The sequence below is a fragment of the Mobula birostris genome, chromosome 8 (assembly GCF_030028105.1).
Source record: "Mobula birostris isolate sMobBir1 chromosome 8, sMobBir1.hap1, whole genome shotgun sequence".
NCBI classification, from domain to species: domain Eukaryota; kingdom Metazoa; phylum Chordata; class Chondrichthyes; order Myliobatiformes; family Myliobatidae; genus Mobula; species Mobula birostris.
In genome coordinates, this window is record NC_092377.1 from 139,812,129 (window position 1) to 139,924,929 (window position 112,801).

At 44.1% G+C, this 112,801-nt stretch overlaps 2 protein-coding genes and 1 long non-coding RNA gene across 4 annotated transcripts; 1 reads left to right on the forward strand and 2 right to left on the reverse strand.

Annotated features, from left to right (window-relative positions):
- Positions 1-32,479: 32,479 nt before the first annotated feature.
- LOC140201784 (serine protease HTRA1-like) lies at positions 32,480-74,791 on the forward strand. Of its 2 annotated transcripts, none has more exons than XM_072266471.1 (9): positions 32,480-33,148; positions 48,049-48,148; positions 50,677-50,881; positions 52,690-52,884; positions 59,817-59,849; positions 69,334-69,448; positions 70,096-70,153; positions 71,656-71,751; positions 74,004-74,791. In XM_072266471.1, the coding sequence occupies exons 1-9, from the start codon at positions 32,740-32,742 to the stop codon at positions 74,167-74,169; spliced, it is 1,377 nt and encodes a 458-aa protein (XP_072122572.1). In that variant the 5' UTR covers positions 32,480-32,739; the 3' UTR covers positions 74,170-74,791. The 2 variants fall into 2 exon arrangements, with proteins under 2 accessions (XP_072122572.1, XP_072122573.1); XM_072266472.1 differs by having other exon boundaries at positions 32,482-33,136.
- On the reverse strand, positions 42,473-59,132 carry LOC140201785 (uncharacterized). Its single transcript, XR_011886959.1, has 3 exons — positions 58,982-59,132; positions 58,101-58,292; positions 42,473-42,714 (listed from the first exon to the last, which is right to left on the reverse strand). It is a non-coding gene; the product is annotated as an uncharacterized lncRNA (long non-coding RNA).
- A 5,140-nt stretch (positions 74,792-79,931) lies between the features above and the next one.
- Positions 79,932-88,975, reverse strand: tm2d2 (TM2 domain containing 2). Its single transcript, XM_072266473.1, has 4 exons — positions 88,635-88,975; positions 84,912-84,999; positions 83,557-83,672; positions 79,932-80,774 (listed from the first exon to the last, which is right to left on the reverse strand). The coding sequence occupies exons 1-4, from the start codon at positions 88,862-88,864 to the stop codon at positions 80,561-80,563; spliced, it is 648 nt and encodes a 215-aa protein (XP_072122574.1). The 5' UTR covers positions 88,865-88,975; the 3' UTR covers positions 79,932-80,560.
- Between the last annotated feature and the right edge of the window lie 23,826 nt (positions 88,976-112,801).

Genomic DNA, 112,801 nt, shown 5'->3' on the forward strand with positions numbered 1-112,801 from the left:
AGGACTCGATGGACTAAATGCCACGGTCACTAAGACATGGTGGACCCATTGGCTGAAATTTTTCATTATTCACTGAACATTATGATACCAGAAGGCTGGAAAGCAGCCAAAGTGACTCCCTGGATCAAAAAAAAGGAAAAGATAAAATGCAGAACTCGGAGGTGCAAAGGCTCTTGGGCATCCTCATGTAGGATTCCTTAAAGGGACACTTGCAGGTCAGTGTAAATGCACAACTAGTATTCATTTTGTGAATCAGAGTCAGAATCACCGGCATGGGTCGTGAAATTTGTTAACTTAGCAGCAACAATTCAATGCAGTACATAATCTAGAAGAAAAATAATAATAATAAATAAGTAAATCAATTATAGTATACATATATTGAATAGATTTAAAAATTGTGCAAAAAAACAAAAATTATATATATTAAAAAAGTGAGGTAGTGTCCAAGGGTTCAATGTCCATTCAGGAATCGGATGGCAGAGGGGAAGAAGCTGTTCCTGAATCACTGAGTGTGTGCCTTCAGGCTTCTGTATCCCCTACCTGATGGTAACGGTGAGAAAAGGACATGCCCTGGGTGCTGGAAGTCCTTATTAATGGACACTGCCTTTCTGAGACACTGCTCCTTGAAGATGTCCTGTGTACTTTGTAGGCTAGTACCCAAGATAGAGCCGAATAAATTTACAACCCTCTGCAGCTTCTTTCGGTTCTGGGCAGTAGTCCCTCCCACCCCCCCCCCCCATACCAGACAGTGATGCAGCCTGTCAGAATGCTCTCCATGGTACATCTATAGAAGTTTTTCAGTGTATTTGTTGACATACCAAATCTCTTTAAACTCCTAATGAAATATAGTCACTGTCTTGCCTTCTTTATAATTGCATCAATATGTTGGGACCAGGTCAGGTCCTCAGGGATCTTGACACCCAGGAACTTGAAACTGCTCACTCTCTCCACTTCTAGTTGGAGGACTAGAATATAAAAGTAAGGATGTAACTCTGAGACTTTATAAAGCATTGATCACGTTTTGAGTATCTTGAGCAGTTTTGGGACTCACATCTAAGAAAGGATGTGCTGACGTTGGAGAGAGTCCAAGGGAGATTTACGAGAATGTTCCCAGGAATGAAAGGTTAATGGGTAGTATGAGCAGCGCAGTATGGATGGCTCTGGAGATTAAACAATGGGGGGAGGGAATGATCTCATTGAAAACTACTGAATAGATAACAATTAAGGAGTTTAAGAGATCAGAGGGAGAGACATTTAAGGGCAGAATTTGAAAAGTCCAAGTTTACACACATAAAAGTTGCTGGTGAATGCAGCAGGCCAGGCAGCATCTCTAGGAAGCAGTACAGTCAACGTTTCGGGCCGAGACCCTTCGGCAGTACCTCTTCCTAGAGATGCTGCCTGGCCTGCTGCGTTCACCAGCAACTTTGATGTGTGTTGCTTGAAATTCCAGCATCTTCAGATTTCCTCGTGTTTGCGTTTTTAAACTCCAAGCTTAGATAGCTTAATTCACAGCTACCAGATGTAATGATGAAAATTTGGGATGTGGAATTATTGTTGGTGCCCAGGTGAAGCAGAAGTTTGTGTTGGTGTTGTCAACTTAAAGAAGGTCTAGTCTAATAACAACAGTGAAAAGTTAAAGAGAAAGTTTCTGCTGGAATATCTCAATAGGTACTGTTGAATGACATCAACCTGAATCCTCAACACAAGAGATTCTGCAGATGCCAGAAATCCGGAGCAAAGCACACAAAATGCTGGAGGAATTGAGCAGGTCAGGCAGCATCTATGGTAGGGACATTTCAGACTGAGGCCCTTCATGAGGACTGGAAAGAAAGGGGGCAGAAACTAGAATGGCATCTATAAATTTGCTGCACAACTATTGTTGGCGGGATTTCAGATGGTGATGAGAAGGCGTACAGGAGCAAGATGGATCAGCTGGTTGAGTGCTGTTGCAGCAGCAACCTGGCACTCAACATCAGTAAGACCAAAGAACTGGCTGTGGACTTCAGAAAGAGTGAGATGAGGAAGCACACACCAGTCCACATCGAGAGATCAGAAGTTGAAAGCTGAGTGATTTCAAGTTCCTGGCTGTCAATGTCACTGAGGATCTATCCTGGCCCCAACATATCAATGCGGTTACAAAGAACGCACGACAGTGACTATATTTCATTAGGAGTTTGATATGTCACCAAAGACCCTTGCAAATTTTGACAGAAGTACTGCGGAGAGCATTCTAACTGGCTGCATCACGGGGTGTGACCACTGCACAAGATTGAAATAAGCTGCAGAAAGTTGTAAACTCAGTCAGATAGCCTCCTCAGCTTCCAGGGGTGATGCTACAGAAAGGCAGCATCCATCATTAAGGACCCCCATCACCCAGGACATGCCCTCTTCTCATTGCTACCATCAGGGAGGAGATACAGGAGCCTGAAGGCACACACTCAGCGATTCAGTAGTGGCTTCTTTCCCTCCGCCATCAGGTTTCAGAATGGACATTGAGCCATGAACATTACCTCATTATATTTTTCTCTTTTTGCACAGCTTATACGGTATATACAGTATTTCTATTCTTACTGTAATTTACAGTTTTTATTATTATGTATTGCAATGTACTGCTGCCGCAAAACCACAAATTTCACGACATATGCCGGTGATATTAAACCTGATTCAAGAGAAGGGGTAAGGGAGGAGTTAGAATGCGGTATAGAAAGAGAGAAGGGAGTAATTAGCAGAAGTTAGAGAACCTGATGTTCATGGCATCAGATTGGAGTCATCTCTTCTCCTCACCTGCCCATCACTTTCTCTTGGTGTCCTTCCTCCTTCCCTTTCTCCCAAGGTCTACTCTCCTCTCCTATCAGATTCCTTCTTTTTCAGCTCTTTACCTTTTCCACCCAGCTTTTCACTTCATTCCCCCCTCTCTCACAACCTCACCTACCCCCTCACGTGGTCTCACCTACATCAAAGTCGTGTAGCGGTTACTGTGATGCTATCACAGCTCAGGGCGTTGGAACTCAGAGTTCAATTCCGGTGTCCTCTATAAGGAGTTTAATACATCCTTCCCATGAGTGTGTGGGTTTCCTCCAGGTGCTCTGGTTTCCTCCAAAAGTCCAAAGACATACCAGTTAGTAAGTTAATTGGACATTGTAACTATCTTGTGAATAGGCTAGGGTTAAATTGGTTAGTTGCTGGACAGTGTGGCATTTTGGGCCAGAAAGGCCTCTTCTGTCTCATTAAATAAATAAATTTGATAGACAGATAAATAGATAAAACTGCATAACAAGTTATACTTCTTTACCTCCCACCCCCCCCCCCCCCCCAGCTCTTTATTCCGGCTTCTGCTCTTTCCTTTCTTATCCTGATGAAGGGTCTCAGCCTGAAACACTGACTGTTTATTCCCCTCCATAGACGCTGCCTGACCTGCTGAGTTCCTCCAATATTTTGTGTGTGTTAACCTGAATCAATGAAACTGTTTCTCTCTCCGTGCTCCACTGTACATCATAAGGTTATCACCACTCCAGAATGCTTCTGCTTTCACTAATAACTTTGTTCACAACTGTCTCAAAATGAATAAAATAAAACCCCATTCAACCTCCATTAAAATTTTATTCACTTATGCTGTTAGGATAATTGGTGACTGCAAATTACCCAAGTGTAGGTGGATGGTAGAAGTTCATAGGCAGGTGGGAGAGAATGGGTTACAGAGAAAAACAGGGGAATGGGATTAATGGGATTGTTCAGCAGACCTGCATAGACTCAACAGGCTGAACAGCCTTCTTCTCTGAGAACGAATCAGTCTAGTATATTGTCCTCTTCTCCCAAAAGGAGTCATTTACCTCCTGAGTCCGATCATTTTGTTTAGAACTCATTATGTTAGTGGCATAGAGTCACACAGCACAGAAGCAGGCCCTTCAGCCCATCTTGTCCATGCCACCCAAGATGTCAATCCAAGCTAGTCCTGTTCACCTGCATTTAACCTATATATATTTAAACCTTTCCTATCCATGTACAGTACCATCCCTGCTGTCTTTTAAATGTTGTTATTGTGCCTACCTCAACCCCTTCCTCTGGCAAATCATTCCATACACTCACCACCCTCTTTGCAAAAAAAAAAGCTGCTCCTCTGGCCCCCATCAAGCTTTCCCCTTTTCACCTTAAACCTTTTCCCTCTGGTTCTTGATACCCCACCCCTGGGGAAAAGGTCAATGCAGAAATAAGTGAGGAAGAGTGACGGATGGGATTACTCTGAGTGCTACAATTGACTCAATGGGCTGATCGGCCTCCTCAACCATAAGGCCAGAACAGTGCCTGCTGGTTGGCACTCAAAAGGCCCAAAACTGGGCACCATCCACTGCACAGGCCAGTGACCCAATGCATACCATATTCCCAAATAGTCTGGGCCACAGGCTGCCTGGGAGAGAGGACAATATCCTTCTCATTTTCCTTACAGTTTGAGAAAAAACAAATGAGGTAAGGATACAGAGAAACACTTTTCCAGGGTATGCGATGCTTGTGTGATATGGGCCTAATTAGTTATGTCTTTGAGCTGTGGTAATGATTACTTACTAAATAGATTCTACCATCACAAATAACTCTGGAATTTCCTCCCTGCACTTCATTTAGATTTTCTTACAGAATGTAAATAATTACTCCTACTGCCTATAGTCACCGGAAGCTAATATTACTGGAAGCAAATAATAATCTTACTTAGCACATCGCTATCTACTGTCCTCACTAAATGAGAACACTTAAGGGGTTTGCTCTTTGGGTCTGCCTTGCTATTTGCAATTCTGTCTTGGAAGCTTGCCAGTATTTTTCCCGCTGAAATTAATTGGTCTGTAGACCTTCCCGTGGTATCAGTGAGGCTCTTTGAGCCCGACAGTACCAGATGTTGCCAGATTCCTCCCTCATACAAGCTTAACTTGTGGTTTCCCATTAGAGCTCCACTGGGATAGGGTAACCGCGGATCAGCAGGGAATACTGTGACTGCCACTTTCTGGATATGGAGCAGACGGTGTTCAAAGTCAGGTCCACTCTGAGGGGCTATTTCTATACTATAAGAGTAAGGTGATCTGGAATCACACCCAAGCAATGCAAACGGACAACATGCCATGGAAATTGCAGCCATTCTTCACCATGTGAGAAATGCAGGGAACAGCAACAGCCACAATCCGTGGCCGTTTTCAAATTCTCTAAAGCTTTTTATTCCATCATTTGAGAGGAACTGTGGACCTTCCTTCCTCAAATTCCAGAGATTTGTTTGGATCTTAGGTCATACTCCACTAGCCATGATCTTAACGAATGGGTCTCTCAGCAGATCCAGTCCAGAATGAGGGTGTCGAATGAGTGTGCTGTTGAACAGTGGGGGCAGGTTAGGAGAGAACCTGTGGATGTTGTGTGTAAAGTTCCATTCTCTTCTATACTTGGGTGAACAAGTCAACGGTGGCTTGGAGCTTGGCCTCTAGGCAAGCATCTCAGCAGCTGAGGTCTGTGTGCTCTTGGTTCTGGAGTGCATTCACTGTCGTTGGATCATTTCCCAATAGTTCTAGAAACATAAAAAACTTACAGCACAGTTCAGGCCCTTTGGCCCACAATGTTGCACCAAACATGTACTTACTTTAGAAATTATCTAGGGTTACTCATAGCCTTCTATTTTTCTACGCTCCATGTACCTATCCAGGAATTCTTAAAAGACCCTATTGTATCCGCCTCCACCACCATTGCCAGCAGCCTATTCCACACAATCACCACTCTCTGCAAAAAAAAATTATCCCTGACATCCCCTTTGTACCTACTTCCAAGCACCTTAAAACGGTGCCCTCTCATGTTAGCCATTTCAGCCCTGGGAAAAAGCCTCTGACTATCCACACAATCAATGCTTCTCGTCATCTTATACACCTCTATCAGGTTACCTCTCATCTTGCGTTGCCCCAAGGAGAAAAGACCAAGTTCACTCAACCATAGATTGACCCCAGTCCTGCGGGTTATTTGTTTAAATAATGTGAGATGCCCATCTACGCTAGTCCCATTTGCCTGAATTTGGACCATATGGGACTAGCTTAGACCAGCGTCTTGGTCAGCATGAACTGGTTGGGCTGAAGGGTCTGCTTCTGTCTCCATGACTCCCTGAGAGGTGCCACATTGTGGAGAAAAAGACTAAAAGTGATGGAACAATGGCACAGTCTCATTCAATACCAGTCTTCTCAGACATTAGCTATGTCGAAAGACCTATTGTTTGCACAATGTCACGAAGCATATAAGATCCAAATGAAAAACTCAAGAGATTCTGCAGATGTTGGAAATCCAGAGTAATACATACAAGATACTGGAGGAATTCAGCAGGTCAGACTTACCTATGGAAAGGGATAAACAGTCAACATTTCAAGTCAAGAGTCTTCAGCATTTTGAACATGTTACTCAAGATTCAATTGAATCCCTGTTGGCACTTGAATTTGAGGAAGGTCCATAGTTGCTCCCAACTGATGGAATCCAAAGCACCAGAGAATTTGAAAAAGGCCACAGATTGTGGTTGCTGCTGTTCCCTGCATTTCTCACACGGTGAAGAACATCTCCACAGAGCAGAGAAATGAATCCATGTTGTGGCAGAGGCAGTTTTGACTGTGCAATTCCCTCCTTGTGACGGGCAGCTGGAAGACCCTCTGAGATGTTTGCCCTTGTCTCCTTTCTTGACAATCACATCATGGTTACAGTGTTTTTGAGATCCCAGGTATATCCTTAACAAGTCCACTAAGAATGAAGCTATCCACTGCCAAGTTTAAAACTGCAGCAGGATTGCCATCTGTTCCAAAGGTTAGGTTGCTTTTGTAAGGACATTTTCCACCTCTGGTCAGAGCAAGGATTGAGGAATTTTCCCTGGAGAAGAATGAATACTGATGAGATGGTTGAAGACCCTGAGCAAGTGAGAAGGACAACAAGAGTGTTGCTATGTCAGTCTCCCCAGTTAGAATTACTGTGATAGTTCACTTCAATACCAAAACTGGACCTGGTGCATGTAACCCTCTCACTGGGCTCCTAGGCAAACTTGACTCGATAGCTAATTCTGTTGACAGTCACAGAACTCAGCAGTGAGAAGGGCATCTTTCAAAAACAATAAATGTCTAGGGTGGCCTTGTGTAGCTGGATCCTAGACTTCCTGTCAGATTGCCAGCAAGTGTTAAGAGCGGGCTCCTTCACCTCTGCCCCTCTGACCCTCAATACAGATGCCCCTCAGGGTTGTGTCCTAAGACCTTTACTCTCTGTATACCCATGACTGTGTTGCCACTCACAGCTCCAATCTGCTAATTAAATTTGCTGACGACACTACACTGTTTGGCCTAATCTCAAATAATAATGAGGCAGCCTACAGAGAAGAAGTCATCATCCTAACACAGTGGTGTCAAGAAAACAACCTCTCCCTCAATGTTGCAAAAACAAACGAGCTGGTTGTGGATTACAGGAGGAATAGAGACAGGTTAACCCCTATTTACATCAATGGATCAGGGGTTGAGAAGGTGAACAGCTTTAAGTTCCTTGGCATCCACATCGCCAAGGATCTCATGTGGTCTGTACACATCAGCTGTGTGGTGAAAAAGGCACAACAGCATCTCTTTCACCTCAGACGGTTGAAGAAATTTGGTATTGGCCCCTAGATCCTAAGAACTTTCTACAGGCGCACAACTGAGAGCATCCTGACTGGCTGCATCACTGCCTGGTATGGGAACTGTAATTCCCTCAATCACAGGACTCTGCAGAGAGTGGTGCGGACAGCCCAGCACATCTGCAGATGTGAACTTCCCGCTATTCAGGACATTTACAAAGACAGGTGTGTGAAAAGGGCCCAAGGGATCATTGGGGACCCAAGTCACCCCAACCACAAACTGCTCCAGCTGCTACCATCCAGGAAATGGTACCACAGCATAAAAGCCAGGACCGACAGGACATCTTCTTCCACCAGGCCATCAGACTGATTAATTCATGCTGATACAACTGTATTTCTATGTTATATTGTTGTACTTTCTATTTATTATAAATCACTATAAATTGCACATTGCACATTTAGACTGAGACGTAACATAAGGATTTTAACTCCTCATGTATATGAAGGATGTAAGTAATAAAATCAATTCAATTCAATTTGATTCGATATGATTTGGGGTTCAACCAAAATAGGAACATTCTGATATTCCGATTAAAGGAACCTTGATTTGAGCGAATGCTGAGCAAGTACTGCCATACACAATTATGGGTCGGCAAGAAATAACAGATGGTACCACGCATAAAACTATTAAAGAAGTATATTTACTAATTTCAACTTTATCAAACATTTAATAAGAGAAATAAAAGAGAAAAAAAAGGCCCATTACAGTAAATCCAGTCTAAATGTGCACATAATGTTGTAGCCCATACTGTAGTCATCTTTAGCTCACGCGCTGGGCCCACAGTCAGAGTAAAAGCACCCGCCACATTCCGAACTTCCCTTAAAGTCCACCTCGAATGAACTGGCTCTCTCTTGGGAGTATTGCCCTTCCTCCTTGGAGCCATTCATCTGCACAAAGCACTTTGTGTAACAGGGACTCCCCTTCCAAAGGCATTCCGAAGCATCTTTCCTATTGTCCTGCTTTGCAGCTCTTGCCAAAAGACCCCGAACTGGACTACTATCCGTCACCAAACTCTCTCCGCCCCACTCTCTCTAGAACTTTCTTTTGATCCCACCATCTTGATTGGCTGACACAACATACCCAAGTTGAACAGCATGGCACCTTACTTTTGGCCGAAACCAAAACAGTCTACCAGCAGGAAACACATAAAATGCTAGAGGAACTCAGCAGGCTAGGCAGCATCTATGGAAAAGAGTGTACAGTCAATGTTTTCTGCTGAGACCCTTCGTCAAGACCCTTTTCCACAGGTGCTTACTCTTTTTCATATGCTGAATTCCTCCAGAATTTTGTGTGTGTTGCTTAGATTTCTAGCATCTACAAATTTTCTCTTGTTTGCGATTGGACTACCAGCTTTTGCAAAAAGACTTCTAAATTGAAATACCTACAGCATAGCAGTAGAAATCTTAACCAGGGCATCATATGTGTGCGAGGGAAAAGATGGCATGTACTGATTCCTCAAGCAGAAGTCACCCCTTTTATTTCACAGAAAACCTACCAAGGTACCAAAACTTTTGCTTCCACTGCAAGGTACCAGCAAATATTTGGGTCACCCAGGAATGAACTGCGGCCATTGGGCCACCCAGAGTTCATACTGACTAGCTACAATCTGCAACGCAATTGGTTATGCACTTTTTTTTAAACCTGTAGTTGGATGGGGTCAAGGGAGATCATATCAACAACAGAGTTATGGTTGTGGAGGTCTTTGAGATTTTCCTTCCAGTAGACAATGAGCTGCCTCAACGTCCTAGATAAATCCACCCCCTGTTCCTGGTTCCCAGTGGGTTAGGCCCTTGGATGATCTTGACAGTCCTGAAGAACCCAAATATATCATAGTTGTTGGCAAGTTGTTGTCACTCCTGCCCTCTCTCCACCAAGCAGCTCACTTTACACCACAGGATCTCCACTGGACGTATCCCTCTTCCCTTGGGGATTGGTGGAGCTTCCATCCTAGATAATTAGGTCCTGGATCTCCAGGTCAGTCTCATGAACTTGTACTTGTTCTTTGTGGTAGAATAGCCTCCACAGGTATCAGTTATGGTGGGACGCCCGGGGCAGCCCATACACTATGGACATCTGCTGGAGTCAACACAATGTTTTTGAGCTGCTGTCTGAGAAGAGCTGTTTCTGAGTGGTTCTTGAGACTCTGGCACTTGAGATTTCTGAGTTGTAATATTTATTTTGATGCTGATGTTCTGGGGCCAGGTTGCTATAGGTAATACAGAAGATTAAGTGATTTTCGGTTTAACAAACACAAGACCACAATACATAGGAGCAGAATTAGGCCATTCGGCCCATTGAGTTTGTTCCACCAGTCCACCATGGCTGATTTATTATCCCTTTCAATCCCATTCTCCAGGCTTCGTCCTGTAACCTTTGACACCCTTACTAATCAAGGACCTATCAACCTTGTTTTAAATATATCTAACAACTTGTCCACCATGGACATCTTTACTTTACTTTATTGTCGCCAAACAGTTGGTACTAGAGCGTACAATCATCACAGTGATATTTGATCCTGTGCTTCTCATTCCCTGGAGTACAAATCGATAGTAAATATTAAAAATTTAAATTATAAATCATAAATAGAAAATAGAAAAGGGAAAGTAAGATAGTGCAAAAAAACGAGAGGCAAGTCCAGATATTTGGAGGGTACGGCCCAGATCCGGATCAGGATCCGTTCAGCAGTCTTATCACAGTTGGAAAGAAGCTGTTCCCAAATCTGGCCGTACGAGTCTTCAAGCTCCTGAGCCTTCTCCCGGAGGGAAAAGGACGAAAAGTGTGTTGGCTGGGTGGGTTGTGTCCTTGATTATCCTGGTAGCACTGCTCTGACAGCGTGCGGTGTAAAGTGAGTCCAAGGACGGAAGATTGGTTTGTGTGATGTGCTGCGCTGTGTTCATGATCTTCTGCAGCTTCTTCCGGTCTCGGACAGGGCAACTTCCACACCAGGTTGTGATGCATCCGAGAAGAATGCTTTCTACGGTGCATCTATAAGAATTAGTGAGGGTTTTAGGGGATAGGCCAAATTTCTTTAGCTTCCTCAGGAAGTAAAGGTGCTGGTGGCAGTGAACTCTGCTTGGTTGGACCAAGTCAGGTCATTTGTGATATTGACCCCAAGGAACTTAAAGCTTTTGACCTGTTCCACTTGCACACCACTGACATAAATGGGGTCGTGCGGCCCACTACTCCTTCTGAAGTCAACAACCAATTCCTTCGTCTTGCTGACGTTGAGGGATAGGTTATTGTCTTCGCACCATGCCATCAGGTTCTTAATTTCCTCTCTGTACTCAAACTCATCATTACCTGAGATTCAGCCTACAATTGTTGTGTCATCAGCAAACTTATATATTGAGTTCGATGGAAACTTGGCTACACAATTATGGGTGTACAGTGAGTACAGCAGGGGGCTGAGTACACAGCCTTGTGGGGCACCAGTGCTCAGAGTGATTGTAGAGGAGAGCTTGTTCCCTATTTTTACAGCCTAGGTCCTGTCTGTGAGGAAGTTGAAGATCCAGCTGCAGATCTGAGTGCTAAGGCCCAGGTTCCGGAGCTTAGGAATCAGTTTATTTGGAATGATGGTATTAAAGGCAGAGCTGTAGTCAATGAAAAGGAGCCTTACATATGCATCTTTATTCTCCAGGTGTTCTAAGGCGGAATGTAGGGCCAGAGAGATGGCATCTGCCGTTGACCTGCTGCTCCGGTAGGCGAATTGTAAAGTGTCGAGGTTGACCAGTAGGCTGTGGTTGACCTGTGCCATAACTAATTGCTCGAAGCACTTCATAGCAATTGATGTCAGAGCCACAGGTCAATAGTTATTCAGGCTTGCCACCTTGCTCTTCTTCAGCACCGGGATTATCGTTGCCTTCTTAAAACACGAGGGGATCTTAGACTGAAGCAAGGAGCAGTTGAAGATGTCAGCAAACACTCCAGCTAGCTTGCTTGCACAGGCCCGGAGAACCCGTCCCGGGACGCCATCTGGGCCCGTCGCCTTCCTTGGATTTATCTTCAGGAAGGCCCTTCTAACGTCCTCCTCGGTGACGATGAATCTCAATGCCACCAGGTCCGGTTCATCCGGAGGGAGCGGGACGCTCCTCTTCTGTTCAAATCTTGTGTAGAATACGTTAAGTTCGTCAGGAAGAGAAGCGCCACAGTTATTGATATTCCCAGCCTTTTCTTTGCGCCCAGTGATCTCATTTAGACCCTGCCATAGTCTACCGGCATCTGTGGCAATGAATTCCACAGATTCACCAACCTTTGGCTGAAGAAACTCCTCCTCATCTCTGTTCTAAAGGGCATCCTTATATTCTGCGGCTGTACCCTCTGGTCCTAGACTCCCCCACTATAGGAAACATCCTCTCCATGTCCACTCTGTCTAGGCTTTTCAATATTGGATAGGCTTCAATGAGGTCTTCTCACTCCCCATTATTCTAAACTCCAGTGAGTACAGCAAATGCTTCTCATAAGTTAACCCTTTAATTCCCAGAACCATTCTTGTGACCCTCCTCTAGATGCTCTCCAATGCCAGCCCATCCATTCTTAGGCAAGGGTCCCAAAACTGCTCAGAATTCTCCAAGTGCAGTCTACCCAATGCCTCCTAAAGCACCTGCATTGCATCTTTGCTTTTAAATGGGTGATCCTGATACACTTGCAGTTTCTTGTTTGATAATGATTTAATGCAACAGGTGCCAGTGCCTATGCCTTTAACATTATCGCAAGATCAGACTCCAAGAATTACATAACATCTCCTTCCAGCTCCCCAAAACTTGCAAAACAATTGTGTGTATAAATCAGTAATTATTAAACCAACAAACAAAATCTTTGTAGTCAATCAACAAATGGTTGCACTGAGTGATAAAGAACACTGTGTGGTAAATGCTGACACAGCAAATGATGCATACTGTTTTTGTGCTAAGTTAAGGTTGCTTAAGGTTATCATAAATGGGAGAAGTCCCACAACCTGTAAAATGCTCTCAATAATGTGCAGCTCCAATAGCCTCTGGCAATTACTTCCAGCTCCAAGCCTTCATGTGTGGCTTAGCTATTAAGCCCAACAGAACCATTTATTCTGACAGGAGAAAGGGCTAAGGCAGGTTACTAGTGCCTTAATACCAGTCACTTTGAGCAGATAGGACTCATCAGCTCTGGTTGGGAGTTCATTTAGGAGAAGGAAAACTCTGATCTTGCACCTTCACTGCTTTGCGGCTACACCCGCTCATGGGGAAGGCTTCAGCAGTAAACCCCAAGGAAAAATCTGGTGCTGGAGTCCCTAACGCAGTCCTACATAGAGCCCAATAGTAACTACTGCAAAGTCACTGGTGCTAAACTGTATCGATTTCTGACATTTCTTTAGAGAGGGAGAACTTGCTGCATGGGCAACAGCTTTCTTTCCATATTGTATTGCCCTGGTTTGCATACTGACTTGCATGACACATAGGCAGGTGGGACGCAACATCTATGGTGAAGCCCGACCAATGGAGGGTGAAGTTAATGATGGCTTGAAATGAGTGAATGATATGTTGCCCTGACTCATTGACCCAGTGCAGTTAAGGAGTTTTGCTTTGTGCTAAGTGAATGGTTCTTTGCAGTGAGTAAACAATGCTTTTTTAGCAAACATGTAAAGTATTGCAGTGTAAGTGATGTTTTGCAGGGACCAGTTGATGCTTTGCAGTGAGCGTGTAATGTTTTAGAGTGATTGAGTGATGATCTATTAGTGGTGAATGATGATTTTTTTAGTGATGAGTGATCATCTGTTAGTGGTGAATGATGATTTGGTAGTTTTGAGTGATGGTTTGTTAGTGATGAATGATGATTTGTTAGTGGTGAGTGATGATCTATTAGTGGTGAATGCTGAACTGGTAGTTTGTTAGTGATGAGTGATATTTTGGTAAGTGAGTGCTATTTTCGAAAGAATTCCTGATGCTTTCAGGTCATTGAATGATGCCCTGTAGTGAGTGAGTGACCCATTGGAAGTAGGAGTGATGTTTGTTATGGGAGAATGAGACTTAGTGGAAAGTGAAATATGCATTGGTAAGAATGAATTAAATTTTGAAAGGTGAGGATTCTTTGCAGTTAGTACACTATGTTTCATATTGTTTGAATGATGTAGTTTGGGCATGGCTACCATAGAGTATTGCATTTCACTTAGTTTTATAGATAAGTAATGTTAAACTGCAGTAATAAATGAGTATCAGACTGCCAGGTAGTTGTGTAATGAGCCACAATTGATTAATTCAGTGAGACAGAAGGCTGTTACCTAAGAATATATAACTGAGGCCTGAACAAAATGTGTGTTGTGTTTGGTGCTCATTTAAATCAGACTTCTTAAAGTTTAGCTCCAAGGAAGTGCAGATTTTAGTAAGCAAGAAAGTGCTATGGTGACAGAATTAGATAAAATGATTTTTTAAAATTAAATAATATAAAAGTGGCGTGAAGAATGTGGGAGTTGATGGAAATTACTGTAACCCTTGGTGACCACGTCCACAGGAAGTGATTGCAGCTTGAGCCTGAGCTTGGGTTAGTGAAGAGGAGAGGTACCTGGATACTTGAATGTATGATTTGGCCACACTGTACTGTGGACTGATCGTTCATTAAGCTGTGACTGAAGGAAGCAGGTATGAGGATCCAGAATTGGTGTCGAATCACCCTCAGCTCCACTGTGCAAAGTGACCACAGCACTGTGGTGCAGTGCAGCCATTTAGGTTGAGAAATGGACAGGAACGCAGTGTGGTCATTCAAAGAATGCAGTTCTCCACAGTCAAGGTCATGAGTGCTCAAGGCTGCCCACCTGGAGCCAGGGTTCAGAACCACAAAGACACTATGGCTAAAACAGCACCCTAACACCTCTACTTCCTCAGGAGGCTAAGGAAATTTGGCACATTCCTGTGGGCTGTCAGCAATTTTTACACATACACCATAGAATGCATCCTTTCGGGATTCATGATGGCTCTTCATTGCGTCTGCTCTGCCCAAGACCAGAAGGAGTTGCAGAGGGTTGTGGACAGAGCTCAGCTTCCCCTCCAAGAACTCTGTCCACATTTCCCGCTGCTTTGGGAAAGCAGCCAAGATAATCAACAATCCCACCCACCCCGGACATTCTCTCTTCTCCCCGCTTCCTTCAGGCAGAAGGTATAAAAGCTGAAGAACACACACTGGTATCAGGTTCACGGACAGATTCTATCACACTGTTATAAGATTCTTGAATGGACCTTGAGTCTTCAAAGATGAACTCTAAACTTCATAATCTACCTGATCATGGACGCTGCATCTTACTGTCTACCTGTAATGCACTTTCTTTGTAACTGTGGTTCTATATTCTGCATTTTGTTATTGATTTTTCTTTTCTATTACCTAGAAACAGCTTTATTTCTATCTTTATTATCTCTTTTTTCTCCTTTTCAGGGTTCTATTGAAGACCCTGACCTGCAGTTACACGTTGACTTTGGTTCTTTGTGGAAATGGGACCTTTTCTCAGGGCTTCACATCCGGCCACTTTTCGACATGCCAAGGATGCAGCCTGGAAGACTAGCGAGCCTTCAGGGTGCCAGATTTTCGTGACTTTGGAGGCGGGCGGATTTGAGGTCGGTGCCACCACCTGATGTGTCGTGGGAGTACATGGAAGATCGAAAACAGCCACCTGGCTGCTGGCTGTGTGTCCAGGGACCCAAGTTCTTTGGGCAGAGAGCTCAGAAAAAGTGACACAACAGAATTCAAACACCATAAATCAGCAAGTTGTTTTTGTTATATCTCCCCTCTCGCTGTGAAACAGAGACACCTCTTTTTCCCTTATTAGGGAGAGAGAGAGAGAGAGAGCCTGTGTTATGTCGAATTACCGGGTGAACGGGTAGTCTTTGGGGTACTGTAAGTCTGTGTCTTTACTGATGCTTTTCTGCATGTTGAGTGCTTGGTGGAGGGTACTGATGCTTTTATGCTGGTGGGGGAGGGGGGGGTTGTTGCTTTGCTGCTGTCTATGTGTGGGGGGGCTGGGGGATTGCTTTGGGGTTCTAACATTTAACTGTCATTCATTCTTTGGGGCACTCCTCTGTTTTCATGGATGTTTGTAAAGAAAAAGAATCTCAGGATGTACATTGTATAAGTTTCTCTGACATTAAATGTACCTATTGAAACCTATTGAAATGATCTGTCTGGATGGCATAAAAATGAAGTTTATCACTGTATCTCGATTCCTGTGAAAATAATAAACCAATTACCAATTATCAGAATATTTTCAGAGAGTTAAGGAGGAACGGGGTAGGAAGGGAAAGATCCACCCAGGAACCAACGACATGGAGAGGATGAAGAAGGACGTTCAGCTGAGGAATATGAGCAGCTGGGGTCCAAATTAAAAAAGCAAAATCACAAAGGCAATTACCACCTGAGCCCACTGTAAGTCGGCATGGGGTCAATAAGATCCAAAAGTTGGGTGAGTGGCTCAAAGACTGGTGTGTGAGAAACAGGTTTCAATTCATAGGTCGCTGGTATCGGTGATGGGGAAAGGCCGTGATGATCACTGGGGCAGGCTTTGTTTAAATCATGCTGGGACCCACATCGCAATGAATGAAATAACTTGGGCTACAGGTAAGGCTTTAAACTAATTACCTGGTTAGGCAATGGTGGTGTAGGTTCTGACGAGGCCAAATTTAGGAGGTTAAAGAGAAAGGACAAAGTGATGGTGCAGGGGAGCGAAATGGGTAATGGTGGGCAGTTTGTCAGGGAGGGAAAGAGCTTATGAACAATGATTATATCTCCAGTCAGTTAGAGCAGAGAAAAATAGTGCAAGGGCAAAACTGAAGGCTCTTTACATGAACGTGGGCAACATTAGAAGCAAGACTGGTGAATTATTGTAGAGATATAATTGTAAGGTGAACAAGGTTGGGGTTTTTAAATTCCTCGCGTAAGGTTGAGAATTAAATATTTTAGAAGACAGAACTAAAAAAAAGAGTAACCTACTCAAAATGTTGGAGGAACTTATCAAGTCAGGCAGCACCTATAAAATAACAGTCCCGATGACGGGTCTTGGTTCGAAATGTCGACTGTTTATTCATTTCCATGGATGCTGCCTGACCTGCTGAGTTCCTCCAACATTTAGTGTGTTACTCTGGATTTCCAGCATCTGCAGAATCTCTTGTGTTACTGACAAAAAGAGATGGGGCTGTCGGGATTTTAAAAAAAACAACTGGAATAAGGGCAGAAGAGAGAAGGATTCCTAACTCGGGAGATCAAGCAGTTCAAGAGAGCAAGGGGAAGGCTACCTGTATATATACAACGTCCTAGAACAATGGGGGTAATGTTGGGCATAGTGTAAAATTAAAGGTACATGTAACAAGGGTGGACGGCCTTAATGTACAGATGGACTCAGAAAACAAAATGCACAGGCATGGAAGGATGTGGATGAATTCACAAAGAGTTTTGTAGATCAGCATGTTCAGGAATTTGGGAATTCCTATTAGGAATTTCCAATCTGGGAAGGAGCTACTTTGGATCTATATAATTAGGATGTATCTGATCATTAAGTGAGCTTTTGTGATCAATCTATGATAATATGATACAACTTTATTTAACTTACTTACTTACGGCCCATTATACCATTGGAGTTTAGGGCAGCAATTAGGTCCTCTATCTCTGGTGGTGTTCAGGGCTTTCCTCAGCATGTCAGTAACTTCCTCATGGTTTTCACTACTGTCAGTCATGCAAGTCCCATGTGAAGAACCGGAAAGACTGTCACAATCAGATGTAGAAAGTGGCCAATGGTGGCAAGGCATCCACACCAGACTTCCAGGCAAGTGGTCCCAGGTTCGAACCCTGCTGGCTCCTTGTGCACTTTCCATCCCTGCTGAGTTGAGTGTTGAGCTAGCAACTCAACCTCATAAAAAAAACAGACAAATAGTGAAGAAATGGCAAAGTTGCTGCCCTGATGCACCAAATGGCACAGAGAGGAACAACAACTGCAGATGTGGAAGGATTCTGCATCGGTGCCTCGGTAATAATTTTGTTTTGCCAGTCAGGGTGGTTAGCCCTGAGCTGAACCCCGTCTGGTAGACCACTCTCAGTCTGGCCTCTACACTTTGGCTTGTTTGGCGTGGGTGACCCAACCAAGAGCAGAAGCATAAAGCCCTGACTCCAGCCAGCACAGATTTCTGGATCGTTGAGGCGTGTAAGCCTCCAAACCACAACATCCTGGGAGGAATTTTATTTAAAGATTTAAAATAACCAAGTTAAATCTGAAGTAAGGGCCTTAAATCTGAATAAAACAGGGTATATTACTTGGGTTGGCCATAGCAGTTTGGGAAACTATATTGAAAGGAATATATCTTTAAGCCAGCCAAGGACTAACTTTTAAAGAAAAACTACAAAGATTGCGAGCAACATATTTCCCCCTAGGAGCAAGAAGAAGAAAACAGGAAAAGTGGTTTGGCCACAGATATCAAAGAAAAAGTTGTATATCACTGCCAAGAGAAGTCCTGTATGCCTGGGGAACAGGAAAAGAATTCAGAAGTTCGAGCCGTGGGGTTGATAATGAAGAGAAAAGTGGAAAACAGACATGGAAACAGATTGTGAGAACTTCTGTGGATATGTTAAAGAGACTAGAGCTGCAGAAGTAAAAGTTGATGCTTTATTGTACTGGAGAATAAGGCCATGGCACAGAAATAATTGAGTGTGCACTGCATTACAGACAGTGTGCAATGCCCAACAATGAGTGTGCAAAGCCTAGCAGTGTGTGACATCCTGCCATGAGCGTGCAACAGCCCACAACAACTGTGCCAAGCACAACTGCGAGTGTGCAAAGCCCTGCAGCAAGTGTGCAATGCCCAGCCGTGAGTGAGCGACCATCCTACCGTGAGTGTGTGACACCCACAGCCAAGTGTACAATGTGCAACATTGAGTGTGTGACACCCAGCAGTGAGTGTGAGGTGCCCCATAGTGAGTAAGGATTATGTGTTAACCAGAGTGAGTGTGCAACATCCCATGGTGCATGCACAACACCTCACAGTGAGTGTGTGGCACTCAGTAGAGAGTGTGCGATGCACAGTAATGTGAGTGCAATGCCACTCTGTGAACGTGCAAAGCCCTATCGAGTGTGCAGCGACACACTGGTGAGTGTGCAACATCTCAAAGAGGGTATGTGAAGCTCAAAGTGAGTGTGTGAAAACCCAGCAGTGAGAGTGCCACATTCAACACTAAATGTCCACACCTAACGGTCAGTGAGAATCTCACAGTGGCTTTATGGGACCTTCAGTGAAACCCACTGTGAGTGTGCAAGGCCCAGCAATGTGTATGATGTGCCAAAGTGCAATTGTAGAACACTTACAATTAGTGTGCAACCCCCTCAGTGCGTGTGCAATGCCCCATTGTAAGTGTGCACCCGCTGTGAGTGTATAGCTCTGTGGTTCGTCTTCTTTTAATAACAACCGTTCAAAAAATTTTGTTTTCCTCTTCATAATTCATTGTCACAGTACCCAGAAAATTAGTTTCTGACTATCGACACTTGAATCTTATGAGTAGTAAGGACAGTTTATATTACACAGGCCATGGCTTCTGTAGTGGTAGTGTGCAGTGATATCACTAACCACGGCCTGTACTCACTACTGCGACAGAGAACATTCCATCTGTGGCACCCTTACACCACAGGCCCATAAGCCATGGCCTGTGTTCACTACAGTGACAGAACAGCCGATCTGTGGCACCCTTACACCACAGGCCCATAAGCCATGGCCTGTGTTCACTACAGTGACAGAACAGCCGATCTGTGGCACCCTTACACCACAGGCCCATAAGCCATGGCCTGTGTTCACTACAGTGACAGAACAGCCGATCTGTGGCACCCTTACACCACAGGCCCATAAGCCATGGCCTGTGTTCACTACAGTGACAGAACAGCCGATCTGTGGCACCCTTACACCACAGGCCCATAAGCCATGGCCTGTGTTCACTACAGTGACAGAACAGCCGATCTGTGGCACCCTTACACCACAGGCCCATAAGCCATGGCCTGTGTTCACTACAGTGACAGAACAGCCGATCTGTGGCACCCTTACACCACAGGCCCATAAGCCATGGCCTGTGTTCACTACAGTGACAGAACAGCCGATCTGTGGCACCCTTACACCACAGGCCCATAAACCATGGCCTGTGTTCACTACAGTGACAGAACAGCCGATCTGTGGCACCCTTACACCACAGGCCCATAAGCCATGGCCTGTGTTCACTACAGTGACAGAACAGCCGATCTGTGGCACCCTTACACCACAGGCCCATAAACCATGGCCTGTGTTCACTACAGTGACAGAACAGCCGATCTGTGGCACCCTTACACCACAGGCCCATAAACCATGGCCTGTGTTCACTACAGTGACAGAACAGCCGATCTGTGGCACCCTTACACCACAGGCCCATAAACCATGGCCTGTGTTCACTACAGTGACAGAACAGCCGATCTGTGGCACCCTTACACCACAGGCCCATAAACCATGGCCTGTGTTCACTACAGTGACAGAACAGCCGATCTGTGGCACCCTTACACCACAGGCCCATAAACCATGGCCTGTGTTCACTACAGTGACAGAACAGCCGATCTGTGGCACCCTTACACCACAGGCCCATAAACCATGGCCTGTGTTCACTACAGTGACAGAACAGCCGATCTGTGGCACCCTTACACCACAGGCCCATAAACCATGGCCTGTGTTCACTACAGTGACAGAACAGCCGATCTGTGGCACCCTTACACCACAGGCCCATAAACCACCACCTGTACTCGCTATAGTGACAGCGAACGGTCAGGTGATGGTCATGGAGTCATATAGCACGGAGAAAGGCCTTTCAGCCAGCTGGTTCATGCCCACCAAGATGTTCAATCTGGTTCGACTTGCCTGTGTTTTGCCCACAAGCTTCTAAACCTTTCTTATCTAAGCATCTGTCCAACTATTTTTTTTAAAATATTGTTATTGTACCTGCTTCATCGACTTCCTCTCTGTGTAAAATAGCTGCTCCCCAAGTTCCTATTAAATCTCTCCCCTCACTTTAAATCTATACCCTCTTGTTCTTCATTCCCCAACCCTGTGAAAAAGAATGAATATATTCACCCTATCTATGTCTCTCATGAACTTATCCTCCGCAATAAGATCACTTCCCTGTCACCTACACTCCAAAGGAAAAAGCCCTAGACCTTATATCACACACTATGGATAACGTGTCTCTCACAGCTGGGCTGCTAAGGTGACTGGGCAAGATCAGCTCCGTTTCCTGGCCCTTCCAGTAAACTGCTCCCAGTGCTACTGGGCTGAAGAGCGTTTCAACAGTGTTTGTGTGAGAACAGTTCTGGAACTGTAAAACACATAAGTCACGTCTTTCTGAAGCACTGCTGCTCAGTGGCAGAGCTCAGTTATCTTCGGTGATTGGCACTGAATTAAAGCTGCAGTCTGATGGACGAAAAGTTTCAACTGAGGCGCCTGTGCATTTTTACAACAGTTTAACCTTGGATGCAACCTGATGTGCTACTGCAAACTGCTAGATCATGGTAATGCCTGCTCCTTTGATTCTCCGTCGAAGACCCCATGACACTGATGAAGGGTCTTAGCCCAAAACGACAACCAGGCCTGATGAAGAGTCTCGGGTTGAAACATCAACTGTTTATTGATTTCCATAGAGGCTCCCTGAACTGTTGGGTTCCTCCAGCATTTTATGTGAGTTGGTCCTCATGACACCACAGTGTAGGAGAGCAAGAAACCCAGGCCAATATTTATCCCTTAAACTGTTATTGGGGCAGGTTCGCTGCTGTGTAACATTGACGAACCATGCTTGCTTACCATGAGATTCACCACCTCCAACGGGATCCCACCACTAAGCACATCTTTCCCTCCCCCCCTCTCTCTGCATTCCGCAGGGATCGCTCCCTAAGCAACTCCCTTGTCCATTCGTCCCTCCCATCCCTCCCCACTGATCTCCCTCCTGGCACTTATCCGTGTAAGCGGAACAAGTGCTACACATGCCCTTACACTTCCTCCCTTACCACCATTCAGGGCCCCAAACAGTCCTTCCAGGTGAGGCAACACTTCACCTGTGAGTCGACTGGGGTGATATACTGCGTCCGGTGCTCCCAATGTGGCCTTTTATATATTGGCGAGACCCGACGCAGACTGGGAGACCGCTTTGCTGAACACCTACGCTCTGTCCGCCAGAGAAAGCAGGATCTCCCAGTGGCCACACATTTTAATTCCACATCCCATTCCCATTCTGACATGCCTATCCACGGCCTCCTCTACTGTAAAGATGAAGCCACACTCAGGTTGGAGGAACAACACCTTATATACCGTCTGGGTAGCCTCCAACCTGATGGCATGAACATTGACTTCTCTAACTTCCGCTAAGGCCCCACCTCCCTCTCGTACCCCATCTGTTACTTATTTTATGCACACATTCTTTCTCTCACTCTCCTTTTTCTCCCTCTGTCCCTCTGAATGTACCTCTTGCCCATCCTCTGGGTCCCCGCCCCCACCCCCTTGTCTTTCTTCCCGGACCTCCTGTCCCATGATCCTCTCGTATCCCCTTTTGCCAATCACCTGTCCAGCTCTTGGCTCCATCCCTCCCCCTCCTGTCTTCTCCTATCATTTTAGATCTCCCCCTCCCCCTCCAACTTTCAAATCCCTTACTCACTCTTCCTTCAGTTAGTCCTGACGAAGGATCTCGGCCTGAAACGTCGACTGTACCTCTTCCTACAGATACTGCCTGGCCTGCTGCGTTCACCAGCAACTTTGATGTGTGTTGTTCACCAGTATGTTGCCTGGATTGGAGGAGTTTAGCTATGAGGAGAGATTGAGTGGGCTGAGTTTAGAAAAAAAACTGATGAAAGTATACAATTGGAGTAGATAGTCAAACTTGTTTTCCCATGTTAGGGACATCAAAAACAAAAGGGCAAAAGGGTAAATGGAAGGTGATGTAAAGGGGATCTAATTTGTTGCACAGAGAGTGGTTGATATCTAGAATGCATTGCCAGAGGATGTGGTGGAATCACATTAAACAAGAGGCATTTGGGCAGGCACTTAAGCAAGGCTTAGAAGGACACGATTTTAACACAGGTAAGAAGGATTAGTGTAAATTGGCTAAAAGATTAGCTTGGATGCAATGGGCTGAAGAGCCTTTTTCTGTGCTGCTGACTCTAACAAGGCCATAGACCATAAGACATAGGAGCAGAATTAGGCCATTCAGCCCATCGAGTCTGCTCTGCCATTCCATCATGGCTGATCCCAGATCCCATTCACCCCCATACACCTGTCTTCTCACCAACCAGGAAACTATCAACTTCTGCTTTGAATACGCCCACGGGCTTGCCCTCCACCGCAGTCTGCGGCAGAGCATTCCACAAATTTACTACTCTCTGGCTAAAAACATTCTTCCTTACTTCTGTTCTAAAAGGTCACCCCTCTGTTTTGAGGTTCTGGATACCTGTGCCATAGTAAACTTCCTCTCCACATCCGCCTTATCTAGTCCTTCCAACATTCAATGAGATCCCCATGCATTCTTCTAAATTCTAGTGAGTACAGGCCACTTCTGAAAAATATTCCAAATGTATTCTACTGGTTACAAATGCTCTGGCAGGCCCTGAGTTTGTGGAAGGAACAGTAATGGTACTGCGGTTAAGTTTGTGGCTGAGTAATGCAGAGGTCCCAACGAAGAACCCAGGGGCCTGAGCTCAAGTCCCACGCAGCAGCTGTGGAAATTAAATTCAGTTAATAATCTGCAATTTTAAAAAGCAGCTGGTCTCGATACTGACAGTTCCACAGCTACTGAATTGCCTTGAGATCCCATCTGGTTCACTGATGTCCGTCAGGAGGCGAAACCTACCGTCCTTACGCGTACCGGTTTAACATCGGTCCCACCAATGCAGCTGTATCTTAAATGGGCCAGAAAAAAAGCACCCAGTTCAGGGTAGTTAGAGACGGGCAAACTTCCCAGCAAAGCTTATATCCTGAAAAATAAATAAAAAATACACTCAGTGGCCACTTTGTTAGGAATCACCTGTACCTAATAAAGTGGCCACTGAGTGCTTGTTTGAGGTCTTCTGCTGCTGTAGCCCACAAACTTCAATGTTTGACGTCCTGTGTGCTCAGAGACGCTCCCCTGCACGCCACTGTCGTAAAATGTCACTATTTGGGTTACTGTTGCCTTCCTGTCCGCTTGAACCAGTCTGGCCGTTCTCCTCTGATCTCTCTCATGAACAAGACGTTTTCACCAACAGAACCGCCGCTCGCTGGATGGTTTTGTTTTCGCACCTTTCTCTGCAAACTGTAGAAACTGTTGTGTGTGAAAATCCCAGGAGATCAGAAGTTTCTGTGATACTCAAACCACCCCATCTAGCACCAACATGGTCAAAGTCACTTAGATCAGATTCCTTGACCATTCTGATGTTTGATCTGAACAAACTGAACCTCTTGACCATGTCTGCATGCTTTTATGCATTGAGTTGCTGCCACATGATTGGCTGATTAAATATTTGCATTAACAAGCAGGTGTACAGATGTGCCTAGTAGAGAGGTCACTCAGGGTAGCATCTCTCTTTTTATTTCACTAAACAATTGCAGCAGCATTAGATAGGTTACAATTTTTATTTTAAGCCTTTAGAATATTCTATTGCAGTTTGCAACCAATGTTACTTTTGATGTGCATTTCCTATCATTTGGAGGCCCAAGACCACCACAAACCACTAAACAGCAAGATCCCACATATAACTAATGTGTATATGGCCAAATATTTCGGTTTTCTTCACTAGAATTGCTTAAGAATGTGGGATGCCCCTACTTTATAATGATGTTGTGAGCCTCAGATTTTACTGAAATGCTGGCCTTGTCTTAGAGGAGGCAGGATTTAGACCATTAGAACCAGACAGGTGCACAGAGGAGTTCGCTCTGGCCCAGAATTTGCATTTAGAATAATGATGTGATATTATCCTTTGACATTATTACTTGGAAAAAGTGACAGGAATTTGTAGAGTCTTCATACACGCGATTAATCTCAAGAATTCAGAGTATGCCAGCAGTGAGACCCTGGCCTTATACAGAGAGTGCTGGTACAGCCAGCACACACCAAGTCAAATTCTTTAATCACAGACTTCTTTTCCATCTTATTCTCATAATGGAAGTACAGTGAGTTAGGTCCCAAACACAGCACCCGAACTTCTGCCATGGGAGTCTACAACCTGACAACATGAACATTGGGGCGTGAGAGACTGCAGATGCTGGAAATATGGACAACACACACAAAAGGCAGGAGGAACTAGATGGGTCAGACAACATCTGTGGAGGAAAATGAACAACAGTACCCAGGAAGATGAGCCAGTCCTGATGAAATGTCTTGGCCTGAAATATCAGCTGTTCATTTTCTTCCACCGCTGCTGCCTGACCTGCTGAGTTCCTGTAGTATTTTATGTGTGTTGACATGAACATTGAATTAAGAAGGCAAGACAGCGGCTATATTTCATTAGGAGTCTGAAGAGATTTGGCATGTCAACAAATATACTCAAAAACTTCTATAGATGTACCGTGGACAGTATTCTGACAGGCTGTGTCACTGTCTGGTATGGGGGGTGGGGGGGGGGGGAGGCTACTGCCCAGGACCGAAAGAAGCTGCAGAGGGCTGTAAATTTAGTCGGCTCCATCTTGGGTACTTGCGTACAAAGTACGCAGGACATCTTCATGGAGCGGTGTCTCAGAAAGGCAGCGTCCATTATTAAGGATGTCCAGCACCCAGAACATGCCCTTTTCTCATTGTTACCATCAGGTAGGAGGTACAGAAGCCTGAAGGCACACACTCAGCGATTCAGGAATAGCTTCTTCCCCTCTGTCATCCGATTCCTAAATGGACATTGAACCCATGAACACTACCTCACTTTTTTAATATATATTATTTATGATTTTTGCATGATTTTAAAACTATTCAATATACATATACTGTATTTATTTATTATTATTATTTTATTTTGTTCTTTTTCTTCTATATTATGTATTGCATTGAACTGCTGCTGCTAAGTTAACAAATTTCACATCACATGTCGGTGATAATAAACCTGATTCTGAGTCTGAATTCTCCAATTTCACATAACCATCTCCCCCTCTGTCCCTCCTCTCTCCTCCTGATCTACCCTGGTCCTCCTACTCACACCATAAACACGTCATCAACCTGTTTCCTTTCCCTCCTCCATTCTCTCCGTCACTCACACTGGGTCCCCTCCCCCCCAAAAAGTTTCCCCTCTGCCCACTCCACCTCCCCCATTTGATTCCTTTCCCATCGTTACGACACGCACCCAACCGTGCCAGCTTCTGCGGTTGCGACGCTCAAACTCTCTGGAGGGGGGATAGCTGGGTGGCCCCTTTAAGGATTCAGGACCATCCTGCTGATTGGCAGCTACATTTTTAAGGAGCACCTGAATGGGGGTTCAGTGCTCAATCGTCAACTCTACTTGGATTGTCATCTAGCGTCTAGTTTAGTACTCTGTTCTCATTCCAGTCTCAGTTGCTCCAGCATTTGGTCCAACAATCCTCACCGAGGTCTCTCGTTACATCATCAGATACTACCATCCGCAACCCTTTCGTTGCCTCCACATGCCACCTCCCATCGTTCCCTCCCACACCTGACCCCATCTGCCAATCACTCCCTCCTCACCTGGATCCACCTATCGCTTTTCAGCTCTGGCTCCACCCCTCCCCACTCATTGGCTATCTCCCCTCTGCTCTGTCCAGATGAAGGGTCTCGATCCAAAATGTCGTCTGTCCATCTCTAATCACAGCTGCTGCTTGGTCTGCTGAATTCCTCCAGCAGCTCATCTTCTGACTCGCAGTGAATTAGTTCACACTGTGTTTTTAACATCTTACCATGACATCATTACTGATGAACCACCTCTGTGGTCCTCACAGTTGATTTAATGTCTGTGGAGTGATGAAATAGCAGCTGAACTTCGGTTTAGTGGAAATTATTTTCAGGTTTATGATTTTTCATTTTTTGGCTTAATCCAATGTCTGTGATTCAATCCCTAGTTTGTTCTCTATGGAATGAAAAAAATACCGTACATGAATTTAGGCCCCTCAAACTTCTCTGTCATTCATCAAGATCATGGCTGATCTTCAACCTTAGCTCCATTTTCCTGCACCGTCCCTATATCCTTTGATTTTTCCCATTCAGATCTGTCCACCTCTGTTGTGAATTAATTCAGTGATTGAGTCCCCAGAGCCCACCGGAATAGAGATTTTTACAATTCATCAGCCTTCGGTGAAGCAATTCTGTTCAAGTCCTGAACGGTCCTTGCATTTACTGTGAATGCCCAGAAGAAAACGAACCTCAGGATTGTATATGATGACATATATGTACTTTGAAATTTGAACTTTATTAACTCCTCAACCATGGGAATGTTGAGCCACTCAGCCACTACTGGGCCCTGTTAGAACTTGGCAAGTTTCAAAGTGCTGACACTCATTCTTCTTAACACAGACCAGCCTACTTGATACCCCCTGGTATTGAGACCCACCCCAAGGAAGCAGGTTAATTTGTAACTATTCCCCCAAAATCCAGTCTACTGACCACTCTCGACAGGATTTGCCCCTACCTTATCCATGTCCAAGGGATCATCCACATGAGGACCAGTTAAGGCCAGTGCCAGAGACAAAACAGTAGTCCCAAGGGTACCCACGGAATCTACTAAATAGTCCTCCAAATGTCCGATTTAGGAAAAGCAACAAGGCCTCCTCGTTTTGACCTGTAGGAGTTAGCAATAAAGGGCTTGTGTTACACAAAGCAGATGCGAGGGCTGGGATTTTATTCCCTGGAATGTAGAAGATTGAAGGGTGACCACGTAGTCGGTTATAACATCATGAGGGGCATAGAAAGGGTGGAAGCACATTGCCTTTTTCTCTGGGAAGGGCTGCAAGAAACAAGAGGGCACACGATTAAGATCAGAGGCAAGAGATTGAAAAGGGGCAGCTTCTTCACACAAAAGGTGGTGCATATTTGCAGTGAGCTGGTGCAAAAAGGAGGGCACATCGGCAAAAGTTAAGAGCCATCTACAGAAGCGTCCCTACATGGATAGGGGAGGTTTAAAGAGCTCTGAGCCAAATGCAGGCCATTGGGACAAGCTCACTGGGCAACAGAGTAGGCATGAATGAGTTGGGCTCAGGACCTGTATCCATGTGGTACGACTCGATGACTCTAGTCCTTGCAGACCACTGACATCTATCCTACATTAATAATCCTGTTTATTCTCTTAACACTCCCATGACTTGTACCAGATTCTAACCCTGCCCTGTACGCTAGGGTTAGCCAAGCCAACAGTGTCCAAAATGATAGGAAAAGACAGGAGGGGGAGGGATCAAGCCAAGAGCTGGGAATTTGATTGGCAAAAGGGATACAAGGCTGGAGAAGGGGGAGGATCATGGGACGGAAGGCCTCGGGAGAAAGAAGTGGGAGGGGAGCACCAGAGGAAGATGGAGAACAGGCAAGGAGTTATTGTGAGAGGGAAAGAGAGAAATTTTTTAAATAAATAAATAAATAAATAGGGATGGGGTAAAAAGGGGAGGAGGGGCATTAACGGAATTGATTTCTCTAACTTCCTTTAATACTCCTCTCTTTTTAATTAATTTTTTAATTTAATTAATAATTAAATTAATTTTCTCTCTTTCCCAAGAACTTCTCCCTAGTAATGGCAATTTCACACACTTCTGCCCCCTGACACACTCAAACTTCCAGCATGCTGCTAGTGTCTTCCACAGTGAAGGTTCATGTGAATACTTATTCAGTTCACCTGCCATTCCCTTGTCCCCCATTACTACCTCTCCAGCATCATTTTCCAGCAGTCCGATATCTACTCTTGACTCTCCTTTATCCTTTCTGTATCTGAAGAAACTTTTACTATCCTTTTCAAAACTTATTGGCTAGCTTACCTTCATATTCCATCTTTTTCTTCTTTATGACTATTTAGCTGCCTTCAGTCCTCTAACCTCCCACTAATTTTTGCTCTATTATATGCCCTCTCTTTGGCTTTTATGTTGGTTTTGACTTCCTTTATCAGCCATGGTTGCACATCCTGCCTTTAAAATATTTCTTCCCCATTGTCAAGTCAAGTCAAGTCACTTTTTATTGTCATTTTGACCATAACTGCTGTACAGTACACAGTAAAAACAAGACAACATTTTTCAGGACCATGCTGCTACGTGAAACAATACAAAAACTACACTGAACTACGTAAAACAACACAAAACTACACTAGACTACAGACCTACCCAGGACTGCATAAAGTGCACAAAACAGTGCAGGCATTACAATAAATAATAAACAAGACAATAGGCACAATAGAGGGCAGTAGGTTGGTGTCAGTCCAGGCTCTGGGTATTGAGGAGTCTGATGGTTTGGGGGAAGAAACTGTTATGTAGTCTGGTCGTGAGAGCCCGAATGCTTCGGTGTCTTTTGCCAGATGGCAGGAGGGAGAAGAGTTTGTATGAGGGGTGCGTGGGGTCCTTCGTAATGCTGTTTGCTTTGTGGATGCAGCGTGTGGTGTAAATGTCTGTAATAGCGGGAAGAGAGACCCCGATGATCTTCTCAGCTGACCTCACTATCCGCTGCAGGGTCTTGCGATCTGAGATGGTGCAATTTCTGAACCAGGCAGTGATGCAGCTGCTCAGGATGCTCTCAATACAACCTCTGTAGAACGTGGTGAGGATGGGGGGTGGGAGATGGACTTTTCTCAGCCTTCGCAGAAAGTAGAGACGCTGCTGGGCTTTCTTTGCTATGGAGCTGGTGTTGAGGGACCAGGTGAGATTCTCCACCAGGTGAATACCAAGAAATTTGGTGCTCTTAACAATCTCTATGGAGGAGTCGTCAATGTTCAGTGGAGGGTGGTCGTTCCGTGTCCTCCTGAAGTCAACAACCATCTCTTTTGTTCACATTCAGAGACAGGTTGTTGGTTCTGCACCAGTCCGTTAGCCGCTGCACCTTCTGTCTGTATGCTGATTCATCGTTCTTGCTGATGAGACCCACCACGGTCGTGTCATCGGCGAACTTGATGATGTGGTTCGAGCTGTGTGTTGCAGCACAGTCGTGGGTCAGCAGAGTGAACAGCAGTGGACTGAGCACACAGCCCTGGGGGGCCCCCGTGCTCAGTGTGATGGTGTTGGAGATGCTGCTCCCGATCCGGACTAACTGAGGTCTCCCAGTCAGGAAGTCTAGGATCCAGTTGCAGAGGGTGGTGTTCAGGCCCAGTAGGCTGAGCTTTCCAATCAGTTTCTGAGGAATGATTGTGTTGAATGCTGAACTGAAGTCTATGAACAGCATTCGAATGTACATGTCTTTTTTGTCCAGGTGGGTGAGGGCCAGGTGGAGGATGGTGGTGATGGCGTCGTCTGATGAACGGTTGGGATGGTACGCGAACAGCAGGGGTCCAGTGAGGGGGGCAGCAGGGTCTTGATGTGCCTCATGACGAGCCTCTTGAAACACTTCATGATGGTGGATGTGAGTGCAACGGGACAGTAGTCGTTGAGGCAGAACACTGAAGACTTCTTCAGCATGGGGACGATGATGGTGGCCTTGAAGCACGTAGGAACGATGGTGCTGCTCAGGGAGATGTTGATGTTAGTGAGAATCTCTGCTAGCTGGTCTGCACATCCCCTAAGCACTCTGCCAGGAATATTGTCTGGTCCAGCAGCCTTCCGTGGGTTGACCCTGCACAGGGTTCTCCTCACATCGGCCACGGTAAGACACAGCACCTGGTCATTTGGAGCAGGGGTGGTCTTCCTCGCCGCCATGTCATATATTCTGCGCCTTCTGAATTGCTCCCAGAAATTCCAGCCATTGCTGCTCTGTTGTCATCCCTGCCAGTGTTCTTTTCCAATCAATCTTGGCCAGCTCCTCTCTCATGCCTCTGTAATTCTCTTTACTCAACTATACTACTGATATAGCTGACCTCATCTTCTCCTTCTTGAATTGCAGGGTGAATTCTATCACATGATTACTTTCCTCCTATGGGTTCCCTTACCTTAAGGTCCCTAATCAATTCCGGCTCATTGCACAACACCTAATCCAGAATAGCTGATCCCCTAGCGGGCTCAACCACGAGCTGCTCTAAAAAGCCATCTTGTAGGCATTCTGGAAATTCTCCCTCTTGGGATCCAGCACATGGATCCTTGTAGCATGTATTTTCTATCTTGGATTGTAATTTATGGGCCACATCTTTCCTGCTGTTTGGGGTCTGTATATAACTCCAATTTACAAGGTCTTTTTACCCTTGCAGTTACTTGGTTCTACCCACAACGACTCAACACCTTCAGGCCCGATGTCACCTCTTTCTAATGATGTGATTTCATTTTTTACCAACAGAGCAAAGCCACCCCTCTGCTTACCAACCATATGCCAATCCTAATGACATTTACCAGTCATAGATGCCAGTCTGCAACTGTGCTGTAAGTAGCTGTGCCATACTGCGTATACTGCGCGCATTCATACATAACACCTTTAGCCCTGTACAGTATTCACCTTTTTCGAGTTTGTCCGCCTTTTACATTGCAACTCTTACTGTTAACTGCCATCTTGCCCTATCATCAGCCTCTCCTTGCTAGCAGTCTCACTACACACTTCTGCTTGTAAACCAACTACCTCATTCCCTGCGCTATCACTCCGGTTCCCATCCCCTCGCCAAGTTAGTTTCAACCCTCTAGAACAACTCTAGCAAATCTGCCCGCGAGGACATTGGTCCCCCTCGGGTTCGGGTGTAGCCCCATCCCTTTTATACAGGTCGTACCTCCTCCAGAAGAGATCGCAATGATCCATAAATCTGAACCTCCGCCCCCTGTATCAGTTCCTCACGCATCCATTTGCAAAATCATCCCATTCGTACCCTCACAGACGCATGGCACGGCCAGCAATCATGAGATTACTGCCCTTGAGGGCTTGTTTTTCAGCTTTCTAAAATATATTTTCAGGATCTCTTCACCTTTTCTACCAATGCCATTGGTCCCAAGATGTACCAAGACATCTGGCTGCTCAATCTCTGCCCTTGAGAATGCTGTGGACCAGATCCCAGCCTGGCACCTGGGAAGCAACATACTATCCGGGCGTCTCTATCGCGCCCATTGAACCTCGCCTCGTTTCCTCTTTCTTTAGAGCCTCCTATCACCACTGCAGTCCTCACCACCTCTTCTGAGCCGCAGCACTCGACACAATGCCAGAGACCCGGTCAATGCGGCTCCCCCCTCGTAGGTCGTCCCCGCCAACAGTATCGGAATTGAGGGGGACAGCCACGGGGATGCTCTGCAGTGGCTGCCCATTTCCTGTCCTTCTTCTGACAGTCACCCAGTCACCTGCCTCCTGCAACCTATCGGTGACTACCTCCCTGTAGCTCCAATCTATCAAAGGGGTCACAGGGAGAACGTGCCGGGGGTTAGGATTGAACCCGGGTGTCTGGCTCTGTGAGGTGGCGAGACCACCAACTTGGAATGTTCTTCACAAGTTCGGGACCGGGTGCAGCCACTGTCGTCGCACTGATGGAAGTGGACGGAACTGTCAAATGTGAGGGGCCGAATAGCCTACCCCTGTTTCTCGAATAAATGGTGCATTGGGATTTCTGCAGTTCGCGTCTGCCCTTTGCACAAGTGTGACGGAGACATTCCCTTAAGAGCATTAGGCAGGCCAACTAATCTTCGCATCGACTCACGATTATTCTTCATCGGCCGAGCCTATGCGGACGGCCGGATAACCTTTTCAAGGGTTAAACTAATCTCCAAAGTTCACTTGACGCAGAGATCCAATAGCTGGGACGCAGAGGATTTTTGGCACGGAGTTCATTGGCTCTGGTGCATTCCCGCAGCTTACAAACTGCAGCGGAGCGCCAGGGGCTGGGAGTGGGGAGCAGGAGCCAGCCACACAGTGTTGACGCATTTTGGAAAGCGGAGAGGGGGCAGTGCGTTAACGCATTCCGCAAAACAGGCAGGGGCTGTGAGTTAACGCATTGGTGAAGGTTGCACACCGCGCAAGGGCACCCGAGGTCTGCGGCATTCGCCACCCTCTCTCTCGCACACCGGCTCCCAGCTACCACCGCCGGACGATCGCGGCTCGGGCCGAGAAAATGCTGCGCGCCGGAATCCTGCTGTGCCTGTGCTGCCTGACGGCGGTGAGTGGCAAGCCGTGCCCGGACGTGTGCCAGCTGTCCCGGTGCTCAGCGATGCCGGTGAACTGCACCCAGGGCCGGGTGAAGGACTCGTGCGGCTGCTGCTGGGTGTGCGCGGCGGCCGAGGGCGAGAGCTGCGGCGGGCGGCACGGGGTGTGCGCCGAGGGCTTCCAGTGCGTGTTCGCCGGTGCCAAGCGCAAGAAGGGCATCTGCGCCTGCAGGCAGGAGGAGCCGGTGTGCGGCAGTGACGGGCGCACTTACCGCAACATCTGCAGCCTGAAGGCGGCCAGTCGCGGGCAGCAGGCGTCCAACGCGCTGCCGGTCATCCTCATCCAGAAGGGAGCGTGCGATGCAGGTACGGAGAGAGGTGAGGGTCCCAGAGCCCGCGGGTGGGTCAACATGAGGCGTGGTGCCAGTCCTGCGGAGGGTAGAGAGGAATTAATCGGAGGGTTGAATGGGAAGTTGTGTGTGGGTGGTTGAGTACAGAGGAGGCGCTATACCTAGGAAGGGTAGAGAACGTTGGTTGGGCTGGTGGAAGGGAGTTGGTATGGAGGTGAATGCCAAGTCTGGAAAGGGTAGAGAATGGGTTAGTGTGTAAGGTGTGCCAAGCCTGGGGTGAGTAGAGAGGGTTAGTTGGAGTGGGGTTTTGAGTATGTAGATTGGTATGGAGGGGTTGCCAGGCCTGGGAAAGGAGGGTACTGACAAGCCAAGGGTTGGAGCCAGGCATGGGGTAATGGGCACATCGTGCTGATAGCAGCACTATAGCGTGAGCACTCTGCCTGATCAGCGGGCTTCCGAAGACTATCCTATGTCCCACATTGCCTCTTCCCCAGGTCCAAGTTGTTTCTGCCAGCACTTTTTCCAACACCTCCCTAGCCTTTTGCTGCCTATTACCCTTTCCACTCCTTGAGGCTGACAGTGGGCTGATCTTGCAAGTTACAAAGTGCTGGAGAAACTCAGCAGTTCAGGCAGAGTCTAAGGAGAAGAATAAACCTGTAGAATTTCTTGTGTTTTTGAAAGTTACAAGTCTCTTTCTTACTAATATTTCGTGGTGCATGCTTGCCATTCTTCCAATGCTGACCGGTGTATCCTTCAAGCATCAGAATCTGTTATTTGTGGCTTCTTTCAACCCCAGAAGGAATAAGTTGGTGAAAAAGTTCAGGAAACAAAACTCTTCATTTTTTATTTTCATCAGAGGCAAAAAAAAACGTTTGAAATCAATAGTTCCAAAATCACTTTGAGGAAATGAATTTTCTTGCATTGTGAAATGTTAAGAGGCTGCCAGGTCAGTTAACTGCTGTATTCTTGTGGAAAATGATGGGCAGATGCACTCCAGGGTTGGATGGACACGTTGAGATGGAATGGTAGCAGCTAGCAGGCAGATTCCAAATATCCAGCAAAGACAAACAGATTCATATTGAGCTGACTAAGCATTGGCTTCACATGAACATAAACTTACACCCCCTCTCTGCTCATGGAACAAGAACCAAATTCAACAGATTTGCTGTTCTAAATTGGCAATGTCAGTGGGTCTTGGAATGGGTATCAGGAGGGACACATTTAAAGATTATACAATGGATTCTGGCTAATTGGGACACATTGGGACCAGTACATTTTGGCCCAATTAAGTGGCTGCCCCAGTGAGCTGAAGTTTCATTGAAATAGTTAAAATGGTATAAAAAGACAATAATTTAACTGAATAATAAATTATGTATTTAAATGAAATGCAGAACAAATTAGAACACTACCAATGCTGCTACAGTATATAAACCTGTGTATTAGTTCCTAATTGTTATCTACTGAGGAACTCATCCGATGTATACTGACATGGTCTTTTGATTGACTGTAAATGAGCAAAATCAGTGCAGACACCTAGTGCAGATAATGGACTGCCTTCATACAATTCTTTTGATGATTACATCCTCCAAATCTTCATTATCATTGTAACATTCAAAATGATTGTCGATGCCTTCAAATTCCTTGTAGTCCTAACTTGCTGAAGTAGTAAAATCATTTTATTTACATTCCCGGCTGTTTCTGACATCTCCAAGCCTGAATGCTTGAAACTGCAGTGAGCAAAACAGTACTAAATTGCCTTACTGCTTACTTCTCGCCAAATGTCAGTGACAAAAAATCTGTGCTATTTGAACACAAACACACGCAACTAATGCTAGTTAGAAAATGTCCTGCAGCAGTCCCCTATCCCAATTAATCAGCATAGTGTCCCAAATAAACAAAGGGAATCCCAACTATTTTCTTGATTTGATTTTGTTTATAAAAAGACATGGCCTAAATAAGTGACTGTCCCAATTAACCAATAGCCCAATTAACTGGTATCCATTATATTAATAAATGAAAGTTATCCTCTCCTGTTATGTCATCGTAAGCAGCCAAGTCAACAAAAGCCAACATATCTGCTTTGTTTAAGAATCTGGTGTGGCTGGCAGTGAGCAGACTCAAATTGATTACTCAGCCCACAGAGTTCCAATCTGCTGTCTATAACGATTTTATTGCCTCTGTGGAAGGAGTTGCCAAATGCACAGCCGATGGTTAATATCTGTCCGACCTCAGTAGTAGTGCCAGTTGCATTAAACAAGCTAATCATGGTCAGCTGTCCAACGTTAACTCCCTGCCTGTAATGCAGCAATCTTTCAGTCTGTGTGCCTGAGTGGGAATTACTTCAAGAGCAGTTTCTGCTTTAAATCCCATTCTACAGATTGCAGCATGTGATCCAGGTTTGTGCAGCACCAGTAGGTATGCTGAAGGGTCACCGATGCAGGAGTAAGACACCTATCCGGCTGACATAGAAGAACCCAAAGTGCAATCCTGAAGATGCAAGTACTTCCATCTGTTCTGGAGAATATTAATCCCTCATCCAGCATTTGGGTGGGAAGATTGAGGAGGCCAACAATGCAGTACTGAGGAGCAGAGGATTCTTGGTATATCAGTCCAAAGAACCTTTAGGAAGGCAGTTAATAAGATGGGACTTTTCTGAGAATTTTCACTTCATTGTGGTGGAGAAACTTCTGAGTTCCTGAGATCCCGAGGGTGATGCCGTCTGGAGTTTAGCCATTTGGTGCTTAGCTCCTGGTAGGGTTGCCCATGGCGGTAAGGTCCAGACAAAGACCGATCCATCCAAAAGCCCAGTGGTGGAGCTGACAGAAAATAATGACACATCACAATGGCATTGAAGGCAGTCATATTTTGTATTCAGTGCCACCGGGCCCTGACCCTAATCTGTCAAGGAACGTATGGTGGCTGCCAGTACATCAACACCCCCCCTCCATGTTAAACAAAGCCTTGCCCCTCCTGACATCTTGGAGACAATCCCATAGGAGAACATTATACTCAACTCAAGTGATCGTACTACTACTGAGGTGGCATGTGGTAACTTGCCTCCAATAACTGGGAGGTACAGTAGAAGAGCAGGGAGGTTACAGTTCAGCACTGCAAGACATGGAAGTACTGTGTACATTTCTGGTAGCACACTAAAAAAGGATTCAATTACCCTAGAGAGGATGCAGAGGAGAATCACAAGCATGTTGCCTGGGAAGGATTGTCTCACTTATGGGAAGAGTTTAGATAGACTGAGTTTTTTTCCTTGGAGCAGAGGAGGTATATAGCATCAATGTGCATACAGGCTAGACAGTAGAAAACATCTATTTTATTCCAAAATTCATTCGTTATGTGTCATGCTGCATGACGTGGGTGGTCATGGTCTTTCCACAACCTTGAGTGTTCCTGGCAAATTTTTCTACATTGCCTTCTCCTGGGCAGCATCTTTACAAGACGGGTGACCCCAGCCATTATCAATACTCTTCGGAGATTGTCTGCCTGGCGTCAGTGGTCGCAAAACCAGGACTTGTGATGTGCACCAGCTGCTCATGTGACCATCCACCACTTGTGTCCATGGCTTCACATGACCCTGATTGGGGAACTAAGCAGGTGCTACATCTAGCCCAATGGTGACCTGCAGGCTAGCAGAGAGAAGGAGCACCTTACACCTCCTTTGTTTGAGACACACTGTATCTCCTCCCCGCCACCCATTCCACTGTAGAGGTGTCAAAAACTACATAAGTAAGTTTAGGTTCTGGATTAGGAGGTATAGAGAGAATATGATGAAGAATCCTTTCCACCCTGTGGATAATTGGTGGTAGAAATGCACTGCCTGAGGGGAAGGTGGAAACAGAAACTATTCCAACATTTAAATAGCATCTTGACGAGTGATTGAATCACTGGAGGTTAGAAGGTATGGACTAAGTGTTATTAATGTGATTACACTGCACAACAAAAGATTTTGCTCCTCTTGTTCACTTTTGAATTTTGGGCTGCTGATCGTGAAAATCACTATGAATTTTCCCTATCATGCACCATTTTTTGAAATTGTCTATATTTGTTATTTCAAGTCATAATTTGTCAATTAAAATGTTACCCACAAAGTAAGCTGAAAAGTTTTCTTTCTTGTCCATGCTGCATGGCAGGACAAGTTTTAGAACAACAGGACATGGAGTGTAGAGGAGGCAGATGAAGATGCCATGATGCTCGAGCCAGGAATGCAACAAGACACTGATACTGATACAGATTTTGCACCCTTTATGTTGAATCATCCTCTTGAGATAACTCAGTCTGCTTTAAGTGACCTGGTCAGAGGCTTGGGTTCGTCGAAGGCAAAAGCAGAATTACTGGATTCAAGACCGCAAAGTTGAAATCTGCTGTCACCAGGCACAAATATTTCCATGAAGGATTTCGATATTGGAATGGGCTAAAGGGCTTGATCTTGTACGGCAAGTTTTTGAGACCAGAGTACACATGTGTGCAGACCATGGGGAGTGGCAGGTCTTTTTGGGAAAGTGACAAATCCTGGAATTTGTAATTGCCCAGCACAAAGGCGGTTAATCCCCAGCTAGAGGTTTGTGTCCTGGAGACACCATCATGGGATGGATGTATGCGTGTTCTGTTCATCACAGAAGCTATTTCATTCCAGGTGAAAGGGATCAGGGGGTAGTGAATCTCACCCAGGGGCACTGAACCTTCAATTCCTAACCAAGGCTTGGTCACTAAGTCTATTCAATATAGAAGTTAATGGATTCCTTCAGCATTGAGGGAATTGAAGGGGTTAGTGCAGGAATGTGGTGCTGAGCTGAAAGATCCACAGTGATTTGCTTGAAAGGTAGAGCAGGTGTGAAGGCTGAGTGGCCTCCTCTTGGCTCTACCTGTGTTCTTAGGATGCTGATTCCAGAAAGCCGGGGACGTTTTCCATGAAGCGGGGGAGATCTGGAGGAAGCTTGGTGGAATTTAGACAATGCAAGTTAACAATTGGAGGGAGAGAAACAGCCAGAGGTTAGGGCATGGAAGTATGGGGACAACAGCTCGCACTGGGAAAACCTGAACTGTAGCTGATCCTCCGGCTTCATTTAGTGCCCTCTGTGGGGCTTTGAGTGGGTACTTGGAGTGAAAGCTGTAGGGTCGAGGGAGAAAAGGCAGGGCGTTGGGACTGATCAATGCCACAGGCCTCTATATTGCACCAACTACAGATGCAATGATTATATTGTTGCTTCTTCTGGACCCCTCCTGGACTACAAGCCTAACTACAACCAAACTCCATAGTAATTCTCATCACTAACATCAGGGAGGAGGTACAGGAGTCTGAAGACCCATACTCAATGTTTTACGAACATGTTCTTCCCCTCTGTCATCAGATTTCTGATCTGTCCATGAACACTACCGCACTATTCCTGTTTCGCACTATTTAATTTTTAATATAAATTACAGTAATTTTTTGTTTTGCTCTGTATTGCTACCACAAAACAACAAATCTCATGGCGTATGTCAGTGATGATAAACCCAATTCTGCCTCTTGTGACATCTCAAGTTTGTGGAAGACCATAAGACTTAGAGCAGAATTAGGCCATTCAGCCCATTGAGTCTGCTGCGCCATTCCATCATGGCAGATCCCGGATCCCACTCAACCCCATACACCTGCCTTCTTGCCATATCCTTTGATTCCTTGACCAATCAGGAAACTATCAACCGCTTTAAATATATTCACGTACTTTGCCTCCATTGCAGTCTGTGGCAGAGCATTCCACGGATTCACTACTCTCCATATAAAAAAAAATTTCTCCATCCCTCTGTTCTGAAAGGTCACCCCTCAATTTTGCCCTCTAGTTTTGGAGAACCCCACCAGAGGAAACATCCTCTCCACATCCACCTTATCTATCCCTTTCAACATTCAATAGGTTTCAATGAGATCTCCATGCATTCCTCTAAATTCCAGTGAGTACAGGCCCAAAGCTGCCAAACGCTCCTTTTATGTTAATCCTTTCATTCCCGAAATCACCCTCGGGAACCTCCTCTGGACTCTCTCCAATGGCAAACATCCTTTCTGAGATAAGGGGCCCAAAAGTGTTGACAATACTCCAATTGCGGCCTGACTAGTATCTTATAAAGCCTCAGCATTATTTTCTTGCTTTTATATTCTATTCCCTTTGAAATAAATGCCAACATTGCATTTGCCTGCTTTACCACAGACTCAACCTGGAAATTAACCTTCTGGGAGTCTTGCATGGTGCAAGCATTTCTGATCATTGCGATTGGTCAACAGTCTGCGTGCTGCCTAGGACTTCTAGGCACTCTACCCGCTTGTCTGAGGAAGGACACTTGTTCACGTGACTGGACCGTGTGTCCTTTGGAGCATGTGGTTCCCTGATGATGCTAGGGATCACTTTCCAACAGCTGAGGGATCACCACTGCAAATGGCCGGCTTTGGCTTCCCGCCGTCTGTCAAAAATGGGAACTGTGCAACAGGGAATCCCCCCCGCCTCTTCATAGAAAGAGATCTTGGTAGCTAAATCCCAGTGTTAAGTCGCAGGGATGTCATTCTCACAATGCTGCTGGGAGCAAGCCATATTGTACTGGCTCTTAGCTGGCGAGGCTTGGAATTGCTGTGATATTATCAGCAGCTGCATGACGTCACTTCTATTCAGTGTAGGAGACCTTGCAGTTTCAGCAGGAAGTAGAGTGGCCTTGTAAAAATAGCCTTGCCATGTCCTTGAAACTCCAAGCAGTGAGGAAGTTTGCAGAAGTAGCTGGGACCTGTCTTTCATAGATGCATTAATACTTCCGAACTTCTTACAGGCCTTGACAGGCTTGTTACAAAACAGATGATTCCCCTCACTGAGGAGTCTAGGACCAGGGAAACAGCTGGAAAATAAGGGCTAGCTCTTTAGGAAATAAGTGAAGAGATCTCTTTACCCAGGTGGTGCTGAATCTCAGATTCTCTACTGCGTAGAATACAAAGGGTCAGTCTCTGTTCGTTCCGAACCTTGATTCTGGGAATTCAAAGGATATGAAGGTCATACCTCAATAACGGAAGATCAGCTGTGATCCCAATGAATGGTGGAGCTGACATGAAAAACCACAGGCTCTTTTTCTCTTTATCTCTCATGTTCCCGTGAACTCCACTCATCAGCTGCCGTCAGTGTTGACATTGTTCCAGGGAGGCAGGGAGCAGTCTTGTAGGACAAGAAATCTGTCTTGCAGCAGCAGTACATTGCAGGACTTAAACATCAAGTTACTAAAATAAATAGATAAATAGATAGATAGAGTAATGACAAATAATGAGGTAGTGTTCGCTGACCATTCAGAAATGTGATGGTGGAGGGGAAGAAGCTCGTCCCAGGATGTTGAGTACAGGTCTTCAGGCTCCTGTACCTCCTCCCTGAGAAGATGGCATGGTCCGGATGGTGAGGGTCCTTACTGATGGATGCCACTGCCTTCTTGAAGATGCTCGTGGTAGTGGAGAGAGTTGTGCCTTTGATGGAGCTGGCTGAGCTAAACATCCTCTGTAGCCCCTTGCAATCCTATTAGAGTGCTTTCCACCGTACATCCCTAGAAATATGTCACCTTGACGCAATCACAAAGAAGGCATGCCAACGTAAGTTTTTCTTTTTTTGCCCTTGTTTGAAAACGGGACAGAGGATGGGCCCCCCTTGGGCTGTTTTACTTTTCGGACACAACTTCTTCCTCGATGTATGAACTTGTCTCGAGGAAGCCAGTGATGTGCATCCTTGTGTGTCTTCTGACTCCTTCCCCTCTGCAAGATTTACGCCGCTTGCTGATTGCTGTGGGATTTCAGATGGCCGGAGAGAGAAAGGCGGGCAGAACGCAGATTTAACATCTTCCGAAAAAGATTTAAAGTTTTTGTCTTATTCATCTGGGAGCAAGCAAATTCGCCAGCACTGAGAGCAGCGAAGTATTTTAAGTATGCAAGCCACCTGCCTCTGCAGGCCGTGGAATTCCTGTCAGTTTTTTTTTAAACGTGTCGCACCAGACAGCCAGCCATTCTTGTCTGCCGTGTGGTGTCAGGATCGGTCTCCTTTCGGATTAACCGGGTCACGATACGAACGTTCCTGACTCGACCCTTTTTTTTTTACGAGGCCAAGTGGCTAGCTCGACGCTCAACCCGGCACGGATGGAAAGCGTGCTCGGGGGGTGGCCTGACTTGGATTTGAACTCGGGAGCCTTCGCTCCGGAGTCCGACCCCGATGCCATTGCGCCACCAACTGTCAGTTGTTCAACAGCTACTTCTATGGCTGTTCTCATTTTGGACAGTGAGAAAAGCAACCATTGCAAGGCAGAGATGATGTGGGTACTCTGCTTCTATGTAATCTATTGGTTTATTATTAACGCGTGTGCTGAGATATAGTGAAAAGCTATTGTTTGTTTGTCATCCACACAGATCATGCCATACATAACCACATCATTTGTTCATTATGTGCCGTATAGTTATGATGTGGGCGATCACGGTCTTTTCATGACCATGATCGTTCTTGGCAATTTTTTTCTACAGAAATGGTTTGCCATTGCCTTCTTCTGGGCAGTGTCTTTACAAGATGGGTGACCCCAGCCATTAGCAATACTCTGCAGAGATCATCTGCCTGGCATCAGAGGTGTTGCAAAACCAGGACTTGTGATATGCATCAGCTGCTCATACGACCATCCACCACCTGCCCCCCTGGCTTCAGTAACCCTGATCAGGGGGCTATGCATGTGCTACACCTTGCCAAAGGGTGACTTGCAGGTTAGCAGAGGGGAGGAGTGCCTTACACCTCCTTTTGCTGAGGCGTATCTCCACCTCACCATCTTGTAACCACATCAAGGTAGCAAAAGGAAAACGGTTCACGGATCTGGGCTCAATTCCCGTTGCTATCTGTACATCCTCTGCGTAGGTTTCCTCTGAGCGCTCTGGTTTCCTCCCACATTCCAAAGGACAGCTCATTAGGGTCTGTAAATTGTGGGCATGCTATGTTGGTGCAGGAAGCATTGGAACACTTGTGGGCTGCCTCCAGCAGAGTGTGTGAGTCATTGGCACTAAAGACGCATTTCAATGTATGTTTTGATGTTCAAAGTTCAAAGTAAATTTATTATCAAAGTACATAAATGTCACCATATACGGCCCTGAGATTCATATCCTTGCAGACATACAAATAAATCTATAATAGAATAATAATGATAACAGAATCAATGAAAGACCAACTTAGGTGTTCAACACGTCTACAAAAGACAACAATTTGTGCAAATGCAAAAAGAAAGAGATAATAATAATAAATAAATAAGCAATAAATATTGAGAACGTAAGGTGATGTTTCAATGTACATGTGACAAATGAAGATAATGTCTCTAATCTCAGAATGCAATACATGGTGTTACAGTTACAGTGGGCATCGACAATGCAAAGGGCCACAGTGAGGTAGGTTGGGAGATAAGGAGTTCATCATTTGGTGTATAAGAGGTCCATTGATAACAGTGGGATGGTAGCTGTCCTTGGCCCTGGTATTCCATTCCCTTTGGCTTTTGTGTCTTCTGCCCAAAGGGGAGGAGAAGAGAGAGTGACAAGAATGGGAAGAGTCCTTGATTACGTTTGATGCATCCCTGTGGCAACAGGAATTGTAGACAGAGTCAAGTTAGGGGAGGTGGTTATTGGTTGGTGTTGCACATAAAGGAAGCCATTTGGCCCATCCGACCTACGTCAGTTTTCAGAACAATCCCATTCACCAGTTGTTTTTTTTTCTGCTGGAGCCTGGTCTCTGTATTCTCATTAACCCACCTGAGATTCTACCACACAATAGGGGCAGTTTACAGCTGCCAATTAAGCTACTGACTCGCAGAGCTTACTGGAGCACATGGAGGAAGCCTTGTATGTAGATCCTGCCAAAACCTTCCTGTCTGAGGCTGAATGGAATATTATTCTTGGATGGAGCTTGGAATGCCAAGATTTTGCTGTTTAGCTGAAGTTTTTATTAATGAGACCTCTGATTAAATGTACTGAAACAGTAATATCTGGGTTATTTTCATTCTCAGTTGTCACTCCATTAACACGTTTAAAGGTTTAAGAATTATTTCTTCCCGTGTTTGAAAACACAGCCACAAATACCTTAATAGCAGCTGCAAGAAGCAAGTCCGGGCAGTTCATTATATTGAGGCCAGGGTCTTACAATGACACACTAAAAGGCTGTTTGACTCATTGTGTACACGTCAGTGCCTTTCAGTAGTTGTTTCACCTCCCAGCAGAACCAGGATGTGGGAGGATTTGGGAACTGCTATGTGGATCCCTGGAGGAGCATGTAAACGCCGCAGGGTAGAGCACCTGAGGTCAGATTTGACCTTGCTGCACAGGGAGCTGTGAGGCAGCTAAGCCATCCACTGTGCCTCCCTAATCTTCCCGTACAATTACTTTACCCTGCTGTCCATTGATCCAAGCTCCTGTTATGAAGCCTGAACAGCCTCGTCTGACTTGGGGCAGGACACACCCTGAGATCTTTTTTTAAATTGGAGACACAATATGGTAACCAGCCCCTCTGGCCCCTCCAACCCAACAGGCCCACACGACCCAACTTATACCCACATGACCGATTTACCGACTAACACGTACATCTTTGGAATGTGGGAGGAAACTGGAGAAGGCGTGGTCACAGGCAGAACTTACAAGTTCCTACAGACAGCAGCAGAGCTGAACCTGGGTCACTGGTGCTGTCTCAGTTAGACTGCGGTGGAAGTGACCAACCGGGTAACTGCAGATGCATAGAGGAGCCCAGGAATGAAAGTACAGATCTGAGACTTGGATTGGTTCAGGTCCACACCTGATGCACAGTTCTGATCTTGGTTCATGATTCCCTTCAGCACCTCGGTCTGTGAACCAGCATCAGTTCTTCCTTGATTCATCAGTAAGGAAAGCATGAGATCCCAGTGATTACAGCAAGGCATGTTCTCTTATCGACCCTCCCCGGTCATCTCTGGGCTACTCCCAGTGCTATGGGCTATTCAGAACAGGAATAGAATGATAACACGGATGACTGTGTGCCTGAGCAATTGGTGCGGGGGGCAGGGTTTCAGCTTTTTTGGATAATTGGAACCTCCTCTGGGGCAGTGGTGACCAGTGCAAATGGGACTGGTTGCACTGTAAATGGCGGGGAACCAATGTCATGGCCAGGACATTCACTAATACTACTTGGAGGGGGGGTTAAACAGTGATCAAAACTCCTTAGTTTTAAGATGGTTATAGATAAGGATAAGTATGGAGATTACAAGAGAATATTACATTGGAGCAGGGCAAATTATGCGAGTATTAGACAGGGACTAAGCAGAGTTATTGGGAACAACTGCTTTTGGGCAAGTTCAGATCTGACATGTGGGAAGTATTTAAAGATCAACTGCTCAGAGTACAGGATAGGTATGGTCTAAAGGAAAAGGATGGCAAGGTAAGGGAACCTTGGATGTTGGGAGAGATGATAAACTTAATCAAGAAGAAAAAGGAAACATCTGTAAAGTACAGGATGCTAAAAACCAAATGGAGCCCCTGAGAATTATAAATAAGCCAGAAAATAACTCAAGAATGGAATTAAGAAAGCCAGGAGGAGTCAGAAAAGTCCTGGGCAAATACGATTAAAGAGAATCCCAAGACATTCTGTACATAGATCATGAGCAAGAGCATAACTAGGGAGAGGGCAGGTCTACTCAAAGATAAAAGAGCTCCTAAATGAGTACTTTGCATCAGCATTTACCAAAGAGAAAGACATGGATGGCAGGGAGATCAGTGTGGAGCATTCTAAATTGCAAGAACATTTTGAAATAAAAAAAGGAGGTAGTGCTGGGTCTTTTAAAGAATATTAAGGTGGACATTGCACATGGATGTTGCAGGACACCAGGTTATTGAGTGAAGCAAGAGATAAGGTTGCTGGGGCCTTGACCAATGTCTTCATGTCCTCTCCAGCCAGGGTTGAGGCCCTGGAGGGCTAATGTTGTTTCATTATTTAAGAAGGGAAACAGGAATAATTTTTGGAATCCATAGACCAGTGAGCCTTGGCTTGGTGCTAGGGAAGTCACTAGAAAGGTTGTTTAGGATTAGAATTTATAAACAATTGGAAAACCATGGCCTAATTAGGAATGACCGTCTTGTTTTTATGTAGGGCAAATCATGTTTTACTAACTTGATTGAATCTTTCCAGAATGTGATAATGGCAGAGCTGTGGATGTTGTAAACATGGACTTTAATAATGCATTTGAAAAAGTCCCTCATGAGACAACCATCCAGAAGATTAGGATCCATGGTGAATTTTGGCCGTGTAATTTCCAAATTAGCTTGCTTTTATATGACAAGGGGTAGTGGTCACTAGGGCTTATTGTGGATGCAGGTTTGCGATCAGTGATGCTCTGTAGAGATCTGTACTTGGACCTCTGCTGTTTGTGATATATGTAAATGACCTAGATGAAAACATAGGTGGGAAGGCTAGTAAGTTTGTAGGTGATATAAAGATTGGTGGTGCTGTGGATGGTGTAGAGGACTAGCAATGGGAAGGCCATAATAGGTGAAACACTTCTGCCACTGTAGACACCGTCTGGTCCTTGGTAAGAAAAGCCTGAGCATATCTGGTGTAGTGTTCCGTGATGACTGAAACACAGAACAGTTGCAGATACAGTCAGAAAAATGGCAGTTGGCATTCAACCGGAACAAATAAGAAGTGCTGGAATTTTGGAAGTTACATGTAAAGAGACAATACACTGTTGGTTTCAGCACCCTTCACAGTATTGCTGTTCAGAGGAATCTTGGAGTTGAAGTCCATAGTTTCCTGAGGACTACATAGTTTGATAAAGTGGTAAAGAAGTCATATGGCATACTTGCCTTTATTTGTCAAGGAATTGAGCTCAAGAGTCAGGAAGTTTGTAGCAATCTTATACAACTCTAGTTAGGCTGTATCTGGAGTATTGTGCTCTGTTCTAGTCACCCTATTATAGCATGTGAAAGCTTTGGAGAAGTTGCTGGAAAGGTTTACCAGGATGCTGCCTGGTTTAGAGAGCATGTGCTAACATGGAGAAAGTTGACAAACTTAGCAACACACACAAAATGCTGGAGGAACTCAGCAGGCCAGGTAGCATCTATGGAACAGAGTACAGTCGACGTTTCAGGCCGAGACCCTGTTATGGGACTGGAGAAAAAAGGCTGAGGTGTACATTTAAAAGAAAGGGGAGGGGAGAGAGAAACACCAGATGATAGGTGAAACCTGAAGGGAGGAGGGATGAAGTAAAGAGCTGAGAAGTTGATTGGTGAAAGAGACACAAGGTCATGGAAGAAAGGGAAGGGGGAGGAACACCAGAGGGAGGCGATGGTCCCTCTGAGAGGAGAGGAGAGGAGAGGAAAAAGGGGATGGGGAATGGTGAACTTTGTTTTCTCTGGAGTGGTGGAGGCTGAGGGGAGATCTGATGGAGATTTATAAGATTATGAGAGGGAGAGATAGAGTAGACAGTCAGTATCTTTCTCCCATGGCGAAATGTCAAATTCCAGAGGGCCTCTATTTAAATGATAGGGGTAAGGATGTGCAGTCAAGTGTTTTTATCTACTGAGTAGTGGGTGGTTGGAATATGCTGGCTGGGGTGGTGGTAGAGGCAGATACAACAAGGTGTCCAAGAGTCTCTTTGATATGGAATGGAAGGATAAGGTCATTGTGTAGGCAGAAGGGATTAGTCTAGTTAGATGTTTAATTACTAACTTAATTAGTTCAGCACACCACTGTGGGCCGAAGGGCCTGTTCCTGTTCTCTCCTGTTCAGTATTCTGTATTTTCCATTTCTAGAAAACTGTCAGATCTTAATATGCCTGACAAGCTTCAGTGGGTTAACATTAATGATTTTCTGGAAATTCTACAATTCATGTTGTTTTCTGCTTTATTTCCATTTCTCCATGAGCCTTCTGTTTTTTTTTTGCTTTGCGGCAACAATGGTTCTCTGTTCCTGGGCTATTCTGTAGCCTCTTTGATCTTGGTTCTTACTGAAATAGTGCAAGGAATGTTGCAAGTTCTTTCCCTGTGTCTTGGATTCTTGGTGCCTCTCTATAAGAACTCTTGAGCTGATCCGACATAGGTTCCTGGTCCACATTCCTGCCTGATCACATAACCCTTGACATCTCTTGCAATCAAATCACAAGTCTACATCAGCCTTGAATACATCCAATATTCAATAATTACTTTCTTCACAGCTCTCTCAATCAAAGAACCACAAACCACCTTGGCCCTTTGTGAGAAAAAAAAGCTCCTTCTTTCCAACCCCATAGATGCTGCTCGACCTACTGATTTCCTCCAGCAGATTGTTTGTTGCTGCAGATTTCAGCAATTGCTGTCTCCTGTCTCCTGATTTCCATCCAAATGCTTGACATCTTTATTCTGTTCAACTCTCCAGCCCCGTTCTAGAGAAACATCCTCTGCACTCAGACAAATGGAACCTATTTAGAATACTCTCTGCTTCAGTAAGGAACCCCTTTCCTTCTAAATTCCAGTGAATCTAGGCTCAATCTACTCAATCCCTTCTTAAATGAGGAGATCACACTTGTACACAGTTCTCCAGATGTGTCTTCACCTATGCCCTGCACAGTTCTGATGAGGCTTCAAAGTGTGTGAGGAAACTTATGTGAATACCTTTGCCTGGTGCAATGCCTTGTAGTTTAATTCTGTGCAACAGGTACCAGTCTAGGGAGGGTGCTTAACTAGACAACACAGTGAAAGGGAAAGTTAGGTCTTGGGAGAGGAATGTGCAGCACTCCCACTGTGCGAGGAAGCAAAAGGCTCAGATGTACTGGCACAGTGATCATTCCTTCAATGAAAAGCAAAATCGAAATAATTATGATCAACTTTTATTCCACTTCCCCCAACCCCACTAAGTGGCAGACTGCCAGTATTGTGCTTCTTTTCACTAAATTCTAAAACCTTGCCTTCTTTAGATCTCCAGCATCCTGACAGCATGAGAAACAAGTTTAACTTCATTGCAGACGTGGTGGAGAAAATCGCTCCTGCCGTTGTCCATCTTGAACTCTTTCGGAGGTAAGAAATCACTAACTATACACACATTCACGCACTGCCCAATGACATAATTGGGGCTGGAGTGGGGTATATTGTGGTGTTCCCCCAAGCTTTGGTGCAAGGACCACTGTTTCTATAAGCTTATTAATGACTTGAATGACCAAGTGTAATGGGATAATGTGAATTGTCTCCAAAGAAAATTTAATCTTCTTTCCCCAAATTCCTTTGTTTAAAAACTTGCATTCCTACCTTAGAAACATTCACCATAGATATAAATTGATATGCAATGAGTCAGAAATCTGGATAGATCTGGCTTGTGGCAGTGTGCAGGACAAATTGAGTCCTTCACAATGTATTCCTTCCGACAGTTTCGAACTTGGAGCATGGAGCTTCAAGGTGTGTAACGCAGGGGACGATCTGGATACATTTCATGGGAGGGGGATGAGGATGTAGGAATTGGAGTTGGAACTGGACTTGGAAGCAAGTTAGGGATCACAGAACTTGGAAATGCACTAAATAGTCAAGAGAAATTTGGATAAGCTTCAGCAGAACATTGGGCAAGTTAAAGTTATGCAGCACGTGTGGCATAACTAAGTGCACAACTTTTCAAGGGTTGATGAAATTGAGGGACCTGGGGCCGGAAGACATGCACCTTGAAGGCGGCAGAAGACCATGAAAATTATTTCAAAATCTAACTTTGGAAGGCTTGCATTTGGGGGTAAGAAGATTAGTGTGGTTCTGAGAGAACTTTTTCACCCAGTGGGTGATTGGAGTCTGGACCACACTGCCTGAGGAGACAGTGAGGCAGAGACTCCAGTGCCATTTAAGTCTGCAGTCTTGAATTTCGAGCCAGGTAAATTGGATATTTATTAGGCACCCAGTGGTTAGTATGGATATGATGGATTGAAGGGCCATCTCTGGTTTCTCTGGCGTGTGATTCTGTCTCTAAGACCATAGGATCTTGGGCTTTGGTAAGTGGAGGTATAGATCATAAAAGGAATACAAATCTACAAGATAAGGATTTATTACTCTAAAACTAAGGACCACAGAAATTTCTTCTTGCAGAGAGTGGTGAATCTTTGGAATTCTCTGGCCTAAGGGGCAGTGGAAGCTGGATCGTCTGACGTCTATAAAGTAGAGTAGATAAATATTAATCAATTGCGGAGTAGAGGGAACTGACACAGAGGAGGTGAGGTCAGCGTAGATCAGCCATGATCATATTGAATGGTGTCACAAGGTTGAAGGAGCTGATGACCTACTCCTGCTCCTACTTTATTATGCTTTGTGCCTTAACAGAATAAGAGAAGCATGAAGAATTATGGCAAATTGCAGGAATTTTACTTTTTCATCTTAGTTTTAAACACTCTCCTGAGCTTCCACAAACCACCACTGCCTCACAAGGTAACTGGAAGAACTTCCTTCTTCCTCTACAGTGAATTCCTGCTCTCTCCAAATTCTCAGCTTCCCACACAGCAAAGTTCATATGTGGTTACTCTCGGTGAATTGGAAGATGTCTTCTGCTTTCTAACTGATAAATAAAATCATTCCTTCAAAGATTAAACTCTGAAAGTCTTCCTTTCAAATTTATTACTAAATTTATTCCTGAAAAGTTTCAACTCTGGAAGTCTTGTAAGCCACAATGTAAATAATGTAAATACTTACAAAGTACTGCACATAACTAAACTTATTTACCAACTGGCCGAGGAACTGATGCATGATAAGTAGACGAGCCTCTGAGTGGCCCTCCATTTGGAATCCTTCACTTACTTTCTGACCTGTGATATAACCTGTGTTTCGGGCACCCTTTTGCATGGAAGTCCTCTGCTAATTGTAAATTAGCTTGTAGATGACCCTCTCAGTTTTGGGGCTGTTGAGGGATGGGCAATGTGCATCTTCACTGATGCCCGTATCCTGTGAGCAGATATATATAAACAAAAATATTGTGCCGCGGATAAGTTCAGGGAATCATCTACCTGCAGTTGAGTATATTCAACTGAGGAAGATAATTGGATGCTAAAGGGGATATGGTGAAGAGAGAGAAAATGGGTAAGCAGTGATTCTGTTGATTGGTGGAGTTAGTCAAATGGCTTCTCTTGTAGTATTACAGCACAGAATGAGGCCATTTGATCCATCACATCCATACTGACCATCTGTATTACCCCATATTCCGGCACTTGGCCATCGCCTTCCATGCCTGAGCGATTCAAATGCTTGTCTAGGTGCTTCTTAGCTGCTTCCAGTAATTCTGATTCCACCACTCTCCCTGGCAGTGTTTTGCAGGGAGGCCCGCCATATCCAACACTATAGCTTTGCAGGATGTCCCAAATGAAGCACCATTTGGTCCATGTACACCACACCAAACTTGAGAAGAGCTATCCGTGTATTCTTCACACTTTTTCCAATGTATTTTCATAGGGTAAGCAATCTGGAAAAAGGGTAGACTTTGATGGGGAATAAAAATTGTTGGAAGTGTGGGGAAGACGAACATGCTGTGGAGTTATACCGTCAGCGCTGATTCTGCTCTGAGGATAATTGTGTTTCTTCTGCAGGGTTCCCTTCAGTAGCCGTGAAATCTCCGTGGCAAGCGGCTCGGGCTTCATTGTATCAGAGGACGGCCTCATTGTGACCAACGCACACGTGCTCAGCAATAAGCAGAAAATTAAGGTGGAGCTGAAGAGCGGAGAGTCATATGAAGCAAAGGTCAAGGACATTGACCAAAAGTCAGACATAGCCCTAATTAAGATCAACCCAAAGGTAAGTCTGCAGGAGATGGGATCATCATTTCCGAATTGGTGATGTGTAGTAAAACTCCAATTAAATCTTGCAATCTCCAGACTTTGGTGCCAGAATACTAACTTCTGTACAGTACCATAATAAAATTTCTAATGAACCTAGTGAGGATCAAGGAATTCTGGTAACCGCATATCAAACCACCAGTATTTCTAAACAATCAAATGGTGGACTATCAGAGTTTACCTTCTTTTTCATTTTTTTAATCAGTTTTTTTTCCCATACCTACTTTGTTCCACAAAACACCTTGCAATCCCAAAGACGTTGATATTTTGGCTCTCAAGTGAACATAGCTCTTTCCCAGTATGAAACTGAGCCAGTTAGGAGGTGGTTGACAGGTTGATTTGGAACATGATCTCTACAGGAGCGAGACATTGGATTCAAACCCAGACTAAACTGTGGGGATGATGGTTTCCACTTGTTTGTATTTCCGCATTTTTCTGTTTGGCTTCTTTTTAATTCGGGTTTTGACGTAATATTTCAACTGATTTGAGTTAACATTAAAGCAAAATATAAAGTTTTCAAAGTTCAAAGTAAATTTATTATCGAAGTAAGTATAGGTTACCATATACTACCTTGAGGTTAATTTTCTTGCAGGCATTTGCAAGGTAAGACTATACGTAAACAGTCAAAGATTGACAAACGCCAGTATGCAATTTGCAAAAGAAAACAAACTGCAAATAAAAGTAATACTGAAAACATGAGTTGTGAAGAGTCTTTGAAAGTGGAAAGGAAGAGAGAGGGACAGAAAATTTAGATTGTTGGCAAAGGAATAGGTTATGTATTGATGCACGATTTGTTACAATCCAGAAGACAGTAAGGAGATAGAAATGAATAAGGTTCAGTCAAAATGGAGCTGGATGATGATGTAAGACTGAAGAGACTGCAGCTGCTGGAAATCTGAAATAAAGGGTGCTGGACATTCTCAAGCTGCGAGGCAGATTGTGTAGAGTGAGAAACAGATCAGCTGCCCCACTGATGTTGGGGTGGTCAACCTGAAACATTAATTCTGCATCTCCCCTTACTTCTGCCTGCCTTGCTGATTAATTGCAATATGCCCTGCTTTTGTTTCAGCTCACTAACAGTGCCTGAAATGAAGCAGCTTGCAGGAGTTGGACAAGCTTATTAATTTTGCCACCTGCTGGCACCTGTACAGTGAGGAGGACATAGTTCTGCACAGTTACGTCAGATACTTTTTATTTTGTTTTGCCTGTGGAAGATGTACCAGAGGCCCTTGGGAAGGTGATGGTGGCTGCCTTGAACCTCTCTGGTAAAGATGCTCCCATAGATTTAAACAAAGGAACAACAATATATTCTCTAGTGGGGATTGTGTGTGATCCGCAGATGGTGGTTCACCCCTGTGCCTGCTACCCTCGTCCTCCTGACTGATGGTTGGAGGCCACAGATTTGGGAATTGCTATTCAAGGCAAATAATTGCAGTATAGTTTGTAAACAGTACACACTGCAGCCATGGTGTCGGAGGGAAGGCATGCTCAGGTTATTGGGTGGGATAATGATCAAGTAGACTATTTTGTTCTGGTGACTGCCTGGTTTTAATGAGCTGCACTTGTCCAGACAAGTGTAATCCATTACATGCTTGACATTCCTTCTCGGAGGCTTTAGTGAGTCAAAAGTGTGTCACTGATCACAACTCTGATCCTTGGAGTTTGATCTTAATTATCACTTCTGTTCGAAACTATGCACGCCTTTGAGATGGACCATTCCACACCCCACAAAATGAGCATTAATCCATTCTTGTTCCCTCTGAACAGAGTCCACTCCCAGTACTTCTGCTGGCACGCTCCTCTGACCTGCGACCTGGAGAGTTTGTGGTGGCGATCGGAAGTCCTTTCTCGCTGCAGAACACGGTGACGACGGGAATTGTCAGCACGACCGAGCGAGGCGGCGAGGAGCTGGGACTAAAGGATTCCGACATGGAATACATCCAGACAGATGCCATCATTAACGTAAGGTCGACGGGTAGGACATCCGTAAACAAAAGATACAAAATCTGTAAGATTTATCCATGAATAGAACAGAACTTGTCCTTGAATTTATTAGTGGGATGTGGTTGTTGTTGATAATGCGAGCATTTATTATCCACCTCAAAAACAAAAAATACTCTGCAGATGCTGGGGTCAAAGCAACACTCACAACATGCTGGAGGAACTCAGCAGGTCGGGCAGCATCCGTGGAAACGATGAGTCGACGTTTCAGGCCGGATCCCTTCATCAGGACTGTAGAGGGAAGGGGCAGAGGCCCTATAAAGAAGGTGGGGGGAGGGTGGGAAGGAGAAGGCTGTTAGGTTCCAGGTGAAAAACCAGAAAGGGGAAAGATCAAGGGGTGGGGGAGGGGAAGCAGGGAGGTGATAGGCAGGAAAGGTGGAGAAGGAATAGGGGAAAACACAATGGGTAGTAGAAGGAGGCAGAACCATGAATAGAAAGTCTCCAACTTCCGGTAATTCCCTCCCCCTCCCTTCCTCTATTCCTATTTCACACTGCCCCCTCCCCCAGCTGCCTATCACCTCCCTCATGATTCCGCCTCCTTCTACTATTCATTGTGTTTTCCCCTATTCCTTCTTCACTTTTCCTGCCTATCCCCTCCATGCTTCCCCTCCCCCACCCCTTGATCTTTCCCCTTTCTAGTTTTTCACCTGGAACCTACTAGCCTTCTCCTTCCCACCTTCCCCCCACCTTCTTTATAGGGCCTCTGCCCCTTCCCTCTAAAGTCATGACGAAGGGTTCCGGACCAGAACGTTGACTGACCGTTTCCATGGATGCTGCCCGACCTGCTGAGTTCCTCCAGTGTGTTGTGAGTGTTGCCATTATCCACCTCTCTGTGTTCCTGAGTTGAGGGGGCAGGTAGGAGTCAACTACATTTGTGTGTCTGCAGTCAGCCATATGCCAAACAGAGTAACGATGGCAGGTTCCATCCCCTGAGGGACATTAGTCAGTCTGATAGCTTTGTACTGGTAACAAGTCTAATCTTTTCCTTTCAATTCGAGATTTAATTAGTTACTTATTTCCCCAACTGCTGAAGAAGGATTCACACTTTCCTCCAGACAGTATGGCCATAGTGGTGGCAGTCTGGGTTGCTCTGATCCAGAAGTCCAGCTGCTTTCCTCGAGTTATTTTGGGTGCTCTCCCTAGAGACCTATGCTTGTGAAACATGTAACCTGCTGTGCATTTTTAAAAATTAAACTCAGGGAAAATAGGGATAAAAATTTGAGTGCAGCAGAGCAGCAAATAAGTGAAAGTTTAGGCTTGGAGGAGTATTGCTTGGAGAAGGCAGAGATCTGTACGCAAGACCATAAAACACAGAGCAGAATATGGCCACTCGCCCCTTCAACACTGTTCTGCCATTCAGTCGTGGCTGATTTATTTTCCCTCTCAACCCCATTCTCCTGCCTTCTCCCCATAACATTTGATGCTCTTACAAATTAAGTTCCTATCAACTCCATTATAAATATACCCAGTGGATTGGTCTCCACAGCAATTGTGGCAATGAATTCCACAAATTCACCACCCTCTGGCTAAAGAAATTCCTCTTCATCTCTTTGCCAAAGAGACGTCCTTATATCCTGAGGCTGCACAGTATGAGTGAAAAAATATGTCTTTGCTTCCTGGTGTCTAGCCTTGTTTGTAAGTCTGCTCCCAATTTTTTAAGCTGATAAGCTTGTTTATTTTGTTGAAAACCAATGTTTCATTACAGCCTACTCCCACTAATGGAACATATTGAAATTGAGTTATATCAAATTATTTTTTGTCTTGAGAGTGACAAGGTCTGTGGGGCCAACGGATATGGTTAGCATTGCTGAGAATTCCTCAATGGATATCCATGACACTGGCCGTACAGTGACTGGTGTATGTGAGCTGTGAACTGACAAAGAGAACAATGTGATAGAGAATTGGGAAATCTCTAAATTCCTCCCGGGAGGCCACGGTAACTTAGGAGCAAAGGTGCTGGAAAGCTGAAATAGCAACAGAGGGCTGGAAGTGCTTGTCAAGTCATGCAGTATCTGAGGGGAGAGAAACAGTGTGGGCCTTTGAGGGACTGTTTCTCATCAGAACTGCGACAAGTTAAAGGCAGAGCAGGTTTTAAATTGCAAAGAAAGAGAGAGGGTGGGCGGGCAGAGTAAACGAGGGAAGGGTTGCGATAGAGTGGGAAGCAGAGGAGACAGACGTATGAGAGTGGTGAACAACAAGTTGTGCCTGAGGGAGATATAAGCAGGAAAGAGCTTTGGTCATCACTGGTCTGTGCTCTAATAGACAGGGAATCATTTGCATAATTGCCGGCATGCATTTTTTTTTGCAAACTATACAGTTTTGTTTAGAGTTAATAGAATACCAACCTAATTTCTGATTAAGAGAGGTGATTGGTTCTGGTTTCAAGCACATCTGGCTGCAGCTAGAACCATTTCAAAAGCCACATGTTGGGCTGCAAGTTGTATTAAGCAGAAGGGAAAAAATGCGATGAATTTACTGCTGTTGGCTTTCGTTAGCTCAAAGTCAAGGAGCACTTCAATTTTACTTTGCTGAATAATGAAATGTTCCACTTCATGGGAGTCAAATGGATCTGCTTAATACCGGATAAAAATAACTGGGCGATAGCTTATCATTTAAAGTGATACTCAAGGGAGTGAGAAGGAATGCGCTGCTGAAAACAAAAGAAATTAAATGGACGTGAGACTCAATGGATGAAGGAAGACTTTACAGAGTAGTTGGGACAAGTAAAAAGGTGTTCACCAAATGCATAGGTAGCAAAGGAGTGAATGTGAGTCCTGCCGAAGCGTCTTGGCCTGAAACATCGACTATACTTTTTTTCCGTAGATGCTGCCTGGCCTGCTGAGTTCCTCCAGCATTTTGTGTGTGTTGGTTAGAGGAGTGAATGATTGGGAGACTACAAAGGGATTTGGAAGGAGGTTAAAGTGATTAGGATGTATGAATCTAAGTTACAAAGAAAACCATGATTGTTAAATACTATTTTAGATTCAGCACCAGTACAAAAAAGGTTGGGTTGGAAATGGGGCCTATTTCAGACAATGCAGGATTAAGAAAAAGGGTTCACAGAAAGGTTAAATTATTATTTTACTTTTGGCATTCATCAGGGAGAAGCACAAATAGATATTGGAAAGAAAGATGATGAATGAAATAGGACATAAGGCATTTAAACTTGGAAACAGAAACCCCTGGCCCAGATGGATTGCATCCATTTTAGGAGACTCCAAGGAAGAGATAAGAGGCATTTAATTTGTTTGAGAAAAGTGAACGCAGAAAGACTGGTGGATGACTAGTGTAATCCCTACATTTAGGAAGGGGAGTAGAACATGGTCTGGCAATTAAAGTAGAAAATCCAATGGAATCCCTTTCAAATGATGGAATAGGAGAATGTCTAGTGGCAAAGTATCATAATGAACAGCTGGAATCATAATGAACCAATAGAAAGAGAGGTAATGCATCTGATCTTCCAAAAGGCTGCTGATAAGGTGTTCGATAAAGGACCAATGAATGACGTGAAAGAGTGTTGAGTTGGGGAGCAGGTAGCAGAGTAGATTTCTGGCAGTTCTGGGGGGGGGGGGCGTTTACAGAGCACATGAGTGGGGGTGATTTGTGTTGGTCAGGGCCAGAAGGACTGCTCTTCGGAATCTCCATTAATGGCTTGGAATCAAAGCACCATTTCTCAATTTGCAGGCGCAATCAAATTGAGTGAGTGGTCAGTATGGAGGAGGATTGTAGTAGATTACAGGATGATATTGATGAATTTGTAGAGTGGGCAGTTAATTGGCAAATAACCTTTAACATGTAAGTATGTGAGTACATTCTGGTAGGAGAATAAGAAAGATACTGACTACTTGGTTGGTCGGAATGTAGATGGGGTAAAGGAACATACACAACAATCACTAAAAGTTGTGCCTCAGGTTAGAAGGGTCATTAAAAAGCAAACTATGCTTTGGGATTTATTTCTGGAGGAATGGGATCTGTGTTATGTCTGGTAAGGTAGTTTCCAACCTGGTTGTTAGATTACAGAAAAGGATATGGAGTACAGGGAAGATTTTGCAGGGATTATACCAAAAGTGCAAGTTTATATGTATCAGGAACAGATAAACAAATTTAATTTCTTCCTTTGACTAAAAAAGGGCTGAGAAGATTCCCAGTAAATGCCCTTAAAATGATCAGAACTTTTGAGTGGATGAAGAGAGAATATTTTCACTTGTGGGGCTGAGCAGACACTCACTGATGTACAACATTCACTGTGGAAATATAATATAGAATTAGGAAGGCACTGTTTTAGCCAGGGAGTGATGAGAATTTGGTACTCACTCCCACAGACAGTGGTTTAGTCAAGTGGTCTAGATGTATTTAATGGGAGGCTGAACAGTGCATAGAAGAAAGAAATAGAGGGTAATGCTGATGGATTTGGATGAGTAAAGTCTAGAGACATCTCAAAATGGAGTATAACTACCAGCATGGATGTTTGGGCTGAATGGCAGTTCTCTACACTTAACCTTAAAAAAATAATTATATTTACTAACAAGGTTGGGCACTGAACAAAAGCAATTTTTTGCTGAATGTACAGGTTCATCTTTTTGTGAATGAAACTGCTCCTTGTCTAGATCTGAACCACCGTTTGTATTTGCTCTTTTGTTTTTAAAGGACTCGAATGATTTTTTTTTGCCAGGGAAGTTAATTTGTTGCTGCCTGCCCATTAAAATCTGAAGTTGTTTCATGTCAGTTTCCCTGCACACATTTCCTCCAGGAGGCTGCTCAGAAAAGCATCTGTGCAGCGCACGACTTTGGGGATAACTAGTAATCCATGTCCGCAGAAAAACTTGGAGACCCCCACAGCCTAAACTGTCAATGAACTCCCATGCTTCTGGAAGTTTGAGATTCACAAATGTTAACTATCAAACACTGAAATGTGTTGTTTTTTAAAAACTGGCTGTCTGAAAAATGCTACCAGAGGAGTTGGTGGAAACCGATAAGTTGTTACTGCATGTTTAAGAGTTATTTAGGGATTGCATAAATAAGCAGAGCGTAGAGGGACACAACCCCAATGAAATACAGATGGGCAGAAGATCTGCATGGATCTAATGGGTTTTTCTGTGCTGACTCTATTATAAACACTAGAAAATGCCAAACATTTCAATTTAATCGAATTAATTTGATTAAAAAATGTAAATTACCTTGCATTTTCTCCCTTGTAGCTGTTCCTCTCCCTTTGTACCTCTGTTCCAACCTGGTGTGAATTCAGCAGACAGATTTCCCTCCAAGTCCGCAGAGCTCTGATGTCCAAATGTTTGGGACTAGTTCACATGCACATGTTAGCTTCTGAATTCTGAACTTGTGAACAAAGTTTCCCTCTTCCCCTGCTGCCTCTGTACATACAACATAAATTAATATTTAAAATGGATTATTTAGGACTAACTTATCCTGGTTGTTTGCTGGCAAACCTCTGGCTTGAAGCTCAGCTTGAGAGTAAAAGAGGAAGAGAACTCTAGTCTGTTCACTTTTAGGGTACTGGAGTCGTGTCCTGCAGAATGGAAACAAACCCTATTGGACCAACTGGTCCAGGCCTGTCAAGTTTCCCATTGAAGCTAGTCCCAGATCCCTCTAGACTTTCCTATCCATGTACCCGTCTTTGAAATGTTGGTACTGTACCTGCTGTAGCCACTTCCTGTTCCTTATTCCCTATAAGGACTGCCCTCTGTGTGGAAGAAGTTGCCTTTCAGGTTACTATTAAATCTCTGCCTTCTCACTTTAAACATATACTGTACTCTCTAATTATTAATTTGCTAACGCTGGAAAAAAGACTGCGTGCATTCACCCTACCCATGCTCCTTGTGAGCCCTGTAAGGTCACCTGCCTGTTCTGTCTGCATTGAATAAAGTCTGAGTGCTCACCCTCACAAAATTAAATTCTTTGAGACACAGCAACATCCTCGTAATTCTCCTCTGCACTCTCTTCAGCTTGATGGCATCTTTCCTACAGCCAAGCGACACAATATTCCCCCTGCAGCCCTCACCAGCATCACCCAGGAGTGCAGAAAGACTAATCCGTGACTTACCTGTCTTCTTTTTCTTTCTCTTAATACTTCTGTTTAACAAAATCTACAATTTGATTTAAAATAAATAACTGAGCTGTAATTTCCTGATTTCAGCAGACCACTGTGTCTGAAATGTTTCCTTGCCTCTCCATTTACTATATTTACTCTCCATCCCCTTATCTATGATTCACCAAAGACCAGAAATAGTTTATCTGTTTCCTTCAAAAAGAAAATGATTTATATAACTAACATATGAAAATCTGTCGATGCTGGATTTGAGTAACTGACTCCCGTCCCTCCACGGAACGAGCTCCACGCCCTCGAGTGACCTTTTCCCACCACTCCAGCCAATTCATTGCCGTCTTGCCTGAATAGTGCCTCATACCAGGGCCACAGCCAGAGTATTCTCATGAGTTCAGGCATTTTGCTTCTTCTAACCGGCAAGCGTCATAACGGGCAGTACGTAAATAAACTGCAAGAAGAAAGGAAGCAACTTAATGAAGTCAGTGGAGAGTGCAGGGACATTTAAAAGAAACTGAATAAGTCTCTAAACATGAATGTCGAATTACAATGTAGTAGGTCATACAGACTATTACGTAGTGTGTTGACTTGGTCTGCTACTAGACTCCATTTAAAGTGTATTATTAGTCATCTGGGTAACGTTGAGCTGGGTAGTTATTACAGGCCTTGGGAAAGGCCGTCCCAAGACAAACAAATAGGAACTCTTTTGCAACATTTTACATTGCGGGTTTAAAGTCAACATTTCACATTTTAATAAACCCTGTGCAAGTAATATCTTGGGCGGATTTTATGAAATAATTTATTAAAATCACGAAACTTCTCATTTTTATTTCAGTATGGAAACTCAGGAGGACCACTTGTCAATCTGGTGAGCTCCTTTTTAATATACAGTATTTATTTAAGTTTGCACACAGTATAAGTTTTGAAGAAATGTTTTTTAGATTAATATTAGCTAGGTAAAGAAAACAGCAGAGGGTTATAATTGCAAATGTGATATATGATGAAATGTGCTATTAGAAATTTAGACATTAAATTCACGCTAATAATGCTAATAGGCACTTTAGGCAGACGTTAGATTTGATCACCTGAGGGCTCTGTGAAACACTTGCTTGCAAATATTAATATGGCCGAATAAATGGGGAACAGGTGTGAACGACTGTTTCCCAGCCCTTTATCCTGCTCCAACAGTTAATAAGATCATGGCTGATTTGACCACAGGCTTATCTGAACATTGGAGCCTATGATTCATTGGCTATATTTAAGAGGTAGTTAGATATGGCCCTTGTGGCTAAAGGGATCAGGGGATATGGAGGGAAGGCTGGTACAGGGTTCTGAGTTGGATGATCAGCCATGATCATACTGAATGGCGGTGCAGGCTCGAAGGGCTGAATGGCCTACTCCTGCACCTATTTTTTATGTTTCTATGATAACTTTCTCAATTATCACAAATCTGTCTACTTATGATTTAGATATTCAAAGTTGGACTGTCTTTTTGAGGCAGAGATTTCCTAATTCTCACATCCCTTGAAAAGAAGCATTTCTTCCCCCTCTTCCTCTATTCCCCACTCTGAACTTCTCCTGGTCCCCTCCTCCTTCCCTTTCTCCTATGGTCCCTATCAGATTCTCCTGCCCTATCAGATTCTTTCTTCTCCAGCCCTTTACCTTCCCCACCCAGCTGTCTTCACCTACCACCTTCTAGCAAAATCTTACCCCCCCCACTCCCCCACCTTTTTATTCTGGCATCTTCCCTCTTCCTTCTCAGTCCTGAAGAAGGGCTTCAGACCAAAATGTCGACTATCTATTCATTTCCGTCAATGTTGCTTGACCTGCATTATTTCCCTTTGTCTGTCATATCTGTGAAACTCCTGATAGTTTGACAGTGATCCCGAGTCCTAGATTCTCCCATAAGGGGAAACAAATTCAGACCCACCTCAGGATCATGCTGAGTGATTAAATGGGGTCACAGTTTGAGGATAAAGGGGAAGCCTTTTAGGACCGAGATTAGGAAAAACTTCCTCACACAGAGAGTGGTGAATCTGTGGAATTCTCTGCCACAGGAAACAGTTGAGGCCAGTTCATTGGCTATATTTAAGAGGGAGTTAGATAAGGCCCTTGTGGCTAAAGGGATCAGGGAGTATGGATGATCAGCCATGATCATACTGAATGGTGGTGCAGGCTCGAAGGGCCGAATGGCCTACTCCTGCACCTATTTTCTATGTTTCTATGTTTCTATGTATGGGGAGGAGGACAGAAGTCTCTGTTCCCTCTTTCCACCACACTTCCCATACCTCACGCTTCTTGAACAAGAGATTTTGAAACTTTGCTACTATATTTTTTCATTAGAACAAGAACATTAGCTGATCATTTATCATGAGCATTTGTAAACCAAAATAAACCATCTATCATTAAGTCTCAGGCAAGGAGTCAGGATGTGGGAGTCAGTCTGAATGTTTGGAATAGCTTGGGGCAAGCTTATCTCTAGTGAGATCTGTGGTGAAGTCTGCTGATGTTTTCAAGGAGCATTTGTGTAATACAGTGGAGACCACGGCCACCATGTGGTTGGCTGGGCCATTATGATTGTTCTGTGTTGTTGCTACATCCTAAACAATACTTCCCCTGTGACCATGAATAGCAGGCACCATTTTCAGCAGCGTGGTATTGGGCATGCTAAGTTGCGGTTTATGAGAGCTTGCAACCTCCACAGCAGAGGTTAACCCCCTGGGTCACATGTATAGCTCCAGATTTAATTCAGCTGATGTTCTTTCCTGTTGTGTGAAACGTTCCTGAAAAGCTGTGGTTATTTATGTTTGAAGAATCGGGACTGCGTTCTTGTGGAAACCAGAGCTGGTGTGTGGCAGGGATGAGGATCTCTGAGTGACACTCACACACAATGACCTCCTGGTTTGTATTCCTTCCTATCGGCCTGTTTTCTTATTCCAACCGACACCCCTTTGCTTTCCAGTCCTGAAGAAAGGTCTCGCCCCAAATCGTCAGCTCTTTATTCCTCTCCATAGATGCTCACTGACCTGCTGAGCTCCTCCAGCATCTTGTGTGTGTTTCTCCAGATTTTCGGCATCTGCACAACCTCTTGTGTTTACGATGTTTGAGTGGCCCGGCTTTGCTTCTGGACCTTTCCCTGCTGTGGGACTTGCAGGAGAGCTCCAGTTGGTTAGACTGACTTTATGACCCTGTCCCGACCAGGGCAGGTTCAGGTTGGGCTATCCCCTCAATCTGCCTCAGTACTGGAAAATAGAGAACCTCAGCGTCCAGCACTTAAACTAAGCTATTACTTGTCAACACACTTATGGAACTTTTGGAAGGCTCAGAGCAAATATTGATCATTGGCCTGCTTGGAACCAGGCCATTACTGTGACTACTGATCTCTTATTTAAAAAAAAATTCTCCAGACACCATTCCCTTAATGAATGTGCTTCTTTTACGTGGAGGCAGTGGGGGAAGCAGAGTGTTGCTAGGAAGGTTTGTGGTACTGCAGGGCTCCTCTGTGACTCTTTCCACTCCTGTTGCAAATGGCAGACTTACCTCTTTGCCACTGTGTCTTAATCAGGGTCTCCATAATACCACCAAACTGTGTTGATGGTTGGTGTTTACATGACCTCCCTGAATGTTATAATTGTTAAGCACTTGAAGTGCCTGTGTCAACTGGAAACAACCAAAGCCAAGTTTATTGTCATATGCACAAGAGCGGTGGGAAGCCTGCGGCGGCATCATCACAGGCGCATAGCACCAGAAAGGTCAAGGTCAAGTTCATTGTCATATGCACAGGTGCAACGGAAAACGTACTTGCAGCAGCATCGCAGGTGTGTTACATCATATAAGCAGCATCCACAAGAAAAGTATAAATTAAGCATTAATTATACACAATTTTTACAAGAAAGAGCACAATTTTAATAAGAGACAAAATCCCCTGTAGAGCAAACTAATACTTTATACTTTATACTTTATTGTCGCCAAACAATTGATACTAGAATGTACAATCATCACAGCGATATTTGATTCTGCGCTTCCTGCTCCCTGGATTACAAATATTAAAATAGTAAAAATTTGTACATATTAAAAGTTTTAATTATAGATCATAAATAGAAAATAGAAAAATGGAAAGTAAGGCAGTGTGAAAAAACTGAGAGGCAGGTGCGGATATTTGGAGGGTACGGCCCAGATCCGGGTCAGGATCCGTTCAGCAGTCTTATCACAGTTGGAAAGAAGCTGTTCCCAAAGTGTCAAAGCAATTAGGGCTTTGCCGGCTGGTTCAACACCCGAACAGTTGAAGGAAGTAGCTGCTCTTGTACTTAATGGTGGAGGACTTTGGGCTTTTGCACCTCCAGTCTGATGGGTAGCTGTGAAGAGGATGCCATTCAGCCCATTGGATCTATGCTAACTCCCAGTACAGCAACTCCAGTAGATCCCATTCTTTCTCCTTATTTCTCTCTTGCATACCTGTCAATGTCTGTAATTCTTTCGCCATTTATCTCTGCTAACAAGTAGTTGACAGCAGCACCAACGAACCTGTGCATTTTTTTTGGAATATGGGAGGAAACTGGAGTGAATAGAAGAGCCCTAGTCAGTCTTGGGGAGAGCATGGAAACTCTACATAGACAGCAGCAGAGGTCAGGATTGAACCTGAGTCACTGGAGCTGTAAGACAGCCAGCACCACATGCAATTCCAATGGTTCACTCTTTTATAACGCTCGTAGCTGGGTTAGCCATGGAATGGGAAAGTTTATTTAGGAGTGATCCAGCAAAATTCAGCAATGACTTGGGCCCAAAGAGGTCAACTATTAATATTTGCTCGTGCTTCTTGGAGCCTCACTGAAGTTCCATGAAACACGTCGACAAATAAACCTTTGTTTAAATGCTGGACACCAGGGATGTCCACGTGCATACTGAGAATGAAAACAGATTCTCATCGTGAATGGCTAAACTGTTCAGCTCTTTCCAGGGGATCGAGTGCCAGCAGCAATGTTATGAGATAGTGGAGGCACAAGTCAGATATTTCAGTTACCCAACATTCCCAGTAGCCCAGTCCCTTTCCAGTAACTAGCAGTCCATCTTGTCCTCTATTCCAGAAAATCTGTCCCCTTCTTAAATATCTTCCACTTCAGTCACCTGGCAGCGAGCCAGCAAACAATCTGCTGACGATTTAATATAACGTTATATTGTACATCTGCTCTTGACCTTGTGGTATCAAGTGAAGTACTCCTTACAAAGTCTAACCACTATTGTAAGCGAATGCAACAACTAACCAACAGCACTGTGATAGTGACCTTTTATTTTATATTGACTGAGGGATAAATATTGGTCACGATATCGTTTTATGGATAATTTATATTCTGTGTGTGTGGGCACGTGGCCAAGTGGTTAAGGCACTGGACTAGCTACCTGAAGGTCGTGAGTTCGAGCCCCAGCCGAGGGAACGTGTTGTGTCCTTGAGCAAGGCACTTAATCATACATTGCTCGGCGACGACACCAGTGCCAAGCTGTATGAAACATAGAAAATAGGTGCAGGAGTAGGCCATTCGGCCCTTCGAGCCTGCACCGCCATTTATTATGATCATGGCTGATCATCCAACTCAGAACCCCGCCCCAACCTTCCCTCCATACCCCCTGACCCCCGTAGCCACAAGGGCCATATCTAACTCCCTCTTAAATATAGCCAATGAACTGGCGTCAACTGTTTCCTGTGGCAGAGAATTCCACAGATTCACCACTCTCTGTGTGAAGAAGTTTTTCCTAATCTCGGTCCTAAAAGGCTTCCCCTCTATCCTCAAACTGTGACCCCTCGTTCTGGACTTCCCCAACATCGGGAACAATCTTCCTGCATCTAGCCTGTCCAATCCCTTTAGGATCTTATACGTTTCAATCAGATACCCCCTCAATCTTCTAAATTCCAACGAGTACAAGCCCAGTTCATCCAGTCTTTCTTCATATGAAAGTCCTGCCATCCCAGGAATCAATCTGGTGAACCTTCTTTGTACTCCCTCTATGGCAAGGATGTCTTTCCTCAGATTAGGGGACCAAAACTGCACACAATACTCTAGGTGTGGTCTCACCAAGGCCTTGTACAACTGCAGTAGTACCTCCCTGCTCCTGTACTCAAATCCTCTCGCTATAAATGCCAGCATACCATTTGCCTTTTTCACCGCCTGCTGTACCTGCATGCCCACTTTCAATGACTGGTGTATAATGACACCCAGGTCTCGTTGCACCTCCCCTTTTCCTAATCGGCCACCATTCAGATAATAATCTGTTTTCCTATTTTTGCCACCAAAGTGGATAACTTCACATTTATCCACATTAAATTGCATCTGCCATGAATTTGCCCACTCACCCAACCTATCCAAGTCACCCTGCATCCTCTTAGCATCCTCCTCACAGCTAGCACTGCCACCCAGCTTTGTGTCATCCGCAAACTTGGAGATGCTGCATTTAATTCCCTCATCCAAGTCATTAATATATATTGTAAACAAATGGGGTCCCAGCACTGAGCCTTGCGGTACCCCACTAGTCACCGCCTGCCATTCTGAAAAGGTCCCGTTTATTCCCACTCTTTGCTTCCTGTCTGCTAACCAATTCTCCACCCACACCAATACCTTACCCCCAATACCGTGTGCTTTAAGTTTGCACACTAATCTCCTGTGTGGGACCTTGTCAAAAGCCTTCTGAAAATCCAAATATACCACATCCACTGGTTCTCCCCTATCCACTCTACTAGTTACGTCCTCAAAAAATTCTATGAGATTCGTCAGACATGATTTTCCTTTCACAAATCCATGCTGACTTTGTCCGATCATTTCACCGCTTTCCAAATGTGCTGTTCTCACATCCTTGATAACTGACTCCAGCAGTTTCCCCACCACCAACGTTAGGCTAACCGGTCTATAATTCCCCGGTTTCTCTCTCCCTCCTTTTTTAAAAAGTGGAGTTACATTAGCCACCCTCCAATCCTCAGGAACTAGTCCAGAATCTAACGAGTTTTGAAAAATTATCACTAATGCATCCACTATTTCTTGGGCTACTTCCTTAAGCACCCTGGAATGCAGACCATCTGGCCCTGGGGATTTATCTGCCTTCAATCCCTTCAATTTACCTAACACCACTTCCCTACTAACATGTATTTCGCTCAGTTCCTCCATCTCACTGGACCCTCTGTCCCCTACTATTTCTGGAAGATTATTTATGTCCTCCTTAGTGAAGACAGAACCAAAGTAATTATTCAATTGGTCTGCCATGTCCTTGCTCCCCATAATCAATTCACCTGTTTCTGTCTGCAGGGGACCTACATTTGTTTTTACCAGTCTTTTCCTTTTTACATATCTATAAAAGCTTTTACAGTCCGTTTTTATGTTTCCTGCCAGTTTTCTCTCATAATCTTTTTTCCCCTTCCTAATTAAGCCCTTTGTCCTCCTCTGCTGAACTCTGAATTTCTCCCAGTCCTCAGGTGAGCCACTTTCTCTGGCTAATTTGTATGCTTCTTCTTTGGAATTGATACTATCCCTAATTTCTCTTGTCAGCCATGAGTGCACTACCTTCCTTGATTTATTCTTTTGCCAAACTGGGATGAACAATTGTTGTAGTTCATCCATGCGATCTTTAAATGCTTGCCATTGCATATCCACCGTCTATCCTTTAAGTGTCATTTGCCAGTCTATCTTAGCTAATTCACGTCTCATACCTTCAAAGTTACCCCTCTTTAAGTTCAGAACCTTTGTTTCTGAATTAACTATGTCACTCTCCATCTTAATGAAGAATTCCACCATATTATGGTCACTCTTACCCAAGGGGCCTCTCACGACAAGATTGCTAATTAACCCTTCCTCATTGCTCAAAACCCAGTCCAGAGTAGCCTGCTCTCTAGTTGGTTCCTCGACATGTTGGTTCAAAAAACCATCCCGCATACATTCCAAGAAATCCTCTTCCTCAGCGCCTTTACCAATTTGGTTCACCCAATCTACATGTAGATTGAAGTCACCCATTATAACTGCTGTTCCTTTATTGCACACATTTCTAATTTCCGGTTTAATACCATCTCCGACCTCACTACTACTGTTAGGTGGCCTGTACACAACTCCCACCAGCGTCTTCTGCCCCTTAGTGTTACGCAGCTCTACCCATATCGATTCCACATCTTCCCGGCTTACGTCCTTCCTTTCTATTGCGTTAATCTCTTCTTTAACCAGCAACGCCACCCCACCTCCCCTTCCTTCATGTCTATCCCTCCTGAATATTGAATATCCCTGAACGTTGAGCTCCCATCCCTGGTCACCCTGGAGCCATGTCTCTGTGATCCCAACTATATCATAATCATTAATAACAATCTGCACTTTCAATTCATCCACCTTATTACGAATGCTCCTTGCATTGACACACAAAGCCTTCAGGCGCTCTTTTACAACTCTCTTAGCCCTTATACAATTATGCTGAAAAGTGGCCCTTTTTAATGCTTGCCCTGGATTTGTCGGCCTGCCACTTTTACTTTTCTCCATAGTACTTCTTGTGTCTACCCTCACTTTACACCCCTCTGTCTCCCTGCACTGGTTCCCTGTAGTGATCTAACCTCCTCACGCCTAGCCTCTTTAATTTGATTCCCAGCCCCCAACCATTCTAGTTTAAAGTCACCTCAGTAGCCCCCGCTAATCTCCCTGCCAGGATATTGGTCCCCCTAGGATTCAAGTGCAACCTGTCCTTTGGGTCCCAGTGCCCTTCCCTTGGACAACATTGGTGTCGTGGAGAGGGGAGACTTGCAGCATGGGCAACTGCTGGTCTTCCGTACAACCTTGCCCAGGTCTGTGCCCTGGAGAGCGAAGACTTTCCAGGCGCAGATCCATGGTCTTGCAAGACTAACAGATGCCTTAATATTCTGTGTGATGTTTGTACCTACCTGCCTGTGATGCTGCTGCAAGCAAGATTTTTCATTGTATCTGTACCCTACTGTACTTGCGTACATGACAATAAACTCCATTTATGTCCCCCTCTTGACTGAGTGGCAGCCTCTTTGCACTATAAAATATCTGAGCTTCAGTATTACAGCACGGAAGCACACTCAGCCATTTGGGTTGGTATCATCCCCCAGAACGGGAGTTCAGTTTTCACCCTTCTTTGAGTGTGTTGCTTGGATTTCCAGCATCTGTGGATTTTCTCTTGTTTTGGTTTTCTCCTTCCTCTTTCTCCCCAGAACCACAGTACCTGTTCTCCATTGACCCCCCCCCCCTTTGATTCATTTGCCACTTAATCATCTTGGGTCAACTTGCAGCAGCCAGTTAACACACTGTCATGTCGACGGGGTGTGGTGGGAACCATGTGAAACAGGATCTGGTCTCCAGTTTCCGAAGAGGGGATACAACTACAAGTATCCACTAGATCAGTGGACTCTCAGGCTCCAGTAGAAATGGGGAAGCGAAAGGCACTTTGCAGCTGGAAGACTGAGAGATCACCGGCTCCCACCAGCTGCTGCCATGGACGTTGCTTGTGAGCTGCAGAAAATGAGGTCAGGAGCCAGAGACTGTCAGCAGAGGACCATGGCTGAGAGGAGGGGAGAGATGAGAGGTTGGTGCTAGGGTGTGGTTGTCCTAAGCGATAAGAAGTTGGGAGAGGGATGGGTGGACAAATATCAGGGTGGAAGCTGGAGAAAAGGTTCTGGAAGTGACATTGATTGAGAGCCAGGGGTTATGGTGGGGGCATTTTGGTGAATGTAGGAAAGGAAGACATGATTGTGGAAGAGAGAGAGAATGTTTGGAGATGCCTTTGGGGCCTTCATAGAGATCAATGGAGGAGGATGGAAGTCTGTCCAGGTTTGGAAAGGAAGGGACGGAGCAGGAAAGCTAGGAGGGCAATGGGTTGGCATTGGTTTATTATGTTCACGTATCATGTGACAGTGAAAAGCTTTTGTTTGCATGCCAGCCAGACAGATCATACATCAAGGTTGTAATTGAAAATACAGAGTACAGGGCTGTCACTACAGACAGCAGTGCCAGGGCCACAACAGGGTAAATTGGAAAAATGGAGTGGTGTTCTTGTAGGAGAAGGAGGGAAAAGAAAGTGATGCATTGGATCTTCTCCAATTAAGTATATGAAGGGCCTGTCTTCTGGACGGAGATGGCCTGTTGACTCAGCCTAAGGATTGCTAATGAAGCTCATCTCACCAACCTGAGTCGATGTTTTTTGGGGATTTCATTGCACCCAACCCCCTTTCTCAATTTGGTCTAAACACATAGGAGTAAAAATGTAGGACTTGAGAATTGAGTACGATGTCCTCAGCCTTTCAATGTGGAGAGAGCGTCAGCTTGCAGGCAGTTTAATACCGGGCTGTTTGATTACTGTTCCCTTCTACTTTGCAGGATGGAGAGGTTATCGGCATTAACACGCTCAAGGTGACTGCCGGAATATCGTTTGCAATCCCCGCACACAGGATTCAGCAGTTCCTCGCCGAGTCCCACGACCGCCAGCAGAAAGGTACAAGGCACTGAGTTAGCAGGTTGTCGTTGATCGCAACCAGCTGTGCTTTGTCTCACCGTTCACCATTAGCTGCTGCTCTCAATGCGAAGTCAAGGGGGAACATCAGCTGGTTTTGATTCTGAAAACTGTGAAATAAGCAGAAAGGAAAGACCCTGCATATTTGTGGCTCGCTGCCGTGCTTTTTAAAGTGCCAGTGCAAAGCCGTTATTTTCTTTAATGCAAATCCCCATGCCCCCCATATTCATGTGCCATTAATTCACGGTTGCAGAAGTGAGAAGATTTTAACCCCTTGCTTGTTTTGTTCTTCTTGTGTCAGTGCAGAAGGGTAGTGAAGGTTGGGAAGGTGTCTGCTACAGTTGAAGGAGAGGGTAGATTTGGGATTAACTTGGCCAGTGAACAGGGATTCCAAATTGCATCTATGAAGAGGTTGGGCTGTTATATTCCACCCAGATCGCCTACAAAATCAGCTGCTTCCCAGATCGCCTACAAAATCAGCTGCTTCCCAGATCTTGAGAAGAGCAGGTGACAATTGAACCTTAGCAAAAGTCAGTGCTCTCAGAAGGAAAATGGGGTGACACCATCTCCACATGTGGACAGAATCCTTCATGTACAACAATTGAACTAATTCCAGTTTCTGCCAACAGGAAACACATCACCAAAGAAGAAATACATGGGGATAAGGATGGTGGCCCTAACATCAAGGTAACTGTCCAGAATCTGCTGGCATTAACTTCGACTTTGTGGCATGGCAGGTAGATCTCCTGTCTTAGGGCTGCATCTACCTGCCCTCAATGCTGATCTTTGGTCCTGTCCTAGAGGAGTTTGCACCTTCTCCCTGTGACTACATGGGATCCTCCCACATCTCAATTCACTGCTGTGCCACAATTCATTAGCCTCTGTAAATTCCCAAGAGTTAATAGAGAATTGGAGTTGATGAACATGTGAGATAGAAAAGGTTACAGAGAAGTAAGTAGGGGAATGGGATTGCTCAGAGATGGCACAGACTTCATGGGCCAAATGGCCTCCTTTTCCAATGTGGGAAACATGAAATCTTAATGGATTTTGCTCAGTAGTGATAATGATGTGATTCTGAGAACCAGTGTGAACAGCCACAGGCAGTTTTCCCATCATTTCCACCGAGAACTGACAGAACTCCTTAATGAAGTGCCCACAAGATTTGGGATCTCTACAAGGATGTGGATTTGATCACTCATGCTAAGTCTGCTAACTGTATTTTGACACTGGCCCGTGGAGTCCAACAACAGAACGGGGGACTTATACAAACTCTCCAACACTCTCCTGCTGTTGTTAGTCTCAGTACCAAATCTGGAAGCACATTCATTTAGATCTGTGAGAAAGGAACTAACATTTTAAATTTTTTTTCCTGTAATTTATAATAATTGTCTCTGAATTTGGCATGTTTAAGATAGTAGGATGCACTTAAATCACGACAGCTGGCAAAGCTGTGCTGTTATGGCTTAGTCCTCTGCCAAAATCTTGCACAAGAGTTTGTAGGCAGGGATTGTTCTGGAACACCACAGTCACCTGGTTCACATTTGTCAAACATGATGGTCTGAATCAGGACCATGTGGACCCTGACCTGCTAAATCTTTGAGCTATAGGGAAAATGAATTGGTAGTAGGCTAAATCCTGGCCATTATCGAGGGAAGTTAATCCCAGTATCCCCATCGGCAGTCATTGCAAGATCAAAATAGGTTGCAGAAAGTTATGAACTCAGTCAGCTCCATCATGGGCAGGTGCCTCCCCAACGTCCAAGGACATCTTCAAGGAGTCATTGCTACCATCGGGGAGGAGGTACAGAAGCGTGAAGGCACACCCTCAACTATTCAGGAACAGCTCCTTCTCTGTCCTCAGATTTCTGAATGGACACTTATCCCATGAACACTACTTCATTACTGTTTTTCACTCTTTTTGCACTATTTAATTTAACTTTTTTTTTAAAAAAAGATATATATATATACTTACTGTAATTTACAGTTTATGTATTGCAATATACTGCTGCGGCAAAACAAGAAATTTCACAACATATGCTGGTGGTATTAAACCTGATTCTGATTCATACTGTTGCTTTGCAAACCTCACATCACAAAACTTAGTGAGGTTACAAACCATAAGATCCTGGATTTGTCAAAATTTTGGTGAATGCAGTTTGCAAACTTGTAATCAATACTATTCCATTGCAGTTTCTTGCGTGACCTGAAGATGCGTGACAAAGACTTCCCTGATGTTTCCGCTGGGGTTTACATATTTGAAGTCATTCCAGCAACACCAGCAGCAAGGTAAGTAATTCAATATTAACCCGTGGCTGATCATATCAAAACATTGGGTGAAGGCTAGAAGTGAGAAATCTTCCTGCTGTTTGGACTTGCCAGTGCAGAGGTTAACTGGTTTCTGAACTTGCTACACAATGTTTGTATTGATAATTGAAATTCGAGGAGTTGCAGGTGCTGAAATCTGGAATAAAACTGAAATGCTGAAGGTATTTTGGAATTCAGTCAAGGGAGGAGCACTTAACACTTCAGGTTAATTGTCCTTCACGAGAATTGGAAATAGTGGTAAGTGAGTGGGTTTTAAGTTGTGGAGAAGGGCAAGGATGGAGAGAACTGAGGGAATTAGTGTGTTGTCCAGGTTACTGCTGGTGCTGGCTAGTCAATGGAGGAAGGGAGAAATGAAAGTAAATGCTGAAAGTGTAAGATGTAGACACAGCAAAACTCTATGTAGGAAGGTCTGCAGATACTGGAAATTCAAAGTAGCACACACAAAGTGCTGTAGGAACTCAGCAGGTCAGGCAGCATTTATGGAAATGAGTAAACAGTTGATGTTTCAAGGCAAGACCCACCTTCAGGACTGGAAAGGAAAGGGGAAGGTGCCAGAATAAAAAAAAAGTGGGGGTATGGGAAGGAGGATAGCTGGAAGTGATAGGTGAAGCCAGCTGGGTAGGAAAGGTAAAGGGCTGGAAAGGAGAGGGAAGTGGGACATAAGAGAAAGGGAAGGAAGAGGGGATCCGGGGGAGATGAGGTAAGAGGCCAGAGTGGGGAGTAGAAAAAGAGGGGATTTTTTTTATTTTCCGGAAGGAGAAATCAATATTCATACCATTGGGTTGCCTCTCCACCCTGAGGGTTGCCTCATTGTGGCACAAGAGGTGGCCATAGACCATGTCATAACGGGAATGGGAAATTGGAAGTAAAATGTTTGGCCACCTTTGCTGTTCTCTGACAACTTCCAGCTCCCATCCCAGACTGTTCATCTTCATGTCACATGTCAAGTCCATCTACATCTCTGGCCCATGCCTGGAATGGTCTGAAAACCCTTTGGCTTTTCCTTGAACAGAGGACTAACCCACCACTTCCGCACTGACTCCCTTACCTCATTTGCTTCCTCCCTCAACTCTTTCCATTATGTTAATGAATGTATTGGTGCTGATCACTGGATCTGCACAGAACTCAAATGCTATAACTTTTGCTGTCAATTTCTCCCTTCTCCCACCTTACAGGATCCTTTTCATAATCTTAATCCCAGGAAATAGGTTATCAACCAGCATGCTGACAAGCCCAGACTCCCACAGCTCTTTTGACTACTCCTCCCCATTCTGCTTCCATCAGGGATTCCAAACCATTCTTTCAACATTTGTACTGGTAACAAGACTTTTCACACCAGAGTCTTTGAGATGACTTCCTCTCTGTTATATAAAGCATGGCTTTCCCATCACCTTGATTGATGAGGTGCTCAAGCACAATTTCTTTCTGGCATGGTTTCTCTCCTGGCCAGGGTATGACTTCTTCACTCCTCACCTTCTGTATCACCAGCTTCACCGTTGAATATATCACCCACCATTATTTCACCACTTTCACTGAGATTCCATCTCCAGACCCTTCTCCTCTCTGCTCCGGGATTCCATGGGTACCTGTCCCTCCAGCTCCCTGGATCGCTCTTCTCTCTCTCCCCACCTCATTTCTCAGGGTACTTGCCATACAGTGGCTAGAGGTGCAACACAGACCCTTTCACCTCATTCCTTCTTACTGTCCAGGCACCCGAACAGCCTTTCATTTATCCAAATCGGTGTACTGCACTTGGTGTTCACAGCGTGGTCTCCTCTGTATTAGAGAAATAGTGACATTAGATACTGTACTTTGATTTATTATAAATGGTTTTCCCTGAAGATTCAAACATGGATATTTGCTTGTAATGTTTTAATATGTCCTTTGCAACCTCAGTGAATGCATTTGCCTTTTAAACCATAGGTAAATAATGAGATTATATTATTTAAATAGCTTATTTATCCATCACCACTTGTCCATAAAAAGAACAGTAGATGCATTTATGACTACTACTACGCCAATGCGTAGGGGGCCGGCGTCGGCATTTATGAGGGGAATGTTTTCTGAGGAAAGTGGAGCCAGGACAGAGCACTTATTCAGCATCTTGTTGTCCATGACTATCATCAATGCATTTAGTTGCTTTTACTACTAGTTGTTGTGGCTCTCACTGCAATGATGACTAAGCTGGTAATACTCTTACACTGTTGTTTCAGTGCTGGCTTAAAAGACCGTGATATTATCATCAGCATCAACGGAAATACAATCACCTCCTCTGAACAAGTCAGTGAGGCAATCAAAAATAACGACACTCTGTCCCTTGTTGTGCGGCGTGGAAATGAAGACTTGATGATCACTGTAGTACCTGACATCATTGAGTAGAACTGATACTTTTTTTTAATGAAACCTGTTTAATCGCAGATCAGCATAACCAGATATAAAGGCTGTTCTACTTGAATATGTTGACCATACATAGTCTCTTAAGAAAGTTTCAATGTTAATTGTGTCTGTTAAGGGCTTTGTAGTTATAAATAAAAACGTGAACTCTACTGTCATACTTGCCTGAAAGCACTTCAAGCAACATTTGGAAAATTGGACGATGCATATCGAAGGGTATTCTTCCACATTTGCTTTTAAGTCCAGGGTGACAGAACGCAGCAACTGAGTTTGGTCAGCCAATTTAACTCAACCTATCCTACAATTCATCCTGCCTGGCATTCACCTGCCTCTTCTCCAAACTCATTGCTGGCACAAGATTGGTCCCAGCGACAATGCTTACCCCACTTTGCAGTTCTTCGCATCTTTCTTTGGACTTGGTACTTCGTATATACAGGTAGTTCTGCTGTAATGCAATAGATGCTTTGCTATGAAAACTCTAGGAAAATTGCATTGTAAAAATGATTGTCATTGGGGAGAAAAAAGGGGTTGGGGCCACAGAGTTTCAGACTTGCAATAAAAAAAGTTATTTTTCCAGGATTTTCAGAAATAAAGGCGTTTTTAATAACTGTGTTTATTTTGTTACTGCAAGCTAAATATTCCAAAAGCTGTATGTTACATTGTTTAATAGAGTATCATTGCATGCGTGAGAACAGAATTGTTCATCATTTTCCAGTGACCTCCTTTAAAGAAACCAACATCCTGTGTAAGGCACAATTTGCGCTGATTACTGTGGGTCTAGTTCCTGATCAAGATCACCTATAATCAACTTGGCCTGCATGATACAAACTCTGTTCCTCAGTTCGTCAATTGTTATATCCAATTTGTGTTATAGAATTGCACGCTCTGGCAGAACTACCTGTTGATCAACAAAACCATATGCATTGGCACCACCAGTGTAGATTTACAATGCATTGTTCTAAATATCACACTATTTTAATTATTTTTAGTTGCTTGGAGATGCTAGATGTGTTGTCTGTTAGGCTTTTCTCCCTTTGGTGATTACATTTACATCCACATAATTTTACAGACGGAGGGCATTCATGACCTGTTTCAAGAGAATATTGCTAAGGGTGTGCGTTCTTTGTGGGAAAGGCAAACAGATTATCCCACATCAAAATTACCTGAGGGACATTTAGACATTTAGCAAAAATTTAATAATTAAAAAAAACTTGAGGCTTTCTCTCCATGACCTGCCAGCGAGAGATAGAGGTCAGACAATGGAAAGCAATATTATAAATACACCAGAGAAGGAAAAAAAATGAGCACGTGATTTGCACTGTCATTTAAAGTTTTGTAATATCTACTGATCAAGAAAGAGAATCATGCCTAGAGGTGCATTATCCACCCGGACTATTGGAAAAAAATGGAAATTTATTTCTGTTGGGTTCTCAGTGTTCTCAGGTTGGAGGAGCAACACCTCACATTCAGTCTGTGCAGCCCCCAACCTGATGGAATGAATATAGATTTCTCTAACTCCTGGTAATTTTTCACCTTCCCCTTCCATTCCCCACTCTGGCTCTCCTCTTCTCCTTGCCTGTCTCTGGTGTCCTGCCTCCTTCCCTTTCTCCCATGGACCACTCTCCTCTCTCATCAGACTCTTCTTTAGCTCTTTACCATTTCTACCTATCACCTCCCAGCATCACACTTCATCCCCCCTTTCCCTCATCTGCCAACCTTCCCTCTCACCTGGTTTCACTTGTCACCTTCTAACTTGTACTCTTTCCCCTTCCCCCTTCCCTTCCAGCCCGATGAAGCCCAACACATTGATTATCTGTTCCTTTCTACAGATGCTGCCTGACCTGCTGAGTTCCTCCAGCATTTTGTGTTACTCTGGATTTCCAACATCTGCAGAATCTCTTGTGTTTATTATTTCTGTTGAGTCTTACCAAGTATCCAAGATAAAATAATGAACAGCAGCCCTTCCACATCTGAATAAACATGGTCTAATCCATAAACTGGAAGGAAAGTTGGCACCGTTTCCCACAATATTTCAAAGTGGGCCAGTCAGATGTTTTTGATGGTGTTTAAGTACATATTTCTCATGGAAGCGATAACAAAACCCCCCTTTTTTCTGAACCAGGCCCTTCCGCCTTTTCCTGTATTTTCCCCTCCTTTATGACAAGCCTGTACTTCACAGATCATTTGCGTGCCTGTATGCAAGTTAACCGGTCTGCATTTGTGCAACTCGCTCTCGGTACACTTGGCTCAGGTAACAGGAAATTTTGTAACCATTCAGGATAAATTATTGCATTGCTATACAATAAATTAAAGCTAGACAAAAATTACAGAGCAATTGCAACACTGCAATTTGAGAAGAATTTCTGCTATTTTTCCACCTGTTTACATCTTTAAGTCATCTGCAGGTGGAATTGGATTCTATCAGAGCCAGATGACTGTTGACTTTGTCTCTCTGCTTGAGCCTTGAAGACGCAGGTTTACAATGTTTGGTTGAGGAATTTCCAGGCTATTTATTCAGGAATTACAACAGAGGTGCACTGCACTGATTGGTTTGACTGTGATAATTTTACAGCTGACAAAACTGTTGCTAACAATTCTCCGAGAACACTTCTATATCAAGTCACAAACTTGAAACAGACCAGGCCAGCAGTTAGATTCCTTTCAATGGCTCTCCTTTCAATAAAGAGCCAACAGTTCTGGCAAGTGGAGCAGTTTTCAATTGCCAGTCTCATGCGAGATCACGCAGTTCTTTCTTCATACACAGCTGCAGCTCCTCATCTATGTGGCTAGCACTGAGGAGATACTAAACATGTAATAGAATTGCCCAGCCAGATTAATATCCACATCAAGCCCTATATGCTTGAGATATACTTAAAGACTGCGCACTTAACATATACACTGAACAGGAGGACACTTGGGGTGTCAGCTAGGAACTGGGCATTTTGGGGTTAATCAACAACGATCTGTCAATTGGAAATTTTTAAAAAATGTATTCTTGTTCCTGTATTAGTAAGTTTTTACGTAACTTCCCAAAACCATAACCTTTATAGAGAAAGTACTCCTGAAACTTAAATTTCCAGAGTGAAGCATAGCTTCTATTTGTGTTTCGCTGCACACATACTCAGCTTATAAATATAGCTAAGGAATGGGGTGCAGAACGGAAAGAGTATCAGAGGATGACCTACCCACTGGTGTAAATTGCAGATATCTATACTGACACTGAACCGTGGACTCTGAGCTATTAAACATGCACCTTTTTCTCCCTCAAAGACTCTCTGTTCACTCTCACTCTACTCTGCTTGGCAGAATGCATTAAATACAGGATTGTTTCATCTCTTCTCAACTGGACCATACCTTCCCCCAAGAACTACTAAAATCTGCAACGTTGGCCAACTTGCCCTCCGTGTGTGAGTGATAGTGCAGGCATGTTTCTCTCACCTTACACTTCAGATGCAGCTTTCAATTCCAGCTTAAAGGTTAATTGAGAGATATAATTTAGGCACATATATGCAGACATCCCACCCTGCAAAATCTCATTTCAGGGAGGTAGCACCACCACCTCTGGCCCCCACAACTCCATATTCCCCCTCCCCAGTCGACCTTCAAGGGTGTATGTATACAGGATATTTGATTATGAAAGAACACAACTATTTATATGATCACATATTGAAACTATTTACATACACACACACACATATTGAGTATTCCTTGTAGAGTAGCTCCTTAGCAGCTAGCCAGCTAGTTTAAATAACGTTAGTTATGCTAATGAACGAATGACACCTGTTAAACTCACCTCAACATGTCTTTTATAGTCATTCAACCAACCATGGGCAATAGAAGACACTGTTGCAAACAATGCAGCGAGCAACACTGTCATTATTTATGACCCCTGTTAGGCAGGAGTACAATTTAGTGTAGTCTGGGGTGAGGTATGTTCTATATTTTCTTTTTTTGGAACACTCTGCCATGGTGCTGCAGGACACTAAACTGAACTGATGGACAATGAAAGAGAGAGAGGTCGACTGTAAAGCCCACCCACAGAGAAAACTGATTGGTCTCTCTTTGTGCTAAGTAGACCTATCAGGAGGCTCTCTCTGTCACTCTCTCACTACGTCTGTCACTTGCTCTCTCTCAAAAATATCAATTTCCAGGATATTGTACATAATTTGCGGGCGTCAGGGAGCCACTATCAATATGCGGGGAGACTGCTGGAACTTCCAGGAGAGGTGGGATGTCTGTATATGGTTATGTCCCAATTTCATTGAACAGCAGAATAAATCTGAGCAATTCAGTGGGTTCTCCTATCCCCCTTCCCTCATATTCTACCTCTATATATCTCTAACTTTCAGAACTTAAGTTTCCCCTCTGCCTGTCTGTTTGACCATCCGTCCTCTGCTGCTTCAACTGTCTCCACTTCCCAGCCTCTCCTTTTACTGTTCTGCATACTTACTCACTTTGCAGCCTCCACCCTCTCTCCTGTACCACCTCTGTACCTTCCTTTCATTGGCCAAAAATTCCTGTGTATTCTCTTTGTCCCATAGGTGCAAGAATCTAAGTACTGTAAACAAAATACTGGTGATAGGAACTTTCCAAGATAGCATGTTTAGGGCAGAAATTCAAGGGAAGAATGTATTTCACTGGTTTACAATAGCTTATTAGAATGTTCATATTTTTCCTACACATCAAATTTGCAAATTGCAGTGTTAAAACAATACAGGTATGGTAATTTAAAGTTACACACAAATGATGACTATTAGCTGAAGATTGAAATTTTAGATTACAGGTTAAAGATACAGCTATGATACTAAATCTTTGATACAAGCCAGAGTAATAATTATCAATAAAATCAGCAGTGCAGAAGACCAGCCCGATTCTGGGACAGAAAATCTCCAGACTCTGCATATGATTGGTGTATCTTAAATGGGATCAATGTCTTTCTTCAAAATCACTATCCCTTATTAGCAATTAATTTGGATCAGAGCCAGCACTCTCTTAGTGAAACTATGCTAACCTTTGTGTGGCCAAGACAAAACATGGCCTTTAAGTAAGATCCATTAGACAGCATGAAAACAGCCATGTCATCACAAAAAGAAAAGGTCTGACAATACTATCAGAATTGATAGAGAATGAGGAACACACCAGATGGATGGCAAATAATGAAAAGTGCATCATTTTCCATTCCTGGTACAGGTTTGCATTCAAGTATGATACAACTTTGTGACTACAATTTTTAAGTTATGACAACGTTTCCAACAATGAGAATACAGACACAGCGGCTAAAAATAAAGCCCGTTGGCATCATAGCTGTTTGACAGTGACCATGTATCTGGCACACATTGATAAATTGGATATTGATACTAATGAACAAAATAAAAAGTATATAGAGACTCCCAGGTTACAAATTACTTGTGGAAATCTGACTACGGAAATGCTGCCACATATTTTTATACCATTTTTTAAGCTAAAAAGTATTTCCTGGCATTTAATGACTGGAAACAATAGATGTTCCATTAATGATGAGTGGCATTAGAGTGATTATTCAATGAAAAGGCTTTAGCAAATGTATGCAATATGAATTGCTGCAGAAACATTTCTGATTTACAGAGAAATTGGTTTGCAGTCAATTCTTAGCAACAGAACCCTTACATAACTGGCTGTATCATTCACCACTACAACTCCTAAAGTCTGGTCCATCATGGTAAACCACAATAGCAAAATGAAAGCATTAAAAACACAAAATAAGAACATTTTTCTGAAAAAGTCAATATTTTATTGTATTTTTCTAGGCTGCTAAATGATGAGGCATTGCACCCTCTGGTGGTGGACATCATGCAGGTAAAAACAAATTTGTTAGCAGCTCTAGACTTTCTTCCGACCACGTTACACCTTCCCTGTGTATCCTTAATTCCTGCACAATTTACACCACAACTTTGTGTTGAAATCACTGAAGTTACAGGCAGCTACAACCAGCTTCAAAACCCAGAAACAAGTTGAAAGCATTGTAGATCATGATTTCTAACTTGAATATTCCAGGGAGATCTGTCTTGGTGTGGGTGTACTTAATTTCTCCTACTGTAAATTAAGCAAAGTACAGGAGAGAAAAGTGCAATTGCACAATTTACATTATTTACAGACTTCATAAAAATGATATACATGACTAATCCATCTTACAAGAAACGTCCATTGTCTTAACCATGCCTGAAGGAATCAATCAGAAAGGGAAAATGTAACAAAAAGCACAAGTTCTAGGGCCTGGGACTCAGGCAAGAGTCTGCAAAGGTAACTAGGTGGATTCACAAGATACACAGGCACCTGTTACACACTGCCCTATCTCCAAGCCTATAGAGGTGTCATGGAATTTAGCTTGAGTTCAGCCTCAGTAGTAAGTGCACCAGTTGCTGCCATCGCTGGGCATCAGGCCTCCTGTGATGAGTAGAATGAGGTCCACAAACCACCATATCCCCAGCCCTCCGAGGGTCAGTAGCTTGCCCACTGCAGTGCCAGTGTGTGCCAAGCAAAATCTATCAACGCCAAAGCAGCCCAGGAAGAAGGAATAGAGCAAGGTTGTCACAAAGTAATGTCCAGTGTACCTGCAAGGCAACAGACACAAGAGCTCGATTAATATAAACTCACAGCAAATTACTCAGTTCATCACCTAAGACTTTAGTCTCATCTGTGGATTAGATTATACATTAACATTAAACAGTTTGGCTCGGCACAGCTCTATCACTGGCAGAATTTCAGATGGAAATGAGGCAGCATACAGGAGTGAGACAGTTGATGGTTGAGTGGTGTTGGACATCGTAGTGAGATGAAGGAATTGATTTTGGCCTTCAATAAGGAGAAATCGAGGGAACACACACCAGTTCTCAGCGAGGGATCAGGAGTGGAAAGGTGAACAATTTCACGCTCCAGAGGGTCAACCTCTCTGAAGAGCTATCCTAGGCCCAACATACTGATACAATTACAAAGAACACATAACGTCGGCTATATTTCACTAGGAGTTTGGGGAGACTTGATGTGTCATCAAAGAATCTTGCAAATTTCTACAGATGGACCATGGAGAGTATTCTAACTGGTTGCATCATCATCTGAGATGGGGGAGGGCAATGCACCAGACTCAGCCAGCTCCCTCATGGGCACTAGCCTCCCCAGTGCTGACGACATCTTCAAAAGGTGATGCCTCGACAACACAGTATCTCTCATTAAGGACCCCCATCACCCAGACATGCCCTCCATCATTAAGGAGGTGGTACAGTAGCCCAATGACATACATTCAATGTTTTGGGAACAGCTTCTTCCCCACTGCCATCAGGTTTCTGAATGGACAATGGACCCATATACGCTACCACACTATTTTGTGTTTTCTTTTGCTCTTTTTGCATTATTTTTTTTATATATATTTCTTATTGCAATTTATAAATGTTCTTATTATGTATTACAATGTACATCTGCTGCAAAACAACAAACTTCACAACATATGTCAGTGTTATTAAACCTGATTCTGAACATTAAAGTTCTGCAAGGTCCGTGCATACATTTCCAATAAGTGTGAGACTGAAGTCCCAGTGCCATGGTCTTTTCCCATAAATACTTAAAGTAATTTTAAGTTGTTTAAAATGCATTGTGTTTTATTTAATTGTCATGAACCATACCTGAGACAATTTTTTAAAGTTTTTCAAACAAACATAATTATTTTAAGAGTTAAATAATAACAAGTGTTCACGAGTGCCTGTCTTAGTGCTAGGGATGTGTTCCCAGGCATGAGATTGCTGAAGGAATCATTAGAGTAGAGGTACCCAACCTGGGGTTCTCACACCCCTTTGTTGATGGAAAGGATCCATGACATAAAAAGGGTTGGGAACCGTTGTACAGTATTAGAGAATTGCAGACTGTAGATACTTCACTGATGGCAGCACCTGCCAGGAACCTAGCCCAAGCTTGCCACTATCCCCATTGCCATGCCAGGAACTGGCAACAAACTTAGCAATGGACGGTGTACAGCAGGGTGTGGCCCAGGGTGCGTGACGCACCACCTGGCATTAAGGCCTATAGGCTCAGGAACACAAATAATGCTAGCAGCGAGGGCAACACCTACTCCATGTGTTGACAGACCCTGGATCCCAATCCCTACTGGCATCTCCTGCTGGGACCTGATGGAAACAGCAGCATCCTCTTCTCTTTAGCTAAGCAACTTCTCCCAGCCCGGATTTAGTTATAGTAACAAGTTCAAAGGCCAGTGACCATCATGTTGTTGGTGAGGAAACTCTAGAAGTGACAAGTGAAATTTAAATGATGAAATATTTCCAAGGCAGGATAACATTTTCTTGGGAATGCATTGTTTTGCTCAGGGCATCTGAATCACCAGTGTCCCTCTCTCTCTTGGTGTTCAAGGACATACACTGACAGAGTTGTGCAAAAACCTGTGGTAGTTTACTAAAAATCTTTAAATGGTGCATACTGCAGTTAATAGTCGAGGAGTGACTGTGTCGACAAGGTAGATGGGGCTGCTTTGTCCTCAAGGGTTGTGCACATTGGAACTGCATGTATGAAAACCTTGCAAGGACCAGAAAGGCTTTGAGGAATTAGGAGACAAGCCAGTTGTCATTCAGCTGCTCTTGGGTTAGTGCATTTACAGAGGACTGCGCTTTTTAAAAAAACAGCCATAATTGAATGGCAGACCAGATTCAATGGGACAAATGGTGTACTCGTGTTCCTATATCCTCACGTCTTGTGTTTTCCACTGCTGTTTCCCATGGATCTATCCTGACAATGAGACACGTCATACCCAACCATTTTGATGGAGTGGTCCAGACATTGGATGGAAAGTATAACTTTACAAATATGTCCCATTTATCTTAATGTAGATATTCCCAATGTCTGTGAGGTTGACAAAACTGCTTGAGTACAATAGTTCAATACCTAGATTGATGCAAAGTGATTCTTCCATTTTATTATGTTTTGGCTCTATTTAATTATCCATTGGGCCTTCTCAGAGGGCAGCAAGGAATCAGCCTAACTGGTGCAGGCCTGGAGCCACAAATCAACTGGGTAAGAGGAGCAGATGCCCATCACAAGATGTTCTTTTATAATGATCCAATAGTTATACTGCCACTAAAAATGACAGCAGTGTTGGGGAGGGGGGGATCTGAACTCACCCAAAGTTGGGAGGTCATGAAACACCAACTACTTCACTCTCCACAGATGCAGCCTTACTTGTTAAGTATTTCCAGAATTCTATTGATATTGGTCAGACCCATTCAAGAGTAGTTGTCCAGTTCTCAGTCCTGTCACCCTAGTTTCTAAATTACACAGCTCAGCAACAGCTTCTGTTCTTGTTAATTAAATAAAGAAAAAATATGCATGTCTTACTTTATACATGGTACATTCCCTCTGAGGAAAGTGCGTGGTCCAGCGCACTCAATATCCTTTAGTGCAGTGCAGCGGACTGGGGTATGTTGCACTTCATTGTAAGCTTGGCCACCAAACTGTTGATAAAGTAAAAGGGGAATTATGAATTTAACTTCTGGCCCTTCAGCAACAATCACGGTAACATTTTCATCATACTGAGGATAGTGGTGGTGCTGGTGAAAGAGTGAAAGATTAAAACTAAACAGTTCTGGGTGTCTAATGTGTTTGAACATTGTAAATACTCAATAGATCATTTAAAGTCTCTAGACGGTAAAGTAGATTTAGCATTTCAGATCAAAGGCTTTTCATCAGAGCTCACAAAACATTAACTGTTTTCTTCTTCACAGATGCTGCCTGACCTGCTGAGTATTTATATTAGCGTTTATTGCATTGTGTTTATATTAGTGAGACACATTCAGCAATGTTTGTCAGGAATAAATCTCTATTCTACACACGATTTTCTACAATTTTAATACTGCACATATAAAATGGTAACACACACAAAATGCCAGAGAAACTCAGTGGATCAGGAAGCTTCCACAGAAATGAATAAATAGTCGATGTTTCGGGCCGAGACCCTTCTTCTGGACTAGAAAGGTGATTGGTCTTAAGCACAACCCTTACATCAAGAATTCCCTTTACATATTGCTCTTCCTTACTGAATTCTATGACCACACAATGGCAATTCAAATAATCTCACTCTTTCCATTTCACTGAGCAGATTCCTGTAAACAGATCTGCCACAAACTGCCTAATTTTATGATTATGAACTCTATGCAATTATCAGAAGCTGAATGTTTGACCAGAAATTCCTCCCGCCAGCAGAGGATAATTCTGGCAGCTTCACCACCATATATAAATATCCAAAACCCGGAAAAAAAAACCAAAGTTCTAGATACACTTGGGTAAGTCAGCGTATTTTAGCAGAAAACATTTCAAGTATAATACTTTACTCATGTGCTGTTTGATTGGGAGTTTTATTGATCTACATAATGAAAGCTGACAACTTAGAACAAAAAGCCAAGACAGAAATTAAGTAAAAGTAAATACAAACTACTGGAGGAATTCAGCAAGTCAAACAACATCTGTTTGAGGGCGGTTGGGGGAAAAGGAACTGTCAATGTTTCAGATCAAAACCTTTATCAGGATTGGTCCTGATGACTCAATTCAAAATGTTAACAATTCCTCTTCCTCCACAGATGCTGCACGACACAGTAAAGTTTCTTCAGCAGTTTGTACTTTGCTGCAGATTCTGGAATCTGCAGTCTCTTCCTGCAGTTTATACTGTGTCCAAAACAAAAATGTAGTTTCCTTACTTTTACACAGCCATATCCTTGTTCCTGGTATGCTGTTGTGTTTCCGAGAAGGTCCACTGGATCATCACATTCAACAAATTCATCTGGCCTGCAAGGAAAACAGTGCTAAATTAAATCTACAAAATATTGTTTAACAAACTAGAAACTTGGAACTCTTATTTAATAAATATGAACTTACTTTTACTCTGATAGATGAAGAATTTCAGAGTTGCATAACAAATAACCCTTGAATCTTTTAAACCTGAATTGTTAATACAGGTTGAACATCCCCTATCTGAACTCCAAAATCCGAAAACCTCCAAAATCTACAATTTTTTTGCGCAGCGACATAGCATCACAAATGGAACATTCCACAAGGCACTGGGAAGGTTCCCAGGCAACGTGCAGGTCTCTGTGCATCCCAGGCAGTTTTGAGAAGTGACCTCACATATGTGATGAACAGAAGTAAATGAAGAATAGAAAAATACTGCATAAAGTGTAATATGAAGATCTACTGTGAATTGAAAGAGTGGATGTGTCAGCAATGGAGTGAACATGTGTTACTTAACAGCATGCTAATCATGAAACAAGCAAAGATTTATCATGATGAATTGAAAGTTGAAGGTAATATGAATATTCAATTTAATTCAAGTTTAATTGTCATTCAACTATACTTAAATATCTATGGCTACAGCCAAAAGAGATAGTATTTCTTCGGGGCCAAGGAGCAAAACACAGTACCAACAGTCACACAACACAAAAACACATACAAGATAGAAAACACATAAAAATATCAGTATGATACAGCCATGCAAAAAAATAGTCCAGACCCGAGCCATGAATGCCACAGAATTCTGTAGTTGACCACTATACAGCTTGGCTTCGACAGAGTGAACACTGTGGGGGGGGGACTCCGGCCTGGACACTGTGTCACTTTGCCCCTGGTGGAACACACCGGCTCTGTCACCACTCTCCTGGCAGCTGTAAACAGGCAATATTGAGGCTCGAGGCCCAGTTCTCACAAATGACTGAGGCCATGCATCTCCCCTGCTCTCCGCCAATAAATCACTGAATCGAACTTGAGGCATTCAACATTATCAATGTCCAAAAGTGTCTTGCAATCACAAGGAAAGCGACCACGACAGTCACTCATTATTAGACTGTACACCTCCTTTGATACAGCACAGCAACTTCATTTTCTCTGCCGAGTAACTTGCTGATGGGGTAGACATACAATACTTTAAATTCTTAATACCTAGCAGATTCTTGCAATCATTAAAAAAAATACATTTAAAAAGGGCAACAGCACCTCCTGTTGACCCTGTAGAAGCCACAGCAAACAAACACGCCACCATCTTACACCAATCCGCAGGCTGGTTGCAGAAATTTAAGGCATGACATTAAATTTTTAAAGATTTGTGGTGATAAAGCACCTGCTGATCATGAAGCAGCAGAGAAATTCATTGATAATTTTGCCAAGATCATCAATGATGCAAACCTAACACGTGGAATAGCTGCATCATAACAGGTGTGTGATGGTGAACAAGTACAAGACAAAGACTGCTTTCCAGTAGCACACAAATTCAGAGTCGGGAATGATGGTGATCCTAGTCACTGATTGTCCACTTGAAAGGCCAACTTCCTGATTGTTCAATGTACATATTATTGTTTCATGCATAAAATTATTAAAATATTATGTCAAACTAGAAAATATTGTGTAAAACGACCCCCTCCCCATTGTAGTTGATGTGGAGCGGCGACTGCTTGAAAACAATGGCGGATATGAAGCCATCAGCTGCGCTAGAACCTGGTAACAGACACGGTCAGGGGCGGGTGGTCATTCAGCTCTGACAGTTTGTGAGGGACTCAGCTCCATCATGTCAGATTGTGCTCCAACAGCAGACTGCCACCTCTACGAGCTTCACACTAGCTCTACATAAGCTGTAAGTGTAGTGTAAATGGATTTCGTGTTTAGACTTGGGTCCCATCCCCATGCTATCTCATTATATAGATGCAAACATTCCAAAATCTGAAATACAAAGCACTTCTGGCCCTAAACATTTCGCATAAGGGTTGCTCAACCTGTACTTCAGAACCCGACAAGCATTCTAAATAACAAAAACAGAAAATGCCGGAAACACTCAAGAATCTATGGAAAGATGAAGTTAATATTTCATGTCCAGGACCCTTCATCAGAGAAAATACGTTAGCTTTAGGAAGCAAAAGTGGAGGAGAGTGGGTTTTTATTTTCGATGAACATTTTGTTTTGTCTGCAGTGTCCCAATCAGATTGATAATATAGGAGATTCAGCAGTTGCATAGAGAGATTGGATAGGCTGGATACTTTCCCAGGAACGGAAGAGGCCAAAGGGTGACCTGTTGGAGGTACTAAGTGGATCAATAGGGTAAATTGTACAAAAACATTTTTCCACTGGTGGAGGTGTCTCACACAATCAGGCATAGGAATAAGTTAGAGGGGTTGGAGGAGGAATTATTTTCCCCTTAAGAGTTTGGCTGAAATCTGAAATGGGTGCCCAATGGTTGGTGTGGTTTTTCTCACTGTTAAGCAGCAGTAACAAGCACTAAGTGATGGAAGTTTGAAATTCTTGCACAAAGTGCTGATCCTGTTATTGGATTCTCCAGTGTCCTGCTGTCAGATTCTGCACCAGGCTGGAACATCAAATAACCTGATCATTTCAAAGCAGTCTTAACAACTGCAATGAAAACAAGGTAAAATTAAGTGAATGTATGATTTATTGGTGCTTATAGATCTTTTAAGTATTTGGGCATTGTACTTATCGATTCAAAATTTTATTTGTAGTATTTTAATTAATTTATAATTCAGTAGTACAGTGAAATACTGACCACTTTGACAAAGGGCAAAGCTGAATGCAGAGCTTTGCCACAAGTTAAACTCTTCTGAGGCATTTCATGCCATGGCTTCTCCTCCCTCATCCACTTGTCAATTATACAGTACAATAAGGTCCTACCACAGCTCGAGGCACCACTACTCATTCCAGGACCGTCTAGGCCAGCCAGAATAACTCTCCACGATACTGATGCGCCCTTACTGGTAAATACAAAGAGGCGGGAAACCTTCAGTAAGATCCCAAGCTAATGTTTAAGGCTAAGGACTCTGGGATTGAGCTTCTTGAGTTGAGATGGTGGTTGCCCATGGGGAGAAATTTAAAATTTACCGCAGGGGTTTTTCAGTCCTAAGTGATTGTGCCAAACAAGGAAAATTTCTAACCCCGCCTTCCAGTCAGAAGCCAAGGAAGTCTGAGTTCTTCAACCATGCATGCAAATATTTTTAAAATGTGACTAGATCTTCTGCCTCTGAGCAATCCTTCCAGCATTTGTGTGTGTGTGTGTGTGTGTGTGTGTGTGTGTTGCGATTTCCAGCATTTGCAGATTTTCTCATGTTGGGATTCTTCTGCCTCTGACACTCTTTCAGACACTGAGTCCCAGACGTGCATCATGAGAAGGAACACTCATGTTCAAGGGTGGGGAAAATGAATAAACTCATGTCCTATAGTAATAGAAGATCCTTTGTGAGGGAATCACTGGGAAATAACAAATAAAAACCTTTCCCACTCCATCCACCTCATCCATACCGCATTCCCCATCCATCCTTCTCCGTCCTCTACCAACTGCCCTAGGACGGTGACGTCCTGTCCTGTCCTGTCCCGTCCCTCCCTCCCTCTGCCCCTGCGGAACCCACGACTCGGTCGGGGTCCACACTCACAGGAAGCTGCAGAGGACGAGCGGGGACCGCGGATCGCGGTACTCCAGCGTCGTCGTCGTCGTCGCGGGCACCGACACCGTCACCGCCTCCGCCTCCGCCTCCTCCCCCTCGGCCAGCTCAGCCGTGCCGTTTGACGAAGCAGAGCCCGACAGGCCCTGCAGCAACGCGGCGATCGCCAGCAACGCCACCTGGACCCCCAGTAGCAGGTGACTGGGCGACACGCCCGGCATCCTCGCCCAACAGGCCGCGCTAGGCCTTCACCACCATCACAACCTCTCGTCTCTGCCCATAATAGACAGCAACAGCACCCAATCAAGTGTCTGAACTGGTCCTCCCGGGTGTTTCCGGCAGATTCCGTTTTTCGATTGACATAGATAAACACCAATCGATAACGTAGCCGGCTTTGGTGGGCGTCACCGGACAGCTGACACTGCGGCAATTGATGACTTTGTCCAATCAGTAGGCCGTTTCTCACATGTCCGCCTGATGATTGGGCGGTGGTGCCCGCTTACTCAAGCGTCCTGTCCTACCTTTGCAGGAATTGTAGAATACGTTGGTTGACTGACATGAAGTGATGTCCTATCAATGAGAGATGGAGGCGGGATTTCTCCAGCAAGGAAAACACAAGCGGTTGAATGTAGTAATGAAAGTTTCTGATTTGATTTATCATTGTCATTTGAGGCTTGAATTACACTGACGGCAGAATAAAAGTTTGCAGTATAAATCTTTTTGCTTTATGTTTGATTCCAGGAATTAATCTTCAACATATGTTACATTACAACGACAGGATCCCTGCCTTGCAGATTACCTGAAATAGCTTTAGCTTTAGAAGACAACTGCATAGGCCAGGTCTCAGGGTATCCTACCATCCCTGGACATACAGTACTCCCTATCATTTACCCCAGAGCCCTCATCAACTGCTGGATTGCAAATTGCACTGACATTATTTCAGTTGTACCTTCAATCCTCTTTTAATAGCATCAGAAATTGGGTCGGCTTTATCGGGGATGAAGTCTAAGCAGCACATAATGCTATTTACCTTGGGTGGCACACATTCTCCTCAAACGAACATGCTCTATTAGTTGTCTGCTGACAGTCAAAGCAGTGTAATGCTACTGAATTTACGATATGCTCCCCACAGCAAGTCAGCACGTTACTGCCTAGATACGGGGGGGGGGGGGGGGGGGGGCGGGGCAGAAATTGTTTGAGACCAGTCCCGACGAAGGGTCTCGGCCCGAAACATCGTCCTATAGATGCTGCCTGGCTTGCTGCGTTCCACCAGCATTTTGTGTGTGTTGTTTGATTATTTGTAGTGTTATGGCAACACAAAAAACAATTACGTTTCACTTTGAGTAGACTGAAAATGAGTACAGTAGCCCCTATTAGGGGCTTATCTCTAAAAGCAGTCATAACTCTTTTTATAAGCACATTCCATCCTCAGGCAACAACAAACATACAGGGAAACTTGATTCAGATACAATGTAGTACTGTTCATTTATAATCGGCACCCATTACTTTTATGATTCATCCACATTCTCATTCATTTCCTGTCAGTCCCAATCCTCCCAGCTTGAATGCCTTTATTGTTACAGCTCCCAAATACTTTTTTTGAACAGATGCAATGGAGCGATGATGCGGTTGAATTCAATCTACAAGATGGCCTACGTCCCACTGCCTTGGTGTTTCCATTCAAATGCCCAGTATGCCCAAGTCTGTTTATTTAGCGAGCATGAAGGAAATACGGATCTATTGGCTCCCCAAATAGCAGCTAAGAAAGTTCACAGTTGAAAGTACATTTATTAGCAAACTATGTATAAATTATACAGCCTTGAGATTTGTCTCCTTACAGGCAGCGTAAAACATGAAAGAACCCCATTTTAAAAAAAACTAACAACCAATGCGCAGAGAGAGAGAAAAAAAAACACAAATCATGCAAACAATAAGAGCAAGCAACAGCAATCAGAACGAAAGTGAGAGGAAGCCCGGAGCAGGCCCACAGCCTCAGACTCGACCTCAGTGCTGCAGAGGGTAGAGTAAGGATAGTTCCCTTCAGATAATGTCCTGGTTTCTCATTTCTCACAAATGACAAGGAGATGCAGAAAACTCGCCAAGACGTTTTAAACTTTAATTTGCAAATCAAAGCTGAGACAATCAGAAAGCTAGTAGCTGACTGCCCATCGAGGCTTGTATACAACATTTTTTATAGCAATTTCTTATCTTAGCTGCATTATCATATCCAGTCGGCCTGTGATTACATATCATCAATATATCCACTCTCAACTTTCCACTCTTGTTTTATTCCCCAACTTAATTATGTCCTAGTTTACATTTTAGACCAGGTGTCCTCTCATCCCTAACCACAGTTATTTCTTAATTAGTCTTGTGTTGACATACTGCCACATATTTCATCACCTTACTCGCCACCGTTATCTTTCTACTTGGTTTCATTCTAGTTCTCTTCATGAATTAATAGTGAACAGGTCATAAGTCATGGCTACATAGTGAATACCTTCTATTCAGCTAGCAGTGGTTACATAGTAAATATAGAAAATACAATGTGTGCATTTGAGTAAATACCGAAATACTGTTGAGTAAATACTGTAATACATAGAAAATACAATCTATGCATTTACATTTTCCAATAATAACATTACCGGTCAAGCTTTTCTTTACTGGGTACTTGTCTCCTTTCACCATCTCTCAGTTTAGATTCAGCCACAAATTCAACCCTGTGTAGAAAATTTTGGAACATCTTGCAGGCCAGGCGGCATATGTGGAAAGAGATACCAGGTTGAGGATTGATTGACAGAACCGGGAGAGGGGTTTTGAGTACTGTTGGTCTTCGTTCTGAAACTTTCACCTTGTTTCTCTCTCCACAGACACTGCTTGGCCTACTGGGTGTTTCCGACACAGTCTGGTTTTATTTCAGATTTTCAGCAACTACAGTTTTTTCTTTTCGAGTCATGGAGTCATTCATCATATAAATGAGCCTTCAGCCCACCACATCCATTCTGATCAGTGGGTGCTCATCATGCTGATATCATCTTCCAGCACTTGTCCCACGGCCTCCTTATGACCGGGTCATTCAAGTGGTTACAGACATCCCACCCTTCAAAAACTCATTTCACGGAGGTAGCACCATCAATTTGCGAAGACTCCCGGAACTTCCAGGAGAAGTGGGATGTCTGCAATAGAGTAGCTCCTTAGCAGCTAACCCACTAGTTTAAATAACATTAGCTATGCTAATGAATGAATGACACCTGTTAAACTCATCTCAACATGTCTTTTTACAGTCTTAACCCACCATGGGTGATAGAAAGGTCATTGTTGCAAACAGTGCAGCGAGCAACACTGTCATTATTTTTGACCCCTATTAGGCAGGGGTACACTTTAGTGTAGTCTGGGGTGACATACATTTTATATTTTCTTTTTCTGGAACACTCTTGGCCTTGCTCTTGCTCTCTTTCTTACGCGCTCACTCTCTCGTGTGCGCTTGCTTTCGCTCTTGCTCTTGCTCTCTCTCTCGCTCTCGCGCGCTCTCTCTCCCGTGGTTGCTCTCTCGCGCTTGCTTTCTTGCTCTTGCTCGCTCGCTCTCTCACTCGCGCTCGCTGTCTCGTGCTTGCTTTCTTGCTCTTGCACTCGCTCTCACGCTCTTTCTCACGCGTTCTCTCACGCTCGCTCTCAAAAAGTTCAATTTCCGGGACATTGTATATAATTTGCGGGCATCAGGGAGCCACTATTAATATGCGGGAGACTCCCGGTACTTCTGGGAGAGGTGGGATATCTGTGGTTATATAGACACTGTCAGTGACTCTACTTCCATCATTTTCTCAGGTCATAATTGTACTCACCACTCTCCGGGTGAAAACTTTCCCTCAGGTTGGCCCTAAAAATGCCCTCTTGTCTTTTCTACCTCCAATATGAGAAAGGTGGGTTTTTTTTTGCTCGATCTAAAGTGCGAAGTAAATTTGTTATCAAAGTACATATAAGTTACCATATACAACCCAGAGATTCATTTTCTTGCGGGCATACTCAATAAATCCAATAACCATAACAGAATCAGAAAGACCCCACCAACGGGGCCGACAACCAATGTGCAAAAGACAACATACTGTGCAAATACAAAAAAAAAGTAATAATAATAAATAAGTAAGCAGTAAGTGTCAAGAATATGAGATGAAGAATCCTTCAAAGTGAGTCCATAGTTTGTGAGAACAGCTCAGTGATGGGGCAAGTGAAGTTGAGTGAAGCTGTCCCCTCTGGTTCAAGGTTGAGGGGTAATACCTGTTCCCGAACCTGGTGGTGCGAGTCCTGAGGCTCCTGTACCTCCTGCCTGATGGTGGCAGCAGTGAGACAAGATCATGTCCTGGGTGTGGTTCCTGCTGGTTGAGGAATAACACCTGTTCCTGAACCTGGTGGTGAGAGTCCTGAGGCTCCTGTACCTCCTGCCAGATGGTGGCAGCAGTGAGACAAGATCATGTCCTGGATGGTGGTTCCTGCTGGTTGACGGATAATACCTGTTCCTGAACCTGGTGGTGCGAGTCCTGAGGCTCCTGTACCTCCTGCCTGATGGTGGCAGCAGTGAGACAAGATCATGTCCTGGGTGTGGTTCCTGCTGGTTGAGGAATAACACCTGTTCCTGAACCTGGTATTTTAAGTCCTGAGGCTCCTGTACCTTCCCAATGGCAGCAGTGAGAAGGGAGCATGTCCTGGGTGGTGGGGGGGTCCCTGATGATGGATGCTGCTTTCCTGCAACAATGCTCAATGTAGATATGCTCGGTGGTAGGGAGGGCTTTGCCCATGACGGACTGGGCCATATCCACTCCATTTTGTAGGGTTTTCTGTTCTAGGGCATTGGTGTTTCCATACCAGGCTGTGATGCAGCCAATCAATATACTCTCCACCGCACATCTATAAAAGTTTGTCAAAGTTTTAGATGGCATGCTGAATCTTCACAAACTCCTCAGGAAGTAAAAGCACTGCCATGCTTTCTTTGTAATTGCACTTACATATTGAGCTCTGGACAGGTCCTCTGTAAGAATAACACTGAGGTATTTAAAGTTGCTGACCTCCTTCACCTCTGATCCCCCAATAAGGACTGTCTCATGGACCTCTGGTTTCCTCCTCCTGAAGTCAATAGTCAGCCCCTTGGTCATGCTGACGTTAAGGAAGAAGGTGTTATGGCACCACTCAGCCAGATTTTCAGTGTCCCTCCTATATGCTGATTTGTCACCACCTTTGATTCAGCCTATGACAGTGGTGTCGTCAGCAAACTCAAACGTGGCATTGGAACTGTGCTTAGCCACACAGTCATAAGTGTAAAGCGAGTAGAATGAGGGGCTATGGCCTTGTGGTGAACCTGTGCTGATGGAGATTGTGGAGAGGATGCTGCTACCAGTCTGAACTGACCTGGGTCTGCAAGTGAGAAAATCCAGGATCCAGTTGCACAAGCAGGTATTGAGACCAAGTTCTTGAAGATTATTGATTAGTTTTGAGGGGATGATAGTATTGAATGCCAAGCCATAATCGATAAAGAGAATCCTGGTATGTGCATCTTTGCTGTCCAGACGTTCCAGGGTTACGTGAAGACCATCCGCTGTGGACCTGTTGTGCTGGTGGGCAAATAGAAGCACATCCGAATAGATTCCCAGGCAAGAGCTGATATGGTTCATCATCAACCTTTCAAAAGACTTCATCATTGTGGATGTACGATACTCATTGAGGCAAGTTACCAATTTCTTCTTGGGCACTGGTATAATTGAAGCCTGCCTGAAGCACGTGAGTACCCCAGACTACCTCACACTCCAGTCAGTTGATCAGCACTGGTCTTTAGTGCTTGGCCAGGCACTCCGTCTGGGCCGGATGCTGTCCATGAATTCACCCTTCTGAAGGATGCTCTCACGTCAGCCTCAGAGGTTGAAGTCACAGGATCATCAGGAGCTGTGGGAGTTTGTGATGGTTCCTCCATGTTTTGATGGTCAAAGGCATTGAGCTAATCTAGAATCAAAGCCCTGCTATCATCTACGTTGCTCGATTTCACTTTGTAGAAGCTGACAGCATTCAAGCCCTGTCACACTGTCAAGCATCCTTCATTGATTCAAGTTTACCCATGAGGTAACTTCACCTACAAGGTGGCTTTCTAGAGATCGTACCAGGACCTCTTGTAACTTTCTTGGTCACCAGACATGAAGTGCCTCTGATCTGGCCTTCAGCAGATTGTGGATCTCATGGTTCATCCAGGGCTTCTGGTTGGGAAGACTCTGAATGAGTTTGCGGGGATGCACCTGTCCACGACTGTTTGTATGAAGTCCATCAGAATCTTGCAGGTCCACAGATGAGTTTTTGAACATGGCCCAGACCACCGACTCAAAGCAACCTCGTAGCCACTCCTCTGCCTCCCACGATCACCTCTTTGTTGTCCTCATCTCTGAAGCTTTGCTCTTTATCCTCTGCCTGTATGCTGATAGGTGACGGACACAAAATGCAGTCTGGGAACAGAACAGAAGGCATTCCTTATCTTGGTATAGCAGTGGTCTAGTCTGTTGGGACCTCTGGTGCAACTGGTTATATGCTGATGGTAATTGGGCAGGGATTTCTTCAAACAAGCTTGATTGAAATCCACAACTATGATCTGAAATTCATCGGGGTTAACTGTTTTTTTTTGTGTGGTGACAGTATCATGCAGTATCTCAAGGATCTGATTATAGTCAGCCATTAGAATGGTCAGCATTTGATCGTTAGATGTTCAAGGCTGGGGGAACACCAATACGGCAAAGCAGCCACACTGGAGCGCTACAGTTTGTCATGAAGCATACACCTCCACCTTTTGCTTTTTCTGAATCAGCAGTTCGATCCATCTGTGTATGGAGAAGACTTCAGGTCTGATCACCATATCTGATGTACTCTTGAGTAAGCCATGTCTCGGTAAACCACAGAACACAAGTATTTCTCATTTCCCTTCGATACAGCAAACTTGCCCTCAGGTCCTCAATTTTGTTCTACAGGGATTGCACATTTACTAACAAGAACCTGGGTAGAGGGGGCCTCATCCCTTGCTTTTCAGCTTGGCTTGAAGTGCATTCCACCACCACCCCACCCCACTACCAGCCATGGCAATCAACCTTCATCCGCTTAACGGTGCCATACCTATTTGCTTGAGAGTTAAGTCCACCCAAGTCCTTTAGAAGATCATAATATCAATAGTTCCTTAAGGCAATTCAGAAGTGTGTTGCTTAAAGGAAATTACATGCTTCAGGTTGCAGTGAGAGGAATTCAGAAGAGGTATATTTAGAAGTATTGCACATAGCCTGCAGAACATCACCATGGGTCACCAGCACCATCTTGATCTTGATCTTGACATTGTAAATCTGTACTCTTTGTAATTTTATATACCTCGAACACACCCCTTCTTAATCTCCTCTGCTCCAAGGAAAAAGACCCAGCCTCTTCAATCTCTCCTCATAACTGAAACATTCCATCCCAGGCAACATCCTGGTGAATCCCCTCTGTGATATTAATTATTTTTAAGAAATAGGGAAATCTAACTCACCATTAGATTCAACAGTTGGAGAAGAAAGTAAGAAAGGCGTTTAGAGATTCAGTAGGAGGAAATGTGGGCCTCCTCGTGAGTATTAAGGTGGATAAGTCCCCAGGGCTTGATGGGATTTACCCAGGTTATTAAAGGAGGCAAGAGACAAGATTTCTGGGCTCTTGACCAGTATCTTCGTGTCCTCTCTCGCCACAGGCAAAGTCCTAGAGGACTGGTGAGTGGCTCTATTCAAGAATCCTGCGAACTATAGACTGATGAGTCTCATGTCAGTTGTAGGGAAATTGCTGGAGAAAATTCTTAGGGATAGGGTATATGAGTATTTGGAAACTCACAGCCTAACCAGGGAGAGCCAGCATGGCTTTGTGGGTGGCAGGTTGTGGCTTACCAACTTGATTGTGTTTTTTGACAAGGTGAGAAGAGAGATTGATGAGAGTAGGGCAGTGGACGTTGTCTAGATGGGTTTTCATAAGGAATTTGACAAAGTCCCTCATGGGAGGCTAATCCAAAAGATAATGATGCATGGGATCTGCAGTGAATTGGCTGATTGGATTCAGAACTGGCTTGCGCATAGAAGACATTGAGTAGTGGTTGAAGGGACTTTGGAGCTGGAGGTCTGATATGAGTGGAGTTCGATAGGGATCTGTGCTGGGACCTCTGCCGTTTATGATGTATATAAATGATCTGGATGAAAATATAGATGGGTGAGTTAGTAAATTTGCAGATGGTACCAAGATTGGTGGAGTTGTGGATAGTGTAGAAGACTGGCAGAGAATACAATACAATATAGATCAGCTGTAGATATGTGCTGAGAAATGAAAGATGGAGTTTAACCTAGATAAATGTGAGGTGTTGCACCTCAGTGGGGCAAATGAAGAGACAGTATATTGTTAAGGGCAAGGTCTGATAGAGGTTTATAAGATTATGAGAGGCACAGTCAGAGTGGGCAGAGAGTATCTGTTTTCCCAGGGTTGAAATATCTTATACCAGAGGGCATCCATTGATGGTGACGGGGGTAGGTTCAAGGGGGATGTGAGGGGTAAGTTTTTTACTCAGAGCATCCCGGATGCCTGGAATGCACTGCCTGGTCTGGTGGTAGAGGCAAACACATTGGAGGCTTTTAAGGGACGTTTGGATAGGCACATGACTGTAAGGAAAATGGATGGATACGGACATGGTGTAGGTAGGAGGGATTAGTGGCTGGGAGTTTTTGAGTTGCTCTTTAGCTGGTTCAGCACAACATTGCAGGCCGAATGGCCTGTTTGTGTGCTGTACTCTTCTATGTTCTATGCTCTATGCTCTACTTTCTAAGGGTGTAAGAAAAGTACATGCTCTACTGAATCTACGACAAAGGGGTTCCTTAATATGAAGGGGAAGTTGCTTCTTCCACCTTTCATGTCCCTGCAACAGTCATGGAATCTTCCATGGCTTGGCTCTGTGGTGCTGGCTACGCAGCAGGTGATGGTGGCAGGATTGTCCACCAGGAAGACTTTCAGGGCCATGGTGTGGACTATGTGTAGGTACAGAACTTCTAAGCAAATCAAAGGGAAATTGAGGGGCAAGTGAGAAGTAACAAAGTAGGGAGATAGAGGGGGAATGGGACTGATGGGATCACTCTGCTGTGAGCCAGCATGCATAGTGGGCTGAATGGTCTCCTTTGGTGTCATAAGCAGAAATTCATGAACTAGTAGTTTGTCCCTGAAGCCTCAGGTAAGATCCTTAAGTAAAGTCAACAGATTCTGACGGAGGAAGTTCTGTACCTCTTTTATTAACTTTAGGGTTCTTCCACTCTCTTTCTTTCTCTATCTCATGCACACACATACAGTCACTCTCTCTCTACTGTCTTTAATCCATAGTAGTAGTAGTCGGCAGCCATCAATCCCAGGGGATCATGGGTTTGCGCCTGTGGTGGACTGTGTCCTCTCCAGGGCACAAGCCTGGGCGGGAAGATTTGAAGAACCGGCTGTTGCCCACGCAGGTTCCCCCTCTCCACATCACTGATGGAGTCCAAGGGAAGGGCAAGCACCGATACAGCTTGACACCAGTGTCGTTGTAGATGTTGCCAGAGTGAAGTTGTAAACAACATGAAACTGCCTTAGCAACCCCAGCTCCGGATTTCTTCCTTGGGGTTTACTCCCGAAGCCTTTCCCATTGGGGGGGGGGTATGGTCACAAGGCAATGGAGGTTTAAAATCAGAGTTTTCCTTCTCCTAGGCAGGCTGCCATCCAAGGCTGATGAGCCCCACCTGCCCGAATTTTAATCAATATTACCCACAAAAAAAATCTGAAAACACAGCCATTTTACTGTCGTTTGCTATCCATGATATTGATGGATTTCTTAACAAAAACATACTGCAGAAAATGCGATTGGAGTTTTGAGCAGTTTCAAAGTGAGTATGTTATTGAATCACGTTTCACTGAAGTACAATGATTCTCACCTTCCCATTCCTGTTGAATTCTATGGGTTTTTATTTCCAACCTTTCAATTTATTTACACCATTACCAGTGGACTAGATTTGGAGCCAGTTTATCAATCCACATTGTGTAGGCCTGGAGATACTATTGTGCCACTTAAGGCTGGCTGCCAAACCCATCAAAACTGCCAGTACTGCTGGACAATGTGATTTTTTTTTTGTACTTAGTGAGACAGCAGACTTGAACTAATCCTACTCCAACCACCTAAGGATAACATCAAGCTCTCTCAGGTCACACATATCATAATTAGTCAGCATTACACTTCAGGTCCTCATTGTCAGTCACCCCATCTTGGTTAATCATTCTAAAGTGTTCTTAATTCACTGCACCTGCCCTCCCATGGTCTCAGTGAGCGAGATTACCTTCTCAAAGCCTTTTAATTATGAATTGTCAACGGTCTGTTGAAGACCAGGATCTGGCTAAAGTGCCTGCACACTGGCATCTTGTGCGATCCTTCAAGCAGCAGGAATCTTCACATCCTGTGTCAGGCTGGCATTTGGGCCCTCAGAGTGGAAGCTCTGGTTTATTTCTCCATTCTGTGTGCTTCAATCTGATAACAACTGCCATAGAATCATGGACTGCATAGGAGGAGAACTGAACTACCCCGGTGATTCATCTGTCACAGCCTTATCCTGGGACAATGAGCCAAATGTGCAAACAGTACCAGAGGAGTCGACTAGCAAACCCTTTAAAATAAACAGGAAATCTGTTTCTTCTAGTGTGCAGTAAGAACAGTTTGGCAGGAATAATCCAGAGAGATTGGAGCTACTTGGCCTGGATATTAAGTGATTTAAAACTGTAGGTTTACACAATGCTGTTTCGTTTGGTGGTATTCATGGATATTCATGTACGGTTGAATGACAATTAAGCTTGAAATTGAACTTGAACAAAATATGCACCTAATGTAAATTAGTTACAAAGAAGGATTACAGAACTTTAAAAAATCCTACAGGTTTCTTTAATCCTTCCACATGACAACCCAGACAGTCACGCTTTATAAATCAAGTCAATGTTTAAATAATACTCCATGGGGAGGTTGTTATCCTTTCTGAATTACTCTGGATTTTCTTACTCAACTAGCACTTCTTGCACAAACAAGAGAAAATGCGCAGATGCTGGAAACCCAAGCAACACAAACAAAATGCTGGAGGAACTCAGCAGGCCAGGCAGCAGCCATGGAAAAAAGTAAACAGTTGACATTTCAGGTCGAGACCCTTCATCAGGACTCCATCGGTCCTGATGAAGGGTCTTAGCCTGAAACAGCAACTGTACTCTTTTCCATAGGTGCTGCCTGGCCTGCTGAGTTCCTCCAGCATTTTGCGTGTGTAGCTAGCATTTCTTGCATTCATTTACCAGCTCATCTCTCAAATTTTATGATTAACCGCTTAGGAGACAGTGATCATAATATGATTGAATTCATACTGCAATTTGAGAGGGAGAAGCATAAGACACGTGTATCAGTATTGTAATGGAATAAAGGGAATTACAGAGGCATGAGAGAGGAGTTTGCCCACATGGATTGGAGGGGGATGCTGGCAGGGATGACGGCAGAGCAGAGATGGCTGAAGTTTCGGGGAATAGTTCACAAACCACAGGCTGGATATTCCCACAGAAGTTGTTCTCAAATGGCAGGGCTAGGCAACTGTGGCTGACAAAGGAAGTTAAGCACAGCATAAAAGCCAAGGAAAGGTATTACAAAGTAGCAAAAGTGAGTGGGAAGTTGGATGATTGGGAAGCTTTTAAAATCCAACAAAAGGCAACTAAAAAGCTATAAGAAGAGAAAAGATGAAATATGAGGACAAATTAGCCAATAATATAAAGCAGAACACCAAAAGTTTTTGACCACTGGGAAATGATGCTGGTGAGGTAGTAATGGGGGACAAAGAAATGTCAGATGAACTTAATTGTACTTTGCATCTGTCTTCACCGTGGAAGGCACTAGTACTTTGCCAGAGGTTTGTGAGTGTCAGGGAGCAGGAGTGAATGCCATTGCTATTACAAAGGAAAAAGTAACAGGCAAACTTTAAGTTCTTAAGGTGGATAAGTCACCTGGACCAGATGGACTACATCCCAGAGTCCTGAGAAAGGTTGCTGAAGAGATAACAGATGCATTGGTCATGACCTTTCAAGAATCACTTGATTCAGGCATGGTCCCAAAGGACTGGAAGATTGCAAATGTCACTACACTCTTTAAGAAGGGAAGAAGGCAAAAGAAAGGAAATTATAGGCCAGTTAGCCTGACCTCAGTGGTTGGGAAAGTGTTGGAGTCTATTATTAAGGATGAGGTTTCTAGGTACTTGGAGATAAATGGTAAATTAAATTACTGTCAGCATGGTTTCTGTAAAGGGAAACCTTGCCTGACAAATCTGTTTGAGTACTTCGAGGAAGTAACAAGCAGGGTGGACAAAGGAGAGACAGTGGACGTTATTTACTTAGATTTTCAAAAGGCATTTGATCAGGTGTCACACATGAGGCTGCTTAACAAGATAAAATCCTTTGGCGTTACAGGAAAGATACTGGCATGTATAGAGGAATGGCTGAGAGGCAGGAGGCACAAGTGAGAATAAAAGGGGCCTTTTCTGGTTGGCTGTTGGTGACTAGTGGTGATCCTCAGGGGTCAGTATTGGGACCGCTACTTTTCACATTGTTTGTCAATGATTTGGATAGTGGAATTGATGGCTTTGTGGCTAAGTTTGTGGATGATACACAGATAGAGGTAGTGCTGAGGAAGCAATGTGATTGCAGCAGGACTTAAGACAAATTGGAAGAATGGACAAATAAGTGGCAGATAGAATACGGTGTTGGGAAATGTATGATAATGCATTTTGGTAAAAGGAACAATAGTGCAGACTATCATCTAAATGGGGAGAAGGTTCAAACATCAGAGGTGCAGAGGGACTTTGCAGTCATCGTGCAAGACCCCTAGATGGTTAATTTACAGGTTGAGTCTGTGGTAAAGAAGGCAAATGCAATGTTTGCGTTTATTTCAAGGGGAATAGAATATAAAAGGAAGGAATTTATGCTGAAGTTCTATAAGACACTAGTCAAGCCGCACTGGGAGTAAGGTCAACTGCTTTGGGCCCTGTATCTCAGAAACAATGTGTTGTCATTGGAGAGAGTCCAGAGGAGTTTCATGAGGATGCTTCCAGGACTGAAGGTGTGAACATATGAGGAGCGTTTGGCAGCTTTGGGCCTGTACTCACCGGAATTTAGAAGAACGTGGGAGGGATCTCATTGAAACCTACTAAATGCTGAAAGGACTAGATAGGGTGGATGTGGAGAGGATGTTTCCTACGGCAGGCGTATCCAGAACTACAGGGCACAGCCTCAAAACTGAGGGGTGACTCTTTAGAACAGAGGTAAGGAGGAATTTTTTTGGCCAGAGGGTAGTGAATCTGTTGAATGCTCTGCCACAGACTGCTGTGGATGCCAAGTCTGTGCATATATTTAAGGTGGAAGTTGATCGATTTCTGATCGGTCGGGGCATCAAAGGATATGGCGAGAAGGCAGGTGCGTGGAGTTGAGTGGTATCCGGGATCAGCCATGATGGAATGGCAGAGCAGACTCAATGGGCTGAATGGCCTAATTTTGCTCCTGTGTCTTATGGTTTTATAGATTCTGGTCTTCATGATTGTTGGTCTAACGAGCAAAACAGTTAATTATGTTTTTGTTTAATTCTGCATCATTCTCAGCAGAGTAATTATCTGGCTAAGAAGTATTCCATTTCTTCTATAATTAAAAGACTACAGCACAAGATTTTGAATGTTTAAGAGCCACTAATCTGATGAGAACTAGGGTAATAACAGTCACTGGTGCCGTGGCAGATAGCAAAGTGGCCAGCTCTGTGGTACACCAGGACATGCTGTTACCTCACTGCTCCAGGGACTTGGGTTCAGTCCTGAACTTCAATGCTGTACATGTGGGGATGACACAATCTCCCTTGCTAGTGTGGCTTTCCCTCGGGCACGCTGTTTTTCTCCCACGTCCCAAAGATGGAGTGGCTTTGCGAAATTGTGTCAATGGAGAAGCTCAACAAGCAATGAGGAAAGGGAAATGGAGAGTCACCCAGATACACGTAGAGGAGGAAAGATGCGAGGAGTCTGAAATACAGCATGAAGACAGCATGGATAGGCTGGGCTGAATGGCCTTTCCCCATGCTATGTATCAGTCTATGAAAGGGATCTACAGATATGGGTAAACACATTTTCCTTTCATTGACATTGATTAATTATTGTCACATGTAACAAGATACAGTGAAAGTTTATCTTGCATTCTGTTCATGCAGATTAAATTATTAGACGATGCATTGAGGTAGAATAAGATAAAACAATAACAAAGCAAAATAAAGTGCAAAAGCTTTTGAAAAAGTGCAGTGCAGGTAAACGATAAGGTGCAAGATCATAACTAAATAGACTGTGAGGTCAAGGGTCCATCTTATCATACAAGAGTCTGATAATAGTGGGGTAGAAGCTGCCCTTGAGCCTGACCGTCTGTGCTTTCAGGCTTTGGTATCTTTTGCTGAAAGGGGGAGGGGAGAAGAGAGAATGTCCGGGGTGGGTGGGGTCTTTGATTATGCTGGCTGCTTCACTGAGGCAGCGAGAAGTATAGACAGAGTCCATGGTGGGGAAGGTGATACCCTGTGCTGAGTTGTGTCCACAACTCTCAGCTGTTTCCTGGTCACATGATCCGGAAGTGTCGGAGCATGCTAATTCTTCACTGCGTTGCTACATGGGAAGACCAGAAGATCAGGATGCTGTAGAAATGCGGGCTGGCAGAGGAACTGTCTCAAACCTCTAGCGACCTGGATTCAATCCTCACCTCCGCTGCTGTCTGCATGGAGTTTGCATGTTCTCCCTGTGAATGCATGGGTGTCCCCAGGTGCCCTGGTCTCCTCCCCACATACCAAAGGGTTGGTTGGTTAATTGGCTACTGTAAATTACCCCAGCGGGTGGCAGAAAAAATGGAATGAAGTTAGACCAGAAGACTATAAGACACAGGAGCAGAATTAGGCCATTTGGCCCATCATGTATGCTCTGTGATTTGATCATGGCTGATGCATTTCCTTCTCAACGCCATTCTCTTCCCTTCTCCCTGTACTCTTTCATGCCCTGATTTATCAAGAATTTACCAAAATCCAAGTTAAATACACCCAGTGACTTGGCCTCCACAGCCACCTGTGGCGATGAATTTCATGGATTCACCACCCCCTGGCTAAAGAAATTCCTCCATCTCCATTATAAAATGGAATCCCTCTATTCTGAGGTTGTGTTCGCTGGTCCTGGACTCCCCCACTATAAGATACATGCACTCAATATCCACTCTGTCTCGGCATTTCAACATTCAATAGATTTCAATGAGATCCCCCTTCATTCTTCTAAATTCCAGCAAGTACAGGCCCAGAGCCTTCGAACACTCCTCATATGATAAGCTTTTCATTCTCAGAATCATTTTCGTGAATCTCCTTTGAACCCTCTCTAAATGTCAGCACATTCTTTTTCCGATACGGGGCCCAAAACTGCTCACAGTACTCCAAATGAGTGCCTTATAAAGCCTCAGCACTACATTCTTGTTTTTTCATATTCTAATCTTCTCAAAATGAATGCTAACATTGCAATCGCCTTCCTCACCACCGACTCAACCTGAAAGTTAAACTTTAGGGAACACTGCACGAGGACTCCCAAATTCCTTTCCACCTCGGATTTTCGAATTTTCTCCCTGTTTAGATAATACTGGGGCGGCAGGGTAGCGTAGTGGTTAGCACAACGCTTTACAGCACCGGTGACCCAGGTTCAATTCCAGCCGCTGCCTGTAAGAGGTTAGTACCTTCTACCCATGACTGCCTGGGTTTCCTCCGGGTGTTCCAGTTTCTTCCCACAGTCCAAAGACATACCAGTTGGTAGGTTAGTTAGTCATTGTAAATTGTTCCATGATCAGGCTAGGACTAAATCATGGGATTGTTGGATGGTGCAGCTCAAATGGCTGGAAGGGCCTACTCCATGCTCTACCTCAATAAGGAAATAAGTAAATATTTAGATAAATAAATAAATATTCTGTGCTTTTATTCTGTCTCCCAAAGTGCATGACCATACACCTGCTGACATTGTTCGCCATCTGTCACTTCTTTGTTCATTCTTCTAATTTGCCTAAGTCCTTCTGCAGCCTCCCTGTTTTGTCAACGCTATACCCCGTCACCTATCTTTGTATCGTCCGCAATCTTGGCCGCAAAGCCATCAATTACATACAATGTCCAAAGAAGCTGTCCCAACACCGACCCCTGCAGAGCACCATTAGTCACCGGCAGCCAATCAGAAAAGACTCCCTTTATTCCCACTCTTTGCCTCCAGGCAATCAGCCAATGCTCTATCCATGCTAATATCCAGGTTCTAGAGCAAGGATGACCCGACATCTGGATGATTTAAGCGCCGGGCTGGATGGATTGAAAAGGCTGGGTGTTGGGACCAGAGGCGAGGTTGGGCTGGTTTTGTTTGCTACTCCACGATGTTTGCAGTTTTTCACTGACAGTGGACCTCAGGAGAGGGAAACCAGAGGCCCATGAGCCAGTACTCATCGGAGGATCAGCGGTGGAGAGGGTCAGTAACTTTGAATTCCTGGGTGCACTATCTCAGAGGACCTGTCCTGGACCCATCGCACAAATATAATTGCAAAGAAAGCACGACAGTGCCTCTACTTCCTCAGAGGTCTGCGGAGATTCAACATATCATCAAAAATCTTGGCAAACCTCTATAAAATGTGTCGTGGAAAGTGTGCTGAATGGCTGCATTACAGCTTGGAATGGAAACACCAATGCCTTTGAACGGAAAATCCTACAACAGGTAGTGGATCCAGCCCAGTACATCAAGGGTAAAGCTCTCCTAACCATTGAGCACATCTACATGAAATGTTACAGTAGAAAAGCAGCATCCAACATCAAAGATCTTCACCACCCAGGCCATGGTCTTTTCTCGCTGCTGCCATCAGGTAGAAGGTACAGGAGCCTCAGGACTTGCTCCATCAGGTTCAAGAACAGTTACTATCCCTCAACCATCAGACTCTTGAACAAAAGGGGATAACTACCCTCATTCTACTTCTGGTGTTCCCACAACTGATAGTCTCACTTTAAGGACTCCGTCTTGTTACTTCATACTCATTATTTATTGCTATTTATTTATATTTGCATTTGCACATATGTTGTTCATTGATCTTGTTTACAGTTACTGTTCTATAGATTTGCTAAGTATGCCCGCAGGAAAAGAAATCTCCGGGTTGTACATGGAGACAGGTATGTACTCTGATAATAGATTTTATTTTGAAATTTGAACATACTTTAATAATAAATGTACTTTGAACTTTTTGCTTTTATGTTGGCTTTGACTTTTCTTGTCTACCATGGTGGCATCATCCTGCCTTTAGAATACTTCTTTTTTTGGGATGTGTCTATCCTGTGCCTTCCAAATTATTCTTAGAACTCCAGCCATTGCTGCTCTGCCATCATCCCTTCCAATCAACATTGGCCAGCTACTCTCTCGTGCCTCTGTAATTGCCTTTACGCCACTGTAATACATAGTCATAGTTGGTTTTCATTACAGTTGCACCATAAATAATTAAATAGTAATAAAACTATCAATAATTAAATAGTAATATGTAAATTATGCCAGGAAATAAGTCCAGGACCAGCCTATTGGCTCAGCGTGTCTGACCCTCCAAGGGAGGAGTTGTAAAGTTTGATGGCCACAGGCAGGAATGACTTCCTATGACGCACTGTGTTGCATCTCGGAGGAATGAGTCTCTGGCTGAATGTACTCCTGTGCCCACCCAGTACATTATGCAACTTGGCATAATGTACATTATGCAGATGGCATGCAACTTGAACAGCATCCTCTTTTCAGACACCACCGTCAGAGAGTCCAGTTCCATCCCCACAACATCACTGGCCTTACGAATGAGTTTGTTGATTCTGTTGGTGTCTGATACCCTCAGCCTGCTGCCCCAGCACACAACAGCAAACATGATCGCACTGGCCACCACAGACTCGTAGAACATCCTCAGTATCGTCCGACAGATGTTAAAGGACCTCAGTCTCCTCAGGAAATAGAGACGGCTCTGACCCTTCTTGTAGACAGCCTCAGTGTTCTTTGACCAGTCCAGTTTATTGTCAATTCGTATCCCCAGGTATTTGTAATCCTCTGCCATGTCCACACTGACCCCCGGATGGAAACAGGGGTCACCGGTGCCTTAGCTCTCCTCAGGTCTACCACCAGCTCCTTGGTCTTTTTCACATTAAGCTGCAGATAATTCTGCTCACACCATGTGACAAAGTTTCCTACCGTAGCCCTGTACTCAGCCTCATCTCCCTTGCTGATGCATCCAACTATGGCAGAGTCATCAGAATACAGATACACATGACTTTAGCTTCTCCCTCCCAAATTACAGGGTGAATTCTATCGTATTATGATCAGTCTCTCAAGGGTTACCTTAAACTCCCTAATCAAATCCATTTCATTATACAACTTACTGGGCTCAACCATAAGCTGCTCTAAAAAAACATCTTATAGGCATTCTTAAAATTCTCTCTCTTGGGATCCAAAATCAGCTCCAACCTGATTTTCCCAATTTACCTGCATATTGAAATCCCCCATGACTATTGTAACATTGCCCTTTCGAAATGCATTTTCTATCTCCAGTTGTAATTTATAACCCACATCCTGGCTACTCTCAGGGTCATTTTACCCCTGAAGCTCTTTAACTCTGCCCACAACAATTCTGTATTTTCTGATTCTATGTCACCTCTTTCTAAGAATTTTTTACCAGCAGAGCCATGCCGCCCCCCCACTACTTGCCTGTCCTTTCGGTACAATGTGTATCCTTCAATATATTAAGCTCCCAACTATAATCTTCCTTTGACTCAGTGATGCCCACGATGTCATTCCTGTCAATCTCTAACCACGCTACAAGATCACCTACCTTATTCCACATCCTGTATGCATTCAAATATAACACCTTCAATCCTGTATTTGTCACCCTTTTGGACTTTGTCCCCAAGTTTCATTGCAGCTCATCCCACTGACTGCAATTTTTTCCTATCATCTGTCTGTCCTTCCTGACAGACTCAGTACACACGGCCTCTGCTGGTATACCAACTACCCCATCCTTAGCCCTATCACTCAGTTCCCCCTCACCTTACCAAATTAGTTTAAACCCTCCCCAACAGTTCTAGCAAACCTGCCCACAAGGATATTGGTCCCCCTGGGGTTCAGGTATTAACCCAGCCCTTTTGTACAGGTCATACCTTCCCCAGGAGAGATCCCAATGATCCAGAAATCTAAGCCCCTTCCCCCTGCACCAGTTCCTCAGCCACTGCCAAATCACCCTATTCTTACCCTCACTGACACGTGGCACAGGCAGCAATCCAGAGATTACTATCCTGGAGGTCCTGCTTTTCAGCTTTCTTCCTAGCCCCCTAAATTCTCTGTTCAGGACCTCCTCCCTTTTCCTATCTATGTCATTGGTGCCAATCTGTACCAAGGCTTCTGGCTGCTTGCCCTCCTCCTTTCGAACGCCGTGGACCAATCTGAGATGTCCCTGGCCCTGGCACCTGGAAGGCAACATACCATCCGGGTCTCTCTATCGCGTCAACAGAATTTCAGGTCTGTTCTCTAACTGTGGAATTCCGTATCACTACTGCAACCCTGTTCTCCCCACTTTCCTCTGAGCCACCGTTCTAGTCTCAGTGCCGGAGACCCAGTTACCGTGGCTTACCCCCGCCCCCCCCCAACAGTATCCAAACCAGTATACCTATTTTTGAGGGGTGCTCTACACTGGAGGTTGAGGGAGTGAGGGAAAGGAGGTAACAGTGAAGTAAGTGAGGGAATGGGATTGGTGGGATCACTCTGAAAAACAACATTATCTCAATGGGGCGAATGGTGCCTTTCCATGCCATAGGAAATAATAAATTTTAGAAAATAATTTCTTAATATTCAGAAATCCAGTGAACAGAAAAGCAAAGTCTGCAACCCCTGACCATGCCCTGGAGAAACTCCGGGTGTAACTTGGCAGAGCTCACGTTTGTTCAGACTCCTTGCAATGGAAACGGAATGGTGCCTTCAGAGCCTGATTGTCACCACCCCTCTCATATCCAGCCAGGAGGCAAACTCACAGATTGCAACTTAATCAAATCCTGGCAACCCAGCCATGACAATGAGCCTGAAGAACAAAGTGGTAAGTCAGCAGAGGCTCTTTGTGGCTGCAACCCACTTATGCCCAGGAGACCAAGAACACAGAAGGTACTTTAACACTGAAATATAATCCACTATAATTGCGTGCATTTTTGTTTCTTTGGCAGCACTTGAGGGTGACTTGTTTCCACCCTAGCTCTGAGGAGTGAAAGATGCCTATGTGTGAATTCCTTTAACAAGATGTTTGTGGACAAAGTCCTTTATATACTTTAGCAGTACTATGCCGAAGTCTAAGGCACATATATATAGCTAGGCTGCCTAAGACTTTTAAACAGAACCTGTAGTAATTTTATGTATCGCAGTTTACTGCTGCTACAAAAAAAAACAAATTTCATGACACGTGAAATGATAAACCTGATTCTGGTATGAGTCTTTATTGTGGACTGAGAATGGGAAGGGGGCAGGGAGCGGGGAATCAGGGTTGGGAAAAGGGCAAGGGAGAAGGGGGAGGGAGCAGGAAGCACCAGAGGTGCGTTCTGTAATAATCAATAATCCAATTGTTTGGAATCAGATCGCAATTCCTTGTGTTTCAGGGCTGGATATGTCTGCCCCCGCACCTGGCACTCCTTCTCTGCCACCTGTCCCGCAGCGCTCCACCTTTGCCATTCCCAGCAGCCTTTGCTCCTGCCAGATTTGCAAACTGGCTCTCCGCTCGACGTCGACAACTACAGTACTGTGCAAAAGCCTTAGGCACCCTAGCTATAGATATGTGCCTAAGACTATTGCACAGTACTGTATATGTACATATACATGCAAGCACACACACACATATTTTCTATGTATACACACACAGGAAACTTTATTATATATATTCACTCCATGCAATCATGAAGTATTTGCAGAAAACATTCAAGATATTAATTTTAGATTACAGTAGTGACACTATTACAACTCTGGGGGTTCCGGAATTTGGAGTTCACTTCCAGTACCATCTGTAATTAGTTTGTGCGCTCTCCCCAGGAGCCACGTGGGTTTCCTCTGGGTGCTCTGCTTTCCTCCCTCCATCCAAAGACATGTCGGTTAGTAGGCTAATTGGTCATTGTAAATCGCCCTGTGATTAGTCTTGGGTTACATAGGTGGGTTGCTGGGTGGTGCAGCTCGTCGGGCCGGAAGCAAGTAACCTGAAAGAACACAATCGAAAAAAATTAACCCAACCCCAGTGCCCACAGAGAGGAAAAAAAAAGCACAAGACAAATCACATAAACAATAGCAGCGAGCAACAACGACATCATTCCGAATCCAATTGAGTCCTAAGATCCAAACCCCGAGAGCAGCCTGGAATAGGCCCAAAGCCTCAGTATTCAGTTTGTCGTATTAGCGGGGCAAATCGCCGCAAAGTTTGCAGGCAGGAAACACAGCAGCCTGGGGCAGTCTCACAGGCTTAGTGTTGCGGAGGGAGGAGCCCCCAAACTATCTGGGCTGGCATTTAAATTGTCTGAACCTTGCACTAGGACCTGGCTCCACTGTGGCGAATTGCTCTGGGCCTAGGTTTTGCTCCCAGAGAAGCCATTCTTGACCTCTCCAAATTACTGGGAAATTATCCAGTGAAGTTCTCCGAAATATGCCTTGTGGTTGTACATAGAGCACGGGAGAACAAGAGGAAGGTGTTCAAGGAATGTTTCGACCTCTTGCTGGTTTAATCCTATTGAATTATTCACTAATGTAACAAACACCCACATGGAAGGAAGTAGCAGCTGCTTCATTAATCCCCTCTTGATGGTTATTATTGTTACTGGTAAGGTTGCTGTCCTTATTGTTTATAGCACAAACCTAGGGCTAAAAATTGCCTATTTCACAGTCAAAATCTGTAGCTCGTTTTCATAAATCTGTTTGGCTTTACAACCAGTTTCCAGGAAATCTAGTCAAGAGCATAATGGAAAATATTGGACCTAATTTCAAGGTAAATATAAAATGAAAGATGTTGACATTAGCTGTATGGTACTTTGAACACCAGAATTGCGCAAACACCTGTATTAACCTCTTTCTTAAACAAAAGTCTTGGGCACAGCTCTCGATTGGGACTGCTCCCACTATTCTAATATTCTCACTCTCCTTCTGATGCACCATCAATAACTCCAAAAGACTGGAAGTAGAGTAAATACTGAAAGGCTTTTATTAGCAGTAAAATGTGACCTCCATCATGCTGAGTATCTGCCCCTGGACTGAGGAGGAGGAGCAATGGCACAATCGCCTTTATTCAGGGGTCTGTGGGAGGAGCCACAGGAGCAGTCAGCAGAGGGGTGTGTCCAGACAGGTAACCCAGTTACAACATATATATATGGTTTACCACACCTTCACAGACACAACATGGATGAAAGGTCTGCCAGTTACAAAAAGCATTGCTGCTACTTGCCCAGGCAACTCTGACAGCACCTATGACTCCTCACCAAGGAGGGTAAGAGCAGGCTCAGGGGAACACTACCTTTGGGTTCAAGGATAAGTACACTGTATTGAGACAATTGCCCTATTATGATGAGATGGACTCTTAACCTCACCATCTATGTCATTTTGGCCTTGCACCTTATTGTCTGCTTGCACTGCACCTTTTTCCTGTAACACTTTATTCTGTATTTGTTATTGCTTTTTCTTGTATTAACTTAATGCATCGGCGTTATAAAATTTCATTGTACCTTACACATATGATATTATAAACCAATTGGAATTCCAATTCCCCTCCAAGTCGTACATCATTCTGATATGTCTCTATTTCATCATCAATATTGGGTCTAAATTGTGCAACCTCTTGCCAAAGAACTCCTTCACCACCTGTGTCAGTGCAATTCAAGATTGTCCTCAGCACCATATTTTCCAAGGACAATTAGGGATGGATGATAACTGCTAGCCTTGCCAGCAATGCCCACTTCATGCAAACGAGTAATATTAGTATTACTGACTGAATCCACAGGACCCAACAGTAACTGGAGAAGGAAGCAGAAGGGATGATCTACATTTGCAATTCTTTGTCAATGCAGAGAGGGAGAGGACAGGTAGGCACCTGAAAGTTTGAACTGGGGTCGGGGAACAAAGAGAAAAGAACTTCAAGCAACTCTTAGGGCAAGGATTAAAAAGGTTCAAAGGTTCAGTGTATAGTATGCATGAACAATACAACTCTGACATTTGTCTTCTCCAGATAGCCATTAAATACAGAGAAATCATGGGATTTGTTGAAAGGAAATATATCAACCCCCCCACCACACAAAAAAGAAAAAGAAACAAAACTCGCAAACCCCAAACCACCCACCCACTCCCTCGCACAAAAAACTAACAGATCGACCACTCTGAATACGGCAACTAGAACAAAAACTCCCAACCTCCAATGCCCTCCCACACAAAAAACAGCGACAACCTTCTCTTTCACACACAAAAACTAACAGATGGCCCACACAGAAAAACACCAACAAGAACATCAGACCCCAAACTTCCAACTCCTCCCTAGTACAAAAAGTAACATATTGCCAATCGACAACAAGAAAGAAAACAGATTAGTGCAGCATACCTCCCCAAGATGTGCCTACCTCACATCGTTGTTCTGGCTGTTCAACATTGTGTTTTAACTTCAGTTTCCCTGCAGTTCCTTTCTGTCTTGTGATTAAACCCTCTGCTTTCAAAAATCACCATTCTGTCCACGATTTAAAAAAATAACAGCTCCTCATAACCTTTGACACCAATACTAATGAAGTACCCATCAATCTTAGCTTTAAATATACCCAATGATTTAGCCTCCAAAACTGTCTGTGGCATGATGTTAAAAATGCGTGTTCATTTGTTCTCTGCATAACATAAGCATAGGTCCCTTTAAAAATCTGTCAAATTTAATTTTCTGTGCTCGACCCTGCCACTAAACCTCATACTTTCATGCAGAGGCTTCAAATTCAAGAAAATCGCACTCCTAACGAATAGCTGTTCCCGTGTGGC

Excerpts from the sequence above, each read along its gene's own strand:
- tm2d2 (XM_072266473.1), bottom strand. The coding sequence starts at position 88,864 with ATGCCGGGCGTGTCGCCCAGTCACCTGCTACTGGGGGTCCAGGTGGCG. Across the intron at positions 83,673-84,911 it reads AAGGATATGGCTGTGTAAAA|TTTGGTGGCCAAGCTTACAA; the intron begins GTAAGGAAACTA and ends CTTTATCAACAG. Across the intron at positions 80,775-83,556 it reads GGGAATGTACCATGTATAAA|GTACACTGGACATTACTTTG; the intron begins GTAAGACATGCA and ends GTTGCCTTGCAG.
- LOC140201784 (XM_072266471.1), top strand. The coding sequence starts at position 32,740 with ATGCTGCGCGCCGGAATCCTGCTGTGCCTGTGCTGCCTGACGGCGGTG. Across the intron at positions 48,149-50,676 it reads CATCTTGAACTCTTTCGGAG|GGTTCCCTTCAGTAGCCGTG; the intron begins GTAAGAAATCAC and ends TTTCTTCTGCAG. Across the intron at positions 71,752-74,003 it reads CCAGCAACACCAGCAGCAAG|TGCTGGCTTAAAAGACCGTG; the intron begins GTAAGTAATTCA and ends CTGTTGTTTCAG.